Source organism: Trachypithecus francoisi, unplaced genomic scaffold (assembly GCF_009764315.1).
Source record: "Trachypithecus francoisi isolate TF-2019V2 unplaced genomic scaffold, Tfra_2.0 Lachesis_group0, whole genome shotgun sequence".
In the NCBI taxonomy this organism is placed as follows: domain Eukaryota; kingdom Metazoa; phylum Chordata; class Mammalia; order Primates; family Cercopithecidae; genus Trachypithecus; species Trachypithecus francoisi.
In genome coordinates, this window is record NW_022681453.1 from 176,850,769 (window position 1) to 176,994,947 (window position 144,179).

The following is a 144,179-nucleotide window of genomic DNA, read 5'->3' on the forward strand; positions in this document are numbered from 1 at the left end:
AGTAGTAAGAGGCAGGAACCAACTTAAACAAAACATGGGAAACAACAAGCAAGCGTTCTTTTAGACTAGATTGCATGCAGGTTGACTGTCGTGGAATATAATCCCAGGAAGCAGGAGTGAGGAAGAGGGAAGAGTGAAAGAGAGAAGGACAGAAAGATAATACAAGAATGTATCATTAAGTTTCCTACTTCACAGGTGACTGGTGCAGTTTACCACAAGACCTTTGCAGGAATCTTTAAAATGTGTTTCAAGACTGTCTACCTGGGGAATTAAAAAATGGCACACATTTATCCATTGGATTCCATTCACTATTAATCAAGGTAGTCCCACTGGCATTAACTTCCCCTGCACTTCTAGATTGTATATGAACGACTACTGAGAGGGTCCCTGCGCATGATCCATGGTGTAGTGTCAGAGAAGCAAGTGAGAAGTACAAGGCTGAGGCAAGGTGCTGTCAAGTTGCAACTACATGACGAAGGTTGAAGGAAGCTTGAAAAGAACTTGCCCCACTTATAAGAGTTGGGGCCAAGAGTATTTGAAGTGGTGCACAAGAGGTGTCCTATATATGTCTGTTGTGACTCAACGAAGAGCAAAGACACAGAAAGGCAGATATAGAGCTGAGCCTCACAGAAACTGCAATTGGAAACACAAACTTCTTCTGGACTTTCTCAGTCTTGAGTCTCTATATCTCTTTGGTTGGGCTTCACTCTTTTTCTCTCCCTATAGGTAGCTTTCACTACACGGCAAAAACTAGTCTCTTAACGACTTCTACACATTTTGTATTTAACAATTGCAGACTCAGAATACAAACTGACATGCTTAGACTCACATATATAATTTCTAGGACACAGTTTCATCAGCTTTTCATAGACCAGGTATCCATTTTTGGACCAATGAATATGGGTATAGATGGCATGTAAGGACATGAGGACACTGGTAGACGCCATATAATAAAGCAGGGGAAGAACAGAAGAGCAAGATGCCAACTGGACAATACCAGAAATGTGTACCTCATGTCCTGAGTTAAGAAAACATCTCTTAAAGCATAGAACCTGGAAGTACCTACAGCAAATAACCAGAAAAGGCAAAAATAGTGTCAGAATTAAGGCAGGAGTTAGGGACAGGGAAAAGAACAAAAATGATATTAATAAAGAATAATTGATGGGCCATGTGACCCACTTTAGTTTTACATGGTGCCCTTACATTCTGCATTAACAGGAATTTGTGCAACAAGCATTTATGATGTCACGTCCTGTGAGAAAGGTAGGGGATTACCATGGCACATAAGACACAATCTCTCTCCTCAAAATGCAGATAGTCATGTGACTCAGTAACAAACAGCAATACCTTATTTTTATAGGATATCTTTCATCTACACCTTGAAATCCCCGGCTCCATGACACAGAATCAGATTAACAGAAGGTAACATAAACACTCTTCTTTACTGAAGGTCAAGGCCCGAGTTCTTTGGGATGTCTTCATTTGGACTTAATAACTCCATGTCCAATTGGTAAAGATACCAGAATCAGTGATGTGGGATTATTTTGTTTGAGCATAGCACTTGGAAGAAAGCATTGAAACTTGATAGCAATACTCAACATTATGTATTTTTTTCTTCTATCTCGTTTGGCTCCAAATAGTAGTGAATAATCTAGCTATTTTAACCATATTCACAGGGCATGACAGTAATCCCACACCTATTCTACATGGTAAAAGCTTTGTCAATGAGGACTCCATTTGCCTTTCTCTTGTTGAAAATCTAATTATTCTTTAAGACCTACTTCAAACATAAGCATGTATATAAAGTCTTGTGAAAGTCAAATTAATTTCTCCATTCTTTGGGCTCCCATATCACCACCTATCAGTTGAATTGTAATTATTTTTTCATACGTTTTTCTCTCTCCCTCTAGACTTCGAGTTCCTTAAAGGCGGAAACCTCATCTTACTGATCTTTATTTTCCCAGGATTCAATACAGTGCATGGCATATAGAAAGTTCTCTGATCTGAAGGAGGAATGGTGCTGAATTAAGACATTTGTCCTTTCTCAGATTAGCAGGGCGGAGATACTTGGTGTTAAGTCACTTGAGTTTTCATAACTTTGTTTCCTCTAAATGAGCAAAAGATCTCTGACATGTTTTCAGTTCAGTTGACCCACTAATTGGTATGTCACTGATGTTTCAGGCTTGGTGTACAACAAAAAGCAGTCCTGTGTTTTGTTTGTCAGTTCCTATGAGAAATTCTACAGAGAAGCATAGCACCCATACAAAGCCAAAATAGGAGAAATCCAACATAAGTCGTGTCATAGTATTATTATTACTTTTAAAAATTATTTCTTTTCTAGGAATAGAGCCTCTGACTCCAGAGAATATTGTGGTCTGTCTCAAAGGAGGCCACCCATAAAACCATACACAGTAAAAACAAAACATAAAATATAGAAAGCCTTCTGCAGAGGTGAGAGGTGATATTTCACACCTTTTTTCTTTTTTCACCTGATAAATGATAGGGCACACTGCTAAATCTCCTTTGTTCATTTGAAGGTTGTTTCACATAATACTGATTTAAACCCATTGTTGTCTAGATTTCAGTCCTGAAGGCAGAGTAGCTCTGAATAAAAATTTTTAAAAACTACATATCATGTAATAATAGTTTGAAAGAACAGTTTTTCAAAAGTGAAAATAGAGAGGATAATCATCATAGTAACAATAGCTACAGTTTAAGAATCGCCTACTAGCCAGGCGCGATGGCTCACGCCTGCAATCCCAGCACTTTGGGAGGCCGAGGCGGGCAGATCACAAGGTCAGCAGATCGAGACCATCCTGGCTAACACGGCGAAACCCCGTTTCTACTAAAAATACAAAAAATTAGCCGTGCGTGGTGGCGGGCACCTGTAGACTCAGCTACTCGAGAGGCTGAGGCAGGAAAATGGCGGGAACTGGGGAGGCGGAAGTTGCAGTGAGCCCAGAATACACCACTGCACTCCAACCTGGGTGACAGAGCCAGACTTTGTCTCAAAAAAAAAAAAAAAAAAAAAAAAAAACAGAATGGTCTACTGTCAGTGTTTGTAACAGGGCATGGTTAAGGCTCAAATCAATCATGCAGAAGTGGGTTATATTTTTACAGATGAAAAAACTGAGGCTCAGGAGGATAAACAATTTACCAAATGTTACATTCAAAGTAGCAGAGCAGCTATGTCTATATATACAACAACATGAATGAATCTCATAGCCATGAAGTTCAGCAAAAAAAGTCAGATAGGAAAGACTATGCACTGTATAGTCACATTTACATAAAGATCAAAAACAGGCAAAATTAATCAATGCTCAGAGAAGTTATGAGAGTAGTTACTTTTGTGGAGAGAGGTTTTACTAAGAGGAGATAAAAAGGACCCTTCTGGATGACTAGAAATGTTCTATATTTTGACAGAACATTATTGGGGGTGGTAGTTCAAAGTGTATAGACATGTAAATACTCCCTTAGCTGCACAAAGATTTGTAGTCTTTACTGTATATAAGTTATATCTCAGTTTAAAAAGTTAAGTAAAGTAGGGGAGAAAAATGAGTTTAGCTCTGTGTATTGGGCCATTCTCACATTGCTCTAAAGAAATACTAAGACTGGATAATTTATACCAAAAAGAAGTGTAATTGGCTGACAGTTCTGTAGGTTGGCCAGGAAGCATGATGCTGGTATCTGCCTGGCTTCTGGGTAGGCTTCAGGAAACTTACAATCATGGTGGAAGGTGAAGGAGGAGCAGGCATGTCACATGGCCAGAACAGGAGTGGGAGAGAAAGGAGGTGCCACACACTTTTAAACAGATCTCACAAGATCTCATTCACTATTGCAAGGACAGTACCAAGAGGATGCTGTTAAACCATTCATGAGAAATCTGCTCCCATGATCCAATCACCTCCCAACAGGCCCCACCTCAAATATAAGGGATTACATTCAGCATGAGATTTGGGTGAGTACATACATCCAAACTATATCACTCTGTCTAGTTCCAATGGTCCTAGTGATAACTAGATACTTTTTCTGCAATTAGTTTCAAGTTTTTATATTAACTACAAACTCTCACCCATTTTTCCAGGATAGCCCAAAGAAGTCTTTACAGATAATTTAATAAACAACTGTATGCAAGTTAATGTAGCAGAAATTGCAGATTACAAGGAGGCTGGTTATGAAAAGTTGATATAGTAATCTGGGACTAAGTTTATAAAGAGTTTTGTGAACCTTGCTAAAAGAAGGGGTTTGAATTTTATTTATATAGAGAACTACTGAGGATGTACGTATGTATGTATGCATTTGTTTCAACTGGCAAGTTAGATAGTGTATATTTATAGTATACATTATGATGTTTTAAAATATTGTGTAATGACAAAATAAAGCTATTTAACATATGCATTACTCCACATACTTATCATTTTTTTTTGTAACGGGAATACTTAAAATCTATTGGAGAGTGGCAATTTTCAAATAGATAATATATTGTTACTAACTGAAGTGATCATGATGTACAGTAGATCTCTTGAACTTATTCCTCCTGTTTAACTGAATGTTTCTATTTTTTTTTAAATTAACATTTCCCCAAGGTCCCCAAACCCCTAGCTTCTGTTTACTGCCATTTTACTCTCTGTTTCTGTAAATTTGACTTTTCACACTGCACCTGTAAGTAAGATCATTCTTTCTGTGCCAGGCTTATTTCACAGAAGATTCTTTCAACATTGAAGGACACATAATATCCTTCAGATTCATCCATGTTGTTGCAAATGTCAGAATTTCTCTTTTTAGAGCTGAACGGCATTCTATTGTGTATATATACCATGTTTTCTTTATCCATTCGTCTACTGATGGACACTTAGGTTGATTTCATATCTTGGCTATTGTGAATTATGCTGCAATAAAACATGGGAGTGCAGATATCTCTTTAGCATGTTGATTTCATATCCTTTGAATATATACCCCGTAGTGGGACTGCTGGATCATATGGTAGTTCTGTTCTTAAGTTTCTGGGGAGCCTCCAGACTGTTTTCCATAATGGCTGTACTAATTTACATTTCCACCAGCAGTGTGTAAGTGTTCTCTTTTCTCTATATCGTCACTAACGCTTTATTATCTTCCTGTATTTCTGTTATTCAAACAGATCTTAAGTGATACCTCATTGTGATTTTAATTTGAATTTCCCCGATGATTAATGATGTTGAACATTTTTTCACATACTTATCATTTATATGTCTCCTTTTCAGAAATGCCTATTAAGGTCCTTTGCCCATATTTAAATTGGGTTATTTTTTTCTTGCTATGGAGTTGTTTGAATTCCTTGTATATTTTGGATGTTAGCTCCTTATCATTTGCATGGTTTGCAAATATATTCTCCCATTCCATAGGTTGTCTCTTATTGGGAATTTTATATAAGAAATTTTAGAATCATATTTGCTGTTGTGGGTGAAATGGATTAGAGAGAATAAGTGGGAGGAAAAAATGCCTAGGAACAGAGAGGCAATTCAGAACTATTACAATAATATCAGCAAAAATGGGCAGATCTTGGACTAAGGATTATGACTCTGATTGACAGATGAAATAAAGATACATTAAGGAAGGCGAACTGACTAGATGTTTTGATCAATCAGATGTAGAGAATGAGGGACAGTCAGGAGCTGATGGAAGTGAATAGGTGAACTGAGTCAGATTAAAACAGGCCCTATTCAACAGCCAGGAAAGCAGGGACAAAGTATTTTATTCTGGTGAGAGGCTAACACTAGGCAGGTTCTCAGGTCTCTAGTGAAGTGATTTGGGATTTGGGGAATAATTGTAGTCCTTGTAAAAAATTTCAATGCTTTTATCAGTTGAACTGTATCTCCCAAAATTCTTGTGTTGAAGTCCTAGCCCCCAGCACCTCAGAATGTGACTGCATTTGGAGATAGGGTTTTAAAAGAGGTAGTTTAGACAAAATGAGGCCATTAGGATATTCATTAGAGTGCGTCCCAATCCAGCATGGCTGATGTCCTTACAAGAAGACATTAGGACACACAGCCACACAGAGGGAAGACCATGTGAAGACACAGGAGAAGATGCCATATACAAATCAAGAAGAGAGGCCTCGGGAGAAGCAACTCTGCCAACATTTTTGATCTCAGACTTCTAGCCTGCAATTGTGAGAAAATATTTCTGTTGTTTAAGCTACCCAGACTGTGGCACTTCATTATGACAACCCTAGAAAATACTACAAATGTCAACATGGACTTAAGTCCTTTTAAACCAGAGAAGGCACAAGCCATGCGAACTGGGTGCTAAATAATACAGCTCAGAAAGTAGGCAGGGCCACCAGGGACCCTTGGTTAGTGATCTTCTGGCCAAGAACTACTTCTCAATCCTATCTTCTGGTAGAGATGGGGCGTCTAGTATTCTTTCAAGTTTGATTCTTATTGACTCAAGTTTGATTCTTTTTGACTCAAGTTTGAAATCTCATTGACTTCAAGTTTGATTCTTATCTGTAGCAGAGCCGAGTTACAGATGAAAAGCCTTTAATTCTGATGCTAAGAAGAGGCAGAAGCAAGCAGGGGCTGACTGATAATCTCAATTTCAAAAAATAACTAACTGCATATCAACATATAGCATAAAGGAATGTTAGATCCAGTCGGAATTGACTCAAAAATAATTAAGATATTTGTTTCTACTTGCACATTCCTTTGCCTTCACATACAAAGAGAAATTCACTGTGGTTCAACTGCTTTTATTATCCTGCATTACTGCAAATTTCTCTGAACTGATCTTTCTGTTTCATTATCGCCACTCTTAGCCCCCAATAATGAGGATCAAGGGCAGATCATTTTAGGCACGAATAGGCACATTGCCATGATTTTCTCATTTGTCTGTACCCATTTGCCAAAAAAAGGAATTATCCAGAAATCTTGACTCTTTGTCCTAGTCTCCTAAATCCAATTTCAAAGGGTAGATTCTTCCTTTGCAATTACTCTCACATCCATCCTTTTACATTTTTATATATCGCAGTTCAGGCTCTTTTCAGATCTTGCCTAAACCAGCACAATAACCTCCTTACTTTTCTGCTTGCCTTTTAGCTCTTTCCTCGCTACCTAAATTCATCTTGCACAAAACTTTTACAAAATACCTTTACAAAATGTTGACCACAATGCTCTTTTCCTATATATTAACCTTCAACAGATTCTGGTTGCTTATTCAAACACATTCAAACACCTCTGTCTAGTGTTTAAGACTGTGGGAATCTGGCCTTTTCTAGCCAATGCATAACTGCCCTAGCTTCCCAAATCCTCAAATGCATTGAAGTAGTTTCAAGCATTGCCTACCACATGCCTGCCACACAGCCCGGTGCTTCCTGCCACACAGCCGGGTGCTTCCCACCCCTGTGCTTTTGTTCATATGGTTCCATTCCTTAGCCTGCACTCTGCCATACTCCACCATGCTCCTTCAAGAACAGTTCAAATCCCAGACGCTTTTGCTCTCATTTTTCTCCCACCATGAGATGCCCTTTTTTCTGTCTACTCATTCTATCCATCTTTCAAGGTGAAGCATAACTTCTAACTTACCTTTGAAGTCTTTGCTAACCATTGCAGCATTCAATCCTTTGAGAAAGGCTTTTTTGGGGTCACCAGTTACCAGATGTTATCTGAGCTCTAGGGACCACAATTGGGTAAGACACTGTTCCTAATTTCCAGGATGATATCCTCTCCTCTTTCCTTGAGCTCCTATTGTAGTTACTACCCAAAGAATTGCCTATTAATAATGCAATGCCTCAGGAAATTTCTTGTTTTTAATTGCCAATGACATTTGCTTAACTTAAAAAAATGACTTATCTTCCCTAGTTACAGATTGTAAAGACTCAATTTCCCCCCAAACTATCTAGTTTAACATGGGAGTAGAGAGAGATATACTAGATGTATCAGGCATTGGGCTGCTATTTTTGCTAGTGCTTTTCCTGGTGTGATATGTCTAACAGTTCACTCTATGGGGTACACAAAACCCATGATATTACAGATACTGTTGCTTAGGATAAGGCTAAAGTAAATAGCGCCTAGTTAGCTGTTTTTAAAAAGTGAGTTGATTTAAAAACAAATGTTAGATAATAATGTTTCAAGTGATAGCTCTGGCAAAAATGGTAGATGTGGTCCTTTAATGTCTTTCAAAGGTGTTATATGATATCACATTTATTCCTCAGAACAGTCTTTCAAATTGGAAACCAAAGTCCAGAAAAATGATAGAACTTACTCCTGTCGCTAACAGATCAAACTTTTCCCCTTTACCATAATACCCTTTTGCATATAGAAAGATTTAGTTTAATACTTGAATATGGGTGTCTGACCTGTGTTTTAATACTCCATCTCCTCAAAAAGATTTGCTTTAGCTTTCTAAATCAAATCCTTCACCTTCAGAACAATAAAAGAGGCACACCAGAGTCATTCTGGTGTATTTCTAAGCACATTTACAAAACATACAAGGAAAAGGACCTGATTCCCTGGCTGGGTGAGTGAAACGTTAATTCTTCACCTTGGCACCTCAACCTACAGCTGTAATAAGGGCCGTTATGCCCAAATAGGCCCTTAAACGGAAGACCTGCTGAGCAGAGACCCACTTTCCCAGCCCCGCTCAACTGCCTCAGCTTTTCTGCCAACTGACCAGGCGGAAGCAGCAGCAGGGGAGGAGGGACTGCAGGTAGGTGGGGAGGGGATCATTTTGAAAGCCCTAAATCCCTTGCAGGGAAGAAGCAGCTGCTCCTTGTTTTTCTAAACATCTGTCCCATCTGTCCCAGGCCACACCTCATCCTTTGGTGGCTCGAGCCAGTTAAACGTGAATTTGACAAGAAAGCCCTTCTGAAGGCTGGTTTGTGAGTGGAAATGAACCTAAGTGCCACCTAGAAAGTTTCTTCTACTGAGAAGACGTTAGTAGGGGGTCTTCAGCGGGACGGCTATTACCTTCCTTCATTTTATTCTCACAAAACATACAGCTTTTACTGATAGAGGCGGGATTTGTAACGTCACCCAAATCAGACGGTACGCCCTGGGGATATTATTTCACAACATAGAGGTACTTCTAGAGCCCACATTTTAACCTCTAGGAGAGCCACAGCCTAATTGGAAGGAGAAATAACGATATTGCACATACCATACCACCTTTATGGTAGAACAAGCTGTGCACATCTAGTGCCTGTGGCGTTTATCACATTTTTCAGCGTGTGGCTTTTTTTTGTCTCCTCTGCCACACTGCTCCTTGAGAACAGGGACGTTATTTTTATTGTTATTTTCCCCTTGTATTCAGAACCGTGGCTGGAACTTGGTAGGCATGAAATAGATATTTATGAATGAATGAACGTTAACGAAGAAAAGAAAAGGAACTGGATGATTCATTTGGTTCTCCGACGGCGGGTGTGAGGGGCGGGGCTCGGACTTTGACACAGTTACCGAGTGAGGCGCAGTCCCAAAGTCCTGCAGGTCCGGCTCCAGTCACCGCAGACCCGGGTCTACAACCGATGCTCAGGCCTCCTGAAGCGAGGCTGCGCGCGTCCTGCACGGTCCCGCCCCGAAGGAGCGCAGCCACGCCCCCTTCCCTGGTCATTCCCTCTGCGAAGTCAGTTCCACTCTAGTTACAGGATTGGGGCGGGGCCAGCAGAGCGCAGGCGCAACGGGCGGCGGAAGTAGGAACCTAGGAAGGAAGAGGGGAAGGGGCCCGGCTGTGCTTTGCAAAGGGCCCACGTTTCTGTTGTGGGAAGCTCCTGGAGGTCGCACGTGCGTCCGAGCCCAAGCCCCTCCCCTCCACTCCCGTCCCCGCTTGCCGGGGAGCCACCGAGCGGCTGGCTTCCTCTCAGCCCGCCGAGATGGCGCTCGACCCCGCAGGTACCGGGGCGGGAAACGGGGTTTGCCGAGGGCCTTCGCCCTGGGTCTCACGCCTCAAGCCGTGCGGGCTGGAGGCTGACCTGGGAAAGGTGCAGAGCTTTGGGTGGCATTGCTTCCACCAGCGTCTCCTCACGCTCGGCGTCTGCTTCACCCAGTCTTAGGTCATCTTCTCACTTGTTGGGGGTTATGGTTAGTTGAGGTTGCTTTTGTTGTCTAAACTCTCATGCATTGTGGTTTCTTACTTAACGCGACTCGTCTCTTCATTGTCACCCTGTTTTCGCCCCTTAAGGGCACAGACTCATTTAATGTATGGTGCAGACCCTTTGGCCCCAGAAAAATTTTTATATTTGTTCTGACGCACAGTTTTACATTTCTGTTTGGGAGTTCATGGACCCCGAGTTCATCCTTGTAACCCAACTGAAAAACACATTTCAAAGGATCCATCACTGTGGCAAGAGTCAGTTTCTTTGGAAAGGATCTTCAAAGTCTTGAATGTTGTTTTAATCACCTTGCTTCCAACCACTTCCGTTTGCAGCAATAGTTTACTTCCCCTCGAATTCCCGTCCTTGTGGAAGGTCACCTGCAGTATCTTTGCTGTAGGCTATTCTTGCAAGGGAATAGATAACAGTTTTGGAAGGAATGGTAATTGGTCTAGTCCATTTCTTTCATTTTATGGATACAAAAAGTCAAAACATTGAGAGGTGAAATGGCGTCAAACTTGGGAGATTCAGAAATGGAAAATGCTCTTTCGGAGCCTTCAAGGAGCATGAAAAATATATGTGGCACAGAAATAATGTTTTAATTGAACACGTTATTGCCATGCTAAGTGTTCTCTATTATCCAACAATATGTGGTATGGTAGGTTCCTTTAGCTTCATTTTACAGATTAGGAAACCGAGGCGAAGTGAAGTTAAGTGACTAGTCCAGCAGGTAGTGGTAGATCAGGGAATACTCTAATTTGAAGCATAGAGGAGTTTTGGAACATAATGATCATATTCATTTTGGACTAGGTGATTATGAGGCAGCAGTTGATCTGGGCTTTGAGGGATGGAATATCCAGTGTTTGGAACTGGAGAAGAGCAGCTCCATGAGCAAAGGTTTAGATAATAAAGTGCACTGTGTGATGCTTGGTTTCAGGATGACTACTATGATTTCGTTCTTGAAGGTAGAAGGGGTAGGGTGTAAGTGAGGGGTGAGTAAGGAAGATTCAGGTTTAGTCCCATAATTTATGGTATTTCTTTCTTTTTTTTTTTTTTTTTTAATTTTACTGGGACGGAGTCTCACTCTGTAGCTCAGGCTGGAGTGCAGTGGCGCGATCTCGGCTCACTGCAAACTCCGCCTACTGGATTCAAGCAATTCTCCCACCACAGCCTCCCGAGTAGCTGGGATTACAGGCGCCCGCCATCACGCCCGGCTAATTTTTGTATTTTTAGTAGAGATGGGGTTTCGCCATAATGGCCAGGCTGGCCTGGAACTCCTGACCTCAAGTGAGCTGCCTGCCTCGACCTCCCAAAGTGCTGGGATTATAGATGTGAGCCACCGCACCCAGCCTAATTATGGTATTTCTGAACTTGAAGTGACATATAAAGTCATCTCATGTAGATGAGGAGACTGAGACTGAGAGAGGTTAAAGATTTCCCTATGTCTATAATTTTTGAATTTAGACAAGGAAATGTGGGAGAAAAATCTTCATACTTGCTCTCTTCACTTGCTTACCTTCCAGTTACTCATAAGCCACTCCAATCTTGTGTTGTACCCAAGGCCGCACAGCTAGTTGCTGGATCAAGTGCTCTGCCTGCCTTGGCCTCCCAAAGTGTTGGGATTATAGGCATAAGCCACCTTGCCCGGCCTATAAGAAAAATTTTGATTTTATTATTGCCGCTATATCTCTAGAGTATCTTCTTAGACATAAATTACATTGGTGGCTCAGAACGAAAAGAAAGAAGACTTGTTTAACATCTATATTTTGTATATTTATAAATTAAAAGCGTATTTGCCATAGAAAATACATTATTTTTGTCTCATTAGATTAACAACTCTCTGATGGTTGCTCTGAAATTTGAAAAACACAGCCTTAAACAAAGACCATAAGAAAGAAAAATTGAGATCAAAGAGGAGTGTGTGCCATGGTAGTGGGGTGGGGGTTGGGATTTCAGTTCTGAAGCATGAAATGACCTGTAAACCATTTCAAGGATTTTGAATTTTATACTAAGAACAATGGGAAGACACTGCAAGGTTTTAGGTAAGGCAGTGACAAACAGAACTCTCTTTACTTTGTGTTGATCTGACTTTTCTTTAGATCAAGAATAACCTTGGCCGGGCGTGGTGGCTCAAGCCTGTAATCCCAGCACTTTGGGAGGCCGAGATGGGCGGATCACGAGGTCAGGAGATCGAGACCATCCTGGCTAACACTGTGAAACCCCGTCTCTACTAAAAAATACAAAAAACTAGCCGGGCGAGGTGGCGGGCGCCTGTAGTCGAGTAAGGAAAATAGGAGAGGGAAGGGGAAAAATCTGAGCAAGGATATGGTTTTGGGTCTTAGCCTAATCAGCTCTGGTGTACCACATGGTACATACAGTTTATTGTGCCTTGGAGGCAAGGGAGCTGGGCTTTCATGCCATTTTTCAGTCATTGGTAACTGCAGGAGTTGGGAGAGGGATAGCAGCAAGGAAAACAGCAAATGGCTACCATGGCCAGGGGCAGTCCTAATAAGGTTGCAGGTATGAATGCTCCAACATTCTGTGTTGCAGGAGGGATACCAGCTCTGTCCTAAAAATAATTTATCTGAATCTATTAGGAATCTTAGGATAGTGAGATTTCAGATAGTGACAGGTCAGATAGGAATGGGTATTTGCACACATGTGTACATACACACAGGTGTGTGTACTGCATCCAGTAAAGTGTCACAGGTTGTGGTTAACAAGTTTGAATAACACTGGCTTAAGATATACCTAAGGTAGGCTAAGCTGTACTTTTTTGTTGTTTTCTAGGCCATCATATATACTGTTTTCTCTAGAATTTCCCCTGTCTTCCCTACCCCCAAGTCTACTGAATTCTTGTTCATTTCCACAACTCAATTTAAAATCAGTTTCTTAGGAGGCTTTTCCTGATTGCTACTACCTCTGGTTAAAAATTTTTTGTTAAGGTTTAGGATTAAAAACTCCACTAAAACATCATATTTTAGATATAAAGTCCTTTTCTTTGATGAATAAAAGGAAACCTACAGATATGATGTGCCTATATGTAACAAATTATTGGAGAAATAAAAACATGATTTGAAGAATAGGAATATTCTACCTGTGTAATATTTTTCATATGAATCCACCTCTTTAAATTCATTAGCGATTAGATAAAAGGATAGGTCAGTTAATTTCACCTGGATTATAGAGGATTCGCCACCTACTGCCAGGGAGGCAGTGTACTGTTGTGGAATCAACGCCGAATTTGGGAGTTAGTAAGACTGACTTATTGTTTCAGACTTTGTCATTCACCTGTCCTTAATGACATAATATGAGATCTGAGGATGAGAAGTAGGGAAAGAGATATCAGATAATCGCTAAGATTGCTTCAAACCTTAAACTTCTATGATTCTAAATATTAATACTTGTCCTAGGTCTCAAGGGGTTCTTGACTCCACAAAGAAATAAATTCAAGTTTATGTCTTGTTGCCTGGATTAGTATCTTTTTAATTTTTTGTTTGGGGTGTTAAAATCATATGTGTAAAATTCTGTGTTTTTGACATCTGTAGATGAGAAGTATTACCTTGTACTTGATATAAGTAGACCAAACAAAATTGTACCCAAATAAAACTATTAATACCCAAATTAACATTCTCCCCCACAATCCCCTATTCTATTTTTTGCATTTTTTCTTTTTTTTGAGACAGAGTCTCACTCTGTCGCCCAGGCTGGAGTGCTGTGGCCAGGTCTCGGCTCACTGCAAGCTCCGCCTCTTGGGTTCACGTCATTCTCCTGCCTCAGCCTCCCAAGTAGCTGGGACTACGGGTGTCCGCCACCATGCCTGGCTAATTTTTTTTGTGTTTTTAGTAGAGACAGGCTTTCACTGTGTTAGCCAGGATGGTCTTGATCTCCTCTCATGATCCACCCGCCTTGGCCTCCCAAAGTGCTGGGATTACAGGCGTGAGCCACTGCGCCCGGCCTATTTTTGCATTTTTAAGTAAGCAGATTGAAGGAAAAAATTGTTAAGAATGTGGTGTTTACCATCCTGCATTGTGTTCTGCTAAAGAACTGTTACAGGGAGATTCTTAACAGATCAAAAGATACGTTAATTACCTAAACATGACTAATTGGAATGTAGAGTGTCACATGTTTATGCTGCAGAATAAGGAACCTTGCTTGACTGATTCATTATTGTATACACAATTCCTGGTGTGGTGATTGGTACATAATAGGTACGTATGTATTTGTTTACAGTAAAGAGTTTACGAAAACTCTTTTAAATATATGTGTCATTTGTTAAGCATTAAAACAATTTTATTGCATATTTACCGTATGCTAGGAGTTAGAGGGAATTACAAAGATGAGTTAGACGTGGTCTCTGACCTCATTAAATTTAACTGTTACTCGCAATAGTTCTCATTCTAGCTGCATATTATAATTATTTGGGGAGCCTTAAAAAATATCAGTGCCTGGCTTTTACCTCAGCATTTCTGATTTAACTGGTCTGGGGTGGGGCCCAAGCATTAAGAATTTTGTACAGTCCTCTCAGGTGGTTCTTTGGTACAGCCAAGGTTGAGAGCTTCTGGTACCGAAATCTTTCTTAGTCTACTCAGGCTGCCATAATAAAATCTCATAGACTGACTGAATGAACCACACAACATAGACTGGGTGGCTTAAAAAACGTACATTAATTTTTTTACTATTCTAGAGTCTAGGAAATTCAAGACCAAGGTGCAGGCAGATTTGGTTGCTGGCGAGGACTCTTTACCTGACTTGCAGATGGCTGCCTTCTCCCTGTGTGTTTACATGGTGGTGAGCGGGGAGGGATGGGGGAAGAGGAGGTTGGAGGAGGAGGAGGAGAGAGGGAGAAGAAGAGAGAGACCTCTGCCTCTTGTGAGGCCACTAATCCTATCGAATTAAGGCCTCACCTTTATGACCTCATTTGACCTTAATTACCTCTCAAAAGCACTATCTCCAGATACAGTCACATTGGGGGTTAGGGATTCAACATATGAATTTGGAGAATGGTAAACACAATTCAATTCATGCCAACCAGTGATCTAGCGGGAGAAGATTGCATATATAGTGTGATATGATGTGTTTAAGTCCAGGTGTGGTTATAGCAACAGAACGAGTGCAGGCAAAATCTTGGGGTTAGAAAAAGGAAAAATCACATTTTAGTGCTGAGGTCAGGAAGAACTTTGGGATGGAGAAATGTTGAATTGAGTTTTAAATAAGTAAACTTTGATAACAAAAAATAAGAGGTAGAAGATGGAAAATAAAGACCGAGATTGAACTAGAGTTTGGCTTTACCTGTTACTTGCTGGATAATGCACGATTGCTTTGAGCTTTCTGAGTCTTAGTTTCTTTATACCTGCTTCTAAATGAGATGATGTTTGTAAACCAGTTCCATCCACCACCCTTTTCTTCTTTCTGTAAATACTTATCATGTTGCTTCTGTGTACTATATAGCTGTAAGCTGATTTTTCAGGTAAGAAGGGTAAAATAACCACTAGGTTGGCAAAATGAGGGTTTACATTGTAGAAAATTGAAGTTGGAATTGAGATGCTGGTGGGACTTAGAAACCACCAGTAGATAGTTGAAAATGTGGAGAGTTGGAGATGGAGAGGAGCACTGAAAACTCAGTATCATAAACACCATCTTTAAAGGTGGAACCTTGTGGGATTGCCCCAGGAGGATTAAGTGCAGATATTACCTTGAAAGTGTGTATACTTCTAGTATTGTTACCATTGTTCAGGATGTTTTTGAAACCCCTTTAAGATTTCCTTCCAGATTCTTCAGTACACTCATCTTAATATCCTCATTTTGGCAAATCTTTGTTCTGAAAGTTAATTTGAATTTCAGCCAAAGTTTAACCAGAGACAGTCTGGTGAAGGTGATAGATGATCATCCTGGGAAATGCTGCCTCTTCCCTTGTCTCGGTTTGTTTTGTGTTGCTATAAAGGAATACCTTAGGATGACTAATTTGTAAAGAAAGGGGTGTATTTAGCTCACAGTTCTGCAAGCTGTACAGGAAGCCTGGCATCTGCTTGGCTTCTGATGAGAGCATTTATGCTGTGTCAGAACATGGCAGAGAAGATCAAAGAGGAAGCGGGCGTGTGTGAAGAGGGACCAAATGTGAGAGGCATTCTGACTTTTACAACAACCCAGGCTCTTGGGAACTAATCAGTTTCTCTGAGAACCAGCCCACTCTGAAGAACTAGTCCACTCTAGCAAGAGCAGGAATTCATTACTGCTAGAAGGGCACAAAGTCATTCATGAGATGTCTGCCCTCATGACCCAAACACATCCCACTGGGCGCCACCTCCTTACACTACCACAATGGAGATCAAATTTCAGCATGAGATTTGGTGGGGGCAAACCATATTGCTCCCACCCCAAAACAGTTATATTATGGAACTGGTTTTCATGTTTACTTCAGATTAGCTCTGAAGCCATACCAAGAAAGATGATGTGATTTGAGCAAAGGCTGAGTCTTTGAAATAAGTGAAAAACCCTTCAATATAAAAATAATTCTCCTATCCCATTATCAAAGTATTGTATTTTCTTTATAGGAATTCTATGAAATATTGTAAGATAAAAGAAGAACCAGTAGTAACAGGGTGGACAGAGGCTTGAGGAACATTCATAGGGTTGAGAATATTACACAGTCTTCTAGATTTGTATGAGAAAAAAAGTAAATCAGGCAATGTATTGCTAAGAAGGCCACAGGTATGCTGTCATTTATTACTTTGTCAAATGTCTGCTCCTGTCCCATAACACTGCTGATTTTCTACCACATATCAATGGGAAATTGTGCTTGTAGGGGCAAAGACAGTCTTGAAGTTTTACCAAATAAAGTAAATGTGAAACTTGTTCATTTAAGAAATTATGGCCACAATGGCGGTTGTAACACAGTTCTAAAATTGGCATGTCTTATTGCATAAGTTAATTTCCTGCTTTGGTATACTTTTAAATATGTTGTCCCTTTCTGGCCTCTTCTTGGTTAAAGCAGTGTGGGTGGAAGAGGAAGTTTTCACACCTAGCAATCTGCAGAATCTGAGGTCCAAGAAATAGGTGCTATTGGGAAATGGGTACATCTAGTGTGAACAAGGTGGTTAATTAACAGTGAAAGCTGATAGGACAGAGAAGCTCAGATGAAGCATACTATTGTGGGATATGGGTGGTACTTGACCCAGAAGCTAAGCAGAAAGAGGCACATCTACCTCACTGATGTACTTTCCGTATTTTGTAAGCGTTTGAGCTTATACAAAATTAGATTGTTAGTGGCTGACCTAATATTTGATGTTTATTCCCTTTAAATGTGTTTTTCAACCAACTGACAAATTGCTCCTCTTGCTTTAAAAAAAAATTTTTTTTCCATGGTAGGAAGCAGAATCAGAATTCCCTTTGATTTTACTTTCTGATAAAAAATTGAGAACTATGAATTTTTGAATATTGCTTGTTCAAATGGTGCTTCTGAATCACCAACTTACTGTCTAAGGGTTGTTTCCCTGCTTCAGCGTAACTGTGGAAGCTCACTTAGCCTTGTTTGCTTAAGTCCCCACTCGATGTGCATGGTGGTGTCATTGAAGGTTTAGAACCTAGGTTACATGATCTTGGCATTGGTACTTTATTAGAGGCTTGGTTCATTTCACCTCTGTGAGCCTCTATTTCTTTATCTGCAAAATGAAATCAAAATACCTGCGAGAACTGTTATGAAGACTATATATATTCATTGCCCTCATCTCCAGGTTTCACAGACATAGACAGGCTGGAGCATTGTGGGGGAAAAAACATCTTCCTACTCTTGATTTCCCTTTTTGTTTTTGTTCTGTCAGTTCAAGTGTGGCTTGAAGGGAAGAAGGTGAATTTTCCTATTCTAAGATGTCACTTCCTTTACCCTTCCTCATTTTACTCTGTCATTATAGTAAGAAGGTATGAACAAACTGGCAAGAGGGATATCTGGTCATGAGCATACATATCTTTGTGCTGTTGAGGCAAACTGGAGTCTGCCTAGATTCCTGGTGTGAAGCACTTAGTGAGAACTAACAATTGAGAACTCTGGTCTCATTGTATTGTACATCATGCCTTCTTCCTGGGGCTCTGCCTTTTGAAGCTCTTCATAGCTAGTAAAGAAGAGGGGCCAGTAGGACGTAGTAGCTCACTCCTGTAATCCCAGCATTTGGGAGGCTGAAGTGGGTGGATCACTTGAGTCCAGGAGTTTGAGACCAACCTGGGAAACATAGTGAGATCCCATCTCTATAAAATACACATAAAAAAATTATCTTGATGTGTTGGTGTGTGCCTGTGTTTCCAACTACTTGGGAGGCTGAGATAGGAGGATCACTTAAACCTGGGAGGCAGAGGCTGCAGTGAGCCGTGATTACGCCATTGCGCCCTGTCTTGGGTGACAGAGTAGTATTGTGTCTCAAAAAACAAAAACAAAACCCAAAAAAACCCCAAAAATACTCCCCCCAAAAAGCTGAACAAACAAGAGAGACAAAAATATAGAAACTACTGCTAATGAGAACGTTATTGCAAGTTTATTACAAGCATTTTTCATGTTTTTCCTACAGAGTAAACAGTAGCACCAAACTGTCTTCAGGAACAAGTAAGTGTAACTAGTAAATTTTTTAAAAAGTGGCATTACCTAAGTAAGTATCAAATTAGTTAAATTAGAATGTTTTCATTATTGAAAGGGCATAGCTTGTCCTTCATATATCACATTCTTTCCTATTAAAGACTCTGTAATTGTCTTTGTGGATTCATAGCAAGTGCTGCTGTCAGTAGCCTTATAATCTAGTACTGCCATATTGCAAGAACACATGAGCGCCAAAGCAAAATATGAGCTAACAAATTCAGCCAGTGAAAAAGGTGAAAATTGACTTCCAGGTGATGATAGAATGTTGAGAAGTTAGAGCTTTAGAAATTTTCCCTGGTGGTGTTATCCTGATTCTTTAATTCAGTATAAATTTATGTGACTATACAGCAGCAAACTTTCAAAATTTAATTTTTAGTTTTTCAACCTCTGTACAAATGTATAACATATATACACCAGATTGAGATTAAGAGAATCACTTTGTAATATTGTGAATAAAAATTGCCATATCTATACTATTTGTAATGTTGAAGATAGCGTTTTCAAAAATTATAATTAATAAATCATTGATATTTAGTGACTGGTATGCTATCAAGTAGGAAAATCTTTAGTAGAATTTTCATATTTTTAATACTGTCATTTCTGATTTAATACCAATAATTTGGAAAATTTGAAATCAATATTAATGTAATTCTGGAATTATTTATTTGCCCAAGGAAATTTTAGAAGAATGATCAGATGTCTTGACAAACTGTTTTAAAAATGTGTTTGATAGGAATATTATATCTTAGAATTCATAATGTAGGTAAATTTCTATTCTAATTTATTTTTGGAAAAATGGTTTGATATTATAAATCTATGTCTGTATTCGAGGAATTGATTTAAAGTAATATTGCCTTAGTCATTTAAGACCTAGTTGGAAGATTTATAGAGCAAAGAGAAGATTCATGAGGATGCATTATGACTAAGTTGTGTAGTTGAAAATTATATATGTGAAAAAAACAGTTTGAAATTGATTTTATAAATAGATCAGTATAATCCAATATCTTCTAATCTGTTTAGTAATTACACTGAATAGTTATTGATGCCTAGTTATGATTTATTCTGTAGGCAAGGCAAAAAGGAATTTGTAGGGATAGTCTCAGTTGTATTCTTTTCTCTGTAAGTAAGCACCAGCTTTCCACTCTATGTGTCACAGTCCCTTCAAATTCAACATGTACACAACTGAGTATCTGTCTTACCTGATCCTTCTTTTGTATCCCCTAGCTCAATAAATGGTCATATCCTTTTACTTGAAGCCAGAAAACTAGGAGTCCTCCTTGAATCGTCCCGTTCCTTTAGCCCCTTTAGGCACCATCAGGCTTGTAAGAACTCCCTCTGAATTTGTCCTTTTCTCTCTATCCATGCTTCCAGTTCCTTCTCAGTGCTTTGTTTTGTTTCCTCTTTTTTTGAGACAGAGTCTCACTCTGTCTCCTAGGCTGAAGCGCAGTGGCATGATCTCGGCTCACTGCAACCTCCGCCTCCTGGGTTCAAGCAATTCTCCTGCTTCAGCCTCCTGAGAAGCTGGGACTGCAGACGCGTGCCACCGCGCCTGGGTGATTTTTGTAGTTTTTTTTCACTAGAGACAGGGTTTCATCATATTGGCCAGGCTGGTCTGGAACTCCTGGCCTCAAGTGATCCGCCCTCCTTAACCTCCCAAAGTGCTGGGATTACAGGCGTGAGTCACTGTGCCCGGCCTGTTTCCAGTGGCTTGTGGCAAAGCCAAGGAAACAGAGAATGTGTAAATAAATGATATAACGAAGAGTTCAGGCCTATGGGCCAAATCTGGAAAGGCTTATAAGCTAGGAATGGTTAGTAACATTTTTGAAGGGTTGTTTAAAAAAAAAATATATATATATATATATACACACACACACACACACATCCCCACACACATATATATAATATATATATACACACATACATGACAGAGATGATATGTAGCCTGCAAAGCTTAAAATACTTATACTCTGGTTCTTAACAGAAATAGTTTGTCTACCTTTACATAGGCAATGAAAATTAGAATACAACCACAGGTGTCATAAAGAGAAAAAAAAAATCATGTGAACCCTTTCATATCATTTTTTTGTTTGAAAATTTAAGTGAAATAGATAGTGTCATTGAGAAATGTAATCTTGCTAAAACTTCAGCCGACTCTAGAATAAGTAAAAAGCCGTTATAAAATTGAAACAAAAGTTAAAATTATCTTTGTGCCTGTGGGTCTTACACATAAACACATACATACCCCAAAACGCAGGCCCTGATAGGTTGTGTATTGGTTGGGATTCCACCATGGAAATAATCAGTAGGAGGAAAAAACATATATATCTTAACATGTGTATATATATATACACACACACACACATATATATGCATATATGTGCAAAATACCTTCACAGCATCACCTGAATTAATGTTTACATGAATAACTGGGGACTATAACCCAGCCAAACTGACCCATAAAACTGACCATCACAGGTGGTTTTTAACAAACTTTCAAGGAACTGAGAATAATCTTTGTTTTATACACAATGTTCTAGATAATATAAAGGGAGAGGAAGGTCCCTAATTTATTGTTTAAATAATGCAACTTTAACACCAAAACGATGCAAACATAAGGGAGGCAAGTCATAAGCAAACACCGACATGGTGACAACTGAAAAGATTTTAAACACAATTTGAGCATCGGAGACAGAGGTCTTGCTAGTTACTATTTAACCACTTTTCTAAAGGATGTAGCCAGCAAGAATTAAGAAAGAGGATGCAAAACTGTTTCTGTGATTGTCTACATAGAAATTGGAAAAGAATCTGTTGTCAAATTATTAAAATTGAGAGAGGTTGTATTGATTATAAGGACAACATAAAAAATCAGTTGAACCTAAACACTAGCAGTAAATAATTACAACAGGTTATTTATGGAAAGATACATTTACTAATAGAAATCTAATGAAAGATGAACAGTAACTTTAAAGAGAAAATTATGAATCTTTTTGTCTACTTAGTAACCTAATTTCTAATAGTTATGTGTTGAAATCTTCCACTGTGAGTGCAGATTTCTGTAATTTTTTAAGCTAATCTATTGTAAATTGAGGTAAAATATACAGTGAAATTTACAGATCTTAAATGAGTTTTCATAAATGTATATACCCTAATGAAGACATTTTTCAGAGAGTACCTTTTCAGCTCCCATAAATAAGCACTGTTGTAATTTTTATCACCATAGGTTAACTTTGCATATTCTTGAATCATGGCAGTATGTACTCCTGTGTCTGCTTTCTTTTGCTCAGATGTTTTTGAGATTCACCTAGGACAGATCACCTACCCTACTGATAGTAATGGTATACCAATAGTATCATTGTTTTTTATTGCTAAGTAATTTTTGGCTATTCTGAATAATGCTTCCGTAAATAGACTTGTACAAGTTGTTTTCTAGACTTATATTTTCTTTTTTTTTTTTTGAGACTGAGTCTCACTCTGTTGCCAGGCTGGAGTGCAGTGATGCGACCTTGGCTCGCTGCAACCTCCGCCTCCTGGGTTCAAGTGATTTTCCTGTCTCAGCCTCCCAAGTGGCTGGGACTTCAGGCGCACGCCACCACACCCAGCTAATTTTTGTATTTTTGGTAGGGACAGGGTTTCACCATGTTGGCCAGGATGGTCTCTATCTCTTGACTTTGTGATCCGCCCGCCTTGGCCTCCCAAAGTGTTGGGATTACAGGTGTGAGCCAGGACTTATATTTTAATTTATCTTGCGTAAGTGAATACCTAAGAGTGGAACATATTTAACTTTATAACTCAGCAGTTTTCCAGAGAAATGTATCATTACACAGTCCCACCAGCAAGATATGAAAGTTACAGATGCTCCACATTCTCTCCAATGTTGGTGTTGTCATTGTTTTTAGTTTTAGTCATTCTCTTGCATTCAAAATGATAAAAGGGGTTTCATTTGCAGTCTCTTAATGATTAATGATTTTGAGCACCTTTTTATATATATATTTACAATTTGTATATCATCTTTTGTGATGTGTCAGTTCAAGCCTTTTGCCCATTTTTTATTGAATTTTTATTATTGATAGATAGGGGTTCTTGATATATTCTGGACTCAAGTTCTTTGTTTTATTTATTTTTATATTTTGTATATATATATATATATATATGAAGTAAGTTTTTCCTTCTGGTCTGTAGCATGCCTTTTTAAAATTTTCTTAATTGTGTCTTTTGATAAACAAATGATTTCATATTAGTGAAGTCAAATTGATTATTTGTATACTTTATTTTTACTGCCTTATGCCTTCTTTAAGAAACTGTCTACTCCAAGGAATTGAAGGGTCTTTTTTTGTTTAATAGTTTTAGTTTTTACATTAGGCTTATGATCCATGGCCAATTAATTTTTGTGGTTACTGTGAAGTAGGTGGTCAAAGGGTTTAGCTTTTTTTTTTTTCATGTTAATATGGTTCTGCCACCATTTGTCAAAAATACTTTTATTTCTTCATAAACTAGCCTTAGTGCATTTGTCAATAAATTTGTTGTATATACATGGAAGTATTTCTGGATTCTTTTGTTCTCTTTTGTTACATTACTCTTTTTGGTTACCCGAATTATGCCAACACTACATTGTCTTGACTTCTGTGGCTTTGTAGTATGACTTGTAAACAGGTAGTTGCTGCATAGCATCTGAATTTGTTCTTCTGTTTTAGTGTTGTTTTGGCTATTCTGTGTCCTTTGTGCTTCCTTATACATTTTTTCACTTTTTTTATTATAACTTTATTTTGTAATAATATAATAATAATAGGAAACTGCAAAATCATGCAGTTTCCATGTATCTACCTTCTTCCCTTTCCCTAATGATGCTATCTTACATAACCATGGTGTATATATTCTCAGTGGGTGTGATACTGCCTTCAAAGGACAACAATTGACATTGGTGGAGACAAAAATACTCTCAACAGATAAAGCACTGTTACACCTGCAGTACGTAAACATATATGCTTTTTTTTTTTTTTTTTTTTTTTTTTTGAGACGGAGTCTTGCTCTGTCAACCCAGGCTGGAGTGCAGTGGCCGGATCTCAGCTCACTGCAAGCTCCGCCTCCCGGGTTTACGCCATTCTCCTGCCTCAGCCTCCCGAGTAGCTGGGACTACAGGCGCCCGCCACCTCGCCCGGCTAGTTTTTTGTATTTTTTTAGTAGAGACGGGGTTTCACCGTGTTAGCCAGGGTGGTCTCAAACTCCTGACCTCGTAATCCGCCCGTCTCGGCCTCCCAAAGTGCTGGGATTACAGGCTTGAGCCACCGCGCCCGGCCAACATATATGCTTTATCTGCGATATGAACATTTCATCGGGGTACATTAGGAAAAAAATGTCAAAAAAGGCTCCTTTTAGGGCAAAAATGAAAAAAGGTTGGGACAGGCTCCTGTAATGAAATGTGAACAAGGAAACCGGAAATTGGCAATGGTGTAATATCGTTGATTCAGGTACTCATCTTAGTCGAATTTCACCAGTTTTTACATGCACTTTTTTTGTTGTTCTATAGTTATATGACATCTGGATCATGAGGATTTTCTCCTGTGATTGTTTGTAGACTTTTTTTCTTTAACTTTTTATTTTGAAATAATTATAGACTCACATAAAATTGTGAAAAATACTATATAAACTGAGTGTCCATCTCACAGCGTTCCCCAGTGGTGACATCTTATATATCTGTAGTATAATATGAAAACCAGGAAACTGAAGTTGATACAGTACTGTTAACTAGATTATAGACCTTTTCAGTTTCACATGTACTCATATGTGTGTGTATATAATTCTGTGTAATTTTATACCATGTTTCTTTTTTTATAGGAAAGCGTTCAGAGTTTTACTATTTTTTTTTTTTTTTTTTTTTAGAGGCGGAGTCTCGCTCTGTCGCCCGGACTGGAGTGCAGTGGCCAGATCTCAGCTCACTGCAAGCTCCGCCTCCCGGGTTTCCGCCATTCTCCTGCCTCAGCCTCCCGAGTAGCTGGGACTACAGGCGCCCGCCACCTCGCCCGGCTAGTTTTTGTATTTTTTAGTAGAGACGGGGTTTCACCGTGTTAGCCAGGGTGGTCTCAAACTCCTGACCTCGTAATCCGCCCGTCTCGGCCTCCCAAAGTGCTGGGATTACAGGCTTGAGCCACCGCGCCCGGCCAACATATATGCTTTATCTGCGATATGAACATTTCATTGGGGTACATTAGGAAAAAAATGTCAAAAAAGGCTCCTTTTAGGGCAAAAATGAAAAAAGGTTGGGACAGGCTCCTGTAATGAAATGTGAACAAGGAAACCGGAAATTGGCAATGGTGTAATATCGTTGATTCAGGTACTCATCTTAGTCGAATTTCACCAGTTTTTACATGCACTTTTTTTGTTGTTCTATAGTTATATGACATCTGGATCATGAGGATTTTCTCCTGTGATTGTTTGTAGACTTTTTTTCTTTAACTTTTTATTTTGAAATAATTATAGACTCACATAAAATTGTGAAAAATACTATATAAACTGAGTGTCCATCTCACAGCGTTCCCCAGTGGTGACATCTTATATATCTGTAGTATAATATGAAAACCAGGAAACTGAAGTTGATACAGTACTGTTAACTAGATTATAGACCTTTTCAGTTTCACATGTACTCATATGTGTGTGTATATAATTCTGTGTAATTTTATACCATGTTTCTTTTTTTATAGGGAAAGCGTTCAGAGTTTTACTATTTTTTTTTTTTTTTTTTTAGAGGCGGAGTCTCGCTCTGTCGCCCGGACTGGAGTGCAGTGGCCAGATCTCAGCTCACTGCAAGCTCCGCCTCCCGGGTTTCCGCCATTCTCCTGCCTCAGCCTCCCGAGTAGCTGGGACTACAGGCGCCCGCCACCTCGCCCGGCTAGTTTTTGTATTTTTAGTAGAGACGGGGTTTCACCGTATTAGCCAGGATGGTCTCGATCTCCTGACCTCGTGAGAGTTTTACTATTAAATATGATGTAAGCTAGAGGATTTTTTGTAGATGCCCTTCATTAAAGAAGTTCCCTTCTGTTCCAAGTATACTGATTTTGTTTTTTATGAATGCCTGTAGAATTTTGTCCAATTTTTTGGCATCAATCAATATGATTATATGGTTTTCCTTTTTTAGTCTGTTAATATATCTGATGGATTACATGGGTTGAATTTCTAATGGTGAACCACCCTTGCCTCCCTGGAATAAATCCAACTTTGTTGTTATGTATCTTTCTTTTTATGTATTGCTGGGTTGGATTTGTTAATATTTTGTTGAGGATTTTTGCATCTGTGTTCATGAGGCATAGTGGTCTGTGGATTTTGTGGGTATGTGTATGTGTTTTGTAAATATCGTTCTTGCTTTTAGTATCAAGGTATCTGTGCCTTCTTGGGAGAGTTTTGGTTGTTTTGTGTTTTTTTAAAAGAATGTGTTCATTTCATTCTAGTTGTCAGGTTCATTGGCCTAAATTTGTTCATAATATTCCCTTATTATTTAAAAATATTTATCATTTCTGATGTTTGAAATTTGTAACCTTACTCTGGCTAGTGGTTTATAAATTTTATTAATCTGATCCTCTCAACCAGCTTTAATTTCATTGTTTTTTTTTTCTTTTATTTGTGTGGTATTCTTTATTTCATTGATTTATATTTTGATATTTATCATTTCCTCTTTTGCTTGCTTTGTGTTCATTTTACCCTTTTTCTGGTTTCTCAAGGTAGAAACTTAAGTTGATATAAGACCTTTTTTCATTTACTAGATAGGTTTTTAGTGCTACAAATTTCCTGCCAAGTACAGTTTTAGCTGGATTACGTAAATTTTGATATATTGGTTTTATTTTCATTCATACCAAAATACTGTCTTATTTCCTTTTTGACATTTTCTTAGATCCATGGGTTATTTAAAAGTGTGTTATGTAGCTTACAAATATTTGGAGATTATCCAGAGATCTGTTATTGGTTGCTAATTTAATTACTTTGGTGTCAGGGAACATAGTTTGTAGGGCTTGAATTCTTTCAGATTTATTGAGGTTTGTTTTATAGCCACAGTATGGTTTATTTTAGTAGATGTTCTACTGTTATTAGGTATTCTATAAATGTTAGTTAGGTCAAGTTAGTCGATAATGTTGTTCAAGTACTTCACAGTTTTAACAAATTTAAATATATGTTTTTGTAATATGATTTATATATTTTACGTTTGTATATCATGTGTTCAGTTTTTTTTTTTCTGTCAGAGCATATTCTCTGTTACATTTTGTGAGACATTTTATTTTACAAAGAAGGTTACAAAATATCTCCCATCGTTCATGCTTTTCTGTAATGTGATTTTGTTACCAAGAATGGAATCTGATTTCCTTCCACTTGAATGTGGGCTATCCTTAATGACTTGGAATCAGTATAGTGCAGCATGAACGAATGCTGTTGCATGGCTCCAGGTAGAGAGGCCATTGGTAGATGTTCTGGTTTACAGTCCTAGCTGAGCACTTCTTTTGGCCATTCCAGGCCAGGTGTCAGATACATATATGAAAAAGGAAGTAATTTTGGAAGTAAGTCCTCCAGCCCCAGCTTTTGTAGCTGTTGAAACCAACACCAGAACCACCAGAACTTTGAGTCTTCCCAGATCAGACCCCTCTGACCAATAGTTTATTGTTTATTGTTCATATCACTAAATTCGATTAGTGGTTGTTGTTGCACATAGTAGTCATTCCCCAGTATACACAGGGGATTGGTTTCAGGAGCACCCATATTTACCACAACCTGTACATTCTCAGAGAAGTCGCACCATGGGCCCCTCAGAACCCAGGTGTATGAAAAGTCGGCCTGAAAAGTTGGTATACCATATAGGTTTGTATCTCCAAAATACTGTATTTTCAGTATGCATTTGATTGGACAATATCTGAGTGTTAAGTGGACCTCCACGGTTCAAACCCATGTTGTTAAAGGATCAACTGTAACAAGGAGATTACTTCTTTTTCTCTAGGGTTTGAAGGTGGTAAGCATTTTAGTTCCTATATATCTGAATGTTCTTAACCTCACTCATAATTGGTAGTTTAAAGACTCTAGAATTCTTCATAATTCTGTCTCAGAACTTGGAAGTTATTTCTCCATTGTCTTGTTGCATCATGTCTTGCTAGTGAGCCATGACGTAAATCTGATTCTCATTCTTTTATGTAGGCAGTGTTTATTCCCTTTTGAAGCTTTTAGGATTCTGGGGTTTCAGACATGGTCCATTGCTGTCTGAGGACTCAAGTCTTTGTATTTGCCTCAGTATATTTATTATACTTCATAATAATCTAAAATCTTCTTTCCTGTATTCTTTCAATGGGAAACTGTCTGGTCTTTTGGGGATAAATAGCTATATATACCTTTTTCACCCATGACCTGAAGGCAGCAGAGGAGGTGACCATTTGGCTCCTATTGAGTCACTTTAATTAATAACTGTTTAGTTTCCTCCAGGGAAGTTTTCTTGCTTTCCATATTTGCTGCTTCAGAGCATGGAGCAGCGCCCACTTTTGGCATGTGTTTTTTTCCTGGACACTGTATAGCAATATGATTACCTCATTTAATCTGATCTAATCTGCCCTTTTATCTTTCAGAGATTCCTCATCGTTTTTGGTTCACTGAAGACACTTATCCCTTGTTTATTTTTCAGGACTCTCTTAGCATTTAAGGAGCAGGTGGGACTCTAGAGCAGGTGTTCAATTTGCCATTTTAGTTCAATTGTAGAAGTTGTGTTTAAAATGCACAGAAATCACATACGCTTTGTTTTCATATGGACTTGCAGTTCCACCTTTTCTTTTGCTAGTTCTTTTTTAGGCTACTCTTACTGCTAGGTAGAAAAACTGCTTGGGTGTCTCTTAATCTTGTATCTCTTCATCTATTCTTGGATCTCAGTATCAGTGAAAATCCTCTTTTGTGGATTATATTAATAAGGGAATGATGATTTAGATGCCAACTTTGACAAGACTGCATGGAATCTGTTATAAAGTAAAAATGTCGTAGTATAGTTTGCAGAAATTTTAAGAAACATGTTGCTTGTATTCCTCACATTTTTGTTGCTGTATATAAAAATCATTGCAAATATGATGATTTTCAATGACTAAAATAATCACGATTTCATAAGATTGTAAGTTTTGAGTATATTTGCATAGGCTTTTAAGTAAACCAGAGTCTTATTTTTCCTTTAATCTGGTGATTTGCTTGAGACTTTATTAAAGAAAGATCTTTTTTTTTTTTTCAGACCAGCATCTCAGACATGTTGAAAAAGATATTTTGATCCCTAAAATAATGAGAGAAAAGGCCAAAGAGAGGTGTTCTGAACAAGTTCAAGGTAAGATTCAAATATTCATGTAAAGATCAAATTTATTTTTAATAATATGATCTGAATTTAATCCTTAGCCCCAGAATCAAGTAGTCAATGAATTAATATGTATGAATTGCTTCTCACCCTTTTGCTGAAATACCAGTATTTCAGCTTTCAGAACTTCCAGTGATGTTCAATTCATTTACAGATTAAAAATATTTCCCGAAATTACTAGTAAAAAACATCTTTTTTTTTTTTTTACCCTCAGAGGTACAGTTATATCCATAGAAAAACTTGGTATGAGTAATTTGGAGAAACAAGTTATTCTGATGATTTTTATAGGGGAGGAAGAAACATCAGATCTATCCTATATCTGTGATTTTCTTTGGTGTCATTACTGAATTGTTAATAGAATCCCGATAGGACTTACAGTGAGTCTGGGGTTTTTGTTTTGTTTTACGTTTCCAAGTGGAAGATATTTATGTAACTACGTAAACTAGACAGCTACACATGTATGTTTTCTTTGGAAAATGTTTTAACATGAAATACTCCTGTAGATCTAGAGACATCAGTGATTAATGTGCAATATTCTAGTGAAACATGTAAACAAAGCAGTGAAAGGTAAAAAGTGAGGCCATAATACATTTGTAAATGATGAGTTATTAGAAAAGCACATGGCAATATTACTGTAGAAATATCTTTAAAAAAAATTCTACCTCTTGGAAGGGCCATGAAAAAGAAGTAACAAAATTTTATGGACATAGGCTATTTTCCTGGCTTTACTTCTTCAGTTTCTGTGTGGTCATCTTTGTTGAGGGAACACAATAATTTTTAGTGAGGGTGATGGGCTGCACTTCCACTGCAAGCTTCTCTACAGGGGAGCAGAGCTGTGTCAACTCTAATTTCAGGACTGGGTCAATAACATTTGGATACTAGGAATGCTTTTGTTCCCTTCCCTGTCCTCTGCCCTTAGAGAGGACCTTTGCAATTGATGAGTGGAGGCAGTAAAATAAGAGTAGTTCTTTGAACTCAACAATGTGTGATGGTCATTTTTGTTTCTTCAGTAACTTATTATGACCTATCCATTTTAAAACTCATATAAATAACCATCCTATGGTTTTACTCTTGCTTTCCTGTGAATTAGCTTAATAGTTTAATCAGAGTACCTTTCTTTAACACCTACCCCCAGGTGTCTTGAGAAGTCAACCTATAGACACCTGCAAGTAGTGCATGTATGGCATTGGCAGGTGTCATGTTTATGGTCACAAGAGGTACAATCTGCACATTCCTCATAGAACTTAAAAAATGTATATCCTGATTCAGGTGAGGGGAGATAAAACTTAAAAACTCTATAATAAAGTTGTAGGGCTTTTTATTGCTAGGAAAATTTACTTATTACTGATATATCAGTCTGAAGTTATACATATAAGTTGTATTTATGCTGTCATGTAGCATATTATCTTTATACCTGGAATGAAAGAAAGCTAGCTAACTCAGTTACAGTTTAGATTTTACTGACATAATTCCAAGGAAAATGCAGAATGATTGTATGACTTTGGGTTTCAGAACTGTCTTTCATTGTCTCTTAGACAATGAAACTTTGTTTTTGGTTTTTGAAATGAAAGAGTAGAGTATAACTTTAAAATATTTATTTGTGTTACAAAACTAGTGTTTTATAATGGTACAGAAAATAAGTGTTTAATTTTCACTTCATCAAAAGTTGTTTAGGATGTTGATGTAGTTAAGTTTTTGCTGTTTCAATATAGTTAAGTTTTTGCTTTTTAAATATAGTTAAGTTTTCTGAAGACTGAAAGCATCTTAAAATCTGTGATTCATTTGGATTATTTAAATGTATTCATCTATATTAGAATGTAATAACATAATTTGAATTTCTTTTAGATAATTATATATTGATTTTTTAGGCCATGTGATTCAAAACAATGTTTTAGAATCTAAAATTGATGAGAGAATAAGAAGTCTATTTTCTAACCATATAAATTAGGAAATGATATACATTAGAATTATTCAAGCAGCAAAAGGAAACTTCATTTAAACTGAACAGTAAGACATAATTTAGAATCGGGACATTTCCATTGTAGTTTATTTACTGTTTATAGCTTTCGTTTTATTAAATAATTATAGGATTTTATGTAAAAGCATTATGTATGCCAATTGTATGGTTCTTAGATAAAAGATACAGGAATTTTAATAAGTGGTCTGACTTTCTGCTAAATGCCTAAAACATGATTATGTAGGAAAGCTTTTCCGTTAGATTTTTTTTTTTAAACGTCATTTCAACCCAGCTGATCATAAGAATTGGGTCAGACTGTCAGCAACTTAGGTTTGTGAAGGGAATGGAACAGCTTTTCCATGGACAAAGAGAAATGAAATCACTTTCAATGAAAGAAAGATGCCTCATTATAGTCACCAACAGCAGTTATTGACAGCTACACTTCCTATTAACAAGGAGCATTTAACTAAGAGTTTGGCTGTTGGATCTTTGGACTTGATCTAATTTGCTAGCATTAATTAGTTTCTTTTGAGCACAGACACTTGGTGCTCACAGCTATAGATCTGGAGGGCTAATTAGGATAGAAAATTGAACAGAATTGGGTAAGGCATTAACTTTCAACCATTACCAGCTGGGACACTGATAAAGACCACAGAGTCCAAATGTTACCTATTGATGTGAGGAGTACCCTAATGAATATCAATTTCAGCCAGGTTGCTATATTCTTACTAGTTGTCTCTTCATTATAATTTTTTAACCAGCTTACATTATACTCTCTTTATCTATACACCATTGGTTTCTACTTACTGTACACTGAATTAGTCTGAGTTGCATATTTCACCTAACGTTTAAATACAGTTAAAATTTGTCTTAAGCAGTAGATAACATTTAGAATGTTTCATCATTATATACCCTTGTAATTCTAAAATTTAATTTTAATCTGGAATTACATGATTCTAATTCTACAATGAATTTGTGTAAGTTCCAGTAATATGCCGTTCCAATATAATGAAAACTATAACGTAATACAAAAAATTTTTAGCTTTTGGGTGACAATTAGTTTTCATATTATTCAAATGGTGTCGACTTTTGAATCTTGGTCTTTATAAAATATATTTTTAATAATGTAAAGTAAGAAACACGAAAATATATGGTTTCTTTTTTTCCCCCTTTTTCTTTGAAATGGAGTCTCACTATGTTGTGCAGGCTGGTCTCCAACTGGGCTCAAACAAGTCTTCCGCCTTTGCCTCCCAAAGTACTGGGATTGCAGGCATGGACTACTGTGCCCGGCCTATGTTTCTTTTTTTTTTTTTTTTTTTTTGATATGGAGTCTCGCTCTGTCGCCCAGGCTGGAGTGCAGTGGCCAGATCTCAGCTCACTGCAAGCTCCGCCTCCCGGGTTTACGCCATTCTCTCGCCTCAGCCTCCCAAGTAGCTGGGACTACAGGCGCCCGCCATCTCGCCCGGCAATTTTTTTGTATTTTATTTAGTAGAGACGGGGTTTCACCGTGTTAGCCAGGATGGTCTCGATCTCCTGACCCCGTGATCCGCCCGTCTCGGCCTCCCAAAGTGCTGGGATTACAGGCTTGAGCCACCGCGCCCGGCCCTATGTTTCTTTTTGAAGAGAAGAATAGTGCTTAACACCTTTCCTTTTTGAACTTTGATTTGATTTGAAAAGGTGGCTTGACTTAGAGATTAGAAAGGAGAATCCTGATCTTGCTATTGGGGAAACTTTGACAAGATTATAAACTCTGTTGGTATCAAAAGAAAAGTTATTGATTTAAATATAAAATTTAATTTTATAGTATTCTTTCCTTGCTAATGATATTATTGGCAGTGAATAAAGCCACTAAAATAAATGACTGAAGTATACTGGTAGACAGTAACACAGTGAACACTGAGTACATTGGGAATGGAAGTGAAGGAAAACTCTAGAATGGCCAAATCGCTTTCTTACTTCCTCCCACTTTCCTCACCTTCCAAAAGCCAAAACAGTAATATCCCACCAACTGTAATGATGAAATCATTACTTTTTCTTGGATCTAGGAGTTAGCACCTTGTGTCTTAGGGAGATGGTTTGACAAACTCTGAATTTCAACTTTGTGTCTTTTTCTAGCTGTTTGACTTCACTAATTTAATGATTTATATTTTCTATGTTAGTAATGTTTAAAAATAATGTTTGCCGTATATAAGTAAAGTATGCATACTAGTATTATACATTTTTCTCTGTAAGAGGAAGAGTCACTGAATTATATAGTGTTTTGTAAAAATTCCTCATTATATTTCTTTGCTTTTTTGAAGTGCATAGTTGACATTTGCTATAAAGTCTCTATATTAGATAATGTCGTTTGCTTTAGAAATAATAAGAGCCTTTTCTCTTTTTTCCTTTTGCTGTCACAGGTAAAGACAAAAATATTTCGTCATCAGGGATGGGTTGGAACTTTCTTTAACCTAGCTGTATTCTTTTACTGACTCCTTTCATCCCTTGGGCCTTGTTTTCCCTTATTTTAATGTTCATTTTGTACTTATGTTGCAGTCTTTATGATCTGTTGTCCAATAAGTGAGATATAGCTCTGAAAGAATTATATAAAGTACAAGGAAGCATGGGTTATTTGTTTGTTTGAAACATCACAGAGCTGTAGGTAAATAACAAAGAAACTTGATAAAATACCCTGTTCTGTCAATCACACAGAACTGAAGTATGTTCTATTTTGTGAAATTCCAAAGATAAGTGAATAAACAAAAAAGAATCAAGTTAAGCATGCTTAGAATGTTCTTTAGGAAGTTTACAGGCAGATAATTAATTATCAAAACAACATTGAAATAGGTTGCAGAGCTGCAGACTATATACATGGTCAAAGTAATCAATCTTCTGTCCAACTGTGTTACTTGAAGCTGCCAAAAACCTGCCTTTTTATTTGTTGTTTGAGGTGTACCACTCTTATTACATATATTTTTGTCATTAACCAGTTCACTAGTATTAACTAATGCTAAAGTGGATATGCAACACATCTTGAGACTAGTTTGGATATATTAAAAGGAAAATAATCACTGCATATGATGAATAGCTGTTATACATGAGTATATTATACAGTCTAAGAAATACAAGTAGATATAAGGCACAGTTTTTGCACTTTGGATTTACACTGGACTATGTTATGGGTTCCCAAGACCACCATTGGATTGTTGATTCACTGGGAAGACTGACAGGACTCACTCAGCATATAATCCTATTCATAGCTAAAATTTATTACGGCAAAAAGATACAAAGCAAAATCAATAAAGGGAAAAGGCATATGCGAAAGTTCAGAAGAAACCATGGCACAAGCTCCACGAGTCTTCTCCTGGTAGAGTCACTCAGGGTGTGTGTGTCTCCAGCATTGGATTGTGAGAACACATGTGAAATGTTGTCTACCAGGGAGGCTCATTAGAGACTCAGTCCCCAGAATTTTTATTGAGAGTTGGTCATTTGGGAACCCTCTGCCTAACATGTACCAAAATTTCAGAGTCCCAGAAGGAAAGCAGGTGTTGAGCATAAACCATATTGTTTGCACAAACAGTTTGGGCACAGTGAGCCACTCTTATTAATTAGGAAATGGTGGGGACACTCCCAAGATCTGAGTTCTCCAATGCCACCTAAGGGCCAATCTTGCAAGCAAGCTTTTTAAGGATGGCAGTGTCATGCCTGCTATGTTAACTCTTTTCTGCACGTGGACATAATAAAAGTTACTTAGCAGTAACTATTTATGTATGCCTATCATGCCTGATGTTATGCCAATGGAATCATGAATAATAGGCTTATATCAATCATAAATACAGCTGAATTATTTTAAAAATAACTGAACAGGCCAGGCACAGTGGCTCAAACCTGTAATCCTAGCACTTTGGGAGGCCGAGATGGGCGGATCACGAGGTCAGGAGATTGAGACCATCCTGGCTAACCCAGTGAAACCCCATCTCTACTAAAAAATACAAAAAACTAGCCGGGCGAGGTGGCGGGCGCCTGTAGTCCCAGCTACTCGGGAGGCTGAGGCAGGAGAATGGTGTAAACCCGGGAGGCGGAGCTTGCAGTGAGCTGAGATCCGGCCACTGCACTCCAGCCTGGGCGACAGAGCGAGACTCCGTCTCCAAAAAAAAATAAATAAATAACTGAACAAAGTATATAGCAGTCCTTCTTAACTGTGGTTTCACTTTCCATGGTTTCAATTACCTGTGCTCAACTGAGGTTCTAATTTTATCATTTCATATCATCATCATAAGAAGGGTTGGTATAATAGGAAATTTATAGTACAATAAGATATTTTGAGAGAGACCACATTCACTTAACTTTTATTGTTATAAACATTCTATTTTATTAGTTGTTGCTGCTCTCTTACTGTGCCTAATTTATAAATCAGATTTTATCAGGGGTATGTATGTAGAGGAAATAAACATAGTACGTGTAGGATTTGGTAGCATCTGCAGTGTCAGGCATCCACTAGGGGGCTTGGAACGTATCCCCCATGCATAACAGGGACTACTGTACAATGGTTATTACTTACTGATCCAGTGGTTCTCAGTTGTATGTGTTAGCTCATATGCTCATTATCAGACTCAATAGCTTATTATGATTACCTTGTTTCTGAAAACAGGACAGTTTTGCAGTAAAACTGTAGTAGTTGGATATAAATACCCTTGAATAAAATGGCTAGTTTTCTTCTCACAGAGGAAGATGCAATGTATTTCGTTTTAGAAGTAAATGAAATTTTACTTCTAAGTTCTGGGATACACATGCAAGATGTACAGGTTTGTTACATAGGTAAACTTGTGCTATGGTGGTTTGCTGCACCTATCAACCCATCACCTAGGTTTCTTTTTTTTTTTTTCCTTTGAAACCGAGTCTCTCTCTGTTGCCCAAGCTGGAGGGCAGTGGTGCAATCTCAGCTCACTGCAACCACTGCCTCCTGGGTTCAAGTGATTCCCCTGCCTCAGCCTCCCAAGTAACTAGGACTACAGGAGCACACCATGACGCTGGCTAATTTTTATATTCTTAGTAGAGATGGGCTTTCGCCATGTTGGCCAGTCTGGTCTCAAACTCCTGACCTCAGGTGATATGCCCACTTTGGCCTCCCAAGTCCTGCGACTGCAGGTGTGAGCCACTGCACCTGGCCAATCCATCACCTAAGTATTAAGCCCAGCATGCATTAGCTGTGTATCCTGATGCTTTCCTTCCCTCCCTGCCCCCAGCAGACCCCCTCCCTGTGTCCATGTGTTCTCATTGTTCAGCTCCCACTTACAAGTGAGATCATGTGGTGATTGGTTTTCTGTTCCTGCGTTAGTTTGCTGAAGATAATGACTTCCAACTTCATCCATGTCCCTGCATCTATGTCCCTCGTTCCTTTTTATAGCTGCATAGTATTCCATGGTGTATATGTGCCACATTTTCTTTATCTGGTCTATCACGGATGGGCATTTGGGCTGATTCCATGTCTTTGCTATTGTGAATAGTGCTGCAATGAACATACGCGTGCATATATCTTTATAATAAAATGATTTATATTCCTTTAGGTATATACCCAGTAATGGGATTGCTGGGTCAGATGGTGTTTCTGGTTTTAGGTCTTTGAGGAATCACCACACTGTCTTCCACAGTGGTTGAACTAATTTACATTCCCACCAACAGTATAAAAGTGTTTCTATTTCTCCACAGCCTCACCGCATCTGTTGTTTCTTAACTTTTTAATAATTGCCATTCTGACTGGCAAGAGATGGTATCTTATTGTGATTTTGATTTGCATTTCTTCAATGACCAGTGATGAGCTTTTTTTCATGTTCATTGGCAGCATAAATGTCTTGAAAAGTGTCTGTTCATGCCCTTTGCCCACTTTTTAATTGAGTTGTTTGTTTTTTCTTGTAAATTTGTTTAAGTTTGTAGCTTCTGGATATTAGACCTTTGTTAGATGGATAGATTGCCAAAATTTTCTCCCATTCTTTAGGTTGTCTGTTCACGCTGATGATAGTTTCCTTTGCTATGTAGAAACTCTTTATTTTAACAAGATCCCATTTGTCAATTTTTGCTTTTGTTGCAATTGGTTTTAGCATTTTTGTCATGAAATCTTTGCCCGTGCCTATGTCCTGAATGGTATTGCCTAGATTTTCTTTTTTTTTCTTTTTTTTGAGACAGAGTCTTGTTCTTTCACCCAGGCAGGAGTGCAGTGGTGTGATCTCAGCTCACTGCAACCTCTGCCTCCTGGGTTCACGCCATTCTCCTGCCTCAGCCTCCTGAGTAGCTGGGACTACAGGTGCCCACCACCACGCCTGGCTAATTTTTTGTATTTTTAGTAGAGACAGGGTTTCACCATGTTAGCCAGGATGGTCTCGATCTCCTGACCTTGTGATCCTCCTGCCTCGGCTTCCCAAGGTGTTGGGATTACAGGTCTAATTACGCATGAGCCACTGCGCCCGGCCTAGATTTTCTTCTAGTATATAGTTTTGGGTTTTACATTTACGTCTTTAATCCATCTTGAGTTCATTTCTTTGAGACGGAGTTTTACTCTTGTTGCCCAAGCTGGAGTGCAATGGCATGATCTCGACTCACTGCAACCTCTGCCTCCCAGGTTCAAGCGATTCTCCTGCCTCAGCCTCCCGAGTAGCTGGGATTACAGGCATGTGCCACTATACCCAGGTAATTTTTTGTATTTCTAGTAGAGATGGGGTTTCACCACGTTGGCAGGCCGGTCTTGAACTCGTGACCTTGTGATTCTCCCACCTTGGCCTCCCAAAATGCTGGGATTACAGGTGTGAGCTACCACGCCCAACCGAGTTAATTTTTTTTCTTTTTTTCTTTCTTTTTTTTTGAGATGGAGTCTCACTCTGTTGCTTAGGCTGTAGTGCAGTGGCATGATCTCGGCTCACTGCAGCCTCTGCCTCCTGGGTTCCAGTGATTCTCCAGCCTCAGCCTCCTAAGTAGCTGGGACTACAGGCATGCGCCACCACACCCAGCTAATTTTTATATTTTAATAGGGATGGTGTTTCACCATATTGACCAGGCTGGTCTAGAACTTCTGACCTCAAGTGATCCACCCGCCTCAGCCTCCCAGTTGAGTTAATTTTTGTATAAGGTGTAAGGAAGGGGTCCAGTTTCAGTTTTCTGCATATGGCTAGCCAGTTCTCCCAGCACCATTTATTAAATCGGGAATCCTTTCCCCATTGCTTGTTTTTGTCGGGTTTGTCGAAGATCAGATAGTTGTAGATGTGCAGTCTTATTTCTGAGTTCTCTATTATGTTTCATTGGTCTATGTGTCTGTTTTTGTACCAGAACCGTGCTGTTTTGGTTACTGTAACCTTGTAGTGTAGTTTGAAGTCAGATAGCATGATGCCTCCACCTTTGTTCTTTTTGCTTAGGATTGCCTTGGCTATACGGGCTCTTTTTTGGTTCCACATGAATGTTAAAATAGTTTGTTCTAATTCTGTGAAGTTTTTCTAATTCTGAATTCTAGTGGATGCTTAACAATGGTAGTTTAATGGGAATAGCATTGTATCTATAAATTACTTTGGGCAGTGTGGCCATTTTCACGATATTGATTCTTCCTATCCATGAGATGGAATGTTTTTCCATTTGTGTCCTCTTTGATTTCCTTGAGCAGTGGCTTGTAGTTCTCCTTGAAAAGGTCCTTCACTTTCCTTGTAAGCTGTATTCCTAGGTATTTTATTCTCTTTGTAGCAATTGTGAATGGGAGTTCATTCATGATTTGGCTCTGTGCTTGTCTATTGTTGGTGTATAGGAATGCTTGTGATTTTTGCATATTGATTTTTGTATCCTGAGACTTTGCTGAAATTGCTTATCAACTTAACGAGCCTTTGGGCTGAGACAGTGGGGTTTTCTAGATATAGGATCATGTCATCTGTAAACAGAGACAGTTTCACTTCCTGTCTTCCTATTTGAATAACTTTTATTTCTTTTTCTTGCCTGATTGCCCTGGCCACAACTTCCAATACTGTGTTGAAAAGAAGTGGTGAGAGAGGGCATCTTTGTCTTGTGTTTGTTTTCAAGGGGAATGCTTTCAGCTTTTGCTCATTCAGTATGATATTGACTGTGGGTTTGTCATGAATGACTTTTATTACTTTGAGGTATGTTCCATCAATACCTAGTTTATTGACAGTTTTTAACATGAAGGGATGTTGAATTTTATTGAAAGTCTTTTTTTGCATCTATTGAGATAATCATGTAGTTTTGGTCTTTAGTTCTTGTTATGTAAAGAATTGGTTTATCGATTTGCATGTGTTGAACCAGCCTTGCATCCCAGAGATGAAGGTGACTTCATCATGGTGGATAAGCATCTTGATGTGCTGCTGGATTTGGTTTGCCAGTATTTTAATGAGGATTTTCACATTGATCTTCATCAGGTATATTGTCCTGAAGTTTTTGAAGTTTTCCTTCTTTTTTTTTTGAAATGGAGTCTTGCAATGTCACCCAGGTTGGAGTGCAGTGGCATGATCTCATCTCGCTGCAAACTCCATCCCCCAGGTTCAATCGATTATCCTTGCCTCAGCCTCCCACGTAGCTGGGATTACAGGTGCCCACCACCACTCCTGGCTAATTTTTTGTGTTTTTAGTAGAAATGGGGTTTCACTATGTTGGCCAGGCTGGTCTCACACTCCTGACCTCGTGATCCACCCACCTTGGCCTCCCAAAGTGCTGGGATTACAGGTGTGAGCCACCACGCCCAGCCTTCTTTTTTTTGTTGTATCTCTGACAGATTTTGGTATCAGGATGATGCTGGCCTCATAAAATGAGTTAGAGAGGAGTCCCACCTCTTCAGTTGTTTGGAATAGTTTCGGAAAAAATGGTACCAGCTCCTCTTTGTACCTCTGGTAGAATCAACTGTAAAACCGCCTGATCCTGGGCTTTTTTTTTGGTTGGTATGCTACTTATCACTGCTTCAATTTCAGAACTTGTTATTGTTTTTTGTTGTGAGCATTTAGTGCTATCAATTTCCCTCTGAACACTGCTTTAGCTGCACCCCAGAGATTCTGGTATGTGGTCTTTTTCTTCTCATTGGTTTCAAAGAACTTATTTATTTCTGCCTTGATTTCATTGTTTACCCAGGAGCCATTCAGGAACAAGTTGTTCAGTTTCCATTTAGTTGTGTGGTTTTTAATGAATTTCTTAATCTTGAGTTCTAATTTGGTCCGAGAGACTGTTTGTTAAGATTTCAGTTATTTTCCGTTTGCTGAGGAATGTTTTACTTCCCAATTATGTGACAGATTTTAGAGTAAGTGTATTTGGTGATGAGAAGAATGTATATTCTGTTGATCTGGGGTGGAGAGTTCTGTAGATCACTGTCAGGTTCACTTGATCCAGAGCTGGGTTAAAGTCCTGAATATCTTTGTTAATTTTCTGTGTCGATGATCTGTCTAATATTTAGAGTGTTAAAGTCTCTCACTATTATTGTGTGGGAGTCTAACTCTCTTTGTAGGTTTCTAAGAGCTTGCTTTATGAATCTGGGTCCTCCTATTTGGGTGTATATATATTTAGGATAATTAGCTCTTCTTGTTGAATGGATCCCTGTACCATTATGCAATGCCCTTCTTCGTCTTCTTTGATCTTTTTGGTTTAAAGTCTTTTGACAGAAAGTAGGATTGCAACTTCTGCATTTTTCTGCTTTCCATTTGTTTGGTAAATTGTCCTCCATTCCTTTATTTTGAGCCTATACGTGCCTTGGCATATGAAGTGGGTCTCTTGAATACAGCACACTAATGGGTCTTGACTCTATCCAGCTTGCCATTCTGTGTCTTTTAATTGGGGGCATTTAGCCCATTTACATTTAAGGTTAATATTTTTATACGTGAATTTGGTCCTGCCATCATGATGCTAGCTGGTTATTTTGCTGACTTGTTGATGTGGTTGCTTCATAGTGTCATTGGTCTTTGTACTAAAGTGTTTTTTTCTTTTCTTTTCTTTTTTTTGTTTGTTTGTTTGTAGTGGCTAGTAACAGATTTTCCTTTCCATATTTAGTGCTTCCTTCAGGAGATCTTGCAAGACAAGTCTGGTGGTGATGAATTCCCCCAGCATTTGCTTGTCTGAAAAGAATCTTGTTTCTCCTTTGCCCAGGAAGCTTAGTTTGGCCAGATATGAAATTCTGTGTTGGAAATTCTTTTCTTTAAGAGTATGGAAGGCCCAGTCTCTTCTGGTTTGTAAGGTTTTTGCTGAGAGGTCCACTGTTAGTCTGATGGGCTTCCCTTTTTAGGTGGTCTGGCCTTTCTCTCTGGCTGCTCATAATATTTTTCCTTCATTTCAACCTTGGAGAATCTGATGATTATGCATCTTGGGGTTGATCTCCTTGTGGAGTATCTTACTGTGGTTCTCTGAATTTCCCTAGTTTGAATGTCTGTCTTGCTCTGTTGGGGAAGTTCTCCTGGATGATATCCTGAAGTGTGTTTTCCATCTTGTTTCCATACTCCCTGTCTCTTTGAGGTACCTCAATCAGTCATAGGTTCGGTCTTTTTACATAATCCCATAGTTCTTGGAGGTTTTGTTTATTCCTTTTCATTCTGTTTTCTCTGATCTTGTCTGCCTGTCTTACTTCAGAAAGATAGTCTTCAAGCTCCGAAATTCTTTCTTTCAGCTATTTATACTTATTGCAAGTTCTCAGGTTGTGTTTTTCAGCTCCATCAGGTTCTTTATATTCCTTTCTAAATTGGTTATTCTGGTTAACAGGTCCTGCAATGTTTTATCATGGTCCTTAGCTTCTTTGCATTGAGTTAGAACATGCTCCTTTACCCCAGTGAAGTTTGTTATTGCCCATCTTCTGAAGCCTACTTCTGTCATTTCATCCATCTCAGCCTCAGCCCCAGTTCTGTGCCCTTGCTAGAGAGGTGTTGCGATCATTTGGAGGAGAAGAGGCACTCTGGGTTTTTGAGTTTTCAGTGTTTTTTACTTGATTCTTTCTCATTTTCATGAGTTTATCTAGCTTCAGTCTTTGATGTCCTTTGGATGGGGTTTTTGTGAGGACTTTTTTGTTGATGCTGTTATGCTGTGTTCATTGTTACTGCTATTTTTTGTTTTTTTTTTTACAGCCCTCTTCTGTAGGGCTGTTGTGGTTTGCTGGGAGTCTGCTTCAGACCCTAGTTACCTGGTTCCCTCATGCATCTGAAGGTGTCACCAGTGGAGGTTGCAGAACAGCAAAGAGGGCTGCCTGCTTCTTCCTCTGGGATCTTGGTCTCAGAGGGGCACTGACCTGATGCCAGTGGGAACGCTTCTGTATAAGGTGTCTGGCAACCCACTGTTCGGGTCCCACCCAGTCAGGACACACAGGATCAGGGACCCATTTAACAAAGCACTCTGGCTGTCCCTTGGCTCAGGGCGTATGCTGCTCTAGGGGGAATCCTACTCGTCTGGACTGCCCCAATTTCTCAGAGCCAGCAGGGGAAAGACTAAGTCTGCTGATCTGAGGAGATCGTAGCCTTTCTGTCCCCAGGGTCTCCATCCCAGGGAGATCAGAGGTCTGTCCATAAACCCCTGACTGGAACTGCTGAAATTCCCGCTGGGAGACCCTATCCAGTGAGGAGAGATGCATCCGGGTTTGAACTAAAGAGGCAGTCTGGCCCCTGTCTGCTGTCCCGACCTGCAGGACAGTCGAACGAACCCTGGAAGGGGGAGTGAGAATGGAGGAGACAAGAAAACACGAGAAATGGAGACAAGACAAATAGCCTGATCAAGTCTCGTTTAATGGTGGCAGTGCAATGCCTTATATAGGCTGGCAGAGGAAGAGGTTGGGCCAGGGCGGTGACAGGAGGCTGGGTTTACTCAAATTACAATTGCGCATGCGCCATGGGTTTGTAATTTTCCCGGGTGCGGGATCGCGCCTGCGCCGTAGGCTGCATATCTTCCTGGGCAGGAAAAATGTTTGCGCACCCGCGGGAAAGGTTTAGGCGCGCGCGGGAAGGGTTTAGGCGCGCGTGGGAAGGGTTTAGGCGCGCGTGGGGAAGGTTTGTAATAAAGAACCCGGAAATGTGCCGTCTTGTCTCCGCTTTGCAGAGATCAAGCAACAGAGGTCGGCTAATTCCGGGCCTCATGGCTCCGGACAGTCTGCCACAGCCACTGTGCTCTGCTGTGGGAAATTCCTCCTGGGTCCAAACCACCCAGTCTCCCTGGCACCGACAGGGGAAAATGGCAGACCGGAGCTGCAGTGATGGCTGTCGCCGCTCCTTCTGGGAGTTCGGTAGTCTTCGGCAGCAGCCATCATCTGCAGTAATGGCAGCCACCCCTCTCCCCGGGAACTCAGTATTTTTAGGCAGTCTCCAACCGAGCGGTCCGGAGAATCTGCACAGCTCTGTGCTTGGGACCCAAGGCCTTGGTAGTGTGGGCTCACGAGGGGATCTCCTGATCCACGGGTTGCAGACATCCATGGAAAAAGTGTAGTTTTCCAGGCGGGATAGCATAATCACTCACCGTCTCCCTTGGCTGGGGATGGGAGCTTTACACTGTGCGGCTCCTGGGTGGGCCGTTGTTCCTCTCTGCTCTCCCTGTTCTTTGTGGGTTACTCCAGCCACCTAGCCAGTCCCAGTGAGAAAACCTAGATACCTCAGTTGCCGGTGCAGGATTCACTCGCCCTTTTCGTTCTTGGTGGGAGCCTTCGACCGCAGCTGTCGCAGATGTTTCTAGTCAGCCATTTTGGCCCCTATGAAATATTTAAATGCTAAAAATTTAAATGACAAAATTAGTGAGAATTTTGTCAGGATGATGAATATAGTTTTTTAAACAACCAGTTTATGTAACTCATCTTTGAAGGTATAATTGTGTAAAAAATCTACATTTGAACACAAGTGCAAACAATTACATGTCTTGAAATTTTAAAATATTGTTAAAATGAATATATGTTATTATAAAAGTCATAGCGCTTTTACCAATACTTCATTAACAATATTTTAGGGTTCTAATCTACCTAGACATGAACTTTGAATTGTTTTGCTATAGTAGACTTAAATCCTTTTCTTTTATGATAAATTAATCTAAAATTAAATATGGCCTTCAAGCAGATGTGCTTATATATACAATCTGAGTAGAAGATCACACTTCACTTAAGTTACCTGATGATCCTGCAGTTGCAATTGACATTGGTAATCAGAGCCTGATGCTGGTAAACATTTTGCAAATACCCACAGATCATTATATTTTACTGAAATAGACACTTTTATAGGAATCTTGTATATCTGTTGGAAAAATAACAAAGGAGGCAATTTGGTTTGTACAAAACTCTGGAATGTATTAGACTTTCAGATTTAAAACCAGTTAATAATAATCAGCCCTTTTTGGAGGGGCTGGGGACAGAATTTGCTTTGAAGAGTAATGTACAAAAGAGATAAAAGCAGTTTTATTGTATTGGGCTTCATTTTGTTACGTTTACAGAGCCAGCACATGACAACAATGTGTGATTTTGATGAAGCAGATTTTAAATCAGAAGTTATAGGTGACAGTTGCAGCCTAGTATGTATCTCCTTTCTTTTTCTTTTTGTGGTTTTCTCTTTTGTGAGATAGAAAGTATAGAATAAATTCTAAGTCATATAAGTCAACAGTTTTAAAGAATAATGGTTTCTTACGATTTATTCAAATTTTCAGAATATTAATTAAATAAAAATGATAGCGATTTTATTCTGAGGCCCATAAACAAGTTTATCTGGTGTCACCTTTTAATACACTGGTTGTCTCCATTGTATTTACATTTGGTAATACTGTTTGCATATATTTTAGTGTTACCCAAATATTACATCACTAAAAATATAATTTTACAAAGCAAATAAAGAATTTTCTGATTCTTTTGAGCACTTGAACCTTAGTGTTGTGTGGAATGTAGTCATTTAAAATATTTATTATTCCCTGTATGTCACTTAGCATTTTATGAACAGTGAATAAAATAGACAAAAATCTTGAAAGTTATAAACGTTAGTGGTAGAGGGGAGGATAAATAATAAACATTATAAGTAAATATAAGTGCCTTGGAGAACAATAAATTTCAATAAGGTCAGTGGGGAGTGCTGGTGTTGAAAATGAGACTGCAGTTTTTAATAGGTGATCAGTATAGGTCTTAATGAGAAAGTGACGTGTGGACTAAATTCTTGAAGGAGGTGAAGGAGTGAGATAATGCAGATATCTCTGAGAAGAATGATCTTGGCAGAAGGAATATCATGTGCAAAGACCCTAAGGTGTAAGTGAAGCTGGCATGACTAAGGGACACCAAAAAGGTCACTGTGGTTAGGTTGGAATGAATGAGGGGTAGCGTGAATAGGGAGGAGTTCAGCAAAATGATTGGAGGCAGAATCTTTCAGGGTCTTCTAGGTACTGAGGACTTGTAGCTAGTAAGGAGAAAAATGGAAAGATGAAGATTGCTTTGACAATGAAAAGAGACATCTCAAAGAAAAGAGATTTATAATCAGCTCTCACTGTTATGTTAACAATAGGTGGAATAGGGACAAGTGGAGAATTAGAGACACTAATAATTGTGTGATTGATGTGATTGAGATACTCCAGCTGACAGATGATGGTGGACTGGAAGGTTGGTAAAAATGGAAGTGGTGAGAATGAGCACATTTGGGATATATTTTGAAAGTAGAGGCAACAGAGAAAGCGATGACTCCTTATTTGTCCTGAACAAGTAAAAGAGGAGGACTTATAGTTAGCATAGATGAGGAAGACTGTGTGTGGAGAAATTTTATTATTTTATTTTATTATTGATGGTAGATGGACTCAGAATTTAATTTTGGATATGTTTACTTTGAAGTGTCTTATTATTTCATTTTGAAACCATTTTATCAGGCAGTAGTAAAAATCTCTCTTTTAAAGGGAAGCAAAGGAGTAGAATGTTTGTACAATTGTGGTGGCTCTAATGTTTTTGTGCACGTTATGCAGGTTCTCTTTTCTGTTAGTGTACTATCAGTCAACATGTTCAACTTGGATAATGATAGATTAAAAACTGAAATTTGTATTCCTTTGCCTTCCCTTAAGATTTCACATAGACGACTTCCCCTCCAGAACAAACCATAACTACACTGATTTGTTAATTTAACAAACTCTCCTTCAGTACTACTATGTGCAATATATGGTGTTAGGTACAGTGGGGAATAGAAAGACATAGTGTCATAAGAGGAAATTACCTATTCAGTATCATCTGACTTGTTAATATAGCTCGACCATTATTAGAATTCAGCTATCTTTATTCCCAGCCTAGTGTGTTTCCTTAATAATGTACCTTTTAACTATGTCAAAGATAGCAAATACAGTTCATCTGTGTCAACTTTAATCAGTTGATAGTGGCTGACTAGCACATTGTGAATGGGGTCAATCAGAAAGAATGTCGTTAGATCAATTAGCTATTACTTTATATTACCTAAACTTAGTATGACTTAAAATTTTATAATGAGTTTATTAAGTTTATAAAGCGTTCTGTTTTTGGCATGGCCTGATAGCTCCATTGCACAATTCCTTCTGCAGAAAACTACTATAACTTATGAACAAAATAGGAAAAATAAATACCCGAAAGCACTGGAGAGTAAACAAAAGCAGGCAGAAAATAGAGGGAAGTCAAACATTGAAGTAAGGAAATAGCACTGCGTGAGTCTCTGCCAGGTAGGGTGGCTAAAACTCTTAACAAAACCCCTCGGTCTTGTTGGTCTGAAGAACCAAGGACAGGGTTTGGTGTAGCTGCAGGCCTTGGAAAGTATGTGTGCACACATACTCAAAGTAAATTAAATTGCCTGCTTGAATGAAAAAGAAAAAAATTATTCAGAAAAAATAGAACCCAAACTTTTTACTCGTATTACTAACAACGTTTGCAGTAGAATGCAAAAGTATTCAGTGTACACAGAAACAAGAAGACATGAACCATTCCGAAAAGAAATCAATGGGCTAACTTCAAGATAACTCATATGTTGTTATTAGCAGACAAGAATCTTAAGCAACTGTCGTAATTGCTTAAGAACATAAGGGAAAATATGTTTGCAGTGAATAAAAATAGGAAATCTTAACAGAGAATTTGAAGCAGTAAAAAGACCCAAATGGAAATTTCCAAAACTGAAAAAAAAAAAAAAAAAAAAAAATCTGACATAAAGCTTTTAGGATGGAAATGAATAGGAATCATAACCTAAAGATAGATCAAGGAAACACCCAAACAGAGAGGGGGAAGAAAACAAGATTTGAAAAATAAGCAAAACCTTACAGACTGGTAGGACAATAACATAAGAACAACCTTCGTGTAATCGGAATGGCATACTTGCCAGAATGGCTACAATTAAGAGCACTAACAACATTCACAAAACACACATCTGCCCAGTGACCTAGCAACTCTTTCCAGGAGAAATGAAACTTATGTACACAAAAAAGGCCTGTATACTAATACTTAAGAGTAGTGTATCTATCAGTAGCCAAAAATTGAAAATAGCCCAGATTCCTCTCAAAAAAAGACGGGATAAGACTTAGTGTGGTGTACTTGTACAATGGGCAATAAAATGGAACAAACTACTGTTCTGTACAGCAGTGGAGATGAATTTCAAAACTTATGCTTAGTGAACTATAAGAGAAAAAAGTGTATACTCCTTTAATATTATGTTCTAGAACAGGCAACATTTATATAGTGTTTCAGAACAGAAAAAACTAATATGAACAACAGTTGCACTACCTGGGAGTAGGACAAGTATTGATTGAAAAAGGATATTAAAGGAACTTTCTGGGGCAATTTTAATATTCTGTAGTTTTCAGTAGTTTGTATTGCACAAAGGTATACTTTTGTTTCATTGAATGGTATATATTAATACTCGTTTATTTTATTTTAGATCAATGTTACCTAATTAGAAAAATGTAGACAAATACTGAACTCTTACCACATGCATGATGAAGTATTTGTGGGTAAGAAAACATATGTAATGTATAGTGTTGACAAGATTTTGGAAAAGCAGGTATTTACACTGCTGGCCAGGAATAACAGCATGAAAGGAGCTCGTATTTTAAAAAAATCACAAAAATCCATAAATGTGGCTACTCTCTTAGCAATTCTACCATTGGGATTTTATCTTAAGGAAATGGTCAGAGATGTACAATAAAATATGCATAAGGATGTTCAATATAGCATCATATATAGTATGGCATATTGCCAACAATGTAGTTGTCAGCAGAGTCTGATTGCTTATATTAATTATGGTACAGCCATAGGATATAGGATACATACATTTGTAGTCACAGTAAGTGTGTTGATCAATATGAGAAACTAGTTGCAATATATTGTTTTTATTCAACAGTTGGCAAACTGCAGCCTCATGTCCAAATTTGGTCCACCACCTATCTCTGTAAATGAAGTTGTATTGGAACACAGCCATGCTCATTTACTTATGTATTGCCTATAGCTGCTTTCACACTACAGCAGTAGAGTTGGGTGGTTGCAACAGATACCATATGGCCTACAAAGTCTAAAATGTTTACTCTTTGGGTCTTTACTGAAAACATTTCCTGACTCCTGGTTTAATCAAATTAAATTCTAGAAATATAGGAAGGGCTTGCCTAAATTAACTAATTCCGTAAATTTATGAATACTTACCATGTATCCAGCCCTGCACGTAAGCTGTCTACATAAATGTGACTGAAACAGATTCAGTCTGCATTCTTTTTGAGTTTAAGTATGGTAGGGGAGGTAGTTATCAAATAAATATTCAAATTAAAATTAATTCTATAAAGGAAGAGAGCAGTGAGGAAATGTTAGCAGGTATTATTTCTAAGTGTTGGTAATATTGGCAATTTTAAAACTTGATGCCTTTTCTAAGTTTTTTTCTAGGATTTAAATATAATTCATTGGAAAAAGGTAATGAGGATTGAGTAGATAACTAGACACTGTTCAGTAATTTTTAAAACTTTCTGATATTGCTCTGAATGCATAGAATTAAGTTTAATTTACAGAATTAAGTTTAATAGCATGTCTGTTTAAATATTATTGGATGCCTATCACATGTTCAGTATTGTGAGAAGTGCTATGGAGACAGAGTCAAAGTCTGAGACTTGCTTTTAAGTACCTTATTGTGTGGTTGATAAGAGACAAACCAGGCACAGAAAATAGAATTACGTTATATAAAACAATTTATAATAAAATACTTGTATGTTACTTTAGAAAAAAAATAAGCCAGTGAATTCTGATTTAGGCAGGTGAGACTTAGTGAAGTATTTGGGTTATCAGCTGGACCTTGAAGTGCAGCTAATTATTTGGCTAAGTATAGGGAAACTGGAAAAACATTTCAGACCAGAGACCCAGGATTTAAGGCACAGAGGTGAGAATGGGCATGTTTGTTGATACAGTAGCAAAGAGATTGACTTTAGGAGACCAGTGGTGCATTAGGGGATTAGTGATGTAGATAAAGACTGAGAGTCAAGGCTGATTTTGGGGTGTCTTAAAAGTCTGACAGAAGTTTAGATTTGATTTCTGGTTAAAAAGAAAATCAGAAGAATTTGAAATCTGTTCTTTCTACCTCCCTTTATTCCTTTTTTTTTCCTCTTTCTTTTCTGTCTTTCTATTTCCCTTCCCAGGAAAAGACTTGGTACAAATAAAATTGAAAGATTAATTTTACCACCAAATACAAGACAAATTACAAATTTACTTTCTAGATTTTGGCTTTCTGCATTCTTTTAAAACCAGAAGCTGGTTTTCATTAACAGTGACAGACAACAGTGTAACCATGTGTGTTTGCTAGAACTAAAGGGACGTCCCTGTCTCAGATCGCTGTAGCATAACCTCTGGCATTTATTTAAAGAGTGAGGCTGTTTTAAGAGAATGAGCATTAACTGCAATGTAGTACTACAGAGATAACTGAACAGTCTTTTTGTTATTGTTGTTCTTACAGGTGTCCTAAGGCATTAGTCCTTACCTTCTCTGGAGAAATTGATTCACCAGATTTGTCAGATTTTTAAATGTAACATTTTGTTTTATTTGAAGTCCTCAAAGCTAAAGAAATGCATTCTTTGCTCTAGGAATGGCTAAATAGCTAAACACAGTTTAATCTTTCAATTTAATGGCTACTGACTTGTGCTTACATAATCTGAAAGTTCACATTGTCAGGCCGCTTTTTTCCTTCTAATCAACACCAGTAATTTTACTCTGTATTCTGATATATTACCTGTGTCATTACCTTCAAAATGCATGCATGAATGATCTGTTTACGCTTAACTTTTTCATCCCTTTGATTCTTCATCATAACCTTAAAACTTTGGTTTTAATGACAACCAAAATCAAACCAGAACAAATTTAACTCTAAGTTCATATTATTAGATATCTTGCCTTATTTCAGCTATATCTACCAGCAGAGCTTAAGAAAATCGATTTGACTTGACTAGACTTACTAGGTCATATCTTTCTGTAAGATTTCCAGGTCATCACACACAGCTCAGCTTCTTTTTGACTTTCTGAACTTCGCCATGTATTTATTGCAAAGTATTTTTGTAGTTCAACCCTGTACTCATACCTTCCTAGTCAGTGACATTGCCAAAGAACCAAGTCTTGCATAGAATTAAAGTGATGAATCTTTATGATATTTTTCAAAGTGCTTTATGTAAAATATTGGGTAATTGACTAGCTTTAGGTCAAACCATGGGTAAATATCAAGCACATGATTAGAAACCAGTTCTTGGTCAGGCATGATGGCTCACGGCTGTAATCCCAGCACTTTGGGAGGCTGGGGTGGGCAGATCACTTGAGATCAGGAGTTCAAGATCAGCCTGGCCAACACGGTGAAATCCCATCTCTACTAAAAAAAAAAAAAAAAAAAAACAGCAACAAAAAAACCCAGGTGTCGTGGCACATGCCTTGTAATCCCAGCTACTCAGGAGGCTGAAGCAGGAGAATCGCTTGAATGCAGGAAGCAGAGGTTTTGGTGAGCCGAGATTGCGCCATTGCATTCCAGCCTGGGCAACAGAGTGAGACTCCATCTCAACAACCAAAAAAAAAAAAAGAAAAAAAGAAAGAAACCAATGCTCTGCAGTAGTATATTGTCTAGCTTTTATAGTTGTCTTTTTCAGCCTATTGGGTCCTTGAGCATTTTATGTGGTGATTCCATTTCAATTCTGACTGACTTTTCTAGGCAGGGAATACCCTGGCTTTATTGACTCAGTAGGAACAGTTGTATTCCATCTCAATACCGATTACTGCAATTACATTGTCTGCTTATTTCTTGTCACTCACCTACACAGACTAAACTAGCACATCCTAAGAGAAAAGTCAAAGCTATATTTGGAAATTTGAAACCCTCTTTAAAAGTAGCTAGATGTTCATTGAATCCTAGATTGTGTCAGTACAGTGTACAAATTTAAATTTAGGATATGTTGCATTTTACTTTTTTCCTGGTATATCTCCCGTAGATATATTTTATGCCTAGATTGCAAAATTTGAACTTTTGGAAATTAGAATATCTGATCTTATTGAAGATTTGACTAAGTGTACTTTGTGATGCATTAGTGTGAAAAATCTTAATTGTTCCTTTCCCTCTTATTTTGATTTTGGCTTCAGAAGATCATCTGTGGTTGACTTATTTATCATTGAGCTCATTGAGGAACTCTTTCATTTCATTAGTACCCAGTGATTTTCAGAGTAGACCTAAATAGGTCTACTATTTACTTCTGCCTCAGTGGTTAAGGCTTCATGCAACTTCTTTTGTGTTATCTTTTTATTTCATATCTTCCCTGGTGAAGTCTGTTTAGATGATGAGATTCAAATTGTCATATTCTTAGAGTAGAACCTTTACTTTGCCTGTATAATTGAAGTGTATTGGAACTTCATCTCTCACACATAGGCTAAATCAGTGGTCCTCAAACCTTCATTGTACTTCAAAATTATCTAGGAATTAAAACAAAACAAAATAATAGTGCACGTTTCCCTCCACAAAGAGAGATAATTGCATTTCTTTTTCAGAGCTTTCAAGGTGATTTGAATGTGCATCCAAGGTTTAGAAATAATGGATTAGCCAAAGGAACAGAATTTCTCGTTAAAGCAGCCCGTAGCAACAACGCATATAGATTTTGCTCATTTGTATATCTTAAAGTTACATAATTTATTATCTAAAGCACTCTTCTATATAAGCCATAAGTTTTTGGCTGTTTTTGTTGTTAGATTTGTGTGTGTATGTGTGTTTGCTATTTCTTGACCTTTACTTCCCTTACTTCCATCTTGGTGGTTAAACGCTAGATTATCTAGGCCAGGTTTCAGGTTCTTTTCCGGTAGGCCAAGGATTCTTAGCAAACTCTTACAAAATAAGAAAGTATGCTCTGGCAGCCTTAAACCTTGACCTCTTTTGTATCCTGTCAATTATATGGCTGCTTCCTTTACTAACCCTGTTGCACACAAACTTCACCTTCTTTAGCACCTTCTTCCTACTCTGTGTTCCATCAGTGTGTTCTTTGATGTTTCAGTTTTCGTATGTGGATTCTAATCCAAATGAGCAGAAATTGCTTTGTGATCATTGAGATTCCTACATACTTACGATGTCATGCTTATAATTGATTGATGAATTTAGTGAAGAAAATAATTGTGACATGGAGAAAGAGTCTTTAACCAGCATGTGTGTGTATTCTCTGTCCTCACCAAGATGATGGTTCTGTCACTGAGCACAGTTAGTTAAAGAGGTACTGGTGACCTGCTCTGCTGGGGAGGAAGGACTTGTGTGGTGACACACAATACATATTTAGCTTCAAAAGCTGTTTATGGATGGAATTATAATTTTGTTCCAGTTAGTGAGTACATATTATAGAAAATATATACAGATAAAGAGAGTTGGTTATGTGAAAGTCTTATTTGGGTTTAAAAAAAAAAAAAAACATGACTTTCTGTCAAATATCACATGTTCTCACTTATAAGTGGAAGCTAAGTAATGTATACATAAGGGTATAGAGAGTGGAATAATAGACATTGGAGACCAGGAAAGATGGGAGGGTAGGGAGTGGGTAAGGGATGAGAAATTATCTATTGGGTACAGGGTACTGTATTCAGATGATGGTTACACTAAAAACCCAGACTTCCCCCCTACACAATATATCCATTTAACAAAGCTGCACTTGTACCCCCTACATCTATACAAATAAAAAGTGAAAAAAAAAAACCCAAAACCACATGACTTTTGGACCAAGTTATCAATTAGTAATTATTATTCTGTATATTGTCCAGGTAAATTCTTAGCATTTTCTTTTTCTTTTTTTTTTTTTTTTGAGACAGAGTCTCGCTCTGTCATCCAGGCTGGAGTGCCTTAGTGCAATCTCCGCTCACTGCAAGCTGTGCCTCGCAGGTTCCCGCCATTCTCCTGCCTCAGCCTCCCGAGTAGCTGGGACTACAGGCACCCGCCACCATGCCCGGCTAATTTTTTCTATTTTTAGTAGAGATGGGGTTTCAACGTGTTAGCCAGGATGGTCTCGATCTCCTGACCTCGTGATCCATCCTCCTCGGCCTCCCAAAGTGCTGGGATTACAGGCGTGAGCCACCGCGCCCCGCAGCATTTTCTTTATGCTACCTTTTGGGTATATACATTTTATACTTGTGTATGTCTAATTTTTGAGCTTCATTAAAAAAGGCTGAATCTAAGATATTGTTGGCCTTGCTAGCTAGTACATTTTTATATTGATAGAATAACTTTTTTTGCTATGTCAGTATTTTGTGTGGGCCTGTTTGAATATCAATACTTCTTCCTCATGAAATAGAGTTAACTTATTTGGGCAATAAGGAACCTCTTGACATTTTGACTTTGAAGAAACATTGTTTTTCCTGTAGTGTTTTATACTGGGTAGTTTTTATAGGGGTAATTGTTATAGAAATTAAATTCTTCACTTTTTTCCCTATACATTTTAACATGTCATTTAGTGAAAGTAAAGTTATGCAAAACATTTATATTAAATAGACTTGTTAAGTATGTCTTTCCTATCTGCTACATGATTCCTACTGAGAGTGTTAATATTCAAATATTCATTTATGATGTCTGTTATTCAGGAATATACCTATTTGTACCATAGTCTTCATCATTGAATGATTGCTGTTAAAGAATGTATTACATAATGATATTTTGCATTAGTGAATGGAATATATCAATTTTCTTCTTTCCATTTCCTTTTTGTATTAAAGGAAAAGTTCCAAGATACAAGGAAGTAGGTCGTGGTGTCTATAAACTGCTGAGGAACTGAAGTATGTATTATGAAGTAAAGATTGAAGCTCAGTTGCCCTCTAGGGGTTCAGTTTTAACACAGCACATGTAGAAATAATTTACTGAGATCTTGGGGGAAGGGTAGATCTGCTGAATGTGGGAGCCTATTTTTCATTTTCTGTTAGAACCTGACTGGTCATTAAAAAGCTGGTTTTGATTATTTATTGCAAAAGAGAAGAATGTATCCCATTTTTGTAATATACAGTTTAATGAAATATCCTTTTTGTTTGCGTAATTTTAAAGTCAGGGCTTTTGTGCTGGAATAATCCAACCATCAACACATTTTCAGGTATTACTTGGTGACCAATTCTCAGATTCTTTCTAACACTCTTTTGTCTTCTCAGTGTCACCTCTATAGCACTTTAAAATCAGCTTCCTCACTCTGCCCAAATCCAAGAACAGACTCCAGTGAAGTGGCTTCTTCATGAATCCTCTCTTATGTTTTATGAGATGTGATCATCATGAAACTTTTCCTTTTGGTTTCAGCACCTTCGATTGGCATCTTTGTCTGGATTAGTAAGAGTGTTTCTCTCAGTTTGAAGCAGAATAGCTACTGGCTGTCTAGTTTAATTGATGCCCAACTTTGCATTGATTGAGGTCCACATAATTTATGTTGGAATCTTTCTCTGGTGCAAAGTGCTCTACTTTGTAATTGCAGAGTTAGACTCCTACTGTTTTGGTAAGAGGGAGCAAATTTTTTTCCCTATTATTGAAAATGTTAACTTTGACTTGTGTAAACAGTAAATAGGTTTATTGTAATTGCAGATATTTACATATTTTAAATATTTAAGCACATTTCTATACTAAACTTGAAAATTTACATGGTTATTAGTATACTTTAAAAAGAATTGTGTGTTTTAATATATGCTCTTTTATTCCCTTTGAAGGATGCTATAAACTTTACTCCTTTTAATGTATATTGGTTTTTATTTTTACCATTATAGTTATATTGAGCTTTTCTATTTTTTTCCTGATGATTTTGGAAAAATCTCCATTATTAATGGTCAGAATCTTTCATTTTCATCATTGATTTATAGTAATTTTATTTTTAAAGATCAGTTTTTATGTGTTATTTTACACTCTGAAAACCATGATTAGATTTTGACATATATTAAAATATTAAATTGGCTGTAGTATATAGCTCTGTGCTGTCCAGTATATTAGCCAGTAGTCACATTGGCTATTTAATTTTAAATTAATTAAAATTATATAAAATTTAAAATTGAGTCTCATAGTGGGACTAGCCACATTTCAAATGCTCAGTAGCTGCATGTGGCTTGTGGATACCACATTCGACAATGCAGACATCAATCGTTTCCATCATTACAAAAAAATTTATTGAACAGCTCTGGTATTGATATATGAATCTTCTTCAATGTGTTTTTAAAAATACCTGAATACTGGCAGTTTCCTGTGTAAAATGAAATATGAAAATGTTATATGTCTTTATTTTATTAAAAGAATATTTTGGAAATAATTAAAAGTGACCACATGTGAAGTGAGTTTACCTTTATCATAAAGTTAGTATGTATTTCTGATTGTGAGCCAAGTGATATCAAATAATTTAATAAAATTATATATTTTTGACATATATAAATACATCTACTTTATCTCCATCTTGTGGTAGAAGTATCTGGAAATCCTGTTAAGAATAACATTAAAGCTTATTCATTTTTACATTGACTTAACCTTGCTCTTTCTCATTACCATAAATGTAACATTAAGTGTTAAATGTTTCTTTAGGAAATTTTGGCTCTTACTGAAGGAGCCAGTTAAAAATGATTTTAGATTTTGTAGTTACTATTGAAGGTAAATATACAACTGCAACTGTCACATTTTGACTGTGTGTTGGAATATTAAAACAAGGAATATAAACATTTAAATCATGGTTGAGAGGAAAAAAAAGAAAGCTTTAGCTACTTACTTGCAAATGTAGCTTTGTGTTGTTAAAGAGGATTGTGATGAGTATTTTTATGTGATAAATTTATAAAGTTTGATAAATGGTTTCATACTAATTTTTTTAATAATTTTTATTTTTATAGTTTCTTGTTTTTAAGTATACTCACAGTCCTTTGGTGGATAATTATGATTGTAAGATTGTTTTTGGAAGTAAATGAAAAAGTGATTATTGAAACACTTCGTAGCGTTTTATACAAATACATAATCTTATCTTTTAAAAATATATAATATGAAATACTTGGTTGGGAAGACCATCTCAGAGGTTTAAGAACATATTTCCAGTCAGGTCTATTTGTATCATTCTTTTATTTTCTTTTTAATTTTTTGATGAGTTTCTTAATATATTTTTTAAATTTTTATATCTTTGAGTTTTTTTAAAGTTTTTGAATTAAGACTAATATAGGCTGCAAAGCAGTATTAATTTAGAGTTATGTTTCAATATAGAAAAGTCTCTGAGTGCTCTAAAAATTCTGAAAGAGTCTTTTAGTTAAATTCTAAGACTTAAGGAAGAATTTTGTGTAGCAAATAAACTTTAGCTAGGTAACATTTAGATAATTTCTTTTTAAAATTCATTTCATTTATCTTACTAAGTATTGGGGAAGGAATAGTCTGTGAAATGGAAACAACTAAATTATTTATTTAGAAGATATTCCGAGTAGGTAGTAAGATATAAAAGCCATTACATGAGATATTTGTGGGACGATGAGAAGATTAGTTCAATTATATAAAACAATTTAGTTGCTGTTCAGGGTCATATTTTGGTGCTCCTTGAAAGCTAGACAAAGAATTTTAGAATTCATATAATAGAAGACAGGGATTTTTATGCTGCAAAGATCTTTATTTAGGGAGAAAGTCTGTGATCTCAGAAACGTTAGATGAAGCCTGTGAGGTTTACTACTACCAATGCAGGAATCTTTCTAACAATATGTGAGACTTCATTTTCAATACCTCTACTCTAGTTCAGGCTTTCAGTATTTCCTTCCTTCCTGCATTTTATTGTTGTGGGGGAAAACAACCTCATGCTTTTAATAAAAAGGATATTCAATTTATGTAAGTAATATAGAAAATATGAAATGCCTTCCAAAAATTACTCTAAATTCTACCATTCACAAATACAGACATCTCTCTGGGAACAAAAGGATAATACAAAGGGATGATATTATATACACTGTTCTTTTAGTGGAATTTAGAAAACAAAAGATTTGCTAAAGTCTATGTAAATGTTTCTTGATAAAAGGTTACTTGCCTCCATCCACCCACTGACAAGGTTGAGTAATTATGTTTTAACTTCATATTCTAATTTTGAACAGTATTGAGTGATTCCCTTGTGTGAAAGTACAATTATACTTCCTCCACCTTTTCTCTTTCAGGTCCCAGTTTCTGTAAGTTGTAATTTTACAATGTCATAACTTATAATACTTATTATTCTTTTCTGTAACCATAAAGTGCTCATCACATTTTGTCTTTAAAATTTTTTTTTGATCTGTTGCTTGATTTTATTGCCAATAGTTAATTTAAGAAGAGTCTTTGGGTTCTAGAATTCTTGATATCTTTCATGGTTGGGAATGACTGCTTGTTGCCTTATACATTTGTGACATGTAGAGTGGATATAATATTGTCAGGTCGTATTTTCTCTACCTCAGAACTTTGTAGATACACATTGCATCAGTATTTTATGACATTAAATGTTGCTCTGGGAAGTCTTAGAGCAGCCTGATTTTCATCCCTACCCCACCTTGCAATCATCCTACCATAGGTGACGTGATTTTTCTGGTTGGATCCTAGAAGAATTCTTTCTGTATCCTTGAGTTTGGAAGCTTAACTGGGATATATCTTGTATCAGTTCTTTCTGGAACATACTGTGCCCTTTTGGTTTGTACTTTTTTTTTTTTTTTTTTTCCATCAGAAAACTTTTCTTAAATTGTAATTGAAAATGTTTTTTGTTTCCTTTTTTGGGGGGAGTTTTTTTCCTCAGAGATAACCAACTATCCTTGGAACTTTAAAGCAAGGATTAACATTTGATGTTATTTACTGCATAACTAATTATTCCAAAATGTAGTGACTTAAAAGAGCACGTATTTATCAATCTCATAGTTTCTGTGAGTCAGGTATCTAGGTATGACAACTGGGTCCTCTGCTTCAGTTTCTCACAAGGCTGCAATTAATGTGTTGGCTAAGGAGGGTCTGTGGTCTCATCCGAAACCTTGACTGGGGAAGAATCTGCTTTGAAGCTCACTCATGGTTGTTGGCAGCATTCAGTCTCCTGTAGAATGTTGGGTTGATAGCTTCACTTCCTTCCCACATGAGCCCTTTCCACATGGCAGTTTACTTCATCAAAACATGCAAGCCAAGAAGATGAGAGAGAACATCTGGTAAGACATACCACAGCCTTTTGTAACTCAGTCATAGGGAGTGAAGTGACATCCTATCTGCATTACCATATTCTTGGTTAGAAGCAGATCACTAGGTTTAGCCTACTTAATGGGAGGGGTGACATGGACATAAAGGACATGAACAACAGGAAGCTGGGATCATTGGAGGCCATCTTGGAGGCTGTCTTCCACAATAGTTGCCTACCATGCCTTGGTTTTCTCTGTGTTTGCATTAACCTTTTTCCCCCAAGATATTTACTGTGATTATCTTGAGTAATTTAAATAAAATTTTTCATTTGAATTTTAGCTGTGTCTATGCCATTCCTTTTATGTTTCTGATATATTTATTAGCACTGTTATGGATTTGTTTTGGTCTTCAGTTTATCTCTTCTGTCATCTCACTCTGTTTTATCAACTATTCCTTGAAGTCTAGTTTTCTTGAATTTATGTTTTTATTAAGTTCTAATAGACTGTGACATTTCAGATGAATCTTCTTTTCCTTAGGCATGTTTGCAGAGTTGCCTTGCTTGTTCTCTGAAAAATTGTGGGTGAATGCTCTTTAACACTTCTGCCACCTTTTTCTGATGTTTGTTTTCTCCTGTGGGCTATATTGTGAAGGCTGGGGTGTTCTTTTATGTACTTTCCTGAAGCCTGAGGGAGGGGGAGAGGGAGCACATGGCCAATGCAGTGTTTTTGTTAGGTAGCCTTCAGGAATGTTTCCTCTTTTCTGGGGTTACCTTTGGGTTATCTTCTCTATTAAGTGTGGATCCCTGAAAAATGGCATACCCTGGTGGTTTTTCTAGCCCCTGCTGAAATCCTTTGAAGGTGGGTAGAGGTTTTTTTATACTAAGTGTTTTTCTTTTGTTTTGTTTTATTTTTCTCTGGGCTATTTATGCCCTCAGTCTACTTCTCCCAAAAACGAGGAGTGTTTTTTAGTGGGAATTTGCAAGATATTTGAACTCATTTTCTTTCCCCAGTGCATTCTAGGGGCTAGGATCCATGGCACGCTGAGCCTTGCCAAAATCTTTCCTTTTTTCCTACTTTTCGAAATTTATAGTATGATACTATCCCCGTTTTATGGCATAGTGACAGCTAGCCAATTTTTGTCTTTTTACTCTGTTTATCTTATAGAATATCGAGGAATAGTTTAAGAGCTTACAATATCTTGCAGTTTTACCCAAAACTGTCTTCAATATCTTTTCAGTTGTTTTATTAGCATGAAGACTAGTGTTTTTCTATCTAGAAAATTTCTTTTTCTCCTTCTTCCCTGATTTTACCCTTATCCTAAATGCTGTTGCTAGGTAAAGATTTTTGAACTGATCAGTTTAGTTTATGTCTTTCGCCACTGCTTATAGGATCAAGCCTAAGCTCTTATATTTAAGGTCACCTAGATTTTTACTTCAGCTTACTTTAGTGATAACAGCCTCATTCCCTTTCTTGAGTTTTCTTTTCTGGCTAAATTTAAATATTTTCTGTTTTCCCATAGATGCCCTAGGTAGATTTCTAAGATGTGGTTAGTATATAATATGGTGTTTGTGAATGTTATGGTTTTTAAAAAGACTTCTTAATCTCTTTATTGCCTTTCCATAGGAATGTACTTATTTATCAAGATTTATCTAAAAATATGGTCTGCAGAAATGAACATAGATGTGCTGTGAGTTCCGTGCAGTTGTGATTACGGCACTGATAATTAAGATTGGTTTAGTTGTTCTGTCGTACTTCATGACATTGTTGATTCACGTTGAATTTATAAAATGTCATTCTATTCTAAAACTTGAAAGTATTTTTAACTTAAATGTAGGAATTTGCATGTATCCAAGTAAATTTTACCTTTAAACACTTTTTGCCCTGGTTGGCTATACTATTGAGAGTATTTTGAATCTCCAATCAGTTCTCTCTTATATCTATATATGCTAATCATGCCTTTAGTGATTTCCTACACATCTCTAAATAATAATTTTGTGGGTAGGTAAGTGCAGTAGTTCTATTACTTTGCATCCTTTTAATTTCATATAGTTCTGTTTTCTTCCCCGTGTCTGCCTGGGTGACATGAGAGATGAAACAGTGTGATTGTTCTGTGTGTGGGCTCAAGCTGGTTGGAGGAGTTGATACTAGAAAAAAGGGACGCTTTCCATTTGATTAAGCTACAAATAGAAGGACTTTTTTTTTTTCTTTTTTTTTTCTGGGTGGCCGGGGAGGTGACAGTGAGAACGGGAAGCATCAAAGGGAGGTTTGGCAAAACTTGGTAACTGAAGAGAAGACCACTGAAGAGAAGCATGATGATGCCAGGAGTTTGATTTGAAATGATTTCTAAGAAACAGTGAATTTGGACACGTTAAGTTTGAGGTAGATGATTGTAAGATATCAAGAAGATATTCATCTTTAACGAAAATTTGCTTTTGAGGCTTTGGTTCTAGATTTTAAAACAAAACAGACATCTTTTAAAAGTAGTCTTTCTTTTTTTGAGATGGAGTCTCGCTCTGTCACCTGTCCTGGAGTACAGTGGTGTGGTCTCAGCTCACTGCAGCCTCTGCCTTCTGGGTTCAAGTGATTCTTCTTCCTCAGCTTCCTTAAGTAGCTGGGATTACAGATACCCACCACCATGCCTGGCTAATTTTTGTATTTTTAGTAGAGACCAAGTTTCACCATTTGGCCAGGCTGGTCTCAAACTCCTGAGCTCAAGCGATCCGACTGCCTCAGCCTCCCAAAATGCTGGGATTATATGTGTGAGCCACTGTGCCTGGCTAAAAGTATTCTTTTTTTAACTTGAAAACCTTTTTAGTTCTGTAAAATCCTTGTTAATTTTCTTCCTAATACCTTTTATATTTTCCATATAAGATTAAATTTGAACTAAATGGATTTCAAATAAAAGAAGAGAATAATTGCTGTTTTTGAAGAACTCGTTTTAATTGGTTAGAATAAATATAAGGCAGTGATTTTTGTAAAATGGCCTTTAAAATATTAATGTCTGGTTATATAGAAAGTGCTGTAACAGGATCATCTGTTCTACCATAACTTCAGTATGCCTATTAATGGTACATAACTGTGGAGCAGTTATGTAAGTGAGCTCCGTCAAAAAAGTTACATAAATGAATTGCAGTCAGGAGAACTTTATTCAGTGGTTATATATACAAAATTTACCCCCCTTAATGTGGAAAAAAATTTTATAATGGCTTTATTTTCTTACAGAATAGGCTTCTAGAGTTGCAAATTGTATTATTGTTAAGTAGCAAAATTTGGGGGTAGTATTTCCTTTTTTGTCGTGTGAAATAAATTTTTCTCTTTTACAATACAGGACAAATAAATTTTTGTGAAACATTGCAGATATTAGATGCATTTGGGAGAATTTTCTGTAGAATTTCACAAACTAAGTAAGAGGAGGAACTTATATAGCTACGTAAACAGTAGTGAGTACCAGAAGTTTATTAATCTGTATTACCCAGAAATCCTAAATTTGCTGTATTTCAGTCATTTTTATGAATTAAAAAAATCTTTTTTAACTTGTGGTTCTTTAATTATTTTTCCCATTTTCACTTTAGGAAATCTGTTTGTGTTCATTGAGTTAGGTAAAATAGAGGACTTCGGTTCTTAGTGCACGCTAACGTGGTTACTTCTAGATTTGTCATTCCAAAACATCAGACAGGATTCGTGTTGCCTATTACTCAGAGAACTAGTTATATTAGAACTCAGGCTTTGGGTAGTAACTGAACCCTTCTTTCTTTGTTACCCATGGAGAAGTTACATAGATGCTTAGTTTACAGTGCTGATGATGATTATTATTACTTTATGAAAACAAAACAAAACAATCTGTAGACTTGAAGGAGCAAAGAATGTAGTGTTCACCCTGTGCTACCCCAGAAATACCCTTAGTGAATAATGTTTTTCTAACAGATTCATTTTAATGTGAGCTCATTTTTGCTCTTAAGTGTGTAAGCCATTTTTAATGTATGTCTTTTGTCTCCTTAGCCTTTACTTTCATTTTAGTGACATTGTGAAATTAAGCCCTGTCTGATTCCCACAAGTAATGTAACTTAGATACTTCTACATTGGCATTAGTAGCTATGCCTTCTCTTTAGACTAGGCTACCTTATCCATATTGTGTTTAAGAATTCATATGAAAATTTATTCTTATCTACAATTATTCTTTTCTTCATGCCCATTTTCCTTGAAAATATTTTAAAAAGATGTCTTGTATAGAATTAGAAACTTCAGTATCTGTATCACATCACTGGCTATAAAAATTATGTTACTGATTTATTTACTTCCTTTAAGTTTTCCCCCAAAAATCTCCTTAGAGGGGCCTACCTGGATGACCCTACTGAAAATGTAACCTACTAGGTCCTTCCTCCTATAACCTCCCACACCCCTTAACTTCTCTGTCTTTTTCTGTAACTCTTACCACATTGTAACATACCGCACAATACTCCTTTTAGAATAAGGGATCCTGGTTTGTTTTACTCATGTATCCCTAGAACCTAAAACAGGCTTGGTACATAGAAATGTTCAGTAAATATTTAACAAAAGAATGGATTAAGAATATACATTTGTCCCTCGTTATCCACAGGGAATTAGTTACAGGATGCCTGTCCCTCCCCAGGAAACCAAAACCTAAATCCCATTAATACTGTATTTTTGGTCTGTGTTTGACTGTGGATATGAAACACCCAGATAAGGAATGGTATTTATTGGGGGGAAAAGAAACCCACGTATAAGTGGACCTGTGCAACTCAAACCCGTGTTGTTCAAGGGTCAACTGTATTATTTGAGATATTTTTTTCCTATTGTGTAGAATAAGAATTTCCATGCCCTAAACCAGTTACTTTCCATTTCTTTTCACCTGGAACATAGTAAGAAATACAGTTTAAAATACAACCCTGAGTACACATACATATGAACAGATTGTTAGAAACCTGAATTACTCTCTGCCCCCAGCTGTTATAAGACTAAACAGGCCAGGAATTATGCATATATTCAGTAAAGTAGAATGTGACAGATACTTCCTATGAAAAATGTAATGCTGAGACTCCTTAAATGGTTGGTTGATCACCATTGTAACCATGTACTATTTTATACTAAAACCAGATGACTTAGGAAATAACTTCCTGTTTGACATTAAAAATATATGATGATTCTTTAGTTTTAAAGTTTGTACATTTTTGAGGAAGCTCTTCTAAGCTTAAATGTCAGCAAAGCAGCTGCTGCTTGAATTTACTTTGTAAAACACTGAATTATTCATTTCCATAAATAAAACTTCCTTAGTAATTATTTAGCATTAATTTATTTCTTTTTATTTCAATCAACCCTGTTGACATTCTGTTTTAAAATTTAAAATATTCTTTGTGGAATTTAACAAATAAAACTGTGACAGCCACTTTCTTTACTTTCTTTTGTTTTCGTAATAGGATTTCCAGATCCTGAGATGAGTTGTGTCTTATTGTTTATTTTTATTATTTTAATAAAAGTTACTAATAAAATGTAGAACACAAATTCTTACTTAAAAATGTCTTCTAAGTAGCTTCTAAGACCAACTGCTATGATTTTGACTTATTTAACATCTATTATCTTAAATTCTAACAATGTAAACTTGTTAGAAATATTTTAAATAATTATTTCATTGTTTGTATTCTCCGATTATTTAATAGAGTAATAGGGAAACAAAGTAATGTTTGTTGTTTTACATTTCTTGGCACTCTTCCATCTGTTTTTGCAAATGTGGGAATACCTCCTTGAATTTTGTGCTGCCCTTCTAGTAGCCTGTGGTGAGCCCTTCCACGTTCAAACTCTTATTAGTTACTTATGTGGCCTCCTTGGGCTATCAGTCTTTACTGCTGTGTGATGTTTCTTGCCATCTTTCCAGAATTGCTATTTTATTTATTTATTTGTTTCTTTGTTTAATTTTAAATATGTCACTGCCTTGCTGCTCCATTGGAGACTTCTTGAGGGCAACAGACAAACTATTTGGTAGATGAATACGTATTTGGTAAGTTAGCATTTTAAAGTAGCATCCATTCAAATGAAACATTCTTACCTAAAGTGCTTCTTGGAGCATACATTTAGAGAGGTTTAGTAACTGATCCATAAGACAGTCAGTGTGGGTTTAAAGAAAATGTAAACTTTTAGCTAAGGGCCCATTTGAATCCCTGTTGAAATGTACTACAGCCACCATTACTGTGGCAGCCTCATAGGACCGTGGAAGAGAATGAGGCCTGTGGAATTAGAGATGGGAAAAGTCTCCGTTTAATTCCTCTGTCCTAGGTTCTACAATGCTATTTGGAATATAATTATGGTGACCTCTGCTTTAATAGTAGTTGTGTGGGTGGTAGCAGTTTTTGTGGGAATAACCACAAGTATATAATTATTTTAGAGCTGAAATGTTCAAGGAAGCTTTTCCAGCGATGACACAGACCATCAGCCTTCAGCTGGGAGCCATTACGCAGACATGTTTTTCCTCTGAAGTATTTTAGAAAACAAAGTTAGCTATTTAAAATTGTGAGATTTTACATAAAACAAAAATTCCAGCTTAGAAAAAAGGTAAATCCTCAGATCTGATGATTTTGTATTTCCAGTCCTACAGGACAAATAATGATCTCAAAGTAACAGCTATACCTTTAAACATGGACATGTGTTGTAGTGGTTCATTACAGTTTTTGTGCTTGCACTGTTCATGTATTTATACACACACATGTTATGTATTTATATATACATAATATATATACAGATAGATATGTTTATGTACAAAAGCATATTTCTCTGAAATTGTGCCTCAGTCATAAGTAAGAAAACCAAACTGAGCTGTTGTTCTGGTTCAGGAAAAACAGGATGGAGCCTTTTGTGAAGGTAAAGAATATTCTTTTGTGTTTAACATGCAAATGGGTCAACTTCCAAGTTGCATAGGTCACCCAGCCTGAGTCTACAGTCTTGGAGAGTGTCTGATCTGTCAAGTTTTGATTTTTATGCCCTTAATTATAATCTATAGGTAACTTGTATGACTCATTGGATATGAATTTTGGAAATATATGCTTCCAGATTACTTTGCTTAATTCTTGGCTCCTCATACTTTTTCTGTGAAGGGATATATATCTAAGACACTAGGAAAAGCACATCTGAGCTAAGTAACACCCATGAATATTTAGTACATGGTTAATAACCTAGTTTGTGAGGTTTAGAAATAATAAATTATATTTTATATGTACTATATAAAATGTATTTTTATATATAAAGTATACATATTACATATATAATAAATATGTATAGTATGCAATGTTAGTACATACTAAGTATTCTCTAAATTTATTTTTAACTCTAATAAAGTGTACATTTATCTGTGGTTCTGCTCTCTTAAATACAGTTTTTAAAATTTGAACATTTTCATCTGAATTTTTGAGTTTGCTAACAAGCCAAAAATCATTTCTATTCAATTAATCCAACAAATAATTTACTCTTCTTCTCTATCTTAAATTTGGAGATAATTAAGAAATGAAAGAGGAGGAACATCTATTTCATGTTCTGTTTAGTAGTAACATTTGCAAATATGTAAGTATTTTATTCTTGGATTCACTAATTTCCCTGCTCAACAAAGATGGGTCAGTGTGTTCTGTTTTTTTTTTCTGGGAGAGTCTATAGAAATAATTTGGTTGTTTTTAAGCACATGCATGATTTTGGAGGCAGTGGTGGTGGAAAGAGTATGATGCAAAAAGAGCTGTTTCTTTACCTACCTTACAAATATCTGTGCCTGAAACAAGCGTCTTCTCTGAGCATAATCAGTCTTTAATAAAACTGTATTCCTAACTACTTGAGCTGATAAATAGTGAGGTTTGTTTTAAACAAGTCAAGTTTATTTTATGTCAATTTTCTATTTGCCCTGTGTAAGATATATTTAATTACTCCATCTCTGTGTTCAAATTAATCAGATTCTGCTACATATTGGTGCTCAAATTAGAATAATTCTTTAATCAACTGTGTTATCCATGCTATGGTAGACTAGAATAGAAAATCTACTCGTGGCATATTGAAGATGCATGCATTTTATTTTCTATTGTAATTTAAAAGTAAAATCAGAAATATTGATTTCTACTTGACTGGAGAGATGATTTAGTTTGAATATCAGCCTGATCTTAATCAGGTGAGAATTAATTGAGTTGGAGGTATTAGATATTCAGTGATGTTAACTGAACCATGATCCATCTAGAGAGAAGCTTTCTTTTGTACTGTGTTAGAATTATCAAATAACTCATGCACTACAATGTAAAATAATCTTTTCATGTTCAGCCTTCTACCTTCTTGTCTCATTAAATGCACCACTAAATTCATTCTATATAGACTAATCTTTAGCAAGCTAATACATCACAATTTAATAGAAAATTTAAAGCATCATAATTTTGTCATAACATGCTATTGTTGTCACAATTTTATAATGATATATTTTCTAGTTACTAGTTTTAAAACCAAGTGATTAAACCTCTGCTTTTCAAGTATACCTGGGACTTTTTAAAAAACTCTTAGTCTTTTACTTTTTTTTATGTTCAACATTGCAAGAAGAAAGTGAGCAATTCAGAAATATTTTAATGTTTATCTTCAGAAATAAAAATAGAGTCTGTAACATTATGTTGGTCTGAAATGTGACATGGACTTTTCATTTATTTTAAGAGTGTGATAGCAATATCATAAGTGTTGTGAAAATATAAATGGTGAGATAACACCTCCATAGGACTTGCTCTTAAGTAGTAAAATTGTAAAGTCTTTAAATAAACTGCAGCTAGAACTGAAAGGATCGATTTGCCTTGTTAACTACGGATACTATACTTATTAAATGTCTAATTAAATTTAGTATAACATGTCTTTATTTCCTCCTTTTTTTCCCTTAAAACTGAAACTTTTGACTTATTTATTAGCAAAGTAGCACGTGTTTTCATTGTCAGATTTCTTCGATTTTGGCAGTTGGTGTGCAGTGTTAAAAAAAAGCCAATAGTGTGACTTTTGATAGTGTCATTTTACACTGGAATAGTGTTTTTTTGCTTGATATTGCTATAATGAGAATAGTAGGATCTGTGTAGCTGTATATTTTGTGAAAAGGAATGTCCAAATTTATATTTGAGAGCAATTAGGATTTAATAAAATCAAGCTATAATTGCAGAGACATTCCTAGATCTAGTGCGATGTTCTCATGAGATACAGTGGGTTCCCCACCTAGTTGTTACTAAACAGCAATTTAGGGCAGAAAGGCCTGCTTAGGAAAAAATGAGAGAGGGAGCTGGCTTTTTCACTCAGCTCTTGGAAGCCGAGGCTCCTCTTATATAGACTCCACTGTCGCCTCTCCAGCACCCAAAATGATTTCCATCTCTCTCCCCTCCCTCCCTCCCTCCCTCCCTCCCTCCCTCCCTTCCTTCCTTCCTCCCTCCCTCCCTCCCTCCCTTCCTTCCTTCCTTCCTCCCCTCCTTCTTCCTTCTTTTCACCCGTCCCCCTCCCTCTCCGCCTCCCCCTTCTCCTTCCCTCTCCCCCTCCCGCTCCCCCTCCCCTCCCTCCTCCTCCCCTCCCCTCCCCTCCTCTCCCCTCCCTCCCTTCCTTCCTTTCTTTTTTTTCCCCATAGTATTCTGTAAGGTGTAGAGAGTACCAAACCACAATACAAATGTGTTTCTTCAATTCTTGTCCCTGCCAGTTTTCCTCCTGTGAAATAACCATGGTTATCAGTTTTCTTACATATTCTTTCATAGCCATTATGTGCTTGCAGACATACCCCCTACACATACACACATACACACCCCTGAAACACAGAAATGATAACGTACTATAATACTCTTCTGTACCTTGCTGTTTTCACTTTTATGTCTTAGAGATCATTCCCTATCAATGGATTATTTTTTTAATGGCTACATAGTATTTTGTGATACAGTATTAATACTTAAGCAGTTGGTGTTACTGTGATAGATTTGATGACATCACCAAAAGCCACATTTACATAAAAATATTTTTTTGCTTTGGGTGAGAGAAGACAAGATGAGAAATGGCTAATAATATGTCATTCTTTTAATGATTCCTCACAGATGGGAACCTATTTACTACTATTTTGGAGACAAGACCATGCTCTGTCACCTAGGCTGGAGTGCAGTGGCGTGATCACAGCTCACTACAGCCTTGACCTCCTGGGCTCAAGCAATCCTCCCACCTCAGCCTCCCAAGTAAATAGGACTACATGTGTGTGCCACCATACCCAGCTAATTTTAAAAATTATTTATGGAGGCGGGGTCTCACTGTGTTCCTGAGGCGGGTCTTGAACTCCTGGATTCAAGTGATCCTCCTGCCTTAGCCTCCCAAAGTGTTGGGATTACAGGCGTGAGCCACTGCACTCGGCTTACTGATTTATTTTTGTTAAGAAAGACATATACATAGTCAATATCTGAATTGAATGAAAAATTCGACTGCGGTCGAATTTGGAGAATTTACTTTATGGATGCTGTATTTTTTTTTTTTTAATAGGAGATGCTAATGTTTTTTAAGCCAGTTAAATAAATAAATTTGACAAATAAGCATATTATAAAGTCGGTGACAAGGATTTGTTAATAGTCTGGAAATCACATACCTTGAGGAGGAAGCAAAGTTTGAACTGGTGCTGAGCCAGGAGAAGAGAAAAAAATACGAATGTTATTGCCTGTAGTGTATGATGAAGCAGCAGCATTAGACTAGCTTTGTTCAGCCTATACTACTCCCATCCCCCATCAACACATACACACTATGGAACTGGCTGCCTTGTGAGTTAAGGAGTTTTCTATCACCACAAACGTTTAAACAGTAAGACGGAGTAGGAAACACTTTCTGAAATAAGATTAAGTGACCTCTAAGGGCCTTTCACACTCTAACCTTTTTGATTCCAGAAGTCTAGAACAAGACAGCTGGTCTTGTCCAGGGCCCTCGATAAGTATTGTTTAATGCTCACTGTTGACTCATACTTATTGCCAGAATGGGCTGTAGACCACTTGCAAGTATGAAAAAGTCCAGCAGGTTAGTGTATTACTTGCATTACTAAAAACATGGATCCTACTTTTGTTTCTCCATTGTGTAGGTGATGAGAGAAGGCAAAGCATCTGCTAGAGGCAAGAAATCCTAGAAAGCTCCATGTTCAGAAGTTTGCCAGTTTGTGTGCGTGTGTGTGTGTGTGTGTGTGTATGTGTTTGAGTTGCTTTTATCAATATCTATTAATGAATTGGTCTTTTAACATTGGAGACTGTGTGAGGCAGCAAAGAGTTGGGATATGTAAGAAAAATGTATTTGGGGAGACTTAGGGAATCTTTTCCATGTGATCTCTTAAAAAAGATAGGGGGATTCGGTGCTTTCATTGTCCACACCAGGCTGTGCGAATGTCTCCCTTTCAAATTCTGGTAGCACTTAATATCTGAAACATGAAATTTAGCACTTCATTCTATTTTGTTTGAAAAAGCCCCTTTCTAATGTGTAAAATCTTTATTTTAAATATTTAAATATATTTTATAGGAATACTGTAAAACAGTATGGAATCAGAGAGTTGAGGTATCTGATGCTATTTGGTTTTATATGGTTGCTAAGTGGTCATTTAACAAACAATCAGCAACAGTGTCTACTTTATTCTTTCCTATGGCCGTGATACAACGTGATGAACCATTGCCGCTTGCTTCCCAGGTCTCATTTGTGACCTCATGTGAGATACTTGGCCTAGGTTAAGTCTCTATTGCATGGGCATGGAAATTTCTACCAAGCATAGGAGTTTTTCCTGTGTTCTGGAAAGGAATAAGTGAGATCCAATAGTAATTACAGATGTTTTTCTGAAGTGAAAAGACCTGGTTCTAAACCAGTCTATGTATGCCACACTATTTAATCTTGGAATATGATGTAGCCTATTAAAAGTTCAGTTTATTCATCTGACAAATGAAGATAAAAAGAGTGCTTACTTGATAGTGTTTTTGTACAATTCAAGTGAGCTAACATACATAATGTATCTAGTATAGTAGTGCCTGGTACAAAGTAAACACTCAGTTTATCTTAGTTGCCATTTTCATGTTTTTATTGCTATTACTACTGACATTATTAACTACCTTGCAAAAAATGATTAGGAAGTTGTCATGGGAAAATGGAAGAAGAAGAAAAAGGCCACCTGAAATAAGACAGTTTCTATTCAACATTATTAATGTATTCTTGACTTTTGGTTTTCCATCATCTATGTTTCTAGTGTTTTAACTCCTTCTTGTAAGAATCACATTTTAATCTCAAATTTATATTCTGATCAACTGAGACAATGAATCTCAGTATCCTCCTGAAACTTTAATTTTCCTATGAAATCCCAAAGTTTTGTTACTGTGTTTTTGAATTTTGTTTATGAATAAATTCTGAATACAGCCTATACTAAACTGAAGAGATAGTCATGATAAAAGTACAGCATTGGAAATTTTTATCTTTGTCAAAGAAATTAGATAACAGTAATGGCAGAGATTGTTTAGCAACATATTTTAAAAAGTTAGAGTGAGTTAAGTCAACTAAAACCTCGTAGAAAATGAGAATTATTAACACTCCTTCAATTAATTCACTTATTTATTCAGCTATTTGTTAGATAAATATATATGAATATTTACAGTATTAACTTGTATACAAATGAATGCACAAATATTTGTTGAATAAATATAAGCTAAGCAAGTAAGCTTTGCTGAATGATTATTTTTTACCTTAGTCTTTATTTTCTTAAATATTTTATTTTGATTAGGTATTTTAATAGGCTTAAAAAGGATCAATGGATAAGAAAATATGTTTTAAGGAAAGATATGGCAGATAACTAAGCCTAGAATGATCCTGAGTTATAAATCATGAAACAGTAGCCAAATCATCATCAGCCACCTGTTTGCATCTCACCTGAAGTATAGGGAACTGAAAATGTCTTCAGCTGTGTTGTCCAACGTGGTCACCATTAGACATACATGGCTATTTTAATTAAAATGAAAAATTTAGTTCTGCAGCTGCATTAGTCACATTCAGCTTGAGCAACATAGTGAGACCCTGTCTTTTTAAAAAAATACACATCTTATTTAACCTAATATATCCAAAATATCTTTTTAACACGCAGCCAATATAAAAATTTTTAATGAGATGTTTTATATTCCTTTTGTCACTGGATTTTTTTTCATTTTCTGCCTATGTTAGGTAGAATAATAGTCCCCAAAGATGTCCCAGTCATAATCCCTGAAATCTGTGAATATGGATATAAGAAATAACTGTCCTAGAGAACTGAAAATAAAAGCTATGTTTAATGCATCAAACATACAAAGTCAGGATTTTTATCTGTTCTAATCCCCTCACTGGAGTTATGTGAATCTAAGATATTTCTGGACAGTATGGCTTAAAATAAAATTTAACATAAGAACTGTTGGGTGATTTTCACTCATCTTAGTAGATGTCTCAACAGCATTTGACAATGATGATTATTTCTTCCTTGACCCAAACTTTCCCAGAAAATATAGTCATTTGATGGATACATTTTGTTAGTTTTTATATTTTAAAGTTATATTCAAATAATTTATAGAAGAATGAAGACAGTGACTTTAGAAAGTATAATAAGAATTTAAACACAGCAAGCCCCAATTTTTATTCCCTATTTTACTTGTTCTGAAAGTTTTATAACTTAGAATGGCTTATGTCCTTTGATTGCCACTAACTGCTCATCATGAACCTAGAACATAGTTTATTTTAAAGATTCTGATTCCATATAGCTCTGATAGGTTCTAGTTTACCATTAATCTTTATTTTATTTATTTATTTATTTTTGCTTTAGATTTGAGGAGTACATGTGGAGGTTTGTTACATGAATATATTGTATAATACAGTGGTTTGAGCGTCTATTGAACCATCACCCAAACAGTGATTATAGTAACCAATAGGTAGTTTTTCAGCCTTTGTGCTTCCTCCTTCTCTCCCATTTTGGACTCCCCAGTAGCTATAGTTTATATCTTTATGTCCCTGCATACCTATTGTTTAGCTCCTATTTATAAGTGATAACATGCAGTATTTGTCTATTTCTCTTTTAATTCACTTAGGATAATGGCCTCTAGCTAAATCTATGTTGCTACAAAGGACATGTTTTCATTTTTATGGCTGTGTAGTATTCCATGGTCTATATGTACCACATTTTCTTTCTCCATTCCACGTTGATGGACAGCTAGGTTGATTCCATGACTTTGCTGTCATGAATAATGCCACAATAAACATACAAGGGCAAGTGTCTTTTCGGTAGAATGATTTCTTTTCCTTTGGGTAGCTATCCAGTAGTGGGATTATCCAGTTCTACTTTTAGTTCTTCTAGAAATCTCCAAACTGCTTTCCACAGGGATTGAACTAATTTACATTCTGTTTATAAGCATTCCGTTTCTCTGTATCCTCAACAACATCTCTTAGTCCTTTGTTGGATGCATCGTTTGCAAGTATTTTCTCCTTTCCTCTAGGTTGTCTGTTTGCCCTGTTGGTACTTTCTTTTGCAGGGCAGAAGCTCTTTAGTTTAATTAGGTCCCAATTGTCAGTTCTTCTTTTTGTTTCATTTACTTTTGAGGTCTAAGTCATAAATTTTTTGCCTAAGCCAATGTCCGGAAGAGTTTTTCATAGATTTTCTTCTAGGAATTTTTGTTTTGTTGTTTTGTTTTGTTTTGTTTTGTTTTGTAGTTTTAGGTCTTACGTTTAAGTCTTTCATCCATCTTGAGTTAATTTTTGTATATGGTGAGAGGTAGAGATTGAGTTTCATTCTTTTGCATATGACTAGCCAGTTTTCCCAGCACCATTTATTGAATAAAGTATCCTTTCCCCAGTGTTTGTTTTTGTTTACTTTGTTGAAGATCAGTAGGTTGTAGGTGTGCAGCTTTATTTCCAGGTTCTCTATTCTATTCCATTGTTCTGTGTGTCTATTTTTGTACCAGTCCCATGCTATTTTGGTTCGATAGCCTTGTAGTAAATTTTAAAGTTGGATAATGTGATGCTTCCAGCTTCGTTCTTTTTGTTTAGATTACTTTGCTATTTGGGCTCTTTTTTGGTTGCATATAAATTTTAGGATAGTTTTTTCCTATTCTGTGAAAAATGACATTGGTAATTTGATAGGAATAGCATTGAATCTGTAGATTGCTTTGTGCATTATGGGCATTTTAGTGACATTGACGCTTCCAATCCATGAGCATGGGTTGTTTTTTTCATTTGTTTCATCTGTGATTTCTTTCAGCAGTGTTCTGTAGTTCCTGTAGAGCTCTTTCACCTCCTTGGCCAGATGTATTTGTGTGTGTGTGTGTGTGTGTGTCTATTGTAAATGGGATTGAGTTATTTTTCGCATGTTGATTTTGTATCCTGAAACTTTACTGATGTCATTTATCAGATCCAGTGGTCTTTTAGAGGAATCTTTAGCATTTTCTACATATATAATAATTGTTGGTGAACTACTTATGTCTTTAAAATGAATAATTTTCTTTTTTTTTTTGAGACAGAGTCTTGCTCTTGTTGCCCAGGCTGGAGTCCAGTGGCACTATCTCGGCTCCCTGCAACCTCTGCCTCCTGGGTTCAAGCAATTCTCCTGCTTCAGCCTCCTGAGTAGCTGGGATTACAGGTGCCCGCCACCACACCCAGCTAATTTTTGTACTTTTAGTAGAGACAGGGTTTCGCCATGTTGGCCAGGCTGGTCTCTAAATCCTGACCTCAGATGATCCGCCCACCTTGGCCTCCCAAAGTGCTGGGAATATAGGTGTGAGCCACCGTGCCCAGCCAAAATGAAATATTTTTAAAAACACTAATGACTCATAATTTTGTTGAAGTGAAGATGGCCATCTTTTTGGCTCCATAATTTTAAAACATTTTTACTTTTAGATTTACAAATACTATTCCGTTTTAATAACCTTTTAAATACATCTGTCTTCAGCATTTGGATCGAGTACATTTCAGCACACAGATATCATGAAAGATGGAAGAATACTGCGTTGCCCTGTTTTTAGCACAGCGGGTTACAAGTTTTTGTTACATTATACTTCATGAAAAATCACTCCTGTTAAATGTCTAATAGGATGAGAATACTATATTTCCTTTTTGTCCTTAAATATGTATTATTCAGGCCAAGTCAAGAGAATTGCTTGAGGCCAGGACTTCAAGACCAGCCTGTGCAATATTGTGAGACCTTGTCTCTATGAAAAGTAAAAATAAAAAAATTAGCTAGGCATGGTGCTACACACTTGTAGTCCTAGCTACTTGGGAGGCTGAGGTGGGAGGATCACTTGAGCCCAGAGTTCAAGGCTACAGAGAGCTATGATTTTACCAGTGCCCAGCCTGGGTGACAAGAAAAAAAGTATTATTCACTCATCAGTTCCTGATTTTGAGAAAATTTATCTGGGATACTGTCATCTGAAGACTTATAGTCAATATGATTATGTGCTTATATCATCAATGTCATCATCTTTGTTAAATTTTAGAGTGCTGCTGTTGGTTTCTTTGCATTCTTCTAATCATCAAATAATTGCAAAACATCTTTTGGCTGGTTTTCCCCTGTACTGTGGTAGCATATTAGTTTTCTATTGCTATTGTAACAAATTATACAAACTTAGTAGCTTTATTAAGACAATACAAATTCATTATATTTTAGTTCCATAGTTCTGAAGTGTGACAGGTCTCACTGGGCTAAAATCAAGGTGTTAGCAGGGCTGTGTTTGTTTCTGGAGGCTCTAGGGGAAAGTCTGTTTCCTTGCCTTTTTCAGCAAAGGTGAAGGTATTCTCTTTTTTCCATCTTTAAAGCCAGCAAGATAGAATCTCTCTGACTCTGCTTCCATCATCTCATCTCTTTTCTCCTGTTCTCTTCTGCATCTGTCTTTCACTTTTAAAGACCCTTGTGATTATTTCGGCCTTCCCAGATAACCTCCCTATTTTCAACTGATTAGCAAACTTAATTCTGTCTGCATCCTTAATTCCCATTTTCTATGTATCTTAACATATTCATGGGTTTCCGGGATTATGACTGGGACATCTTTGGGGACTGTTATGCTACCTAACATAGGCAGAAAATGAAAAAAAAATTCAAATCTTAACTGTATTCAGTGAAAGCTTTAAGAAAAAAGAAAAGAAAAAGCTACTTTTATATCTTCATAAACAGTAATACAATACATTGAACAATATAGTAAATATGATGGAATAATGGAAGCTTTATTTCACTATTGCATCCTTCTAGGGGATTTCATCATTTTCTTTTCTTATCGTAGTTATTTTTAGCATAGTTGGAAATAACTGACAGGCCATGATGTAATAATTTCTACTATGATGAAATTAAATGTTTGAAGATACAGAAAAAATAAGATCGATAAATTATATATTGAATCTTAGCTTTACACCAAGATCAAATGATCCTATTTGATAAAATGAATTTTGTTGTATTAAAAATATGTCAATTTTCTTTAGATTTTTGGAGGACTCTAAGAACGAATAAAGTCATAAAATATCTTTGAAGTCATTATAAAATTACTTGTAAAAGAAACCTGCACTGGTGGCTCACGCCTGTAATCCCAGCACTTTGGGAGGCTGAGGTGGGTGGATCACGAGGTCAGGAGATCGAGAGCATCCTGGCCAGCATGGTGAAACCCCATCTCTACTGAAATACAAAAAATTAGGCAGATGTGGTGGCACATGTCTGTAGTCCCAGCTACTCGGGAGACTGAGGCAAGAGAATCGCTTGAACCTGGGAGACGGAGGTTGCATTGAGCCGAGATCATGCCACTGCACTCCAGCCCAATGACAGAGCGAGACTCTGTCTCAAAAAAAAAAAAAAAAAAAAACGAAGTCTGCAGAACTAAAATTGGGTCTAGACCCTGATTTTATACTGAGGGTCAAATGCTTGGTTTCCTTGCTTTCTCTGATGCCACATAGTCCTCTCTATTTTTCCAGTTTCTTCTTTTTCTCCTAGCGTGAAATGTTAGGATTCCTCAGTGGTTGTCCAGGGCCTCTTTTCATTATTTTTGTTAAGTTACTGCTATCAAAACAGTATCTTCAGAACTTGCTTCAGAATCATAGCTAACTGCCTTCTACTTGGATGATTCACAGGCTTCCTAACTGAACATGTCCTAAATTCGTTGTCATCTTTATTCCATTTTCCTCCACCAAAACAGAACAAATTCATATGCTATTCCTTTTTGGTGAGTGTGTGTTTATGTACAACAGTGCTTTTGTTTGTTTTTCTGGTGTTTTTTAAGTCATCAACCCAGGCCATCATGCACCCAGCAAGAAAATTAGGGGTTATCCTTGACTCCTCCTTCTATTACACTCATAAATAACTATATTCCAAGGCCTGTTAGTTCTCTCTGGTTTCATTTTTATTCACTCACTTCTGTCCTTTCCTACTTGTCTGCCACAGGTTTAAATGTTTTTAGCCCCTTGGACTGTTGTACTAACTTTCTATCCAGTTTTCTTATTTCCAGTTCTGTTTCCCCTGCCTACTCTAAAGTTCTGTGCAGAAGAAAACACGATCTTGTCATTCCACTGCGTAAACCCTTTTGAGGATTTCGATAATCCTTAGAACACAGCCTAAACATTTGAATATTGCCTACTGGTCATACTTGGTGCATACCTTTTCTCCTCCACCTGACATCCACCACACACACACACACACATACATACATACATACATACATACATACAAGCTAATAGCAAAGGTACCAACCATTCTGAATTATTCTCTGTAATATGTCCTGCCTGTTCACCTCCAGATCTTCTGTGCCCTTGCCTTTGTCCAGAATACTTTTCCCTCTCTTCCTTTGATAACACAGCATGGTGTACATCATAGCTTAAGAGTACTTCATATTGGAATTCCCTCCTGAGTATGTTTGAGGTTCCCATTCTGTGCTTCCATAGCACCCTCCCTGCCCAGAGCAGGTATCAACTCAACTGTTAGCATTTGAAGATTACTTGTCTTCTTCAGGGACTGTTAGCTCCCACAGAGAAGGAACCCTCTCTTTCTTACTCTACATGGTAACCCCAGAAACTAGCACAGTGTTTAAACGCACAGTAGGTACTTTGAAAATGTTTGTTGAATGAATGAATGATATTTTATGAGCCCCTGGATAAATGAGAAAATACTTAAATATTATAATTTATTGAATCAGCTAATACATGTGAATCAAAATTAACTCATTGGACAGTGCCTATTATAAACACAATAAATATTAGCTATTATTGTTGCTATCATGAAGATAGGAATGTAGGTAATTTTTTCTTTTTCGTTCTACTTTGGTAATTAAAGAAAAACTAACGCAGTATTTACAAATGAATCTTTTCTTAAAAATTAAGGTAATGATTTGGTGATTTCCCATCTGCAGTGTATAGATTTGCCTTTGAAAATGGAAATGTTTTTAAAGGTGTAGTGCAGGAAGAATCCTCTCTTTCAATATATGTCCTGTAAAATAGCAATCCCCAGCCTTTTTGGCACCAGGGACCAGTTTTGTGGAAGACACTTTTGCAATGGTTTCGGGATGAAACTGTTCCACCTCAGATCATCAGCCATTAGTTAAGAGTCTCATAAGGAGCGTGCAGCCTAGATCCCTTGCATGCACGGTTCTTCACAGTAGGGTTTGTGCTCCTGTGAGAATCTAATGCCGCTGCTGATCTGACAGGAGGTGGAGCTCAGGCAGTAATGCTCGCTAGCCAGACGCTCACCTCCTGCTGTCCTGCCCAGTTCCTAACAGGCCATGGACTGGTACCAGTCTGCAGTGCAGAATTTGGGGGACCCATGTTGTAAAAGGTGTTTATCATTTCTAGACATTATATTTTTCCGTGTGAATTGATAGTTTTATGGATCTTTAGAAAATTGTGGTACTCTTTTTTTTTTTTTTTTTTGTAGGGGTGGGTGGCTAGAATGTTTGCTGGAAAAGATCTGTGCACTTTTTTCAGCTTATTTGAATTTATCATAATTTACTTCTCATCCAATCTGAAATTAATTTTATTTGGCTTTGTCTGTGGGTTGGATTCGATTCTTTCCAAAAGCCAAAGTACTTAGATCATTGATGCAGAGGTCACAGGGAGACCTACAATTATGTTACTAAATTTTATAGACTAATGTATATGAAGTCAGAAGCTCATGAAATACTATTCATGCTGTTGATTATACAGAATAATGTGCTGTGTGTCCCTCTGGCCTTGATTTCCTTCAGCTGAGCAGTCATGAGAAAGAAGAGGACAAAAATACTGTCTTCATTGTCTCTGCTTTGGTTCAGACTTTCATCACTGCATTGAAAACTGAGGGTGACCTCCTGTTGTCTTCAGGCACTTTTTACTTCGCAGCTTCCAGAAGGGATGATGATTACTGAGAGTGGCGCAGCTCTTAGGCATCGTCTAGAGGGACCTGACATTAGACTGTTCACTACAGAAGCATTCACATAAAAGATAACTTTTCTTGAGAAAATTTAGTTGTAGATTTTAATTTACATCACAGATTTAAAACTGCAGATACCTTTGTCTGAAGGGAAATCTTACTAAAAGTCAGCACTTAGACCCTCTTTCAAATTTTATCATTTTTAGTCCTATGTTTTTAAAACCTCTTATAATTCACTAACTGTTCGAAAGATCTTTCCTACATTAAGTTTAAAGTACCTCTCTGCTTTTATTCTTATTTAGTTTTATGTAAGGAAAGTTTTGTGATTCAGATTCCTATTTATAGAGTTGATATGATGTATTATGAATTTAGGGTGATTTTTAAGTCTGCCCTACTTTTTTTTTTTTTTTTTTTTGAGACGAAGTCTCGCTCTGTCGTCCACGCTGGAGTGCACTGGCCGGATCTCAGCTCACTGCAAGCTCCGCCTCCCGGGTTCACGCCATTCTCCTGCCTCAGCCTCCCGAGTAGCTGGGACTACAGGCGCCCGCCACCTCGCCCGGCTAGTTTTTTTGTATTTTTTTTTAGTAGAGACGGGGTTTCACCGTGTTAGCCAGGATGGTCTCGATCTCCTGACCTCGTGATCCACCCCTCTCGGCCTCCCAAAGTGCTGGGATTACAGGCTTGAGCCACTGCGCCCGGCCCCTACTATGTTCTTTAATAAACAGGATGTCCTAATTTTTTTCCACCTATTAAGATGATGGTGCAGTTATGGAAATATTGCCTATAGCTTATATGTTAAAATTCTAAATTATATTGGTATCCAAATATGCCTTTGGTTTTTGTAATGCTGGGAGAAAATAGGCATTTTTTTGAAGACTTTACTGGCTAAGGAAATTAAAGTACTGAAAAGTTAGGAATAAGTGCTGTGTCTAAAGATAGTTGTGAAAAAATTCATTTTAAAATCAAATTAATGGAGATATGAACAGAGTGGTTCTAATCAGAGAAATGAAATAATGGGGATTATTTCTTTTAATTTGGTGTGTTTTAAAATTGTCATCTCAGTGAATGCTTTAGTTCTAACTGGATAACTGCATTTGCAAAGTAATGATGTTGCTTGAAACTGACTATGTGCAGAGAAAGTGTAAAAGATGAACTATCTGCTATTTCTAGTTCAGTGCACAGTTGCCATATTTATCCTTTGCTCGATTAAGAAACCATATTATTGGGAATTATTTAAATATTGAAGTATATCTGGAAGTTCCATAAATTAAATAAGTTAAAAAATTATTTACTTCTGTTACTGTTTTATATGGAAGCTCCCAAGTTTTTTTCATATCATAGTTAAACTGGAAATTATATAGGCTACTGGTATTTAATTACGATGTGAATAATTATTTTATCCATTATGTTAAAGTTAGGAGAAGACTTTATCTCTTTGTGTTTTTTTTCCTAGATAATCTTGAGCCAAATTTAATTATATCCAAAGAATTTTTTTTTAATTATTTTTTTGAGGCAGAGTCTCACTCTATTGCCTAGACTGGACTGCAGTGATGTGATCTCAGCTCACTGCAGCCTTCCGTTCCTGGGTTCAAGTGATTCTCCTGCCTTGGCCTCTCAAGTAGCTGGGATTACAGGCGCTGCCACCATGCCCAGCTGATTTTTATATTTTTAGTAGAGATGGCTTTTCACCATGCTGGCCAGTCTGGACTCAAGCTCCTGGCCTCAAGTGATCCATCCACCTTAGCCCCCAGAGTGCTGGGATTACAGGCGTGAGCCACCGTGCCTGGCTTCAGAGAATATTTTTACCAATAGTATATGATATTACATGGTTTCCTTAAGATAAATGAAGAGTTTACAAAAGAAAGACACAGAATTTTATGTTCTTGATATCTTAAAGAAAAAATTGAGTGCTCATTACTTTAAACCTTTGAATAACTTTTAACAGTCCACATTCCTACTGTTTATTGATACTCTTTTGTATTATCTTAAGATAGACTGAATTGAATGAAATTTGATTTTTATAGTTTTTGATAGTAATTAAAATTATTGATGGAATCAGATATACAAGCTCTTTAACATTTAGCATAAATTGAAAGATGGAAGTGATTTAAATTGGATTTGTTTCAGAATTCGATTTTAGAAATCAGTTGACAGTATTAGCAGCATCACTATTATATGAATATATGCTAATGTAGAATAAAAGAAAGGTCCTCATTAAAATCTTGTTGCTAAACAAGTGACAGAAACCTTACAGACAGCTTTAGGCTTCAGGTCAGTCACATTTACTCCTGAAGAGATATGGACAAGTGTGAAAGTATATAGACTATGCCTTTATTGTGATCAGAACACATAAATGCTATTTTGTACCAGTTCCCTACCAAGGACATTTTTAGTAATAGTAGACAAAACAAATCTTAATGCAATGCCTAAGCATCCTATTCTCAAGTAAGGTAAAATATTGGGTTTGTTAAATTCAGAAAGTAAACATTTGCTAACAGCCATTGTGTCTGTGTTTTCCAGAAAAGGACTAAAGTTTGGTCAACTAGTGTGTTTTCATGAGGCAAAATTCATTATCTAATTACCTTTCTTCCAGACATTATTTGAGTGAACTGGTCTGGTATAGGTATAGTAAAGTGACAGTAAAGGTAAGGTGGTGCAGGTGGATCCAGCCCATGGTTCATTACCACTATTGAACATGGCAGTTCTCTTAAAGAAGCCTTTAGCTAGATTTAGCTAATTCCGGATTAACTTTATATACATATTGTTTGAGGATTGCCCATGTCTTTGGGGATCGTAGTCTTTGCTTATATAAAGGTAGATCTTAACATCATGCTGTAAATAGAAAAATTAACATGTAAGAATAGATAGGCATTTCAGAGTGAAAGATAATTGACTTTTAGATAGCCATGTGGCTACCCTTCAGCGTCTGCACTGAAGGTGAGCTGGCTGTAAGTCCGCTTTGCCTTTTGAGTGTTAGGGAGTCCTTAGTCAAAGGGCACAAAGGAATTTCCCTTGGTTTGATTTGACCTGTGTGCCCAGCTCCTCTGCATCAAGAGGAACAAGAACATTGGTAGTTGAAATAAAGAAGATACTTGATTACATTTAGAGTCTAACGGGCTGGGTTGGGAATGAGAGAGCAAATGTTGGGACTGCTGAGACTAGTGAAGCAGAAGCCAAAGGGAACTAATCCTGTGTGTCCTTGAAGGGGAATACTATGTATCAACTCATTTCATGTGATCACGCACATTATTTGAATTAAAGTCTTTTCTTGCATCCCTTGTTCCTTCTTCCTATTCCACCAATTTTCTTGGAAGTATCACTATGATGTTGTGAGTGGATACAAGTATCTATGCTGTAGGACTCTTGTCCCAGCAAAGCCCCATAATGAATTTTTTTTTTTTTTAATTGAAACAGAGCCTCACTCTGGTCCCCCCGGCTGAAGTGCAGTGGCACGATCTTGGCTCACCGCAACCTCCGCCTCCTAAGTTCAAGCGATTCTCCTGCCTTAGCCTCCTGAGTAGCTGGGATTGCAGGCACTTGCCACCACGCCCGGCTAATTTGTGTATTTTTAGTAGAGACAGGTTTCACCATGTTGGCCAGGCTGGTCTTGAACTCCTGACCTCAGGTGATCCGCCCGCCTCGGCCTCCCAAAGTGCTGGGATTACAGGCTTGAGCCACCGTGCCTGGCCCATAATGAATTTTTTATGCATTTAATCTCGTTTTTGGTTGCTTGTGGTTTAAAAATATTGTTGTTACATAAGTATGTATTTTCATGGACATTCCTAAAATTTATCTGTTTAAGACAATTATAAATAATGTATAATCCCAAGTACCTGGAAGGATAACACATAGCTTCAGAGAGGGATCTTGATTATTTTGTATTTTAAAAGTTACAAAACATTTGAGAAAACACAATCCACAATTTATTTTTATTTTTATTTTTTTGCCTACAGCTTCTTTGTAAGGACGATGTTTAAGATCTCACTTGGAAATAGTTGCTTACTTACAGTAGATTAGGGGTGGCAGAGTCTGGTACTAGAGCAGCCAGTGGTCAGAAGGAGGGACCAGAGTAGTTCACGAGAGTAGCTGCAAGAGATGAGGAGCAAAGCATATTGTCCTGTGTAAGGGATAAGACAGGACTGAGTCTGACCCAAAGCAAACACAAGACAGAGTAGTAAGTGGCCCAGCTGTGGGTAGCATAGGTACCAGGCTTTTCTGGGTTTGTGGTCCTGAAAAGGCAGAATACTCAAGGTGCCAATACAATTTAAAGGGCAAACTAGCAGAGTGGAAATTTGACAGAAAGCCATTTGAAATATCTAGGGCACCTAGAACTTCCTTGGGAATGAAATGGGAGTCCTGTTATTAGAAGTTAAGAAACCATGGCAGGGTTGTGTAAAAGCAAAGGGATGCCTTGATGCCATCAGGTGGGAATCCACTGGCTTTTGTTGCCAGGTACTAAGAAGACATGCAGAGACTAGACAACAGATACCAATGTCTGCAAACAATCCCCCTTCAAAGGAGGAGGCAACTCTTCCTATTTCTCCTGGAATATACAGTCATGCACTGCATGACGATCTTTAGATCAACAATAGACTACATATATGATGATGGTTCCATAAGATGATAATGCTGTATTTTTACTGTACCTTTTCTATGTTTGGAAATGTTTAGATACACAAGTACTTACCTTTCTGTTATAATTGCCTGCAGTATTCAGTACAGTAACATATGGTACAGGTTTGTGGCCTAGGCTATAGCAAATAGCCTAGATGTCTACTCAGCTGTACCATCTAGGTTTGTGTAAGTACACTCTGATCTTTGGACCACGATGAACTTGTCAAATGATGCATTTCTCAGAACGTGTCCTCATTGCTAAGCAGCCCATAATTGTACTGTTTCTCTACTAGAAATCCTATCTCTACATCCTGTCTCTTTGAAGTCTCCTTGCCCTTCATCTCAGAACTCCTCTCTCGCTCCTCTCAAATCACATTTATTTCTACAAAGTAACTATCACTCATCTTATTCTGCCTTTTACTGGTGTACATGTCTTTTGTTGAGCTTGATACCATGTGCCAAGCACAATCTACATAATAGATGTTCAAGGCTGCAGTGAGCTATAATCATGCCACTGCACTCCAGCCTGGGTGACAGGCTTTCTTCTAAAAAGAAAAAAAATTGTGTGTGTGTGTATGTGTGTTTATATAGATGTAATTACAAGTAATTTTTTCCTTCCAAATTTATTTCAGATTTTACCAAATGTTGCAAGAACTCTGGAGTTCTTATGGTAGTAAAATGCCAAAAAGAAAACTCTGCGTTGAAAGAATGTCTAACTGCTTAGTAAGTAGTTATCTCAGTGTTTGTGCTTCTGTGTGTATTTGTAGTAGATAAGAGTATGTTACATAACTCATTACATGTAATATATTCTGTACCTCTGCATTCCAAATTTATCATATTGTTGGCTGAGTCTAAAGTTCCAGTATCGTCTTAAAAATGCAACATATTTATGAGTCTTTTCAAATTTTGTCAGCATTGTATTTAATTAAAAAGATGAAGTCAGCAGACAAAAATATATGATTTTTCACTGTTTAACAAATCTTTTTTCATGAACAGTCTGATCTGTAAAATATAGTACAGACTGGTATTTGTTTATTCTATTGTGAAGATAACTGAATTAAAATATCTCTGAGACCTTCTCCAGCCTTGTGATTTGTTGGATTAATATAATTTAACTCCTAGAAAACTGAGATAAATCATATGGATGATATAAAGGTAAATTTAGATTTTTGAAGTTAACCAGATTAACTTTTAAAATAATTTTATAATATCATGTTCACTAATGTTTTGTTGTAGTTCCTTAAATCTAAGTAAAAATGTGTGAAGTTCTTTGAATTCACATGCTGATTTATTCACCCAAGTTCTATTGCCCACATTATTGACAGATAATATTGTAGAATACTTTAGCAAGTATTGTTAATTGAATGTTGGGAGATCTTAGTTTTGTAAGCCTTTATTTCCTTTAATTTCTCTAGCCTGTGCAGTGTATATGTCAGTATGATATATGTCTTAGGGGATTAAATAAAAAAGTAATGAACACCTGAACCCTACATTTTTTTAAAAATAAAATATGTACGCATAAACTTATAGACCTTTTTTTAGAATGGTGGAGTTGGAAAAGACTTTAGAGATAATGTAAACTCATCTCTACGTTTGCTATATTTGTAGATGATGAAACATAATCGGTGTTGATTTTTTTTCTTAAGTTAATATCAACAGCAGGCCTTATTTATGGTCGAGGTATTGTACTCAGTGCTTTACCATAGGGGAGTGAAACTTCATTGTGTGACTTAATATTCTCTCAGTTCTATTCCCGCGTGCTTCCAAGAAATGTTTACTAAATAAACGAATCCCTTAAACTTTTGTATGACCGAATTGTTAAATTCTGTCTTATATAGATTAAATAATTTTTATCTCTTAGATTCAGTCATCATAATTGTTATTGCTAGTTTGACATATTATCCTTCACTCCAGTCGGGGCGGCTCTAGAGCAGAGTAGACAGGAGTCTAGACTGCAGAGGGCAACCTGGGTTCAGCTTCTGCATCAGTGAGAGCTTAGCTAGCCGTGTGACCTTAGGCAGGCTCTTCATTGTAAGAATGAATAATTACACCTTATGGAGTGATTGTGAGGTACTGTATGTAAACACATTTACCATGATAGGTATTCAGTCAATATTAGCTCTTTTTTGATTAGTATTTGTTACTATTTATCTGAATATTAATCATTTGAATATCCTTCTCTCTCTCACCCCCTAGAAATACGAGAAGAAAATAAAAGATTCTAGTCCATCTGAGGGGAGGAGAGGGGCTAGGAAGGATGGCTGTTTCTGCTTGCTTGAAGAGATAAGCAGTGGATGTAACATTAACTGAAAGTACATGGAAAATTATTAGGGAAAATTTTACTTGACTTTGAGTCCCCAGATACACTAAGAAATAGTATTTGTTCATCTTTAAATAAGAGGGTGTTCTTCTTTGTTAATTACTATTGACATTTCCATGAAATGAATGTAACTGCTTATCCTCTCTCATTTTGAAACATTGTTTTTGCTTACCTCTTACTTTCATTTGTAATCTGATTTCTGTCCTTACATCACTGAACCTGCTCTTTTTAAAGGCTCTAATGGGCTGATGGTAGACAAATCTAACAAATTGTTCTTTCTCTTTTATTTGACCTCTCTCTGGCAATCCCTTCTTGAAAGTCTCCTCTGTCTTCCCTGATAATATTTTTTCCCATTTTCCCAACACCTCTCTGTACTTCTCAGTGTTTTTAATCTACTCCTTAAAGTTGGTGATTCCCCAAGTTCTCTTCTCATTCTGAAAGCTGAGGAAGTTTAGTTTGCACCCATGAATTCAATTACTTACTATAGAAAGTAACATTTGTTTCTTTGTTCAAGTCCAAAAATGAACTTGGCTCCTTTTGCTCATCCTACGTGTCTTTGTGAATTATACAGTAGTCTGGTATCTACAGTCTTGTCTCCTAATTCTAACTGGTTATTTCCTGTTGATTACTGAAATTTCCCGCACATTATCTCTTCCTTTTCATTCCTACAGCTCTTCTTTTGGCCTGTGCCTTCATCATTTTTTGCCTCGATTATTTTAACCATTTATTGGCTGTCTTGCCTCTAACGTTGCTTGCCCCCTTTTGCCCTATCTGCCACATGTTGTCAGATTCATCCAAGACACAAAACTGATCTTACAGGTGAGGTGCTCTATTAATTGTGCCCCATTTTCTTCAGGATAGATTTTCTTAGTATAGCATAAAGGGCACATCATGATTTGACTTTTGCCCGTTCCGTCTTCATTTCAGGCCTTTTCTCCTATGTGCATAATCTGCTATAGTGGTACCTATCTACTTGCAGTTTTTCATGCATTAGTTTTTCCTCATCCACGTGCCTTCCCACACTTGCCTTCTATATGGATTTCTGTTGGTCTTTCAAAATACAACTCAAGCATTTCCCCTTGACATCTCTGCCTTCCCCATTTCTTCCTTGTTTCCATGGTGCACTGCGGCATACCTCTGTCACAGTATTTTGTACACCTAATTTTAATCCGGTCTTGTCCTTTACACCGTGGGTTCCCAGGACAGGAGCTGTGCTTCTCACTGCTCTATCCTGTGATAGTGCTATATAAAAATGAATGATTTGGTCTTCAGTTTGGTAGCATAAAGTTAACAGTGAATTTGTAACCATTACTAAAAGTGTGCTTCTAAAGATTGAGCCTGATGAACCAGATGTCTGAATATTAGTAATTAAAGTAAGCTTACATTTAACACATGCAAGATTACTTTAAAATATTTTCATTTCCTTCTCATAGCTATAATGATCCAGCCTTTTATGAAGAATGCAAAATGGAATACCTGAAGGAAAGGGAAGAATTCAGAAAAACTGGAATTCCTGCAAAGAAAAGGCTACAGAGGGTTCCAACAAGCATGTAGGCGGATACTCAAATGACATTCAGGAACTCTAATATTCATGGAAGTCATTTTATAGTATAAATCACCTTAAATAATGAACTCCAAGCATGTATGTTTGCTTTAATTATGGAAATACTGAAATAAATATTTTACTTCAAAGTTCTGGTTTCTTAAATGGGAAAGTAGTAGTTACTGAAGTGGGATATGGTTTTCCTGGTCATTCTGGACCTTTTGAAAGTTTTTCCACAACTATAGTTCTATAACAGTGATACTGATTTTTTGCAGTCCAATATGGTCCTTATATTACTTTTCTTCCAATGTATAGGCTAATGGGTAATCATGGGAGCCAAAACTAAAGAAAAGCAGGAATGGACACCCTTCAAAGGTGTTAATAATAACTAGGCAGTATAGCAGGATGGCTATGAACCAGAATCCTTCCTGATTCTACCACTTATTAGCTATACAACTGTGGAAGTAAATCTAACACAGTTTCTGAGGATGTACTGAGTATTGCATATAGCAGCTACACGTACAGTGTATAAGACAGTGCTTCAGACCTGGTGGATGCTCTTATATTGGTAGTTACTGTTAGTAGTAGTACAGGCTCATTTGGAAACTATCTTAGTCCATTTTCTGTTGCTATGGGAGAATACCCAAGACCAGGTAATTTATAAGAAGTTTGTTTGGCTCACAGTTCTGGAGTTTATTTGCCAGCGGCTTCTGGCAAGGGTTTTCATACTGCATCAAAACATAACAGGGTGAAAAAATAGAAGGACAAACAAGTGTGGGCAAGCTTTTGTAACAACCCGCTCTCTTGAGAATTTATACCTGCAATAACGGCATAAATCCATTCATGAGGGCTCCACCCTCATCACCCTATTACCTCTTAAAGGCTCGGTCTCTTAGTACTGTTAAATTAGCAATTAAGTTTCCAACACATGAACTCTTGGGAGACACACTCAAACCATAGCAGAACCATAGATAAGGAGATACTTACATGAATTAATTTTACTTACATCTTTGATGTAGAATTTTCTAAAACATATATTCTTAACCTGATAACTTGGCTACTGAGTCCTTTAATCTTTCATTTTGAAAAGTTATCTTTCTAGGTGAATTACCATCCTGTAACATAGTAATGGACTCAGGAAGTAGTATAAAAAATTTGTGTCCCAATTTAATAATTTGAACTTTTATATTAAAAGTTATTTTTCCCCATGAGCTGTTAACTCTTCCACAGCCACTGTAACTAGTTTCAAGATAAGTAAATTTTATGTATATTTTCACACAATCCTCATTAAAATCACAAATAGAAATTACTGCCCACTAAGACAAGGTTTAACCTTCCCTAATCCCATGAAATAGATCTGAGATTTTTTTTTTTTTTTAAAGAAAGAACTTAAATATGACACTGAAGAATCAATAGATGTTCAAGTTCCACACTTTACTCTTGAGTGAACCACTCAAAAAACTATTTTACTCTTATTTGAAATACAAAGAAATCACATTTTCCCAGGCCACAGATCAAAAGGAGGGAGATTACTAGAGCAGACAAAAAGCAAAGCAAATACAGAAATCTAGAGACCACACAGCATAGGGGCAGACCTGCCCGTATTTCCACATTGACCTTTGGTATTGGTGCATTTCCTAGAGCACAGGAAGTTACCTGTTTTTAGAGAGAATGGAAAAGTTACTTTAAGAAGCTAGTGAAATATACAATCTGTGACTATTTTATAGCTCTAAAATCAGAAGGAGCCCACTTCATGTAGAAAATTCACTTATGTATATGTTGCTTTCCCCATAAAAGCCAAATTAGATTATATAATATAAATAATATGTTCATCCTCATGTCAAAGACAACCATTCATTGTAGGCTTCAGAATACCCATGCATATCCATACTGAAGATTTTTTTCACCTGGTACATCTGCCTCAGTTGTGTCTTGCTTGCTTATGGGTGCCTGTTGATATTCTGTTAATATGTGATAACCCACAGGTTTTTTACCCCTTAACATACACCTTCTCCAAGTAGCCTTTCTGAATTGAGATCAGTACTTTGTTGTCACATGATTCAGTTCTTCAAGTCTGATTTTTCCCATTTATTTTGGTTTTCTAATGTTTCATATAGGCACGTTCCTGCTTTTAAGAGTTCAGTTCCATTTTGGCAGCAACTCGATAAGTCTTACAGATGTAAATTTTACTTTAGCTAATAAGGGAGCAAGAGGAAGGAATAGGTGGCTTTTTGTTATTTATGTTCTCTTCATTCTGTCAATTTATGGATGTACTGAATTGAACCTTATAAAAAAAGAAATATAAAGATTCAAAGGAAGCTCTTTAGAGCAAGTTTCAGCTAGTTTAAGTCAACATATTCAATTTTAAATAGATTTACAAGCTAGAGATGGGCCACTGTTTTTTGTTTGTTTGTTTGAATTTTACCTAGAGCAGAGATGATCAAGTGTACATTTAAAAACTTCTAGCTGGGTAAAAAAATTTTGGTTAATCTTTCCTTACTAAAGAACCTTATACATCATTTGTCTAGCACTTTAAACTGTCACAGTCACCGACTTTTTAGTACATCTGTTTGATAGCTATCATCACTATACTGTTTAAATGGAAAATAATTTTCTCCACTCAAAAGCTGGTTTAACAAATGTCTATTATATGAATCATATTAACAACCAACAATTAGTACCAGACTTTGAGATACATAGGCAAGGACAGTATTTCACATCCACTTCAATTTCAAACAAAAATAATTTATTTTAATTAAACAATTTCTTGGTATTTTTCAAAACATTAATCAAGCAATTATTTCATAAGACTTTTTTTCTTTACAAAGGAAAATTTCCAATTTTGCTTTTAAAAAAGGTAAACCAGTAAGCTACATTAGAGATCAGATACAATATACAGCTTATGCAGCCACATGAGAAATAGTTTTTGCTGCTTTGTTATTACACAGGTAGTTGCTTCCTTCAGCTAAAGCCTGAAGTATTGTATTTGTTTTATGCATATTGGGTTTGGTTCTATTACTTGGCAGGAGATTGTACTCCCCTGAGTCAGTATGTTCATTGGTCAGAATAAATTCCAGCATCTGACACCAATTCCATTAATCACAGACAAGCTTGAATAAGTGTAAGATAATAGAAAGAAAAAAATATCTGGTGAATGGTGAACATTGTCTATGTATGTATGCTATTCAGTAATAGAAGAGATCTGAGATATTCTTTTGAGTTCAAGATATATGAAACTGTCTATCAAAAAGGATAAAGTCCTCCTACATGAAATACTTTAACTCAGGCAAAAGGTGTATGAACCAAGTAAATCTCCACCCTGAAAGAATTTAGATAAATTTCCATGTGAAGCCATCTTTGTTATTTCCTTCTTTATTTACCAGTAATTGGCCACTTAGAATAAGAGTGTGTGGACATTTCATGATTGACAATATCAATACAGCCCAAACTTTGATTTCTATGATTAAAAATTCTAATTTAAAATGACTTTCTCAATAAATATATTACATTTCAATACAAAGTCTAACAATTTAGAAGCTGCTCTACACGAGTAGTTGTAGTCCCTTTGAAGAAAATGACTTTTTATCATTACACATACATTTATGTTTATATTATGGCCCACTGAAGGGGCAGATTAGACTGAAATCTGTGTGATGCTCTTTCTACTACTTATTGAATGGTGTGTAGGGTTACAATCATTTGTTTACACCTAACAGAGGTTTTCAACTATTTCACCTTTTTTTTTCCAATTAGGACTTAAGGAATGTACTGGGACAAAGTTGGCTTCAATGATCAGGTTGTTTCAAGTCTTAGAATTCAAACTTCTATTCTAAATTTTATCAACAAAACACTGTGACTAAAAAATCACTTTAAATCTTAAATATTGAAACACAATAGCATATAAAGATGGTATAACCTAAAATGCTTTTATTTCATTATATTTTCAGTATCTTTATGCATTGTAACAACAGAAATGTAACCTATTCACATTGCCATTTGTTCCATTATGCAATCTGAAGCAACATACATGGTTTCCTTTTATTTTCATGAACAGATATTTAGACATTTCACACTTCGTAAAACCACGTCTACAATCTCCAATTCCATTCTTCTGAGAGGCAAAATTTTACAATTATCGAAGGCAGAGTTCTCTTTTTAAAACTCCTTAAGTTTACTTATTAATTAGTATAGTAGTGTATTTCGGATTCTTAGAATATGGAGCTAGAGGGTGCTCTTTCATACTAGAAAACCAACTATGTTGGTTTTTGTAAATATTGTACAGTATGTTCAAATATAGTTACTGAAGAACTCTGCAAAATTTTAATCAAAATCCCCTTTCAGTTTGTTAAATTAATTTCTTGGGAGGACCACTGAAAGAGATAAGTGTCCTCATGGTCAAATCGTGAATCTCTTCCAAATTAATTCTTATAAAGGCAGTTCTGATTATGCTGATCCAAGTAATGCAGTGGTGGAAGGTTGGGTAAAGTTTTACTTTTAGTTTCCCCAAATGCCGTCTCACTTGATTTAGGAGGACTTGGAAATACCCAGGAATTGTCTTCCAGAGAAAGAGAATTTCTGCCATAAGAACTGTGTTCCTGAAAGCATGTACCATCATTAGGAATGGATCTCTCATTGTCTGTCCATGACTGGAGGACTGCTTTCTCTGATAAAACCTTTATATCTCCTGGTAAAGGGGAAGATGCGGTATGACAAAGAGCTTTGCCATTTGGTGAGAGAGGAGGATGTCTTGTGTATGCTGCAGTGAAATTCATCAAGTGCAGTTTTGTGCTGTCTCTTCCAAGGTCTTCACTGCATGCTACAGGGGCACAGGCTGAAAGGAAAACAGACTAAATGTCAGATGACATTTGTGATCATAAAATTTGGTAACACTTCACTAATTTGAATTCTAGAACTGGTGATGAAATTAACATTTCTAAGTTAGTGTAATCGTTGAGGCACTGTGACTAGGAGATGACAGATGATCTGAGTTTTAATCCTGGATCAGCAATTTACTGTGACTTTAGATATTTATCTCTTAGCTGCTCCTGATGTCTCTTTCCTTGTCTGCAGAATGGATATAGAATTCCTGTCCCAACTATGTCATAGAGCTTTTAAAAGAGGAAGAACTACATGTTCATTAAAGTTGGAAACTAATACAGTTAAAATACATACAAAGATCCTGTTCTTCGCTCTTACTGTGGCGGGAGAAGGGTTAGGGTTGCAGACTGTTCACATGTCAGTGGGGACTGAGATAGTTCAATTAGCCAAAAAAAAAAAGTTTTGTACAAATGCAATGGCCTAGAAAAAGACTACTTAAAAGCTATTATTTCACCACAGCCAGCATGTTGGTAATACAGGTTTCTACTCTCCCTCCAGCTCAACCTACCAGTGTGGAAAGGTAAGTTTATCCTTAGCTCAAGAAGGATGGCCAAGTGTAACAAAGGCTTGACTTCATGCAATTTTAGAAGAAATAGATCGAACGACATTATAAAATAAGCTCGTTGTTTTTCCTGGGAGGGTGGATAGGGATGGAGGAGAACTGGAAGTGAAGTGTTTGGCTTTGGAAAAAAGGTGATACAAAGGTCAGGAGAAAGGTTGTTCTAGTCTCATCTCTGTACTCCTCAAAGCAATAAGTTCTGTATAAGGAGTGGTGACCTTGAGCCTGCCACTGTCATAGGAAATAATATGGTGTTTTAGCAATATGTGCTAAAAAACTTACGTTCCAAAGCACTGAAAAATATCTTATTAATCAGCTAGGAAGGAACACAAGGATGAGCCATGTCCAAGTATGAAAAGAGCATTGCTCCTTTATTATTCTTTGGTAGTTCTATTTATCATGTAAACAAAGCTACAATGAAAACCCAATGCAGAATTACTTTGTGAGTCCCTTTAAAGAGAGATCTTATTTGTACCATCAACGTTTGGTCTCAGATATAACTCTGGCCACTGGAAAACTCAAGGACAAAGTGAACCAAAAATTAAGCTAGACTTGCTAAAACACCATATTATTTTCCCTGATTTATATGTAACCAACTCTCTAAAAATGAAAAGGAGTTCTAAATTTAATTTTCCTTTTCAAAGTTTAACATTTTTCCTCACTAATAAACACTCCTGAGGACAAGTATTTATGACACAATCCTCTTGTGTCCTCTTTAAGACAATGTGAAATATAAGGAAGTAATTTTAAACTACACGGTGATTATTTTTTATAAAAAGTCCTACCTTATTTTTAAAAAGTAAATTTTAGGGCATTCAAATTTGTATCACACAATTTTTCAGAAATATACCTGTTATGTAATACTAGGTACAAATGTACTGATTTTTCTCTAAGGTATAAAAATAGCTTTGGCAAAAGTAGCTACTACTAGTTAACACAAAACTCAAAAAGTTCAATCAGTCAAGCAGTTAAATATGAAAGGCAAAGCAATGAAAATTGTTTGGTTGAAGGGCATAAGGGGAGAACACCTAGTCTTCAATGTAATCAGCTATATCCTTTGTGGAAAGAAAAGCTTATAAGAAATGCAAAAACCCAAATAATGAATCAAAGTTTGTTTTTTTTTTTTCCAAAACAACCTAAAAAGCTAGGTCTCCAGTGTATTCTATAACCCTGGAATGAAAATTTGCTTTTGGTGTCTTTTTTTTTTTTTTTTTTAAATATATGAAGTAGCTGTGGTAAAAGGTCAACTAGAGCAAACTTAACACCTCAGTCTTATACACATAAGCAACACTTGGCTGAGAAAAACCACAAGGGGAAAAGAATACAGTACTGAAGAAAAAACACATCAGCAACACCTTTATGTGTGAAGTTGACCAGTATGAGACTGAAGCCAAAGCAGAGAATGGGTAGGCTGTGAACATACTATATATACTTTGGCTTATCAATCTCATTTGATGAGATTTGGTAAGATACGACAGCTAGTTGCTCTTCAGGCAGTTTGGCTGGAATCAGTGGTTTCCGGTAAACAGTGACTTGCCTTTCTTGATTGCAGTTGAGGTTTTCAGTTTTCTTAGTAGTTCAGCTTGTACTTGAGTCACCAGATGTAAATTAGACATTTCTCTCTTCAGTTCCCAGTATGCATGCTGCACATTATCACTGAAATAAATGTTTTTACAAAAAGTTAATACTCATCATTCTTTTTTATAGACAAAAGGGAATAACTTTAGAAATATGCAGATCAAATTTCTGCTCCAATTAGTTTTGAGATGATGTAAATTGAATAAACAATTGAAAGATATTTAACTAGGGCATTAATAAGTGAAAAGATCTTGAAAGAATAATACTGTCCATCTGATATGTAGCAATTAACTGTATGATATTAAACAGGGTATAATAAAAATAATTATTATAACTGATGAGAGCTTCTTGCAGAGTCTCAGAACTGAGATTTTATTTTAGGCTATAATGTGCAGCTATTAATTAGTAAGTAGTAAGAAATACGTTCTTTATTTGCAAATCTGATTAACAGTAAAGTTACACTCATTCAAATATGGATCAATTTGTATTTATCCTTTGTTTCGACACTGAATTGAAATGATATATCAACTGCTGAATATATATCCAAGTCCACATTAAAATAAAATTTAGGTTTCATGTATTACATTCTTTATGTCTGACTGGGCTGTCTCATAATGTTGGTTCTAAACCAATGTGACATGACAGCACAAGACATGAAGAGCCAGATGATTTCCTGGTAAGGAAAAAGAAGCTAGAGAGGGAGGATTATATGAAACAGAAATAGAAACTTCAAAAATGCCTCTCCTATTTTTATAATTAAAAGTATTTTACCTCAATTATCTAAGAAATTATAACTAGTGATTTTAAACCTAATTTTTATAGATTCTGTTTTCCATTAAACATTCATATTTGGATATTCATGATTTTCTTTTTTTGCTTCTTAATTACCAACTAAATGAAATTAAAATCTTCAGCATATATTCTCATTTTGTTGTACAGGAATATCACAAAGTATTAAGTGTAAGACTAAATAATCTTATAGCACTAAAAAATCATTATTACCCCTTAGAGATATTAGTGTAATTTTAGTAGTACAGAAATCAAACTAGACAAACATGTCACCTTATGCTTCGATTTTTGTGTTACCATAAACACTTAAACTTCAAAAGGACAACATTTTGAAATCTAATATCTCAAATTACAGAAGTAATATAGTTTAATATATAATCTATAAAATATAATTATTTTGAATTATGTAAGGTGAAATACCTTTTTGTCAATAAACTTTACACTGCTTTTAAGAAAAATGTGCTTTAGTTTGTTGTAAACATCATTTGTTAAGTTGTTAGTGTATTAGAAATCACAGGGCTTTTTGCAAGTTTTTAATAGGGGTCAAATAATTAATTCACAAAATTAACCATGTCTACTTCACCAAAAAACACCTGAGATGTTTGCTACAATGAATGTTTCACATAGGAACCTGTCTTAAGTGTGAAGAGAGTTGTTGGTTTCTTGGTACAATTCTGGGCATTCCGTATGCTTTCCGAAGAGTTATTCATATTATATAGCAGTAAGTGTAAACACTGTGCATGTGCTAATTCATTCAGTCATGGTATGAATAATACAGCTTAAAAATAGTTTATTATTGGCGTGAGACAGTAAATCAGAGCCCGTTTTAGAGAAAAGAGCAAATACTGAAGACAGTCTGAGAGCTAAAATACACAGCTAGGCACGGAAGAGAAACAATTCTAATAATGGTGTTACAGTGCCTAATACAAACTTTTCAGTTCAATTTAGTGAAGACTGCTTAAAACTTAGGTTTGGTTAAAAACTAGGTCACTGAGTTTAATACACATGTAGTCTTCTTGTTTTTTGCTCTTAATGTAACCTGAATTTAAAAACTACAGATAGGCAAATCTAAAATTATTACTAAGTATAGCTCTCCCTCTTGTGGATAACAAAGTAACTGCAGTTACTGTTTCCCAGTTTACAGTTAATATTAAAGTGCTGTAATCTTCAAAGTGTGTAAAAAGTTATTTTAAATTCTATCTACTTGAATAAAATGTTTAAACCATCATTTAAATGATATTGGAAAAGGCAAGTTGTCATCCCTAATTTTTAGCAGGCTTCCAATTAAACCTCTTATCTAGGTATTTCAAAGACAATATATAGATTGTAACCCTCCTATCCTCACCACAGTTCCCCAAATGGGAGTATAAACTTTAGTTAAGTTTTGCTTTAAATGCCACCACAAGCAAAATGCTATTAATGTATATAGTTGTCTATAAAGAACTTATACAACTACTTAAAATACTGAAATGTAACACTGAAGCTTCTCAAATGAGAACTCTAAAAAGAGATGAAGCACAAATAACGATGGCTGAGCACTAATACTAGGCACTTTACCACATTGTCACACCAACTTGGTAAAGTGGGTAACCTCATTTTACACACGAGGAAATGGGTTGAGCAGTCTACTCGTCTGCCATGCTGCTGTTTAAAGCTGTCTTTCACTTACCAGGTCTAATGACTGATCACTGCCCTTTTAGAGTAACATTTTTCATATCATCATCAATTACCACCAAGCACCTACAATATGCTGATTGCCAACAAAATCTTCTCAGTATAAAACTTCGTATCTCTGACTTTTAAATGAAACCTGCTTGTCCACAACTGAAGGAGGGAGTACATGACCTGCTTACAAAGTGTAACATCTAAAAGCCGTTTTCTTAATTGACACTATAGCTGGAAGTCTTTAATACAGAAATAACTATTCCTTGTATAAGAAAAATCCACTTACTTGAGTTTTTACTTCAGCCATACATATTTTTCTTTAGCATCTGAAAATTTACTGAACTATTACATCCTCTATCACCACAGTAGAATTAAACTATGGGATATTCTTAGCCAAGAGTTATAGACTTAGAAGTGTATATTTTGATAACTGTGGTTCCCCCCAAACAAGTGGCTTTCATTTTTTATTGCAAGGCACAGCAAGAATCATTTTACACTGCAACCCAAAGAAAAGTTCTAAGAAACCATACTTACCCTGATTGTGTGTAATGCACTCTGCTATTGGTATGTTCTTTCTTATTCCGTATTTTTATAATGCTTATTATAGCTAATAAAATTTGATAGCACTAAGGAAACACAGAAGAGCTTGAAAAACATTTTTTTTTTTTTTTCTAAACCTGGAATTTACATTTTAGGAAGTCATCTGTAACACAGTTCCACAATATAAGTTTACAGATGATAAGTAAAAGAAGTACAGTGACTCCATATCTAGATCTGGTTTAAAAACTGAAGCAATCAACCTAAAGCCAAAATCAAAACAGGAACTGGCAAGACATTGGTTAAATTTCTGATAGGGTTATTATTGTTAAACGATGTTTTATACAAGGAGTATCATACAAAAGGCCTCCAGTAATTAAAAGGTTCACTCTGTCTTAGAGAAACAGTATACTACCTCATTTGCCTGGCAATATGATGGAAGAAATACAAAAAAGGAGAGTTCCAAAAAAGCAAGCTATCCAAATAACTGAAAAATATTCCTTAAAAATATCTAAACCTTTAGTTAATGGTTTAATGGAAATATCCCTATGTACTTTCTCCAATATAGTAAACCAATCTGTCATCTGAATTGTTCCTCCTAAAAGTGGATGAAGTAACTTACAAAGAATCACAGAACATAAGAACATAAACTGGAAACAGGCAGAAATGATGAAGCGAAAAACACAAAACAAAACAAAATGCAGTGGAGAATGAGACTAACATAAAAATGCATGAAAGAAGTTTACCAACAGTAGGTCACAAACCTGGTTATAAGTTTTCTAATATATAACCAGAAGAGAGAAACCTAATTGGTTTTGCAGTTTACGTTGTCTACTTGATACAAATGCAAACCAATTTGCAAAAAAACACAAGTGTATATGAGCACTAAGAGAGCCACTGGGACATGCAGTAATTACACAATTCTTTACATACATCTGTTGACACGGATTTAACACAAAGTAACTTTTAAACTGAATTTAAGGCAATTCTTTCTAAAAACTGTCCTCTGAATTGATACTGAGCTTTAAAGAATTGCGAGACTACACTCTGGAGCCACAATCACAGCTCTGCAGCCTTGAAAACGGAATCATCTCCTTGGGACTACAACTTTCCCCAAATCCTGGCACAGAGATATTTTAATATTTTGTTAGTTATCTGATGCCTTCAAACAGGTATTTTTTGGGGGAGTCAGGTTTTCAAGAAATTCTTAGTGAATATGATACAAATTATGTAATCTCCCATGAATGGAAGCAGAAATTCCATTCTATATCACATATTTCTAATGTACTATTTATATAGCCCCTGTATTTGATCTCTTTTGCTGATATTTATTCATTCTTTACTCCTTTCTAAACTGATTAGAAGGGGCTTATAAAAAGGACAAAACAGAAAAATAAGGGGAACCCTAGGTTGGCAGGAGAAAAGAAGGTAACTGACAAGATAATTTTCAGAAATAGTTTACATGGACACTATACTAGACACATTTTTCAAAAAAAAGAAAGTTTCCTTGCAGTAAACTTAGATAAAATTCGAAGGCATAATTGAAGTACTGTTCAAATGGCAGAGTTAAATAACTTCAACAGAGACTGTACTGCCAGCTCACAAAGCGGAATAAAAGTTACTGCTGGCACTTTATAGAAAAAGTCTGCCAACCCCTGATCTAGAAGAATGGCTATATGTCATTTCCTCAAATTGTTTTTCCTAATTGATCATTTCTCTCAAGCAGGTTTTTGATAGAAATTGGCCTGACACAATTCACATTATTTACTTAGGTCAGTAAACTTTGGAAGCCAAATGACAAAACAATGAAGTCAGATCACGATTTTTTATTGGATGGAGGGTAACAATGTAGAGAGGCTATCTTAACATAGTAGAAACAACAATTATTAGATAGTTTAAAACACAGAACTGAAGTTACTTAAGTAAAAATACGTATTTGAGGAAAAAGGGTTGAAAAAGTATATGGACTCTGATGGCTACTTCTATTCCTATGCGAAGAAGGAACAGTCCTCAAAATTCATGCTATCCCATGATTGCGCCACTGCACTCCAGGCTGCGCTACAGAGACTCTGTCTCAAAAAACAAACAACAAAAAAAATAAATTTCATGCTATCCCCAAGACTAACAATGGCCAAGTAAGCTCTTAAGACAAAGGAATGTTATTGTATATAGATAATGAATAATCTTCATGTACAAATTCAGTATTACAGACTACTTCCAGAAAGCTAGTTCCCTAAAATCATACCTAAAATATTACTAAATGGTCAGAAAGTTTAAGGCATCCCATTTTTCTACTACTTAAATTCAAAGATGTTATTAACAATTAAATTTTATTTTATAAATATATTGTGATCAGAGGTTACATTCAGTATCCAAACAACATCCATTTTTTGTTTTTAAGGTTAAGTCATAAAAGAAATCTAAGGACCTACACAAAGTGACTTATGGAAGAGGACAATGTATTATTTTAATGCTGAAGAATGGTCATACCTTGAAATGCTTAGTTTTTGGAGATCTCTGCTCTTCAGATTGTCTTCCTGATAGGGATCCTGTCAATTGTTTAAAAAAAAAAGAAGTTTAAAAGTTGTAATTTTTACATTTTATTTAGTCTCAGCTCTTACATTACCAGAGACATGTTTCAGGTTTTACAGAATGTATCTGTAAGTGCAAAGAATAAAATTAGATTTTTATACTCAATTTTAATGAAACACCTCCAACCTGTAACAAATATCTCTAAATCACTTCCAATGGTTTAAAGTATGCTAATGCTTTAACTTTCTTTAAAAGAATAAAATTGCTCTCATTTTGTAAAAGACCTCGTAATCCTACAAAATATATTTCTGAAGACACCAATCTGAAGTCTATATTCAAAAAAGTATTACACATTTATCACATTTCTGTTTACTTATGGTACAGGTGAATGAATTCTATGGGAAAATTGAAATTTTTTGGTATTTTACTTCTTGTAGTACTACCAAAAACACACCAGAATTTTAACAGGTTACTGTTTTAAAACGTCAGCATACATTTCCTCCTTCCACATGGATTAAAAATGACTTGGCGAGGATATCATAAAGTCCCTACATGCTTTTAAATTTATTTAGTTTGCAGATATGACAGAAAGAACCTTCAGAAGATATTTTTAAATGGACGTAGTATGTTTGAGACAACTCTAACACACTTGTTTGCAATGCATTCTCATTTAAGGATCTGTAACAAAAAATGATTATCACAGGTATTAATTCTACTGGCAGATGTGGCCAGTTTAAGCTCAGAATACCAATTTTAATTTTATTATTTCCTACTAATACAATCTGAATTATATAATTTGCAGTGAAACATTAAAAAGCAACACAAGGACTTCATAAGTACTCTGAACTTGAGAGTAAAATGTGAAAAATACCTAATCTTACAGGAGTTAAAACATTTCTGGATCTCTGATTTTAATACTCTAACAAGACATATATCCTTGGACCTTGTTTTTTCCTGTTCCTTACAGGAAATAATGGAATCTGATCAGATCACTTACAGTATCTTTGTATCATCAATTAAAACCTTTTTAAAAAATTAGTATATACTTACACATACATGTTCATTGAAAACCTTCCTCATTTTTAAAGCCAACAATATAAAAAATTTGACAGTTTGAGTGGGAAAATGTTTTTCCAACTACTATCTAACAATTCAGACTCTAATGTACATCAGCAGTAAGCTCATAGGGACTGTATCTAGTATTCAAAGACGCTTTTGTTGGCTAGTAATAGATTGCCTATGTCCTAAAGGTGGTAATGGATCTGTTCCCCAACTAGTGCCATATGATGTGGGAGTTTCATATAAGGTGAAGCCCGTGGCTACGAAATCTTGGGAAACAATGTTCAAGTTATACAGGTTTCTATACTATAGCAGAACCTTTAACATACGACAGCACACTGGGAATCTCTAACTGGGCTACTGCTATTAGGGACTTCAGACGTCTTCTAAACCAACTTGATTTTACTGATCCAGTGTCTCTTTTACTTCTTTGGCCCTGGAGTCTGTATTTCTCACAGGATCAACTGTTCTGAATATAAATGGCTGGAATATCAGGGGACACAGAAAGTCTAAAAAGCCCCTAGTGGAACTGCCCCTGTAACCTCACTCATATGAAATACTAATGAACTGAATTCTCTCACTAAACACTTAAAAAAAAAAAAACAAAAAACAAAAAAAACACTATTATATCCATGTAGGATGCTATTACATACTTCAGAAGGTTTTATAAAATGCTTCACTGAAAGTGTCATCTTAAAAAAAACAAAATTTGTTAATATGGCTAGAGTAATGTGAGCTAGAGTAATATGGCTAGAGTATTGTGAACATAAATTTCTCTCCTTGGCTTCCTCTCAGATTCGTGTATCCAAGAGGACTCTGGCCAGCAACATCACTGAAAGATTTGCAAGTACGCATCAAGATTTCAACTCGGAACCCTTGATAAACTGTTATTTCCACTCTTCCTCTTCTTTGTTCATTTATTTTAGTTTGAGTAAGCCCTTTTTAACTTCACAGCCTCACCCTACCCCTAATAAATGCCTGTGAAGGTGGGGGCCATGTTATAAATATTGCTTTTTCAATATTCCTCTCTTAGCTCATCTTAACTATTAAGTTTCTTGTCTCTCAGACATAATTTAGTCATCATTTAAAGAAAGTGATTTCTTCTACCTCTAAAAGTCTGTTTCTGTGATTTGGTTACTTATGAGAGATGAATTTAAACTAAAAGCCAATTTATTCCCTAGCACCATCTAGTGGAAGAAAATAACTAAAATGCTAAGAATAGAAATTTCAACACACATAAATACCTAAAAATACTGACCTTCTGGATTAATCAAAATTTTTAAAAAAGCATTTATCTACTGAACATACTATATAATGGCCACTATGCTAATTAGCTGTGATTAATATATTAAGTCCTGTGAGCATCACAGTCATGTTTGATCAGCAGAATAAAACTGTGTCCCCTAATATTCCAGCCATTTATATTCAGAAACAGTTGATCCTGTGAGAAACACAGACTCCAGGGCCAAAGAAGTAAAAGAGACACTGGATCAGTAAATGAAGCTGGTTTAGAAGACGTCTAAAGGCCCTAATAACTGCTTTACATACACTCATTTAACCTTCATGAAAAAAGGTATTTAATGTCTACTTTACAGAAAACAACTTCCAAAAAGTAAAATGGTGTTCCTAATGTTACAGTTAATGAGCAACACTAAATTTATGAGCTAAGTTTCCGATTCCATGGTACTGCTTCCTACGCTACAAAATATCCATCACATATAAAGGCTATTAATTTATTTCCTTTCAAACAGAATATAAATACTGACAATTATAATTCAGAACTTCAAGGTGCATATCCTTTCTTGTAAACCCATCTTTTGAAAAGACGCTTCTCAGTGGTGACAGTAACTGATCTGTGGAACAAGGATGCTGAGTCTTTGAAGGAATTGTGGTGTGTGGCCACAAGCTCAAAGCTGGGAACAATCAACTTTATATGTCAAGTAGGAAAAAAAGCCACTTTGGCTCTAATGGGAGTTGACAATAATTTTTATAGTGTTTCCCTTTTATCAGGGATGGGAGTGCCAAAGTGAGTTCTCATTGCCTAGTTCAGAGGAATTCATTTGGCCAAGGACTAGGCAGAGTGCTATATTATTCTCAATGTCTGGCTCATTCTTATCGAGTGGTCACCTCTCATAAAAACCACATTACAGAAGAAAGAAGTATCAGCTCCATCTAAGAACAGTTGAGATTCAGGGCAGAATCTGGAAAGCAGTCAGGAAGTATGGGATGGAGTTCCCCTTTCAGGTGGTGGTTCCCAGAGGGACAAGAAATAAGAAACACAATTCCTCGATAGTGTTAGAATGCTTTGGTAGGCAAAATGGTTGAGCACAGACACAATTATATAACTGGTTATACCTTAGTTTGAGATACATGAATGCATAAAATGGCTATTTGCTCCAGACTACTAAGCTTTTCAATGTCTTGTAATAGTTATTTAAAATCTGCATTTGGTGCATTGCTGTCACACTACTTTGCTACTTTATCATTTCTTCTTTTAATCTCAACACTGTCATGACGTCTGAAAACATAGATCCAAGCTTGTTAGAATCTGACGCAAAATACTGGGCAAATAGACTCTTGGTGAGGAACTAAGAGGCAGCTTGTTTTAGTGGCTGACTTCAGGCTAAACACACTTCAGCAACTTGGCAGGTTTTTGTTTTTTCCAATTCTTAAATTCTCAGCTGTTTGATAGTAGTTAAAGATGCCCCAAAGTATTAGTCTTTTGAAAATAAGTAAGCTCTGTCATGTTTTCTTTGTTGGTCCTGTTGTTTTGTTTGTTTAATTCTAAAAATCGAGTTGTCTCTTATGATATATAAATTAATGAAACTATTAAGTAAAATAATATAGGACTTAAAACCTGAGTACTCTTTAAACTTTACAGAGGAAAAAAATAACTTAAGGAAATTGAAGGAAAGAGTCTGAAAAAACAGTTATAATAAACTAATAAGCTTACTAAAAATCAACCTTTTAAAAAACAAAATTGTTTAATTTTGTGACAGACTGAAAGTATATGGCATGTCAAATTTTAGCAGAAATGCTTAAAGAGGTAGATAAACAAGAATTTTTTTATTCTCTAAGTAATTACAATTTATTTTAACTCTATGGTTTAATACATACTTAGTTATAAATCCTACATATGATGTACAAAGAATACTGAATTTCTCGATTTAGTAATTCTGTAATACCGTCTGTTTGGCTTTCTGTAGTTCTATTTTGAGATCGCTACATTCTTTTCTCATCAGTTCCAGCTCTTGCTCCAAACCATGGATCTTCAGGTCACAGCTCAACTTTTCCACTTCCCAGTTTGATGAAGGTGGATTTAAATTCCTCATCACTACAAAAACGATGGACAATGGAATTGTTATCTTTTCCTTCCACATTGATTGCAATTCTTAAAAATAGGTTACTCCGGTAAAATGTAGATAATAGGAAAACTATCATAAAACATATATGATCAATAGTTTTTTTAAAACAGTAATTATTAATACTTTCAAATATCTATGCTAAGGAGAATAAGAAATCTAGCAATCTTGTTTTAGAATTTCTAAAGACAACTACACTAAAATCAAGCATGTGCTAAAATTACAGACAGATCAATATTCTACATAAGTGAAGGTTAAAACAGTGACAAAAGCAATAAACTGAATAAACTGAGGCTCAGCTAATCATTCCATCTAGTCCTCTCAGAGAATACGAAGTTTGACCAACAAGCTCAGAGTATGATGTCAAAACAATTTATCCTTAAACATTCCACTGCAGAAACTCAATACAACTGGATACTGCTTTATTCTTTAATCAGTACCTCAGTCTCTCTAGCTACAAAAAGCCCTAACTAGCTATGCTAAGAGACTGCATCTCAATCTCCTATCAAAAAGTCTCTCAGAGGCCGACTCTTAGCTTGTCTCATCAGAACGAATATTCATGGGAACAGGCGATTCATCCATATGCCCCAGATCCAACTTTCCATCCCAACATTTCATCTGCACCTTTTAACAACCTTCGGAAAGAAAAAAAAATTGTAACAACTCCACAGCAGCGTGTTTAACTGTGGGCAAGATGTTCAGTAAGAAAGAGAAGCAGGGACAACCAATGGGCTAGGTGATTTCACTTCTACTTCTTGCTTCTGCGCTTCTACTCTTTTCCTCTTCTGCTTCATCACAACCTAGACCTGAATAAAAACCATCATATTTTCTCTATGAACAGTGCAATATATAGCTAAGGAAAAGATAAAGGAAGTTGATATTATGTGAAGGTAGAACAGAGAAATTAACATAAACCTAAAAATTAAAAAATAAGGTCTTAGCATATGGATACAGAAAACTGTTGATATTACAAATAAATGGAAAAATATGCTAATTCTGTTGGAATATTTATAACAAGTAACTGGCATACCCTGCTGAGTTTCCACCTCTGTCCTCAGCTGGAGGAGTTCTACTTCTTTAGATTGTAGCTGCTCATTCAATACTTTCAAAGATTCAGAGTTGTCTTTATTCTAGTTAAGTAGGGAAAATGCCAAATTACATTCAATAAAATCTACATGATGGTATTATATTGTAATTTTCAGGTAGATATTGAAAAAAACACAATCTTATCTTTAAAAGCAAGGTGAGAAAATCAACTCAGTTTCTCAGAAATCTCTTTTTTTCTTTTTCTAATTTAGGACATCATTTGTCCCTGGCTTAAAAAAAAAAAAAAAAGACTAAATCTACCACGTCATAATTTTTCAAAACAAGTCAGTGGTGTTAGATGTATTTAAGTCCTAAACATCATTACATACTAAATATTTTACATAAAAATAAGTTAAAATATTACTAAAATTTCCATTTTGCCTTGAGCATGTATACAAAATTTTAATTACTAAATGTAAATATTTAACTTACTTCTAATTTTAAACCTCTTGACGGAGAAAATTCATTTCCAAAATACAGATGTCATTCTTTTCAAACCAACTTACCATTTTGTCCAGTTTGCTCTTCAAATTATCTCTATCAATGCAAACCTCTCGATATGCATGATAGGCCTTATTTACTTGTTCTCGCGCCACGGAACTTGTTTCTTCATCAAATCGAGCTATTAGCTAACGGTATGAAATGAGAAGAGAAAGCTTAAGAGAGCATTCTACAGATAAAAATTAAGCCAGTGTTCTGATGGCTCCATATCTTACTTGAATTGTTATAATAAGGGGATAAAGCCTGGATTCATTAGGTGAGTATTTCATTTCCACACAATTAATCTTTACAAAGAAAGCAAAAATGTGCAGAATATTTTTTGAAGTTTTCTATGCTTTTACCTAACCAGTATTTTATAATTCATGGTATCTGTTTTATCACATTAAATCATCGTAACTACAACAGAGTATAGATGTGATGCACAGTGCTTAGATGTTTTTCAAATTAAAAGTATCTAATTTTCATGAGAAAAAGCAGCACCTTAGGGCATACTTGACATTTTTTTTTTTTTTTCCGAGACTGAGTTTCACTCTTATTGCCCAGGCTGGAGTGCAATGGGGCGATCTCAGCTCACTGCAACCTCTGCCTCCCAGGTTCAAATGATTGTCCTACCTCAGCTTCTGACGAGCTGGGATTATAGGTGCACCACCACGCCCTGCTAATTTTTGTGTTTTTAGTAGAGATGAGGTTTCACCATGTTGGCCAGTCTGGTCTCGGACTCCTGACCTGAGGCAATACACCTGCCTTGGCCTCCCAAAGTGCTGGAATTACAGGTGTGAGCCACCGTGCCCAGCCAAGGCATACTTGACTTTTTAAGAAATAGATGTGTGTGTTAATTCATTAAATCCTTTATATTACAGAATAGGAATTAATAGAATTGTTGGTCATGAAGTACAGAAATATTTCCAATGTTAACTATACATAAAATCCCATTTTTCTACTAAACTTTAAAATAAAGCTACGTGATCCAAAATGTTACCTTCTCTCACTGTATCCCAGTATGTTACAAATTTACATAATCAACATTAAAGGAAACATAATGCATATGAATACAAATAAATTATAATTATTTCACAAGGACTCCTTTCCTCTTACTTCCTACCAAAAATGAACCAAACTCTGCCAAGCTCCATCGTCAAGGTTTTTTTTTATCTAGGATCATTCATTTCCTTGGATAATTAACTTCCATTAGACAGGACAATACATTCTTTACCTTTTGTGGTAGCTGATCTTTGTAGGATAAAAATGCTCTGAGCTGAGCTGAACAAATATAAACTAAGCTAAGTTAAAACTTTAAAACTCAAAAATAAAAGGATGACTGAAGAATATTCCTCATATATAGAGCCAAGTAGATTGGTGCTTTATATTGAATCAGCTCCCTTATGTATATATTCTATAACAGGTGTGTCACAATTGTACATGGAAAGGTAAACAGAAAACATCAGTTTATCAGTTAAAAGCATTATTCCTATTACATGTGTTAAAGAAGAGAAATAATGTTAAAGTAAATATTTCAGTCCTGGTAAATATATTATTAAACCTATAGGACAATGTTCCAGAAGCTTCCTCCTTTGATACTTAATTTCTTTTGTTAGTGTATCTTTTTTTTTTTTTTTTTTGCCCAGATTTGAAAATTCTGAATAAAATACATACAGCTATGAAGGTAAGTAAACCTGAAAATGAAATAAAAATATTTGGAATATAATTCCAAGTTGTTAAATCCTCTCCTACAGATGCAGATACAAGTACATGGTACGTAAAATACAGGATAATGCCCAGAGTTTTCAGATTAGCAGTGAGTTATTCTTGGAAATTTAGTACAATCATGGAAGACAGCACAAAAAGTATTCAAAATTTCAAATATTTTGAATTATTCCTTATGTCACAAACACAATGAAGGTAAAAGATAAAGATTACCTTTTCTTCCAAAAATCTTATTCTCTTCTTTAACAAAGAGTTCTCTTTCTCTGAATCCTTAAGTCGTTTTTTGATGTCTTCATATGCAGTGACAAGAGCAAAATGGGAAGCAACAGATTCATCTCCTGAATATATTGAAACTGGAGTCACTGTATCTCTCTTATGGGCTTTTTCATGATTCAGAATACAGATATCATCTTCTACCAGTGCATCCATGACAGCTGTTTAAAAGAAAAAAAATATGAATGACAAATGTCTCACTGAATAAGTGAAAAGGAAAAAAAAGTTATAGTTAGAATAATGTAAACACTAGGACAATGTTTAAAAACCAGACTGCTTTGTATTCTAAACTCCACCGTTGAGTGTCTGACTTTGGGCAAGTTGCTTAACCTCTATGCTTCAGTTTCCTTATTTATAAAGTACAAGGAATAATAGCAAATACCCCATAGAGTCTTAAGAATATTAAATGATATCTATAAACCACTTAAAACCATATTTGTTAATATGTTCTATAAAAATCTGAAATATCAGCTTCATTAAAACAATCAAAATTTTTAAAAATACTTCATCCCCAAATATTTCTTCTCCTAACATTTCCACTTAGATCTATTAGTAGCAAGTTATATAGCTTCTCAATTTACAACTTTTCAAAAATTCTGAGTATAATTCATTACAACAACATATTAATATTACAGAAGTATTAATGCGCACTCTACTATATCTTTCCATACCAGTAATTGGTTATGTTTGTTGTATATTTAGAATGGAAGACAAATTAATCAACACTTAAGTGTCCAATATGTCCTACTATCATGTACTACATTCTTTTATCTCTTTCAATTATCTGAACAATTCTATGAAAAGGTATCATCTATATTTTATAGGTAAGTCTTAGAAAGTTGGATTAGCCCCGTTAAATCTAGAAGAATGTTAAGCTCTGTGAGGGCAGAGGCTATGTCTGTTTTGTCCATCATTGTGTCCCCATCTCATCACTTTGTAGAAATTGCTCAATAAATACTGATTACTGAATGAAGAGTAGGATTCAAATCAAACTCTGACTCCAAAACCTAAGAGAAGAGGCTAGTTACCTTCATTGTTTAACGAAAAACTGATTTGCTCTGAATATCTACTTTTGCTGTTAGGTTCAGCATTACTTCTCTGAGAGTTACGTTCCTGAAACACATGATGGAAGGAGAAACTGTGGCTAAAACCTTTTAAGACCTCCTGGGAAAAACAGAATAAGAGGGACTTCAGATCATGCAAGAGAACCCAAAAAGTCCTTTTAAATATTTTTTGGTTTAAAAAAAAAAACTAAATATGGCATTCTAAAGAAAGATTATCAATTGAATTTCATGTATCTTAGGTCAGTAATTATTATTACTAGAAAGTGAGTTTTTAACTATCCCTTGCTTGAAATAAAACTTGGTTACTTACATCAGTCACTGTTCAAGAACATTATAGATGAAGAAACTGAGGTAGGAGGAATTTAAGTATTTTTTCCAAAGTAACATAGTAAGTGGAGAGTTGAGATGTAAACATAGACAATTTAACTACAGCCATGTTTCCAACCCGTTTCACTATGCCTGCTTTCTTCCAAAATGTCTAATCTCCCTTCCCGTGTCAACTAATGCCTATAATATTTCTTTTGCCTTATTTCAGACCACATGAATATCAACAAAAGGTTTTGTGTTTTTCTGGGTCTGGTCTTATATCATTATATTTTTGCTTTTCTAATTGTACAACTAAAAACTTCCAATTGTCAACTAAAGCAACAGTTGGGAGCACCTAAGCAATTTGTATCTAGGATTATAAGCAAGGCAAGTTAAAATAAATGTGTATACTACAAGTCTTGAGTAGGTAAAATTTGCCATCCAGTCAATCTTCACTAACATCAATTTAACATTTTCTAACCACACATGACAATTTCCACTCTCAAGGTACAATCTTTCCCAGTTTTTCAATAAAGTCCAAGAACAAGAATATACTATGCTACCTACAGTATACCAAAAAAGTGGCAGATTTTCAGAACCATAATTAACTCATGCTGCTTCTGATGCAAGCTGCATTTTCTCCTAATGATGAGAAGTTTAAGTTTTCTTCCTCTAAAAGAGTTTACTTTTCAGTTTTCAGATTCAATGATATTCCAAAATAAGAGCAAACATATTCCTGTCACGCTCTTGCTAGCTAAAACTCCTGTTATTTCCTTTCAAAAGAAAAGTACAGGTTATTCTCATATTGCAAACTGAAAGTATGCACATGTATCTTCATATAAGAAAGACTCTTACACACACACACACACTCTTGCCTTAAAAGTAGAGCAAGTTAAATAAGCATTAGATGGCTAGGTAAGTGGTAGAACGCAGTCTGGTTTAAGGAGGTAAAATTGTGTCCACAGACGTTTGACTTAAATAATTTAATACTCAACTCAATGGGCAGAATTTATTCGATGTGGATTTTTTTCTAAAGACAGCTGAAAACAAGAAACAACATAAACTGCTCTACAAAGTCAAAAACAGATATCCTGAAGTTTGTGTATTTTAAGGATTAGGGCTCATGCACTTCTGTTTTACACAAAGTTCTAACTAGCTCAGCTGTGATTTACTTGTTCATTTTTATCATGAAACAATCATTTACACAGCAAGGAAAACCCAGAGTGAGAGGCAGAATTGTGCAGAAACATAATTATTATACCATAAAGGTAGGTAATAAATTTGAAACAACAGAATGCTATGGGGGTCTGAGGGACGGGGAGAAAAAGTGGTTTTCAAAGAAAATACCACAAAAGAGCAAATGTCTCTTAAGACTGTACTCTTATGTGAAGAGGATGGTTATTTTCATTGTACTGTACTTATTGTACTTACACCTTCAGAGCTTGCTAACTTCCAGTCATATGCATTTTTCTACCACTTAGCTAAGTACTGTTATGAACAAAGTCTTTGAAAAGTTAAATACCTTACCTATAGCTACACAGCTAATCAGTGACAAAGGTGAGATGTGAACCCAAATAAGCTGTCTTCTGAGTCTATGGTCTTAATACAACATCTGGAGAGGCAATACAAAAGGGATTCTGCTTATCCTGAGAATATGGACAAGGCACAACTATGTCATAAAGAACACTTGCCCAGGATTCAGAAACACAGATTCTAGTCTAGGATTTGCCACCCTGGTTATAGTTTAGTTTGCTTTACCTCTCTAGATCGAAATTTTCCCACTTATATAAAATGATAGGGTTAGACTACATCACTGAGATGCCACCTTACTAAACTGTGAAGGCAAAAGTTTAATACATATACAGAATGGCAACCTAAACAGAGAGAAGGGAATTCACATTTATGCCAGGAGCTGCATAAAACTTATGGTACACACATTATCTCAAGTCCACACCAAACTTGGCAAGGAAGGCAATAGCACCATGATAAATGAGGAAACTGAGGCTCAAAGAGGTGAGGTAAATTGCCTATATTCACACCAGCAGTATGTGACAAAACTGAAGCTTGAATCGAGGCCTATATGGTAGGCTCTTTATTCGATATTGCCTCCTGAAGTAAATTATATTTAGAATTTTCATCACCTTTCTACCTCTGAAAAGCTAGGATATTCCCGAACCCATTTCGTACAATCAGTCAAAATACTATGGAGCAAGGATTAAGTCTTATGAAGATTAATAGACCAATGCTTATTCCCCTTCCTCTATTTGTAATGAAATAGGGGCGGAAATAGCCCAAATAGTTCATAAAGATGGGTCACCGAGTACCTCTTTTCAAGACATCATCTCTCAATCTGTGTACATTCGCAATAAAATGACCTGTAATTCAATAAATGTCCAAAAATGTACTCAGCATTAGCGATACAATATGAAGAAAAACTCCAGTTCCATTTTTATGACTCACTGAGTTATCCAACAAACTGCTTTAGTCCAGAGATCAGTTTGTATTGCACTGAATCATAAGACTCTTCCATAGTTAGCATAGGTATGAAGAGCAGTCTACTTCTTTTCATTCCTTTCATACAATAATACCTCTAACGCAATTCAATGTCACTGGTGTTACTGATAACTATTTTCTAACAGTATAAGACAACTATACTTGCACTCCGAATATAAGTGCCATAAAAAAGAAAAAAGTTAGATTGGTCCTGTTACTTCATGGATTATAAAAAAACTTCACCATTTTACTTAATAAACATGACAGGGTTCTGCATTGGTAATTAATAGTGGCCAAGTGTTTATGGTACACCAAGTAGTATGCTTCATCTTTTAGAGAAACTATCTCATTTGTTCTTCATAAGCATTCAGTAAATCTATGTAATACCTCCGAGGTTGTAAATAATCTCCTCAGATTACAGGTGGAGAAATTGAAACATGAAAACATTAGAAAGTAGGGGACCCAGAAATGACAATCAGGCAGCTGACTCCAGAGCCACCGTAACTCTTAGAAACTATGCCTTGGTGACTTAGAGTATTTATTACCCCCATTTCAGAGATAAGGAAAATGAGGAAGTTTAGCCTTTCCCCATTGTCCAGTAAGTGGAAAAATCAGTATTCAGATCCTGGTGTTCTGACCTAATCCAGTGTTATTTCCCATTATGTTATGCTGTCTCTTTAATATTAAAACCTTCTATTTGCATAAGATGTCTCGCTTACAAACAGTATCACAGTAAAATTTTGTAAATATCCTGTAAATGATGCACTGTTCTCAATTTACAGATGATGGAATGATCACAAGATTGGGCAACTAGATATGCCGTTTTTAGAGAAATGAAATTGTGCCTTGGGATCTTGCTCAATCCAATTTGAAATTCTAACCTAAAAACCAAAATGCCTTCTATACTTAAGGAACAAGGGTTAATTTTAATCCTGGTACGTTTGTCTTTGATTAGCAAATTTCCATTACGTCTTGGAGCAACTGATGGCTTGATTGGTATGAGAGTTTTCATGGGGATTTTATCTCGCATTCGAGTATTGGGGTTTCTTGTGTGTAGAGGGTGTCAGCCTACCTTGCACGTAGTAGTAGTTACTCAACAAACAGCCGAAGGCTGAAATGAATACCGTACATAGGTTAGACATTGGAGAAACGACGAATACCTGTTAGCCCTCGATCAGGTGCAGGACGTCGACATTCACTACTCAGATGCCCCAGGGAGTGCCGTCCTAGCCAACGTCCCCTTTTCTTTCCGATAATTTGTATCGGAAAGAAGCATTTGGCAGTCCCAACGAATGAAAAAAAAACTCAAGGCGCCCCAGTAAGAAAAGGAGGAATTAGACAAGTGAATGACCAAGAAGGGCCTGGACAGCTGGGGGTGAGGGTGACAGGGGAAAGGGTGTGGACAGCTGGGTGTGGGGGTGATTGGGGAAAGGGATGCCCAGGAGTGGGCCGCTCCCTAGTCAAAGGAGGGTGCGCGGGAGGGAGTAAGAGAAAAATGACGTGTCTCTTCGGACCAGCAACAGCAAGGGAGGTGGGCCGCGGCACTGCCCGCATCCCTGTCCTCCACCCGGCCCTGGCGAGTCACTCACCCAGAAGCCAGGCTACGTAGGGCCGCCCCCAAGGCCGCCGAGTTTCGATTCCTTAATGTTTGGAAACGGACCGAAAAGAAACCGGGTCGCCAGGGGTCACCACGGGCTTCCGGTTTCTTCGAAGACACCGCCGCTTCCACAGCGAAGTGAGTTGCACCGGGTGCGCCGCGGAGGGAGTCCCATTTCTTCTGACTCGGCAGGAGCCCTGGACGTTCTGGAAGGAGGGACGAGCCGAGGCTGGAGGGGCTGGGCCGACGCGGAGAAGGCCCGTTACCCAGCAATACGCGCGCGAGACCCAGGCCCGCCGTCAGGACCAGCACGGGCCGGAGGGAGAGGAAGCACTGCGAAAAGGACTGAAGTGTGGCTCAGTTCTCAGCCGGAAAAGGGGCTGCCGCCGTCCACGGGCTCGGCGCCAGGGCCGCGCGAGGAAACCGGAAGTCAGGCCCGAGGGAGCTGGGAGGGCATAGGGAAGCCAGGTTCGGTCGTGGGGGTGGGCAAGTGCAGGAGTGGCGCGCAGTGTACTACATGTCCCGTGAGCCTCCGCAGCGGGACGGGGCGTGGCCGCGCGACGCCAAGAGGCGGAGGCGGAGTGGAGTTAGGTAAGAGCGTTGGAGGCGGAGTGGAGTTAGGTAAGAGCGTTAGCAGCCGCCTTACCAGTTGGGCCAAGGGCCGCTTTCAGGGGCGCCCTCTAGTGCGTCTTTTTCACACAGCGGCCTTTTCGGGGTCCCCGGGCGGTGTGGTGTGTGCTGGCTCGGCTCAGTAGCGCCCTTACAGGTTTAGGAGCTGACGTGGCTGGGAACTGGGAAGTCTGTTAGAAGCAGTTTACCCCTCTGTAGCCTTTGTTTTCTAAGCTCGTTGCAAGCCCTCAGGCGATCACTTGAGGCACAAACTCGACGAATTGCGTAGGGGTCTATAGTTATTCACAGACGACACCGCGGCTTCCAGCACATTTTGCTCAGTTTATGAAATGAGAGACAGGGAGAAGATGCCAAAGTATTGGAGTTGTGCCCGGCTTCCCTGGAGTTGCCACCACCTTGCTTATTTCTAGATGATAGACAGTCCCTAGCTGGGGAATCACGAGTAGTTGAATTAATTACAGTCATTGAAGGTCACAGCCAGATGGAACCCCTGTAGCTCTAAGGTATTATTGGTTAAATAAACAAATAATGACCAATAATTATAGGAAATTTAACTTCACTAACCGCCAGTTAGCAATACGGACATTCCTCACCACCCTCTTAAAGGAGTATTTTGTCATCTGCCAGCTTAACTATCAGCCCAGCTGGCAGCCCAATGGGATGGATTTCAGTCAAGGGTTTACATGAAAATTCGTTTTTTTTTTTATTGTTGAGCCTCTCTTTTTTGGTTTAGATTTAAGTGAAAATTTATAGCTGTTAGGAACAAAGACCATAAGTTGAAGTTTTATAATATTTTCAAAAGTACTTAAAAATGTGTATTAATATTATCGTTGAGAAAGGAAACGATTTGCTTCAATGTACGGGGCTGGAGAATGGAAGAGAGCAGTGTTTTTAATATTTTGAGCAAGTATCAGTCCTTAATTTTTTTTGATTACTTCCATGATGCATTTTGAGAATTTTCAATTTAAAACAACAATTAGGTGGTGTGTTTTTACAGGTAGAGTTTTGAAGAATACTAGCAAAATTGGTTGAGGCATCCCAAGTCATCAGACATATAGTGGTAATCTGGTTTTTAATTTGAAGGTGTAGAAATATTTTTGAATCTTCGTTCACAATTTAAGATAATTTAAGAATTGTTGAAAAGGCAGGGGAAATCATTTTTATCTTTTTCTGGGTAAGTAAAGAGCAAATGTTGTCATAAATCAGTATTTTGAAGTTTATCTGTTGAGGGAGTCAATTTTTTTTTCCTAGTGCACACTACACAGTGGTTTTATTAACAAACATATAATGGGTTTGTTAACAAATGTATTTGCTTAACCAGGATGTATAAACTTTATTATTTCAGTCAAGTAAAACATCTTGATTTTTCTTTTTGGGTTGTGGAACCCCTGCTAGATTATGACAAAATATAATCCATATAGTCATTGGATTTAGCTGCAAATGGTCACTTTCTACCCTGTATCTGCTTCAATTAACTTTAGCAAATAAAATAAATTATCAGAGAAAACTTGTTACACAGTTCAGATATAATCATGTATTAAAGGTTTATTATCAGGGAAAGGCCTCTGATAATTAAAAGATACAGTCTTGATAAGGATATTTTATAGGAAAAGAGAATGATTAGATAATTGTTAAGCTCCAAGAAAGAAAAGAATTTAAGGGTCCTAAATGATAATCTTAACTGATAGCCAACTAGTTCAGTGAGTGGTTGGTTTTCTAGAGCATCTTGATTCCACTGAAATGTATTGGAACTTTGTTTAGGGATTTTTTTTCAGAAATTTTCCTATTTTCCCAAGAGGGAGTTGTGAATTACATCATCTAAAAAGCTGTCTCCAAGGCCAAGTTTGGGACAGTTTCTTTTCTTTTAAACTATTACATTTTTTGTAGCTACAAACTCAAATCTGAATATTTCAAAACAAGTCACTGTTTTAAAAAGATGTGTATTTTTTTCAGAATGGCTGTTTTGGACTGAACTGAACACTCTTGACACCAGGCACTTTAAAAATTGTCCTGTCTACATGTTGTCGCTCATTAAAAAAAAAAAAAGAAAGAAGGATAAGCTCCTTCTCCACTTTTTTCCACCCCCCCACCAACTCCAAGATCCAAATGTTCTCCATCAGGGACAGGGCTCCTGAAGCACATGATACTGGCTGAAACTGGGTTCCCTTTTTCACTGGATTAAATTGGATTTCAAAGCAGTATCTTAACAAAGAATATGGGCGCTAGCACAACTTCTGACTGTGGCTTAGCCTTTTTTCTTATTTTTAGGTAATAAGGTGCATTTTTAGAGCTTCAGATCTTAGGCAACATGTAAAAATAATGAAAAACCTTTTTTTTTTTCTTAAATGAATATATCTGAGCTGTGAAGAATACAGTAAAAAGAAACAATAAGTGCAATTTTTAAGAAAAATTTTTAAGTGAATTTCTGATTAGTGATTTAAATTGTGTATGTAATTTGATTAATGTCATACTACCTCAGGGGTCATGTTTTCTGTTTCTTTGTTGTGTATTCTGAGGACTGCGCTTTGGTACACCCTGGATAGATGTGGCTCTTCATTGTCAGAGGAAGAAAACTTAATATGTCAATACCACTAAATTGAAATGGCAGTGTCTGTCTTTTCATATTCATATCAGCTTCAGTGTCATTTCATCAGTGTTGTTTCAGAAACTTCTTCCTCTCTTTTCCTTACATATCACATGTCCAGGTTGTATCTTTAGGGTATGAGAATAGTTTTAGTGGCAAGGATAAAAGCGATTTCAAGAATACTACCAAAAATAAAACCTGGTATTTGGGCATACACAGTTGTCTTCCCTGTTTTCCCCATACTTTCTCCCTCTCCCCTCTCCTTTGTCTCCTTACTGCTCATTTCCCTGTCTCTCAGATGTATGCGCGCGCACACACACACACACACACACACACACAGAATGAATTATGAATGCCTTAGAGTTCATGACTTCTGTTAAACTGTGTGTATCCCAACCTGTGTGCATCTTAAACTGGCAGTCTCTGAACTGAGCAACATATATCCTTTACCCTTAACCTTGAGAGGTACATAAAGGCTTTCCAGGGGGTTATATAGTTAAGGATAGTTTAAGAGTGTTAATTCTCAGGTTGTCAACTTGCATGCTTTCATTCCTAAAACTGATCTTCCTCAGAGTGTGCTGAACTAGACATCTTTCTACTTTCCTCTTTAGCAATTGTCCCTCTCTCTGACAAATATGGGGATACCTTATCTGACCTAAATCTTGATAGTGGTGTTTAGAAAGTGAATGACTCTAATGACTGAGTAGTTAACTCTTTTGCAAAATTGGTGAGTTTCAGTTGCTTTAAAAAATAATTGCAGAAGGACCAAATTGAGTTATCAACTGATCATTAAAAATAATTTTTGAAGCATACCCCTATGTGATTTTTGGTCTATAACTTAGGAGTTCACACAAATGATTATTGCTATAACCAGAAATCGTTACACTCCCAAATGTTTGGAATGGAAGAATACAACATATAAAATAGAATTAACCTGAATTCCGTTTCTTTCTAGCAATAAATAATATTTATTTTTGGGTACATGGCCTCATGAGGGAGGGGGCAGAAGGTCCTGTCCATCTTTTTTATGACATGCATTTCCAATAAAAGCTTTTTATATTTTATTGGCCAGGCACAGTGGCTCATGCCTGTAATCCCAGCACTCTGGGAGGCTGAGATGGGCCAATCACCTAAGGTCAGGAGTTCAAGACCAGCCTGGCCAACATGACGAAACTCTGTTTCTACTAAAATACAAAAATTATCCAGACATGGTGGCTCCCACTTGTAGTTCCCAGCCACCTGGGGAGGCTGAGGCACGGGAATTACTTGAACTCAGGAGGCAGAGGCCGCAGTGAACTGAGATTGCACCACTGCACTCCAGCCTGGGTGACAGAGCGAGACTCTGTCTCAAAAAGAAATCCTTTTTATATTTTATAATAATTATAATTTGTTATATGTTTAATACTCATGAAAAGTGTTCTAGTAATGTAATGAGGACACAGTATTAGAACTTATGTTCTTGGAAATTTTAAAATTTACTTTTTTTGTTGTAGGGGAGTATGATAGGGTGATCAATTTAAAATATTTTGAAACACTAAAATATATTATGTTGGGATAAGCTTATGTGGAGGAAGTGAGATGGAAATATGAATTCAAGGAAAAGAGGCATGATATCGAGTTCCCAGCTGCTAAAGGAGAGCTTGTTCATGTAATTTTCAAAAAGATGGATGATGATAGATTTTAAATTACGATGGCATTTACATTTCATTTATAAAAGAAATTATGACTTTGACTCCAGCAGACAGTTTTGTCCTGGACATACAATCTGTGCCTCACTAAGAACTTTTTGACTTAAAAATGTTTGCCGTCGGCCGGGCGCGGTGGCTCAAGCCTGTAATCCCAGCACTTTGGGAGGCCGAGACGGGCGGATCACGAGGTCAGGAGATCGAGACCATCCTGGCTAACACGATGAAACCCCGTCTCTACTAAAAAAAATACAAAAAATTAGCCGGGCGAGATGGCGGGCGCCTGTAGTCCCAGCTACTCGGGAGGCTGAGGCGAGAGAATGGCGTAAACCCAGGAGGCGGAGCTTGCAGTGAGCTGAGATCCGGCCACTGCACTCCAGCCTGGGCGACAGAGCGAGACTCCGTCTCAAAAAAAAAAAAAAAATGTTTGCCGTCAATAGGAATTGGTTGCTGATAGAGCTTTTTTTTTTCCAAAATAAAACATGAGTGCCATAATTGTCTGCACAATGACAACATGCAGTGATTTTCTGGCAGAAACATGGTAAAGAAAAATTAATGGTCCTAGAAAGCCTTTGACATGAAGAATCACAGGGAGAAGAAATATGAGAGCAACCAACAGGAGAACAGCAACAGAGGAGGTTGGTAGGTTGTTCAGAGAAGACTCAGTAGAGGGAATCCTCTAATTCTTAGTAAATGAAGTAAGAGAAACCCTCCTCTGAGGCTTTGTAGTTATACTCTTTTGCTATTTGAGATATGAATTTGTTCATTTATTCAACATTTGGCAATTATTGAGCACCTATCATGTGCCAGACACTGTTTTAGGCACTGGGATGAAATAGGCAAAATGACTTTTTTAAAGTACAAGGAGGTAAAACCTATTAGAGAAACCAGTCACATTGACAAAGAACTGTGTGAAATTTAACATGATAAGAAATTCCCTTTCATTTATTTTTTGCCAATAGTTTCTATATGTGCCTATAAAGAAAAAAAAATATCTTTTTTCCTACTTAAAATGAGAAGAGAAGAATAAATAATTCTGTTTTGAGGCTTTCATTTACATTGTAAAAATCAGGAAGACAAAGCAATGATTTAGAGGAGAGCCATTTTATAAAGCTACAAATTAATAATAATGAAAGGATGACATTAAAGTTCATTAAGATCTATAGAAAGAAGTTAAGCTACATTTTTCAAATAGCTTATGTAGCAAAGAAGAAAGAAAATGTCCAAACCCACAAATCACACAATACAAAAGCGAAATTTTTGATTTGGTGTGATGGTTAATTTTATGTGTCGACTTGACTGTGTGCCTGGGCTGCCCGTGTATTCGGTTAAACATTATTTTTGGGATGTCTTTGTCTCTAGATAAGATTAGCATTTGAATGGTAGATGGAGTAAAGCAGATTGCTCTCCACATTGTGAGTGGGCAGCATCATCCAATCCACTGAGGGCTTGAATAGAAACAAAGGTAGACGAAGGAAGAATTCGTGCTCTCTCTGCTCGAACATTTAGGCTGGGACATAAGTTTTCTGCCTGTGGACTAGAACTTATAGCATTGGCTCTTCTGTTTTGCAAGCCTTTGGACTTATACTGAACTATACCACTGATTCTCCTGGTTCTCTAGCTTATATATGACAGATCATGGGAGTTTACCTCCATAATCGCATGGGCCAATTGTATATATATATATATAGTGGTATATATATTATATATAGTTGGCATGTATATATTATATATATATATATCCATACATATATATATATATCTGTGCATCCTATTGGTTCTGTTTCTCTACAGAACTCTGACTAATATACTTTGTACTGATTACAAAATTAGATCTAGTTTCCTAAAGTAAAGAGTTTAAATTACCTATGAATCAGTACTCAAGTGATTCTTAAGTCTCCCTCAAAAATTTGTTATTTATTCACTGAAATTACCTTGTTAATTATTTGCTCTTGATAGTCATTCTGTATCATTCCCTTTTGGCTTTAGTAATCTCTTCCCTCATCCCACAGTCAAATCTGTTCACCTAGTTTTATAGGTTTTACTCCTCAGCTATCTGAACTATTGCAGTAGTTTTCATTTAAAATTTTTTTTCTTCCAACACATTCTTTATATTCATTTCAAAGTGATCTTTAAAAACTGTAAATGTTATCATTGTACTTCTCTTAAATTCCTGAAATGACTCCTTAACATTTTTTAAGAGAACCTTCTTAATATAGCCGGCCTCTTTCTCCACTAGCTTTTATAAATGCTGCCAACGTAGGCACTGAAATTGGATATCTTTACACACTTACACGATTTTCATTCAAGTGACTCTGATTTTTCTTTTACAGTGTTTAATTTCTTAGATTATCATTGATATTATAAAAATAATTGTCAAATTCTCAGAGAATTGAGGAACCCCAGAAAAATTTTCTAACATCAGTTTGAAAATTATGAATCTGGTTCTCACATGTTTGTCCTAGATGAAAACATATTTACAAAGGAATTTTATATGTCTGGATAAAGAATTTTACTAGAATACTTTGAGTCTTAAATTTATTTGGAATATGTACCAATAAAGCAGCATCATTTTTCAACATCAAGTGTTGTGCATTAAAATTCAAAGCCACACATTCCCTTTGTACTCGAAATAGAAAGGTTTTTCTCCATAGACCATCCAAAACTAAAATAAGAATTCTCAATGTTCTCTGAAATCTTCGTAATAGATTAGATTGCTATCTGAATATTATGGTCAGAAGTTGCAGGAGGAATTTATACTTCATTTTATTCCCCCAACAATCCTTTTTCTGGAATAATTCACATTTTCTATTTGAAAAGTGTTTTGTTTTCCTAACTAGACAATTCAATGTATTTATTGTCTGAAGTGAGATAATATGTACAAATACCTATGTTAGATAACAAGTTTAAAGATCAGAGAAAACACAGAAAACTATTACTACCTAGAAATACTTAACTGTACCTTGAGAAAGTCATTAATATGTTGAATCTAGTAACTGAAGTGATGGCTCAAAACTAAATAATTGAGTGTTAGAAGCCAGATTATCCTTTACTTGTATTATTTTTAAGTTTGATTCTTAATACTATATTAAAAGTGGAAATGATCACATCTGCCACCCAAATTGTCATGTATTTTAAATTGAGGATTTGTTAGTAACAGAAATATGATTTAAAATTACTTGTAACATTTACATTTCTGAAAAATGTAACTGTTTTTTGACAATAAGTATTGTATTCATTAAATTTGAACATTTTTCTATTTTGGTCACTATTTTCTTATGAAAGTACAAAACATAGTATGAAGAGTCTAAGACAGTTAAATTTTTTTTCTATGTAACTAAGCAAAAGACAACTAGGATTTTCTAGTAGAGCTACCATAACTTGACAAAAATATGCATGAGAGTGTCTTTGATTTCATGAGTAAAAATAATAGCTTGAATTGAAGAAAAGAGAAAAAGGCCTAGGGAAAAATGTGTATCTTAACATTAAATGAATTATCAGAATACTTCATAATCCTTGCTTTGTAAAGATAAATTAGCAACAAAAAAAGTTTGAAAGTTTATAAAGGATTTTCATCCTTACAAAAACTGTAGAACAAGTTATTCACTGTTTCTTTAGGAGACAAAAAACTATACAGCAATCAGGAAATTATCAACTATAAAATGTAGCATTAGGTGTATTTATGTGTTATGTTCGTGAAACATTACCTTACATAAGAGGTAATTAAAGATAGTGTCTTTTTTCCCCCACACATCGTAAATTATGATCGTCCCGTCTTCTCTTGGCTAAACTTTTGAAAACTTAAATATTGATTATAATTCATAATTTCATTTGGTCACTTCTCATGTTTTAATAAGAAATTTTAGAAAAAATTAGAAATCAATGAAATTTACTTGTTTTGCTAACAGGATATGTTTAAAACCAAATATATCAGTAATTGCATTAAATGTAAGTAGACTACTCAGAACAAAGATGTCATTTTGGATTAAGAAAAATAATTGTGTACTAATTATAAGAGATACATGGGAAAGAGTGAAGGAACAGAAAATATTAATAATGCATACATTAAAGTAGCTTGGTATAATTATAGTAAGACAAAACAAAGCAGACTTTCAGGAAAAAAAGTGTTACTTCCACCAGAAGATAAGACAATTCTGTTTATATGTATCTAAAGAAACAGCCTCATAAGAAATGAAGTAAAAATTAATGAAACTAAGGGGCAAATCTAAAATAGATTTTAACATACCTCCCTGAGTAACTGATAGAATAAACAGGAAAATAATGCATTAGGAAAAGAGATGACTGTAATTAAAATGATTTGCATCACAGCTACTAGAATGGCTATTATTAAAGCAAACAAACAAACAAAAAAAACAGAAAATAAGTATCCTAAAACTCGTATGGCATGTCAAGGGACCCCAAATAACCATAGCAATCTTGAGGGGGAAAAAAAAAACCAGGAGGACTCATACTTTCTGATTTCAAAAATTACTACCAAGCTACAGTAATCAAAACAGTACGGTACTGGCATACAGAAAGACATATAGACCAATAGAATTAGAATAGAGGGCCCAGGAAACTTATTTATGTTTCATATACACCTAACACACATAGCCCAAATGTAATTTTAGCCTATGTGTGTTAGACACATATGAAACATAAATAAATTTTATGTTTAGGCTTGGGTCCCATCCTCAGGATGTATTTTTATGTATATACAGATATTCTAAAATCAAAAAAAGATCAGAAATCGGATATGCTCTGGTCTCAAGCGTTTTGAATAAGGGATATTTAACTAGTACTGGCATAAAGACAGACACACAAACCAATGGAACAGAATGGAGAGCCCAGAAATAAACCTACACACTATGGTAAAATTATCTTCAACAAAGATTCCAGAACTACGTAATAGGTAAAGGATAGTCTCTTCAACAAGTAGCCTTGAGAAAACTGGATATTCACATGCAAAATAATGAAATTGGACCTTTATCTTACACCATACACAAAATCAACTCAAAATAGATTAAATGAAGCATATGAAAAATATAAGGAATTAAACTATAAAACTCTAGAAGAAAACATAGGGGAAGAGCTTCATAACATTGGTCTTGGTGATGATTTCTTGGATATGACACCAAAAGCACAGGAATGAAAGCAAAAATAAACAAGTGGGACTATATCAAACTAAAAAGTATCTGCACAGCGAAAGAAACAACAGAGTGAAAAGGAAACCTATGGAATGAAAGAAAATATTTGCAAACCATGCATCTGATAGGGGATTAATATCAATATATAAAAAATTCATACAATGTAATATCAAAAAGAAAAAAAACCTGATTAAAAATGACAAAGGACTTGATTACACATTTTTCTAAAGAAGATGTACAGATGGCAAGGTTATGTGAAAAGAGACTCAACATCACTAATCATCAGGGAAATGTAAATCAAAAACAATGAGCTGTCCCCTCTTACCTGTTAGGATGGCTATAATTTTTTTTTAAAGGCAGAAAATAAGTGTTGGTTAGGATGTGGAGAAATTGGCATCCTTGTGCACTGTTGGTGAGAATGTAAAAGGGTGCAGCTGCTGTGGAAAATGTTACAGAGGTTTCCCCAGATTAAAAGTGAAACTGCCTTGTAATCCAGGAATCCTACTTCAAAGGTATGTATCCAAACGAATTCAAAAGAAGATCTGTAAGAGATATCTACACTCTCGCGTCCATTGCAGTCACTCACAGTGACCAAAAGGTGGATACATGAACAGATAAAGTGGTCCATAAGCAGATAAATGGATAAAGAAAATGTGGTGTATACATAGAATGGAATATCCTTCAGCCTTAAAAAAGTCAGTTATACAAGATGAAAATGTTCTTGAGATCCATTGTACAACAATGTGAATATAGTTGACAATACTGTACACTTAAAATTTTTAAAGAATAGGTTTCATATTATATTATTTAAAAAATGGTTCAATAAAAGCCACAGAATGGGAGATATTATCCAGAATCTACAGGGAGCTTAAGTGTACAAACAAAAAACCCCATTAAAAAATGGACAAAGGGCATGAACAGACACTTTTCAAAAGACATACATGTGGCCAGCAAGCATATGAGAAAATGCTCAATATCATCATTACAGAAGTGCAAATCAAATCCACAATGAGATACAATCTCCCACCAGTCAGAATGGCTATCACTGAAAAGTAAAAAAAAAATGACAGGTGCTGGTGAGGTTGTGGAGAAAAAAGAACACTTATATACTGCTGGTGGGAGTGTAAATTAGTTCAACCATTGTGGAAAGTAGTGTGCAGTTCCTCAAGGAACTGAAAATAGAACTATTAAACCTAGCAATCCCATTTCATATCCAAAGGAATATAAATTGTTCTATTATAAAGACACATGCATGTGTATGTTCAACACTATTCACAGTAGCAAAGACAATGAATCAACCTAATGCCCATAAGTAGTAGTATGGATAAAGAAAATGTGGTACATATACACCATGGAATACTGTGCAGTCATAAAAAAGGACGAGATGACATCCTTTGCAGGAACATGGAAGGAACTGGAGGCCATTATCCTTAGCAAACTAACACAGGAAAAGAAAACCAAATACCACATGTTCTCGGTTATAAATGGGAGCTAAATGGTGGGACCACATGGACAGAAAGGAGAACAACAGACACTGGGGCCTGGTTCAGGAAAAACAAAAGAAAACTGTCGGGTACTATGCTTAGTACCCGGGTAATGAAGTAATCTCTACACCAAACTCCTTAGTCACGAGTTTCCCTGTCTAACATGTACCCCTGAACCTAAAATAAAAGTTAAATTTTTTTTAAAAAGAATAACAAAATAACTGATATCTAGAATATACAAAACTTTATTTAATAATAAGGCAATGACAACCAAATAGAAAAATGGTCAAGAGACTTGAACAAGTACTTTACCAAAGATTTCCCAGTGGCCAATAAAAAAAGAAAAGAAAAAAAGAAAAAGTACTTAGGTTTTCTTATAATGGCACTGGACTTATTCTCATTCTTGGCAGATTGTTTCTACACTTTGAATAAACATATTAATATTAACCATATCTTTTTTTTTTGTATTCTGATGCTTTGACATTCTGGTGTTTTGCTGACCCTAGAAGTACAGCCCCTTTCAGTGTTTGCCCATTTCTAGAGCTAGTAAACAACTGGCCTGAAATGTACTTTTCAAATGCAGATCAACCAATCCAGAGCCCACACCCCAACCACCTCCTTTATTAAGCTCTCACTTTCCACACCACTATTTACCTGTGCTAATCACCCCAGAGATAGGTACCAGAAAACTAGGGTCAGCCCTTATGTCCCAGAGCTTCCTGAAATCATTCAAACTAGCCAATCTTAAACCTTTTTTTTTTTTTTTTAGACAGCGTCTTGCTCTGTCGCCCAGGCTGGAGTTCAGTGGCGCGATCTCGGCTCACTGCAAATTCTACTTCCCAGGTTCGCACCATTCTCCTGCCTCAGCCTCCCGGGTAGCTGGGACTATAGGCGCCCGCCAGCACGCCCAGCTAATTTTTTTTGTAATTTTAGTAGAGACAGGGTTTCACCGTGTTAGCCAGGATGGTCTAGATCTCCTGACCTCGTGGTCTGCCCGCCTCAGCCTCCCAAAGTTCTGGTATTACAAGCGTGAGCCACTGCGCCCGGCCACCAATCTTAAACCTTATGGCTTGCCTTTCCCACTCCTTCCCATAGAAACCACAATTAAGCCTCTTGTTCACAGTCCTCCCTCTCCCTCTGCCTCCTGACTGATCCTGGTCCTTCCTCATGTAGCCCTCTCTGGTGGTGCACACTCCCTCCTTTTGTGAATAATAAATTGTCTTTTCACAATGGCAATTACCTTGTTATCTGTCGGCCTTACTGTATCTCAAATTTCCTGTTAATATCTTATATTCTGAATATATTCTTCCTATAATCCATATTGTCCTAATCCATATTCAGTCAGTCATATGTTAAATGTAAGTAGAATCATGGTAAGATCACTACACACCAGAATGGCTAAAATGAAAAAGACTGATAGTATCAAGTGATGGCAAAAATGTGGAGTGACAGAAACTTTTATATATTCTTCATGGGAATATAAGTTGGTACAACCACTTTGGAAAGTCCTTGTCATTATCTACTATGTATGACCCAGCAATTCCATTTATATGTATATACCCAACTGTTAAGTGTGCACATTGCACTAAAAGACATAGACATATATAAAAACATTCACTGTGGCATAACAACCCTAAACTGGAGATCTAAATAGCAATATTAGAATAGATAAATAAGTTGTGGAATATTTTCATAATGGAATATCCTATGGGAATGAAAATGAATAAACTAGCTACAAGCAATAGCATGGAGGCATCTCATATGGGCACAAAAGAATACATACTTTATGATATACTTTATATGAAGATCAAAGCAGACAAATAAAACTATTAGAAGTCATGATAATGGCTACTCCTGTGGAGAAGAAAGAGGGTAGTGACTGGGGAGAGGTCAAAAGATTTCTAAGGTGTTGTTTATGTTCTAATCCTTAAACTGAATGTTGGTTACATGACTACATTCACTTTGTGATAACTCATTGAGCCATACAGTTATAATTCATGAACTTTCCCTGCTAATTTTCATAAAGGTTTTTTTTTTTTTTTTTTTTTTTTTTGAGATGGAGTTTCGCTCTTGTTGCCCAGGCTGCAGTGCAGTGGTGTAATCTCGGCTCACTGCAACCTCCTCTTCCCGGGTTCAAGCAATTCTCCTGCCTCAGCCTCCCGAGTAGCTGGGATTACAGGCATGCATCACCACGCCTGGCTAATTTTGTATTTTTAGTAGAGATGGGGTTTCTCCACATTGGTCAGGGTGGTCTTGAACTCCCAACCTCAGGTGATCCACCCACCTCAGCCTCCCAAAGTGCTGTGATTACAGGTGTGAGCCACCGCGCCCGGCCTATAAATTTTTTTTAAACTATACAGAGTTGTATTTCCTTTAAGCATCTAACATTCTTAAGTTTGGAATATTAGACTTTGAATTTATCATAGTATTGATAAATGTATACATTTGAGAGTAAATCATATAAAATATTCTACCTAAATGATGTGTTGATGCTTATTGCTTGATTTTATTACAGCATCCTACCAGTTTTGTTTAAGAAAAAATTTTTCTGACACTTGTTAAAATGGTAAGGAAATCTTTATTCAAGACTATTGCAATAGGTGTGTGGCAATAGGTGAGAGAAATCAGAATAAAACAAGAACAACTGGGGATTTATAGCCAAGGAGCATGGTAAAGGGTGGTGGATAGAAAATTACTGGGAGGGGACATCAAGTGTAGGGGGATTTTGCTAAATTGACTTGGCAAGAATCTTACTAAAGGCCAAGGAGTTATACATCAAAGGAAGTTGACCAAATACCAGGAGTGAGCAGCCTGGTATAGTGGCTCATGCCTGCAATCCCAGCTACTCAGAAGGCTAAGGTGGGAGGATCACTTGAGCCCAGGAGTTTGAGGCTATAGTGAGCTATGATTGTGCCACTGCAGTCTGGCCTGGGCAACAGAGCAAGACCCATCTCAAGCAAACAAATAAATAATAAATAAATGATTGATCAATATTAAGGATGGGAGGACTCTCAGTAAGCTAACTTAGCAGAATTCTTTGCTAAGATTGGGCTGCAGAGGCCAGAGACAGGACAAGATAGGTGGGGGTTGGTGGGGGATGTGGTCAAGCTCCAGGCCTAGAGGAAAAGAGGCCTTTGAGGAGCCTGATTAAAGTTTAGTCAAAGGGAGAGTCTTTGCCAGTTTCTTCTTCTCCTCCTTCTTTCTTCTTCTCTCTTCTTCTTTCTTCTTCCTTCTTTCCTCCTGCTCCTCCTCCTTCTGCTCTTCCTCTTCCTTCTCCTCCTTCTCCTCCTTCTCCTCCTCCTGCTGCTCCTCCTCCTTCTCCTCCTTCTCCTCCTCCTCCTTCTCCTCCTCTTCCTCCTGCTTCTCCTCCTTCTCCTCCTGCCCACCCTCCTCCTTCCTTTCTTCATTTTCTGCATGTAATAATATGGGCTTAATGTTGTTTTTGGCAGAATGGTTCCTTTAATTACCTTGCTAAAATTCATACTACCATAATCTATATTCAATTAATATAGCAATCAAATGACTTACATTGATAAAGGACAATGATTATGAAGATTGTTGGATGGCCGGGCGCGGTGGCTCAAGCCTGTAATCCCAGCACTTTGGGAGGCCGAGACGGGCGGATCACGAGGTCAGGAGATCGAGACCATCCTGATTAACACGGTGAAACCCCGTCTCTACTAAAATACAAAAACTAGCCGGGCGAGGTGGCGGGCGCCTGTAGTCCCAGCTACTCGGGAGGCTGAGGCAGGAGAATGGCGTAAACCCGGGAGGTGGAGCTTGCAGTGAGCTGAGATCTGGCCACTGCACTCCAGTCCGGGCGACAGAGCGAGACTCCGCCTCAAAAAAAAAAAAAAAAAAAAAAAATTAAAAAAAAAAAAAAAGAAGATTGTTGGATGTAGTTAGAGATTTATGTGAAATATTCTCTTAGCTATAATATTAAAGAACCGTAGTCTGTAGTATTTTTTTTGTGATATAAAGATATGAACGTTTTCAGAAGCTTAAGAGAACCATCAGTGTTTTTAGAAAAGGAAAACAAGCAAATCACGAAATATTAACAGCCCACATATCTAAAGATTGAATATTATTTCATCAGGGAATGAAAGAATAACTTTTTAAAAATAACTTTTTTCTTCAATCACAAAGGTTTAAAAAGTACCTATTGAAAAACTGAACAAAGTAAAACTACAGTGTAGCTGTTGATATTAATACATTTTGAAGTACATTCTGATGGTCTTTTTATGTGCATTATTTACAACCTTTTTTGGTAACTTTTCCTTTATTTTATTTCAATAGGTTCAGAGGATACAAGTGCCATTTTGTTGCATGGATAAGATATATTGCCTAGCTTTGATGTATTGGCTTTTAGTGTACCCATCACCTGAATAATGAACATTGTATCCAATAGGCAGTTTTTCAGCCCTCACCCCTTTCCCTACCTCTCCCTAGAGTCCCCAGTGTCTATTATTCCCCTCTGTAGTTCTATGTGTACCCATTGTTTAGCTCCCACTTACAAGTGAGACATGGGGTATTTGATTTTCTGCTTGACTTATTTCACTTAGGATAATGGCCTCCAGCTCCATCTGTTGTTGCAAAAGACATGATTTCATTCCTTTTTTAATGGCTGCATAATATTCCGTGGTCTATATCTATATATCCATATCTATATCTATCTACACAAACTCCCTACATTTTCTTTATTCACCCATTGATAGACACTTAAGGTGATTCCATAATTTGGCTATGGTGAATAGTGCTACAATAAACATGAGAGTGAAGTATCTCTTTGATATAATGATTTCCTTTCTTTTGGATATGTATCCAGTAGTGGGATTACTGGATCATATGGTAGTCTTTAGTTTTTTGAGGGAAATCTATGCTGTTTTACATAGTGGCCATACTAATTTACATTTCCACCAAAAGAATAGGAGGGTTCCCCTTTCTCCACATCCTTACTAGCATTTGTTATTTTTTGTCCTTTTAATAAAAGCCATTTTAAGTGGGGTGAGATGATATCTCATTGTGGTTTTGATTTGCGTTTTCCTAATGATTAGTGATGTTGAGCCTTTTTTCATATACCTATTGGCCATTTGTATGTATGTTTGTTTGTTTGTTTGTGATGAAGTTTCACTGTGTCACTCAGGTGAAGGGCAGTGGCACAATCTCTGGCTCACTGCAACCTCTGCTTCCCAGGTTCAAGTGATTCTCCTGCCTCAGCCTCCCAAATAGGTGGGATTATAGGTGTGCAACACTATGCATAGCTAAGTTTTGTATTTTTGGTAGAGACGGGGTTTCACCATCTTGGCCAGGCTGGTCTTGAACTCCTGACCTCAGGTGATCCACCCACTTCACCCTCCCAAATCTTGAGATTACAGGTGTGAGCCACCACACCTGGCTCCATTTGTATGTCCTTTGAGAAATGTCTACTCAGATCTTTTGCCCATTTTTAAGTGAGATCTTTTTGTTTGTTCATTTTTGTTTGTTTGTTTTTTGCTGTTGGAGATCCCTACAGATTCTGGTTATCAATCCCATCTCAGATGGATAGTTTGAAAATATTTTCTCTCATTCTGTAGGTTGTCTCTTCACTTTGTTGATTGTTTGCCATGCAGAAGCTTTTTGGCTTCATGTGATCTTATTTGTTTATTTTTGCTTTTGTTGCCTGTGCTTTTGCTGTCTTATTGCAATAAAATTTTTGCCCAGACCAGTGTCCTCAAGCATTTTCCTAATGTTTTCTTGTAGTAGTTTCATGGTTTCACATCCTAGATTTAAGTCTTTGGTCAATTTTGATTTGATTCTTGTATATGGTGAGTGATAGGACACTAATTTTATTCTTTTGCATATGGTTATCTAGTTTTCCCAGCACGATTTATTGAAGAGGCTGTCCTTTTCCCAGTGTACGTTCTCAGTATTTTTGTCACAAATGAGTTGACTGTTCTGGGTTCTCTAATCTGTTTCATTAGTCTGTGGGTCTATTTTTATGTGGCTTTGGTTACTTTGGCTTTGTGTAGTGTATTTTGAACTCAGGTCGTGTGATGCTGCCAATTTAGTCCTTTTTGCTCAGGATTGCTTTAGGCTGTATTTTGGTTCCATATAAATGTTAGGTTTGTTTTTTCTATTTCTATGAAAAATCTCATTGGTATATTGATAGGGATTATATTGAATTTATAGGTTGCTTTGGATAGTATTATTTTAATGACACTAATTTTTGCAAACTATGATTATGGGATGTCTTTTCATTTTTTCTGTGTTCTTTTCATCAGTGTTCTTTTCCTCAACTGATTTTTCTTATATAGATCTTTAGCTTATTTGGTTAAATTGATTCCTAGGTATTTTTTATCTTTTGTAGATATTGTAAATAGGATTGCTTTCTTGAGTTCTTTTTCAGATTGTTCACTGTTGGCTTATATAAATGCTACTGATTTTTGTATTTTGATTTTGTATCCACAACTTTACTGAATTTGCTTTACAGGTTTTTGTTAATTTTCGTTGATTTTTCTTTCTGGATGATCTGTGTGTTACCAAGAGTGAGGTGTTAAAGTTCCTTACTGTTATTATGTTACAATCTCTCTCTCTCTTTAGATCTTTAATATTTGCTTTGTATACTTGAGAGCACCAGAGGTGGGTGCATAGATATTTATAATTGTTTTATCCTCTTGCTGAATTCACGCCTTTATCATTATATAGTGACTCTCTTAATCTCTTTTTAGTCTTTGATTTTTACTCTTTTTTTCCTAATGTAAGTATATTCTGTTTTTGGGGTTTTTTTTTAGTTTAGTTTAGTCTGTTTGTTTGTTTGTTTGTTTCAAGTTGTACGTAATACCTTTTTCCACTCCTTCACTTTGTCTATGTGTCTTGATAGTTTAAGTGGGTTTCTTGTAGGCAGTATATATTTGGGTCATGTTTCTTTATTAATTCAGCCACTCTCTGCCTTTTAATTGGAGAATTGAGTTGATTTACAGTCAGTGTTATTACTGATAAATAAGGACTTAACTACTGCCATTTTGTTGCTTGTTTTCTGGTTGCTTTGTAACTCCTCTCTTCCTTTCATTCTTTCTTACTGTTTTCCTTTGTGGTTAAGTGATTCTCTCTGGTAGTATTTTTTAATCCACTGCTCGATTTTTAAAACATTTTTGTGGGTACATAGGTATATATATTTATGGGTTAGCTGAGATGTTTTGATACAGGCATGTAATCTGAAATAAGCATACCATGGAGAATGGGGTATCCATTTCAAGCATTTATCCTTTGAGTTACCAGTAATACAATTACATTCTTTAAGGTATTTTAAAAATACAATTAAGTTTATTATTGACTATAGTTATCCTATTGCGCTGTCAAATAGTAGGTCTCATTCATTCTTTCTATTTTTTCGTGCTCATTAACTGTCCGCATTTCCCCTACCATACCCCTACTACTCTTTCTACCTTCTGGTAACCATCATTCTACTCTCTATGTCCATGAGTTCAATTGTTTTGATTTTTAGATTCCACAAATAAGTAAGAACATGAAATGTTTGTCTTTCTGTTCCTGACTTATTTCACTTAACATCATAATCTCCAGTTCCATCCATGTTGTTGCAAATGATGGATCTCATTCATTTTTTTATGGTTGAATAGTACTCCATTGCAAATATGTACCACATTTTCTTCATTCATCTGTTGATGGACAGTTAGGTTGCTTCCAAATCTTAAGTATTGTAATCAGTGCTACAACAAACATAGGAGTACCGATGTCTTTTTGATACACTGATTTCCTTTCTTTTGGGTATATACCCAGCAGTGGGATTGCTCGTACTTGATATTTTTAGTGAATCTATTATAGGTTTTAGGGTTGTGGTTATCATGAGTTTATAAAAACATCTTATAGATGTTATTTTAAGGAGATGTCAGCTTATCTTTGAATAGAAACAAATAATGAAGAAATAGAAAAAAAAATTTCTACACTTAACTCCATTCTTCTCACATTTTGACTTTTAGTTATTGCATTTACATATTTTTATATTAACCATATCTTTATAGATTGCTCTAGCTATTTTTTTTTTGATAGATATATGTTTGGAGTTTCATTCTAGAGGTATGAGTCTATTGCACCCCAGCCTTACAGTACTAGAGTTCGGGGTTTGTCTCTGTACTCAATTTTACCAGTACAATGTGTCTGACAGATTGTGGGAGGGGTGTCATGAATATAGAAGTCTGATTCTCTTATTGTCTGCCCAGTTTTTTCACCTCTCTTTGAACCCAGGGATTGCTTCATCCTCAGATTTCAGTTCGGGGATATTGCTCGTTGTAATCTTGGCAGAAGGTATTTGTTTTTAGTTTTCTCTTGGGGTGAGGTGAAGCTTGATTCCTTGTACTCCGCCATTTTGGTGATATAACTTTTGTCTCAAAATGTACGTTGAAATCTTTTGTACACTGATTACTCCCTAACCCTTTTTTCTCTTTTATGTATATATTTTCTTTTTATGTCTTAAGTGTAATTTTAATGGAAAGAAAAGTTAAATAAATTAGTCTGTAGTCTTAAACAGAACTAGACAGTTTGCTTTCTTTATTTAACAATGTATTGTGAACATACTGTTTAAGCATAGGCATGATTTTAGTTTTGATGTTAAAATTATATTCTTTATTCCTCAGTTATGTATTTAGACAGTTCTAATGAAATTCAAAGTGAAGAAAAATATTTTTCCAATATTGAATTCACTACATGATTTTTATTTTATTTTATTAGTGATTTGTTTAGAGACCTTTAGTTTGTTTTGTTTCTTTTCAGAGAAAGAATTCCAAATTTTCCTGTCCTCAACCAGTAGTTTTACTCTGCAGATTCAGATGTCATGCATTAAAGATGCATGCTCTCATTTTTGCATCATGCAATTTAAAACTACTTCCATTTTTACATTCTAATTTTAAAACTTGTGATAGAGTCCTTTTCTTAATATTTGTGTAATGATTCTTGAAACAATCATTATGCAGTTGCTCACTAGAACTGAGAGTAAGAATGTTATCACTCTTTGTTAGGACTATGACATTTACTTCAAAAATAAGGAAAGTAAGTGACAATGTATAAATCATCTTGATTGTCAAGTTACAGTTTTCTAATTAGATTAGCTCAAGATTCTATTTTTTGTGTACTATAATTTAAGGAAAGTGGCCAACTGAATTAAAGACTTTTTTCACATTAGGGCAACAAAATTTTACCTTTAAATAAATCAGCTGTATGACTTCCATGACAATATAACTTAAATCCAAAGTTCAATTGAGAATGGTCACATTCAGCGAAAAATAACTAAGCAGTCTAAATTTTGTATTCTCATTCATTCTATGAATATAACTTTTGTATATAATGGGATTGTATTTGAAGAGAGTCTGAAGAACTTAATTTTAACTGTCTTGTTAGATCTGTTTTATTCTTACAAGCCTTAATATACTGAATAAAATTGGCAGCCATTCAATGTAGATCTAAAGCATATAGCCTGATTATTAAGATTTGGAGTTGGCATTTAGCACAATTTATCAAATTTCCAGTTATTTACCTTTCCTTTGAAAATATTTAACACAGCAGAATATAGTTTCTGCAAAATACACCAGCCATTAAATATCCCAATATGCTGTTTTTGTCCGTTCTACTTTCATGTCTGACTTTGGATGAAACCTATCAGTTATCTTTATTATTATAAAAGAAAAGAAGATCTTTGTTAAGCTTCTTGGAGCTATGCCAGAAATTATCCACCAGTATCTGCATAAACTAGTCTCTGAATGATAACAGTTTTGCATAGATACAGTCTCTTAATACATTTTTGTGGAATCATTAAGTATAAGGTTGACATGTGAGCATGAATTTCTTAATTAGATAAAAGAATGAACAGTGAAAGTTAAATATAGAGAAGATTGAAGATAAATGTAGTTTAATGATTTGAAGAAAACTAAATAATTATTTGTTGAGCACTTGAAGAAATGAAAGACAAAGTAGAGAGCTCTCATTCTACATTGGTTTTTGCACATTTTAATTTCTTATCTAACTAGAAATATAACTGACTTAAAAGTAGTCTAGAAAGGAAATCAAGCATTTATGGTATCTTCAGTGTGTCCCAGATACTGAAATGGGTTTTTTCATATGCTGTTTAATTTCATCATTAAAGCTATCTACGAATTAACTGTTATTACCATCAACCTATACAGATGATAAAAAGACATTCGGATCATTTAACTGACTTGCCTTAATTTTAAAATCTCGTAGGAAACGAAGTACGAGTTTAAGCCCAGACCTAGGGATGATGTACAACTGATACGCATGGCCATGATTGTTGTTAAATATTTTGAATATCAACACCGCCTAAGCCAGTCTAATTCTGAGGTTTATATTGTTTTCATTATTTCATGCCTTATAAATAATTATTCAGTGCTTCTCTTTGACAAATGTTCTTTTAGATGCTAGGGATAAAGCAATTAATAAGATAGATATAAGCCTTGTCCTAAGTGGACTTGTCTTGTAGAGGATGTCACTGAATAAACTATAATACAATGTGTTAAGTAGTATGCAGAGGGAGTAGAGATTGCTGAGGCATATAATAGGGATACTGACTCCTACTTATTATCTTTCAGATTAGCTTAGACATCACTTCTCCCAAGTAGCTGGACACTGCCTGAACATATCAGGTGTGCTTTATGTGCTTCCATAGAATTCTGTGTTTGACCCACAATAGTACTTATCATCACTTGTGGAGAGGGGTCTTGTATTTACCTTTGCATTTTATACCTGGTTCATAGCAAACCCTCAAGAAATAGTTCTAGAACGAAGAAAATAGAATCAAGGTCTGAGACTGCAGCAAATCCATGAAAGAGTAGTTTTAGATAAGCTTTTAAGTATTTGGATGAGAAGTGATGGAGATATCCTTGTAAAGCCAGAGGAAAAATTATCTTTTGAGAATGAGGAATATGGTCTAGAATGAAAAAGATTTAGAATAATCACTGAGGGGATGCAAGAGGAAAGAGAAAGAATACATTAAAAAGATAGCCTTAAACAAGTGCTATAGAATGAGGGTAAAATTCCTGAGGTTAAAACAAAAAACAGCAAAAAATGCCCTTAAGAATATTACTGTGAATTCTTCCCTGAATATCAACAATTAGAAAGTTTATCTGTGTGTTTTTCTGAAATCTACCTTTATACAATAAATATCTTCTGCATTAAAATTGGTTATTGAAACAAAAGTTTAGAAGGGAATACCTCTCTGTTCTATTTCCAAAACATTTTTTTTTTTACACTGGATGTATTAACATCAGTCAGTACTTGAGCAACATTAAGGAACCTAGGACATACAAAGAAATGATTGTACTCTTTAAATGGGTGACTTGTGAAATGTGAATTATATCTCACAATCAAGCTGTTAAAAAAAAAAGAGAACTTTTTCCATAGCAAAACTAGAGAATAGAAAAATTTGACCATTTGTAGCTCAAGTAACATATCAAGAAGTTTCTTTCTATTTTGGGAGTCAAAGGGACAGGTGAATTATAATGGAGTAGTCCTAATCTTGGAACAAAAACATTGAGTAAGTCAAGTTTTTTTTTTATTTTTTATACTGGACTCCTCCCCCTCACCACCCATGTAAATATATGTCATAACTTGCTTTGACTCCACAACGTTTTCCAGCTTGCTCTTCTCTTTGCATTTCCTCACTTCCACAGAAACATGCAAACAAACAATAACAACTACTCAAAGAATCACCTAAATTTGTTTTATATACTTTCTTACTTTATAATTATTCTTTAGCATGCTCCAATGAGGATTTCATCTTTACTATAAACCTGCCATTGCTCCTGTCACGTCATCAGTGACTTCCATGTTGAAATCTAATGGCAACTTCTCTGTCTTCATTCCTGAAAATTCTAAGTAATGTCCAACACAATCAACCATTTAGTTTTTCTGGAAACATGAATGTCACTAACTTTTATCTGATTCTTTAGGTTGAAATCTTAGTAGTCAAACTTGATTGATCTCTTTTCATTTGTTCATTTTGCATTTTCATACATGCAATATGTCAGTGAGTGCTGCTTATTTGACCTCTAAAACATATGCAGAATGAGTCCACTTTTTTTCAAAGCTTTGTTCCCACCCAAGACCAAAACATTATCTTTTTCTGCAAGTCTATTCTCTACCTAATAATATGCTATGTTTAAAATATATATACTTTGTTGAGCTTTAACATATATATATATGTACAAAAATTATTAAGTTAAGTCTTTACTGAAGTCTCTTGAAAGGATGGCAGATGGGGAAGTCCTTCATTTAATAGAAAATAAACTTCCTTACTCATCTGTCCTCCTCAAAGTTCCAAACTGTGCAGGAATTGCTTGCCTCCCTAAAAACTTCACTAGTAGCCTATTGTTGACCAAAACCCTTAACAATAATATAAACAGTCAATTAACACGTACTTTGTATGTTATATCTATTGTATACTGTATTCTTACAATAAACCTAGAAAAAAGAAAATGTTACCAAGAAAATCATAAAGAAAATATATTTACTATTTATTAAGTGGAGGTGGATCATCATAAAGGTCTTCGTCCTCACTGTCTTTATGTTAAGTAGACTGAGGGTTGGTTTTGCTGTTTCAGGGATGATGAAAGTGGAAGAAAATCTGCATGTAAGTGGACCCATGCAGTTCAAACCTATGTTATTCAAGGGTCAACTGTGTATGTAAATGTTAGACCACCACCAGCCTGGGTGACACAGTGAGACTATGTCTTTACTAAAAATGAAATGAATTAGATGAGCATGGTGGCACACGGCTGTACTCCTAGCTACTCAGGAGACTGAGTGGGAGGATTGCTTGAGTCCAGGAGTTTGAGGCTGCAGTACACTGTGATCCTACCACTGCACTCAGGCCTGAGCAGCAGAGAGAACCCTTATCTCATAAGCAAAATTTTGGAACAATAAAGTGGCTGTATTTATTTGCTAGGACTTCTGTAACAGAGCACAACAGATTGGCTGGCTTAAAAAACAGAGATTTGGCCAGACGAGGTGGCTCATGCCTGTAACCTCAGCAATTTAGGAGGCCAAGATGGGAGGATCACCTGAGGTCAGGAGTTGGAGACCAGCCTGACCAACATGGAGAAGCCCCATCTCTACTAAAAATACAAAATTAGCTGGGTGTGGTGGTGCATGCCTGTAATCCCAGCTACTTGGGAGGCTGAGGCAGGAGAATCGCTTGAACCTGGGAGGTAGAGGTTGCAGAGAGCTGAGATTGTGCCATTGCATTCCATCCTGGGCAACAAGAGTGAGACTGTATCTGAAAAAAAAAAAAAAAAATAGAAATTTATTTTCTCACAATTCTGGAAGCTAGAAGCCTGAGATCAAGTCTGAAATCAACCCTGTTGACAGGGTGGGTCCCTTCTGAGAGCTGTGAGGGAAGGATCTGTTTCAGACCTCTCTTCTTGCCTTGTAGATGGCCATCTTCTCCCTGTCCTCACATTGTCTTTCCTCTGTGTTCAAATTTCCTCCTCTTCTAAGGACACTAGACATATTGGAGTAAGGCTCATCCTAATTACCTCATTTAAATTTAATTACCTCTTTAAAGACCCTAACTCCAAATAGAGTAATATTCTGAGTTACTGGGGATTAGAATTATAGCATGTGAATTTTTTTGGAGAAGAGGGCAAACAATTCAGCTGATAATAGTGGTTTTCCTACTTTTGTTTTAGATACTATTCTGCCAAAGACAATTTATAGAATCCGTTTATTGGTTCTTTTCTTCGTTTTCACAAACTCTGAAGCTAGTATCTAGCTTAATAAAAGGGAAAAAAGGTACATATAGTATTTAAGATATTGAGTCTTTGATAGGAAAGCTGGATGCTGCTATAAAGTGCCCTTAAGTCTTTCAAAATCCTGTCCTAATGAGTAAAATTAAGGAAATTTCAGGGTACATCGGTATTGTATTAATTGTATGGTAAAACGAATGTTAGTTTCAGTCTTTACACATTAAGAAGCAGTAGTTGAAGCATTTTCAACGATGACTGGCTATACTTGTTTTGCCTCATAATAATAAATTTATAATAACAAAATCACATGGAATTGACACTGGCAGTATTTGTTAACAATTTTGAATTAAGGTATTGCCAAGGTTTCCATCACTCAACCCTGTACTATTGAAATATTAATCAGGGCTGACTTAGCTTTCTAGCACAAATACCTTGAAGGAGAGGGTAATTCCTAAATATACAGAGGTAACTTGACTGTCTATGTTGCATCCTGTGTCATCTCCCGCATATTAATATTCGATAAGTTGTTTAATTTATATAAGACATCTAAAGCAGAACCACAGCTCCTTTTGGGAAAATGGCAAATCTTTAGGATGAAAGAACCTATGCGAATAGTACCAAAGCATTACCAGCATTACCACATAGTAGCTAATGTTACACATCGGAAAAATAAAACATACAAGTCTTAAATATGACACAAAGCAAAGATTAATGCTTCTTGGATTACATTTTGTAGAGAGCTTACCATAGGTATAAATAGTTGACTTTTTTGTTTTGTATTATGTGACTGACAATATCACTGCAAACCTGAACAATGCAGTTGTAGCTATGGATTCAGTTGGCCTTTGTGAAGGTTTTATCTGTGTAAAATGGGCATTTGGTGGGTTTAATGTGTTAGGGTATATTTCTTTTTCTACTTTATAAGTAAAAAAAAAAATCTGCTAGAAGATAAGAGGTGTGTGTTACAGCTGAGTGGGCTGGTTTTGGGGTGACCTTTTTAAGTCAGACATTCTAAATATTGGAATGTTAATTGATTAATGAATTCTGAACGTGGACCCCTTCAATTCTAAAATCTTTATTAAAAGCCTCCCTCACATGAGCCTAAACCAAAGTACTCTTATTGCCACTTTTCTGAAAGTTCAGGGAAAAAAATCAGTTCACACTTTTTATAATGAACAAAGAACATTTGCCTGTTTTATAAAAATGTGACTCAATGCTTACTTTTAAAACTGGATTTTTAAAAAATTGGATGGTATAGGTACCCTGTAATTTTATAATTATTCATCTAAACTTAAAATTTAATATTTCTTCCTTTTAGAAAAAATCAGCATGCTCCATACCTCCATATACACAGACCATGTAGTGAGTTTCCTGGGCTCTCCCACAGCTTTAGAAGTATATTACTAGAGCCCTAGCCATTATCATCTTCCTCCATATTTTAAATTTGGGTAATACACTTCTGCTGATATTAATGGTAGAATATACTGTAATGTGGATCATCTCTACTTCTGTGTTTATTTATTTCTTATTAGACCCAACCACAGTCTTCTTTCCTTGCTTTCCTCTTTCTCTGCTCATGGCATATGTTGTATATAATTATACACTTTGTATTAATATGTTAGAAATCAGAAATCTGTTTTGTACTTTTTATGTTATTAAATACTGCTTGTCAAACTTTTGCTTCTATATTAAATCAAATTAGTATTACTAGAAAATGTGTCTAGTATACTGAAAATGTGTCTAGAAAATATGTCTGTATACTGAAAAAATTTCATTCTAGTTACTTGCCTTTCAATTTACTTTATGGTTTTAATTTTTCAGTTTACCTTTAGTTACACAGAAGATTTAATCACACATTCAAATTTACCTTTTTTTTTTTTTTTTTTTGAGACAGAGTCTCACTCTGTCACCCAGGCTGGAGTGCAGTGGGACCATGTTGGCTCACTGCAACCTCCATCTCCTGGGTTCAAGCAATTCTCCCGCCTCAGCCTCCTGAGTAGCTGGGATTACAGGTGCCCACTACCACGCCCAGCTAATTTTTTAATATTTTTAGTAGCGATGGGGTTTCACCATGTTGGCCAGGCTGGTCTTGAACTCCTGACCTCAGGTGATCCACTCGCCTCAGCCTCCCAAAGTGCTGGGATTACAGGCATGAGCCACCACGCCCAGCCAACCAATCTTTCTTTTATGACTTTTGTGTTTTACATACATTTCTACCTCAATATTATACGTATTTTATACTGTTTTGTCAGTCTAGAATTTATGTTTATAAATGGTGCTAGGTTAAGATTAAACTTTATTTTTTATTGTAAGAGTCGCAAATAAATGTTGAATTTATCATGCTTTTGGGGCACATATTAAGATGATCCTATGCTTTTCCTTCTTTAATCCATAATGTGGCATGTCATGAAAACAAGGCAAGTGGTCAAGACCTGCACATATCAGACCTGTTGAAACAGTATTTAATTTACTGGAGAAAGCTCAAAGGGACAGGCATCAATAGCTCAATGTGTGGGTCTCTGTGACATCATCCCACTCTGAAGCAGACAGGGCATAGCAATTTTTAGAGGCCATATGACGAGTTCCATTAGAGGGACTTTGACTGTTGTACTGTATAGCTTTTAATTAATAATTAGAGAAATACCACCTCATCCCCTGGCATGATCAGGTACCAGAATACAGCATGATGTGGAAGAAGTTTTATTCCAGCGCTAGTCTGAAAGCATGGGTATTCAAGGTTGATGGGATGTCCCAGCCCAACACCATCCAGGCCTTATGGTTACAGCTTTACGATAGTGCAAGATAAGAGTAGGATTGACCATATCAGTACACATGACTAGACTAGCACCAGCTCCTTCTCTGGCATGATAAGGGTTGGAGGTGGCACTGGGGTCCAAACATTGTGGTTGACCAAAATTGATTGCTTTAGGCTCTGGGCCATAGTTAGTTTCTATGGAGCTTTGTAGGACATCATATCTTTGGGAGGCTAGCTTGCAGGGGACTGTTCTTGGACTAATTAATTCTTATTCTTATTACCTATTTGGCCATGGTGAATTTTTCTCTTAATATTCTAACAGATTTGATTTACTGTTTTAGTTAGGATTTTAAAAATCTACTTTTCTAAATGAGATTAACACAACCTTTTATTTTCTTACACTCTCCTTATCTGGCTTTTAAGTTTTGTTTTTTTTTTGTTGTTGTTGTTAAATATATACATTGTATGCTTTAGTAACTTTAAAATTTTTGTTTCTATAGTTATATTTCTAATACAATTTATTTCTGTTTTCTCCTTTTGAAGAACCAGCTTTTGCTTTTGTTGATTGTTATAAACTGAATGTTTGAGTCTCCCCTAAATACAAATGTTGAAACTCTGACCTTCAGTATGGCTAAATTTGGAGTGGGACCCCTACGAAAGTAATTAGGAATAAACAAGTTCTTAAAGGTGGTATCCTGATCTGGGAGGATTAATGCCCTTACAAGAAAAGACACCAGAAAGTTCACTTCCTCTTTTCTTGCATACATACCAAAGAAAAGCCGTGTGAGGATCTAGCGACGAGGCATCAGTCCACAAGCAAGAAAGAGAGCCCTCACTAGAAACCAAATCAGCCAGAACCTTTATCTTGAAATTCTAGTTTCTAGAACTCTAAGAAAATTAATTTATGTTGTTTAAGTTACCCAGTCTATGATATTTTGTTATGCCTCCCCAAGCAGACTAATAGATTCATTGTGTTTGTTTTTTCCTTGCTTGTTTTTTAGTTTATTCATTTCTCTTATACATCATTTTGTAAAGTTCAGTGTGCATCCTATGAAAAATTATTAGCTAAAGTTTGCCACTCATTAATATTTATTTTTGGTTATTTTGATAGCCTATCAATCCATTTAAACAATCTTGATGGTCAGATTTAAAATATCCATGATATTGTATTGATTATTTTAAAAATAAATAGCCTTTTATATTTATATTTTTATGAGTTAAGGTTATATGATTATAAATATTTTTAAATGCTCTACTGTTTATTAAGCCTCTGTTTTATAGGATAACTGGTTTTTGTTGAATTTGTTTCTTCTATTTTATTGTTGGCTCTTCTCTTTGATTTTTGTGATTGGGTGATCAACTGTATTTTAGATTCATTGTTAGTCTGTTTATGAGTTCTCTGCTTACTTTAGTTTTTCTCCATAAAGAAGAAGGAGAATTGGTGGGGCAGACTCCTGGATAGGGTGAGCCAATAGCTTCCTTCTGAGCAGTAAACACTTCCTGTTCTTCCTGAATATCGTTAGACTACTGGAGGTCCTGTTTTCCCCCTTCAGTGCAGCATCAGCTCTCTGCTTTACCTGGCAACAGTCATCTCTGCTGCTTTTTCTGGGCCAAAGAGAGATTACCCTATATGCTGTTACTTCAGTACTCAAACCAATCACTCTTGGTTTTCCCAGATCCCTCCAATATTTACTATCTGTCACTTGTAGGCTTAGCAAACCCTTGGATCACCTCCCATCTTTGCAGGTGTTTTCTTCTGTTCATGTTCTGCACATGGTTTTCTTCTCTTTGTTCCCATCTGTATTCTTTCATGGAAGGATTCCCCATCATTTCTAGAGATCTGAGGGTACTACATTTTTAAAAAATTATATTTTTAGAAGATACGGAGATTTACTCTTCTGTAATTTCCTGGCACTTGAAGTGAGATGCAAAGGCTTTGGCAAGTATTTAGTCATCTATCTTAAACCAGTCTCCAAGACAGCTACATTTTAAAAGTTGTTTTATTTTGATATACTTTTAGAGTTACAGAAAAGCTTCAAAAATAGTAGAAAGACTTCTCAGTTACTCTACATCCAGTTTTTTCAAATGTTAACATTTTATTACATTTGCTTTATTTATGTTTGTGTGTGCATCTATATACTCTATCTGAATCATTTAAGAGGAATAATTTAAGAATAAGTTGTTGTGATATCATAAAAAAATGGCAGAATAGGAAACTCAAAATGAAATCTGTCCACTATAACAATTATTAAACTGGCAAAATCTTTCAGAATTGACTTTTTTGGAGCTCTGGAATGTAATTTAGAATCTAACCGAAAACTTAGTAATACCCAGAGGAGTGTGTAATAAAGAAGGAAGCTGCTAAATTTCAGTAAGAGAGTTTTATGGCATTTTCACTTACCCTCTTAAGAGTTCTACAGAGAAACACAATCAAGAAACTACATATGTATAGAGACATATTTATTTCAAGGAATTGGCTCATGTGATTGTAGAGGCTTGGCAAATCCAAAATATGGTGGGGTAGGTTAGCAGGCTAGAGACAGAAAAGAGTGGCAGTTTGAGCCCAAAGGTAATCAGTCTAATGGTATAATTCCTTCTTGCTTGGGGCAGGTCAGTCTTTCTTGTATTAAGGTCTTCAACTGAATGGATGAGGCTCACCTGCATTATGGAAGACAACCTGCTTGACTCAGAGTTCACTAATTTTAATGCTAATCTCATCCAAAAACACCTTCACAGAAATATCCAGAATAATATTTAACCAAATATCTGGGCTCTGTGGCCTAGCCAAATTGACACATGAAATTAACCATCACAAGTCCCCACCTTGTCATACACATCTCCTTAAACAATACTTAATC

The 144,179-nt window shown here is 36.3% G+C and overlaps 2 protein-coding genes and 1 long non-coding RNA gene across 10 annotated transcripts; 2 read left to right on the top strand and 1 right to left on the bottom strand.

The window, feature by feature from the left end:
- Positions 1 to 9,639: 9,639 nt before the first annotated feature.
- CMC1 (C-X9-C motif containing 1) lies at positions 9,640 to 87,454 on the top strand. 3 transcript variants are annotated; one of them, XM_033212869.1, is made up of 4 exons: positions 9,640 to 9,860; positions 28,915 to 29,004; positions 84,075 to 84,165; positions 87,196 to 87,454. In XM_033212869.1, the coding sequence occupies exons 1-4, from the start codon at positions 9,842 to 9,844 to the stop codon at positions 87,314 to 87,316; spliced, it is 321 nt and encodes a 106-aa protein (XP_033068760.1). In that variant the 5' UTR covers positions 9,640 to 9,841; the 3' UTR covers positions 87,317 to 87,454. The 3 variants fall into 3 exon arrangements, with proteins under 3 accessions (XP_033068760.1, XP_033068759.1, XP_033068761.1); XM_033212868.1 differs by lacking the exons at positions 84,075 to 84,165; positions 87,196 to 87,454 and adding an exon at positions 76,566 to 76,810 and having other exon boundaries at positions 9,679 to 9,860; XM_033212870.1 differs by lacking the exons at positions 9,640 to 9,860; positions 28,915 to 29,004 and adding an exon at positions 54,659 to 54,853.
- A 1,938-nt stretch (positions 87,455 to 89,392) lies between these two features.
- On the bottom strand, positions 89,393 to 113,727 carry AZI2 (5-azacytidine induced 2). Of its 6 annotated transcripts, XM_033212860.1 has the most exons (9): positions 113,281 to 113,418; positions 112,644 to 112,802; positions 107,769 to 107,991; positions 105,857 to 105,979; positions 105,295 to 105,394; positions 104,088 to 104,236; positions 99,802 to 99,860; positions 94,280 to 94,398; positions 89,393 to 92,136 (listed from the first exon to the last, which is right to left on the bottom strand). In XM_033212860.1, the coding sequence occupies exons 3-9, from the start codon at positions 107,982 to 107,984 to the stop codon at positions 91,724 to 91,726; spliced, it is 1,179 nt and encodes a 392-aa protein (XP_033068751.1). In that variant the 5' UTR covers positions 107,985 to 107,991; positions 112,644 to 112,802; positions 113,281 to 113,418; the 3' UTR covers positions 89,393 to 91,723. The 6 variants fall into 6 exon arrangements, with proteins under 6 accessions (XP_033068751.1, XP_033068753.1, XP_033068752.1 ...); XM_033212862.1 differs by lacking the exons at positions 112,644 to 112,802; positions 113,281 to 113,418 and adding an exon at positions 112,852 to 113,245 and having other exon boundaries at positions 107,769 to 107,989; XM_033212861.1 differs by lacking the exon at positions 112,644 to 112,802 and having other exon boundaries at positions 90,029 to 92,136; positions 107,769 to 107,989; positions 113,281 to 113,649.
- Positions 92,136 to 101,850, top strand: LOC117084279. Its single transcript, XR_004437381.1, has 2 exons — positions 92,136 to 92,703; positions 101,698 to 101,850. It is a non-coding gene; the product is annotated as an uncharacterized LOC117084279 (long non-coding RNA).
- Positions 113,728 to 144,179: the final 30,452 nt, after the last annotated feature.

Excerpts from the sequence above, each read along its gene's own strand:
- CMC1 (XM_033212868.1), top strand. Across the intron at positions 29,005-76,565 it reads GTGTTCTGAACAAGTTCAAG|GCTTCCTAACTGAACATGTC; the intron begins GTAAGATTCAAA and ends GATGATTCACAG.
- AZI2 (XM_033212860.1), bottom strand. The coding sequence starts at position 107,984 with ATGGATGCACTGGTAGAAGATGATATCTGTATTCTGAATCATGAAAAA. Across the intron at positions 94,399-99,801 it reads CAAAAACTAAGCATTTCAAG|TGATAATGTGCAGCATGCAT; the intron begins GTATGACCATTC and ends CATTTATTTCAG. Across the intron at positions 92,137-94,279 it reads CTCAACTGCAATCAAGAAAG|CCTGTGCCCCTGTAGCATGC; the intron begins GCAAGTCACTGT and ends TTTTCCTTTCAG.